Consider the following 143,582-nt stretch of genomic DNA (forward strand, 5'->3'; position numbering starts at 1 on the left):
TTATCTTTGAATTTTAACTTAAAAAATAGCTTAATTATTATGAGAAAACTTAAAAAATAGTTTAATTATTGTGGGTGCTCGATTTTCTTGTAACGAGACATGAAATTTTATTTTATTTTTATACGCGGGTCCCGCATTGCACGTGTTTTGAAGAGAGAACGTCATCGTTCTATTTTTGTCTTTGTCGGTGGTATCGGCCCACTACCCGCATAGATGTGAACGTAATCTCTCCCATCACAGCGTTTGATCACATTACGTAAATTACCGAATCTCTATTTAAGATCACTTTACAGGATTTGATTTTTTTTTTTAAAAAAAAAACGAAATTAAAAAGTATCTTCATTTTTTGTTTTTTTCTTTTTTTAAGTAAAGTAAAGCATATTCATTGATAGAATTGACATTAAAAAAAATGATACTTTTCTCACATGATAGCTTCTGATACCGAGAAGCCGTAGGTTTTTCCTTTTTGGGCGGAGACAAATAAATAACAAATAAATAACTCATGCTATGTCCAATGATTTATTTGCTTCTATCTATTTTTAATGATATCACGAAGCACAAGATGGTCAAATAAAATGATATAAAATGAAAGCGCGTGACACACACGCTTTCATATTTATAATGATAATACGGCGAATCAGATATAGGATTGGTATATTTAATATTCGAAAAAGAATGTTGGTTAATTTCTTGTAGGCCGAAAAATTGACAAGGATCTGGCGGTTCATTATTGACAGGACGTACCAGACTCTGACTCTCTCCAGATGTCTAAAACACCATCAGATCCAATTTTTTGTTGTGATGCAGAGGACGATGGCAGTAAAGGAGGAGGAGAGATGATGCTGCAGAAAGCGGCGTTAACTGGGCAACTAACGAAAGTATTCCTTCGAGTTCTTTTGTTTTAAACGAGTCGCAAAGATTCAAAGAAAAAGGACGATACTCAGAAAGACTCGTGACGCCAAAAACTATTTTCTTTCTGATAAATGAAAACACTTTTGTTGAAAACAATACAGCACGTACATCGGGATCAAAGCCTACAACCAGCAGCTAACAAAAACTAAAAACCAGAAATGCTCTCCAGATCCCATTTGTTCAACAAACATCAGCAACGATCAAAATTTTTTGAGAGTTCACCAAAACAAAAAGGACTTACAAGCCATCGAAGGAGCAATAGAGAACAAGAGGGCAGTTTTGCGTTCCCTTCACATGACCAAACCGTAGACTAAGGATCTGTGCTTGAAGGAGCAATTGGGTGACCATCCGAAGCTTTTCTCGGTGACTCTAGTGAAGAAGCGACTCCATTACCGGTTTTCCTATCAGGTGGCCCGGGTATCCAGGTAACAGGGTTTCCTCTAGACGGAGGAACCGGTCCCTTTTGCATTGAGCTCAGCAGAGGATCGAGACTGTGGCCTGGATTAAGAAGAAAGAAAGAAAGCATGAGGGGAAGTAGTTTCTAAACATATCAATATTACAAAAGCCTTGTACTAAACATCAGATTGCAATAATTAACAGGGCTATCAAGTAGTTTCTAAATTAAGGATGTGGGGTAGCAGGAAGGAGCAACATTTGGCTCACCATTGGGAGCTGTAGGAGGCAGGGTGGAAGCCTTTTTCGGTGATCTTAGCGGAGGAGCGACTCTGTCAAGCACGACGGTATTTGTAGCATGATGCCCGGGGATAACAGGGTTGCCTAGAGACGGTGCAATTGGGTGACCATCGGAAGCTTTTCTCGGTGACTCTAGTGAAGAAGCGACTCCGTTACCGGTTTTCCTATCAGGTGGCCCGGGTATCCAGGTAACAGGGTTTCCTCTAGACGGAGGAACCGGTCCCTTTTGCATTGAGCTCAGCAGAGGATCGAGACTGTGGCCTGGATTAAGAAGAAAGAAAGAAAGCACGAGGGGAAATAGTTTCTAAACATATCAATATTACAAAAGCCTTGTACTAAACATCAGATTGCAATAATTAACAGGGCAATCAAGTAGTTTGTAGATTAAGGATGTGGGGTAGCAGGAAGGAGAAACATTTGGCTCACCATTGAGAGCTGTAGGAGGCAGAGTGGAAGCCTTTTTCGGTGATCTTAGCGGAGGAGCGACTCTGTCAAGCACGACGGTATTTGTAGCATGATGCCCGGGGATAACAGGGTTTCCTATAGACGGAGGCAAAGGCCTGGGGCCTGGATAGCGCGGCGAGGCAGCACCTTGAGCGACGCTCACTGTCATAGCAAGAAGATACAAGGCTAATGCTGAGCAAACCATAGCTTGAACTCTCAACATACACGAATGGCAAGACTGAAACGAACCCATCGTATGGGTATTTATAGTCGACCGCCATCCTTTTTTTCTTTTTTTGAATATAGACAATATTACACTTAATTAAGTTGTATTTATCACAAATAAATGGTTTATAACTCTTGATTTAATTATGCATAATTCTGTGGTGGGCGGTCATCGAGGGCCCGCCCTAACATATATGATATTACAAAAAATTAGAGGGAGAGAGGACATATCTCTCTCTCTCTCTCTGCACAGCTCTCGTCAAACTTGCATTCATAGCCCATGTGCTTTGGCACACAACCAATTTAATTTCTCATTTTAATAACAAATTCATTACATTTTTCTCTTTTTCTCAGTCACACACTTTTAACCCTATTCTTTAAATTTCTTCTAACAAAATTTTTGTGCAATACAAGTTATGTCCATAATATAATTACCTAAAAAAAAAAAATTGAGACCAATGGGGCTAAGGAACTAAAATGTGGCAATGTGCACTGCATTTCATTACCTTAGTGGTTACTTCCACATTTAGTTTGTTATATATATATATATATAATACATTTTCTCTTACCACCACTATTTACATATTTACTATGTTCGCTTTTGTCAGGCTATCTTTGGACGGCATGCAATGAGGTTGCTTGTTGTATGTTACGATATATGGGATTCAAATTCCATTTATTCTTTTCCATTTCCCTCGTTCGAATAAATAAATAAATAAAAATTTCGTTTTAACTTATTATATTTATATATATTTGTGTGAACCAATACCATGTGGTAAGTGTAGCACTTTTTACTTGTTATGGGGGGTTTCTCCTATTCACATGCGCATTATATTTGTGTTGCACTTTATAACCTTCAACTCGCTCATTTGGTGATATTTTGATCTGGTGAGGACACATCTCAAAAACCCATATGCTTTAAGTCATTTGAGAATCTTGCCGAACATACCTTATATTCTTCATTCGTTGAACTTTTCAAAGTTTTCATTGAAGGCCTTGTTTACTTCGACATAAAATAGTTTTCGTTAAAAACACTTTATGGTGTTTACCTTTCACACAGAAACCAATTTTTTAATATCTTTTTATATATATATATACTTTCCAATAAGGTCCCCGACGGGACCTGCAAGGGACTTGTTCGAGACCTTGCAGGGACTTGTCCGGGACAGACCCGAGAACCGCCCGAGACTTGCTATGGACCCCACCTAAGACCTAGGACTTCACTGGGACCCGCTCGGGACTTGCTCGGGACCCCGCCAAGACCCGCTTAAGACTTGAACAGGACCTACCCGGGACTTGACTAGCACCCCGCCTAGGACTTGCCCGGGACCCCACCTGGGACCTGCAAGGACTTGATCGGGACCCGCCATGGACTTGCTTGGAACCTCACCGGGATCTATCCTGTACTTGACCGAGACCCCACCATGCAAGTCTCGGGTAGGTTTTGGGCAAGTCTTGGCGAGGTCATAGGCAAGTCCTGGGCGGGTCTTGATGAAGACCTGGGCGGGTCCCATTCAGGTCCATGGTGGGTCCCAGGCAAGTTTCGGTTAGGTCCCGAGAGGGTCCTGAGCGAGTCCCAGTTGAGTCCAAGTCGAGTGCCAGGCAGGTTCTGGGCGAGTCCCAGACAGGTTCCGGGTAGGTCCCGAGAGGGTCTCGGACAAGTCCCGGTTAGGGGACCCTCTCGGGACCTACCCGATCGGACGAATCTTGGTCAAGTCCCAGCAAGGTTTTCGGTGGGTCTTGACAAGGATCATCGATTTAAGAATGAGATACTCATAGTTGAAAAATAATTTACGGTTTTCAAAACCGTAAACCATTTTCCAAAACCTAAAGAAGAATTTTAGGTCAAAATGAAAATATTTTTCGTTGACCACTATTTTACGTCGAAGAAAACACCGTAAAATACGAAAATCATTTTTTCGAAACCATTTTACGTCGAAGTAAACGGAACCTAAATTAGTAATGTCGCTGACCACTATTTTACGTCGAAGAAAACACCGTAAAAATCCGAATGACCAATTCTTCATTTAATCCGAATGAGCTGGGTCTTCGACATTCTGAGAGCATCCTTAATAAAGCAAGCAAACTCCTAGTTAAATTTAGCAAATATAACCTAGTTTTCAACTCCAACAAATTATCTTCGGAAAATTGCAAAAGACAATATTTCCCTCTTCTCAATCCCTCCAACTGTCTGTCTCCCCCATGGTTTCTCAAGGCGCATCTTTCTACACCATCACCTCCTCCTCGTTACCAACTTCTAACTTCACATGAACCTACTCGTGCGGTTCTTGCCCACCTTCACTACCTCGTCTAAACAGGAGGAGCCCCTTGCGCATATAGAGATGTCGCCAAGACCTCCTCTAGAATCTGCATCCGCACATCCACTTGCTAAAGTGATTTTGCATGATTGGCCAAAAAAGTCATTTCAAGCACACAAAATGTAGGAAAAAAAATCCAAAATCAATCCACGCACAAAGATTTACATTAATAGTCACTCTCTTCCGTTACAAAAACAATTACCTCATAATTTCTTTTAAGGGTTATATAGTTTTTTGCCTTAAGAGCTTCAACACTTTATTTTTTTCTGGGCTTACTTTTATCAGTACACGTGACTTTCAGATACCTCCGTTAAAATTTCTTCCAAAATTTCACAGAAAGCAATGTCAACACCAATCAGATGTCGCCACATGTCATGCATTTAATTTGAAAAAAAAAATTACTTTTTAAAACAATTAAAAAGATTAATTTTTTTTTTTTTTCAGGTGCAGTCAACTCCCAGGCAGGTCCTAGCGCGGTCCCGAGTGGGTCTTGGACTAGTCTCGATGAGTTTCAAAGCAGGTCTTTGCGAGGTCCATCGATTTAAAAATGGGATGCTTAAGGTCAAAAATGGTTTATGGCTTTTAATATCGAAAACCATTTCTTAAAAATTAAAGAAGAAATTTCAATTAAATCTCAGCTTCCTTCGACCTAAAATTGTTTCCAGAAAATTATTTCTGCATTAAATGGTGTTTACTTCGACGTAAAATAATGGTAAACGAAAAATATTTTTCGTTTCACCAAAAATTCTTCTTTAATTTTCGAAAAATAGTTTTGAAAACTATAAACTATGTCCTGACTGTGAGCATCTCACTCTTAAATCGATGGACCTAGCCGAGACCCACCAAAACCTTGCTGAGACTTGACTGGGACTCACCTAGGACATGCTCGAGACCGCGCCAAGACCTGCCAGGAACCTGGCCAAATTTGAACGAGACCCGCCCGGACTTGCCCAGGACCCGCCCGAGACTTGACCAGGACCTGCCGAACACCCATATGGGACTTGACCGAGACGTCGCCGAGACCTGCATGAAATTCGACCATGACTTGACCGAAACCCCGCCGTAACCCGCTAGGGACTTGATCGAGACTTGCGCGAGACACTACCAGGACCTGCTCGGGACCCCGCCGTCACTTGACCATGACTCACCCTGGACTTGCCCAAGACCCGCTTGAGACCCCGCCGGGTCCTAGCCGACACTCCGCCAGGACTTGATCGGGACCCACCCGAGACCTAACCAGGACTTGCCAATTAGTACCCACCCGGGACTCTACCAGACCTGCCCTAGACAAGACAAGGACTTGATTGAAACCTAATCAGGACTTGCTCGGGACTCCGTCAAGGCTCACCTGGACCTGTCCAAGGCACGCCCAGTCGGGTCCTGGTCAAGTCTCGTGAAGGTCCAAGGGCGAGTCACAGTCAAGTCCCGGGCAGGTCCCGATTAAGTCCCGACGGGATGATTCAAATCCCGGGCATGTCCCGGCGAGGTCCCAGTGAGGACTTGCTCGGGACTCTGCCGGGGCTCACCTAGGCCTGTCCAAGACACGCCCAGTCTGGTCCTGGTCAAGTCCCGTGAAGGTCCAGGGGCGAGTAACAATCAAATCCCGGGCAAGTCCCGATTAAGTCCCAGCGGGAACACTCAAGTCTCTGGCATGTCTCGACGGGGTCCCGGTCATGTCTCAGTGGGGTCTCGGGCGGGTCGCCATCAAGTCCCGAGCAGGGCCATGCAAGGTCCCAAACAAATCCTAGTCACGTCCCGATAGGGTCCCAGGTATGACTGTGAGGTCCCAAACAAGTCCCGTGCTGGTCCCTACGAAGACGTTAAAAACTCAAATACATCTCACATTTTTTTTTTTTTTGAAGTAATCTCACATATTATTTAAAAAAAATAGACATATTATTTTTATAGACTGGATTAAAGGAATTTCTTCTAACCCAGTTCAGAAGAAAACTATATCCATTCTCCGGCCACTATTAAAAAATTTCTCACATTTTCTTACATTTTTTGACTTTTTTTTCTTTGAACTTCTATAAATTTCCAGCTACGTATAAACAATTTATATTTTACCACCCTAACGAAAAACTATTACACGAGGGGAGGAGCATATCTTGGGTGAGCGATTTTTGAGCCACCGCCGAAACCTTGTCAGAGCTCGATCACCAACCCGAGACTCATCCTGGTGGTCAAGCTACCACACTAAAATCTATAACTTTAAAATTTATTATTAGTTGAGTTCAAAAATATCAACTAAATTCAAAAAAAAAAAAAGAGTTGAGTTAACCGTATGTATGTAGTGTCAAATCAACCTAAAGAAATAGATAAAAAAATTGAAGGGAAAGATTTCCTTCCAACACAAGCCCTTACCGTGCGAAATATTCAAATATAGGGGAAAAGAGTTGAAGTCGCCAAAAAACACGCAACGCAAATGGGGAGAGTGCTTGAACCTTTATAGCCATTTGGTGGAAACCATGTGAGTCGATGGCACATCACTATTCATGAGTGGTGGGGAATCAAAATTCAATTAATGGGAATCAGAACACGACAAAGTGACACACTACTCCAAACATTATGAGAATAGAATCTTCTCCCCTCTAAAATAGACCGAAAAATATCTAATTTATAGTTAAAATTTTGCTTCTATTTTTATTTATATGTTAATAATTAATTTATTAAATTTATAAAAATATATATATACACACCCACAAAGCATTTTTCTAAAACAAATATAACACTTTCTGTTATGTTAATATCAATTATTTTGGCAATAATTTCTCCATACCATTTCAAACAGAATGATAGAGTTAAGTAGACTCCATATAAGTTAATAAGCATTGATTGGCAGCACGCGGCGTGCGTGGCACGCCCACGCACGCCAGTGAAAATTTTTTTTCTTTATTTTTTTGGGCACGCGGCTTGCTGTTTTGATTTACCGTAAGTTAATAATATACCATACAAATTATCTGATTATTTACTTTGTGACCGAATTTGTTGTTTTTTTTTTTTTTTAAAAAAAAAAAAAGGGCAGAACATAAACATGTATCATTTCACTATTTTAACATAAAAAGTATCCCTCGTTCCTTAAAAATCAACTTATTTAATGCACTAATAATTTTATAATTCCGTATTTGTTGAAAATTAATAAAAACAATATTGAACACAAAAAAATAAGAGTTTGAATGTGAATGCAGGTGAAGCCATTATAAAATTTATTTACATAGAAAAAACTAATAATAATTATTTGATTCTAACCATTTAAGAAGGTCTAGGAGAGGAAGGTCACACCCAAGATATTCTTCAATACTATTCCTAAAAGGCATACCAGTACTTTTTTTCTGCACGAAATTAGTAGTTCGCCACATTTCTTCCTGCAATAGAATTTAACACCATATTCAATTACTATTTGACCCAAAAATTTAAGTTTTTAAAATATATATATTTAATTATTTAATCATTACTCTTAATACTAATCCTCACCTGTGAACTCTTCCTTACCAGCATACCAATATTTTTTTCTGCACAAAATTAGTAGTGCGCCACATTTCTTCCTGCAATAGAATTTAACACCATATTCAATTACTATTTAACCCAAAAACTTAAGTTTATAAAATATATATATTTAATTATTTAATCATTACTCTTAATACAAGTCCTCACTTGTGAACTCAAACTTGTTTTTAATAGATAAACCTAAGTCTCCAAGGGGTAGCTCAATTAGCTGTGAACTACGCTTAATAAAACAAAGGTCACTAGTTCGAATCCCCCTCCCCTTCCCTTGTGTGAACATGTCAAAAAAAAAATAAAAAGATAAACCTAATTTCCAAACTATGAAGTGCAGATTCAAAATCAACCTACAACTTTAACACCGTGTTAAACTATCATTTATTCTAAAAATTTAAGCATATAACAATAAATAAATTTAATTACATAATCTTTACTTTTTACACAAACTTGTTTTTTCTTATTACCAATCAATTTTATTCTTTTTTTCTCACAAATAATAAAATCATTTTACCATTTTATCGTATCAGTTAATTTTTATTACAACTTCCAGAAAAGAAAAAATTAGAACAGCTGGCCAAATACGCATTTAGTCTCATTTAAATGTAAGATAATACACTTTCTATTTTCTAAGTGATCAGAACATAAAATAAGGAAACCATCCCACATCCCACCCTGGGGTATTGGCCCTAATTCATAAGATTTTTTTTCTTTTTTTTTTTGGGGGGGGGGGGGGGGGGGGGGGGTTTAGGTGAGCCCAATTATCAGTTGCATTTGAGCCGATTGTATTCCTTTGGGTAGGTTTTTATATCATGATTCATTGAATGGTGTGTTACGAATGGTTCTTAGAGTGCCACGTTAAAGATAATGTCAGTTGGTGAGTAGATGACAGCATGCGCTGCATTATTAATATTCATTGCAATCTTTAGGCGAGCTGTCACATATTTTTTTAAAGTTTTTATATCTTGATTCATTGAATGGAGTGTGTGTTACGAATGCTTCTTAAGAGTGCCAAGATAATGTTTGATGGGAGTAGACAGTCTAGTGGCTCATACATCATTACGGTAGTGGAGAAGGTGGGAAAAGTCAAAAACTGCGTTTGGTGGTGTGCTACGAATGGTTCTCAAGAGTGCCACGTTAAAGATAATGTCACAGTTGATGAGTAGATGACAGCATGCGCTGCATTATTAATTTTCATTGAAATCTTTAGGCGAGCTGTCACATAATTTTTTAGGTTTCTATACCTTGATTCATTGAATGGAGTGTGTGTTACGAATGCTTCTTAGAGTGCCACGTTAAAGATAATGTTTGGCGGAGTAGACAGTTGAGTGGTTCATGCATCAATATGTGGTGGAGCGGGTGGTAAAAGTCACAAACTGCGTGAGTGGTGGGTGAGCGGATCAAAATTGCCGGAGTGGTGGTACATCAATTTGAATGGAAAAATTTTGAAAACCACGTCGATTTTAGCTCAAGGGCAGCATACGAAATGTTGAAAAAAACTTGTGTTGGTGTGAAAAGTTGAAAAAAATGCGTGCAAAAACTTGAAAAACACGAGAGGAAGGGGGACCTCCTTAAAAAATAATAATAAAAATTAAAAAAAAAAGCCGATGACAGCCTGCACAGCATTATTAATTTTCAGTCGAATCTTTCCATGCGCTGTCAGAAGTTTTTTTACGATTTTTGTCGTGATTCATTGAATGGGGTGTGTCATGAATGGTTCATAGAGTTCCACGCCGAAGATAAGGTTTGGTTAGTGGCGTAGATAAATTGAGTGGTTCATGTATTCATTAGGTGGTGAGAGTGGGTGGGGAAAAGTCAAAATCTGCGTAATTTGCCTGCAGTGGTGGGACACCAATTCAATGGAAAAAGTTGAAAGATACGTGGGAAAACTTGAAAACCACGGGCGGAAGGCAGAAATTATTCAAAATAAATTAAAAAAGAAAGCGGTGAGAAGTCTAAAAACCACGTACAAAAAATAATAATTATAATAATAATAATAAAAGAGCCGATGACAGCCTGCACAGCATTATTAATTTCCAGTCGAATCTTTCCATGCGCTGTCAGAAGTTTTTTTACGATTTTTGTCGTGATTCATTGAATGGGGTGTGTCATGAATGGTTCATAGAGTTCCACGCCGAAGATAAGGTTGGTTAGTGGCGTAGATAAATTGAGTGGTTCATGTATTCATTAGGTGGTGGGACTGGGTGGGGAAAAGTCATAATCTGCGTAATTTGCCTGCAGTGGTGGGACACCAATTCAATGGAAAAAGTTGAAAGATGCGTGGGAAAACTTGAAAACCACGGGCGGAAGGCAGAAATTATTCAAAATAAATTAAAAAAGAAAGCGGTGAGAAGTCTAAAAACCACGTACAAAAAATAATAATTATAATAATAATAATAAAAGAGCCGATGACAGCCTGCACAGCATTATTAATTTTCAGTCGAATCTTTCCATGAGCTGTCACGTCTTTTTAGGATTTTTATCGTGATTCATTGAATGGGGTGTGTCACGACGAATGGTTCATAAGAGTTCCACGCCAAAGACAAGGTGGGTTAGTGGTGTAGATAAATTGAGTGGTTCGTGTATTCATTAGGTGGCGGGAGTGGGTGGGGAAAAGTCATAATCTGCGTAATTGTCGCAGTGGTGGGACACCAATTCAATGGAAAAGTTGAAAAATGGGTGGGAAAACTTGAAAACCACGGGCGGAAGGCGGAAATTATTCAAAATAAATAATTTTGAAAAAGAGTGCAGGATAAGTCTAAAAACTACGTACAAAAATTAAAAAAATAAAAATAAAATAATAATAATAATAATAATAATAAAAGAGCCGATGACAGCCAGAACAGCATTATTAGTTTTCAGTCGAATCTTTCCATGAGCCGTCACATGTTTTTCTATGATTTTTGTCGTGATTCATTGATTGGGGTGTATCACGAATGGTTCATAGAGTTCCACGCCAAAGATAAGGTTGGTTAGTGGAGTAGATAATTGAGTGGTTCATGCATTCATTAGGTGGTGGAAGTGGGTGGAGAAAAGTCATAATCTGCGTAATTCCGCAGTGGTGGGACACCAATTCGATGGAAAAGTTGAAAAATGCGTGGGAAAACTTGAAAACCACGGGCGGAAGGCGGAAATTATTCAAAATAAAGTAAAAATGAGTGAATGAGAAGTCTAAAAACCGCGTACAAATTACCAGCAGATAAAAGAGAACACAGTTCAGACCCACGCGAGTGGTGGGGAAAGTTGAACACCGCGTCAGTGGGGGCAATTAATAGATTAATGAGAAAGGAACATTGACACGTGACCAGCTCGCAAAAGGTCGGTCACATGGCGCAACCGCACCGGATGCGACAAGACAAACCTCGTGACTCGAGGGAAAATTCTAAACGAGACACGTCTTAACGGCAGGACTGGGTGGGGTAGAGGTAGCGTAATCAGCTGAAATGGAAAAACTCCGTCATGGGCCCATTCTCGCTATAATCGTGTTGAGGAGATGAGTAAACGTCATATGCTTTGCAAGTGGGGTCACACAGTTCAGGCCCCCATGTGGGATCATCACATTATATAATCTATTAAACTAGTTCGATCCTACCTAATGTACTCAAATAAAAATGGTATGACGTAAGCTAGTTATTAATCAATATATGCAGATACCTGAACGGGCGAATACACCAAGCTTCCATGCATAACATTGGGACGTCGTCTGGCATACTGCAACAATCGAAATAATAAGAATTAAGGCAACATTCGAAATAATACGACTACTTAGAAGGAGACTCCCAACCCGATTGCTAACTAAAAACTTGCTCGCAACCCTCCTTTCCAAGCATCTAACGAGGCTGGATCCACTAATAATTATCTCCACGTAGGAACGAATTTTACACCCACGGCCGTGATGAAATACCTTCAATTCTCATGAGTCCTCTCGCTTGGCTGGCCTTCACAAGCTACTTACATTTTATGATTACCCACACCGTTTAATTTTTTAAATAACATGTCAGTCATCAAACGAAGTAAAACTTTTTACGTGCAATGGTGAAACTAAAACAAACTAGGTCTTCATTGATTACGTGACACTGTAGCATAGCCCTTTTTACTGTTATCCACGGTATCCGGGAAGTATCTCACATAAACAAGCACGCATATGCTATTTACCAGCAACTCTCTGATCTGCTCTTTCACAGCGAGCTAGCGAGTTTATGAGCTACTCATTACCAGTAAGCGACAAGATGATCCGCTCAACAGCGATACGATGGGGTACAACCAAATATTTCGCCTCTTCATCAGTGATTCAACGGAGTATAAACATAACCTTTCATCGCATAACAACTTTTTTTCACTTGCTCAGAAGATAATATTACGTTCTCAATTGCAATAAGATATCATAGTTACGGCATTGCAAATATAATCGGGTAGTGATTGCAGAAAGAAGTTCGTAATTGCTGACGCAATTCATGCTGAGAGTGCAACAATCTGCGCCCTGGGCAAAATAAGGATTATATGAACAAATTCTTTTTCAAATCAATAATACAGCAGCGGAAAAACACCGAGAGTACAAGGAACCAACATAACAAGTTAGATTAAATAAAAGACCAACGGGAAAATCAATACTTACGAGCTGCACGCAGGATCCTATTGCAAACACCTAAAAACTTACAAGCTCCTATATTTATAGAAGTAAAGAAAGATACCTAAATCGTAGCCAACACCTACACGCGGGGACCACCTAGATGGTCGAAAAGCAATTTGACAAAAGAAAATACCAACTTGCGGGACCACCTAGATGGTCGAAAAGCAATTTGACAAAAGAAAATACCAACTTGCGGGACCACCTAGATCGTCGAAAAGCAATTTGAATGAAGCAAACAAAAAACCGGGCCTCTTCTTAAATCCCCCCCCCCCCCTCCCCCCCAAAAAAAAAAAAAAAATCTTCACCTCAAAATTAATTTTAACCCTTTTATTTTTTATCTCACATCAATTATTTTTATTATTATTTTTTAAATAAAAAAATTACTACAAAATAAATTTTTTACATTTTTTTTATATGAAATATATTTTTTTTCATTTTTTCCGTAAAACATTTTCATTAAAATTAATCAAACACATATTCATAGAAAAACACTACAGTGTTAGCCCTGGGTTCATCCAACCTCTTGGCAAACACTGCCACTTAGATCATCCACAAGCAACTTGATAAAAGCAAACACATTGTTAAAAAAAAAAGAAAAAAGCAAACATATATCCCTAAAAAAGCACTACAGTGCCAACCTAACAAGCACTACGGTGTCGGCCCTAGGTTCATTTAGGTTCCGTTTGATAAACGGCTTTGCTTGATTTGGACTCTACATTATTTATCTCACTTTTTTATTTTTTTAATATTTTTTTACTTTTTATATCACATCAATCATTTTTTTTATTATTTAAATAAAAAAATTACTACAAAACAAAATTTTTTTATTTTTTCATACGAAATTTTTTTACTTTTTCACTTTTTTTTTTTTAAAAAAAATATTTTTACTTTTTTTTACATTAATTACTTTTTGCTACAATATCAAACTAAAATCAAAATAAAATCATTTATCAAACAGACCCTTAACCTCTTGGCAAACACTGCCACCTGAAACGTGGAAAAGCAATTTGATAAAAGCAAACACATTGTTACCAAAAAAAGTAAAAAACAAAACCAAAAAAAAAGGCACCTATTGGCGGGGACCACCTAGATTGTCCAAAAGCAATTTGATATGACATATGCTAAATCTAATAGTCACACAAGGATAGTGGAAAAGCAATTTGATAAAAGCAAACACACATTGTTACCAAAAAAAAAAAAAAAAAAAAAAAAAAGCACCTATTGGCGGGGACCGCCTATATTGTCCAAAAGCAATTTGATATGACATTTGCTAAATCTAATAGTCCCACATTTTGTGCATCAAAATTATAAGAGGTAAAGTGCTATTTTCCATCAACTTGGATTAGCTACTTTTTTACATCAATTTGAACCATGTGCTATTTACTACCTAGGATTTTGATTGACAAAATACTAGTGTTTTATTAAATTTTATCATTTCACATTTGATATAATCTTATAAAAGCAAAAAAAATGATAAAGATACAACTTTTGAGCACAATTTTGGCCTAACATTTTCCTCATGTGATCATTTAAAAAATAAATAAATAAATAACAAAGAAAAAAAGAAAAAATTACAGTTTACCCCCCAAAATTGACAGCGTATTTAAATTCGAATACTAAAGTTTCAATTTTTGCAACCTACCCCCCCAAAGTTTCAATTTTTTACAATTTGACCAGTTGTATCCAAAACTTCTTATATTGCCACTAATTTTTTTATTTTTTATTTTTAAAAAAAAATTTAAAAAAAAAAAAATCGAGTTAGCCGTAGCTACCCCTTTGGCCATCTGCACATTTTTGCATCCTAATTTTATTTTTTTTTATATATATAAAATAAAAATTATGGGCAATATGAAAATTTTGAGTAGTCATAGTGGCCACAACGCAATCGGGAAGTGTGGCAATCCGGCAGGGAAAGTCACAAGCGACATTAGCCAACTAAGTTGGTCCAATGGTCCAGCCTAATCCAAAACCGATGAACCACGCTAGTGAGGTTGACCTGATAAATCCAGTTATTAGCATCAACCCTGTTAATCTCATAGATCAACAAGGGCCGGTCCAGCATGGAGCATCGGGAAACCAGGTTCTGATAGGAGAAATTCGTAGAATATTTGGAGGATTTTTCGGAGGAGGAGAGTCTAACCGCGCAAGAAAGGCTAATGCGTGGCAAGCAAAGAATGAAGAGATATGAGCGGTTGAAAAGCCGATAAAGGTTCAAAAGAAAGAGTCCTTCGTGATTGGATTCTCGAATAAAGACTATGAAGGGATATCCCCCATATAGATACTTTGGTAGTCACCTTAACGATGGCCAACCACAAAATGCACAGAATTCTAGTAGACAACGGGAGTTCAGCCGACATCCTATACCTACCAGCTTTCAAACAGCTCAACATAAGCCAAGAAAAAGTCAGAGTAGCAAAGTTCTTGCTGATGGGATTCACAGGTGAACAGGTTCAACCAGTTGGCACCATTGATCTCTCGATGACCGTCAGTACTATCCCTAATCAAGCGATAATAACGGTGAGATTTCTGCTAATTGACAAACCTTCAGCATACAACACCATCATTGGTAGAGCAGTACTCAACGAACTCCGGGCAATAACATCAAGCCCACACTTGAAGATGAAGTTTCCAACTGATCACAAGGTCGTGGAAGTTAAAGGAGACTAGTGTGCGGCCCACCAATGTTACAATGTAACCATGAAAGGTGTCCCCAAAAAAGCTACTTCCAGGACCGGGTGTAACAATGGCAAGAAATAGCAATGAACGCGGAGCGTCTAAAGAAGTGCTATTGAACAAGGAGAAAACCTTGGACAAAAACAAGATGCTACCCCAAGGCGAAAGGGGAGCAAAGATTAGTCTATTAAAATATTCATATATCATAGTTGAAGATTATTCTGGAGGTTAAAGTTTAGTTTGTTAAGCAGGATTAAAAGAATCGAGTATATCAACTCCGGATATTTTCAAAGATGAACCGGGTATATCACCCCCAAATATTTCAAAAAAGAACCGGGTATATCACCCCCCCGGATATTTGAAAGAAAAATCGGATATGTCACCCCCGGATATTTCAAAGAAGAACCGGGTATGTCACCCCTGAATATTTCAAAGAAGAATAAGGTATATCACCCCCGGATATTTCAAAAAAGAACCAGGTATGTCACCCCCAGATATGTCAAAGAAAAACTGGGTATGTCACCCTCGAATATGTCACCATAGGAGACAAAAAGAAATTATTGGATAAAAACAAAGAATAGGGAGACAACCCTCTAAAACAAGGACAAAGAGAAAACCTTGGGTAAAAATAATTAACAGGAGACAACCCGGTAAAAAATAAGAAAGTTCTCGAAGACAAGGAGAAAACTTTGAACAAAAACAAGAATAGGGAGACAACCTTCTAAAACAAAGACAAGGAGACAACTTTGGGCAAAAACAAGTAACAAGAGACAACACGGTAAAAAACAAGAAGACTCATCCCCGGTAACAAAGAGACAACCTTGGGTAAGAACAAGTAACGAGAGACAACCCGGTAAAAAACAATAAGACAAGGAGATAACATTGGGCAAAAACAATTAACAGGAGACAACCTGGTAAAAAACAAGAAGCATCCCTAGAGATAGGGAGAAAACCCTAGGCAAAAACAATGAGCTACCCCAAGACGAATGGGAAGCAAAAAGTTTGTCTGTTGAAAGATTTATAAATCATTATTAGCGTATTATTGTACAGGTTTATTCCTGGAGACAATGAGAAAACTTTGAACAAAAACAATGAATTACCACAAGGCGAACGGGAAACAAAGGTTAGACTGTTAAAAGACTTGTGAATTATTGTTTGAATATTATTACGTATGTTTGGAGCCTAGTTTGTCAAAACAAGCATTGGAGAGATGATTGGGCATGATCCCCGAATATCTCAAGGATATGACAGGTTTAACCCCCGGGCAAAGGATAGAGCTGGGGGGTGCTCCTGGGAACTCAGGTGATGTCAAAAACAGAGCTGAAGAGCTCCAACTAACAATCTCAAAGCACACTCACTAGGGAGACATGAGTCTTAGATAAGGTCAAACAACAAGTCGCCAGAAGACTTTGACTAAATTCTCATTACCCAAGTACCTTGGCTAAGGGAATTGGGGGTAACTGTTGGAAATAAATTCATACTACAAGCCCACCAAATTTTCGGTCTAATGGCCAAGGATAGGTCCATGAACATATTAATTAAATAGCAATGGCTGTTTAATTAATTAATAGTCTTATATTCCATTTAGGATAATATTGGAATAGACGTCCTACTTATCTCTGCAAGATGACTACTCAAAATTATCTCTACATGATAACTGTTGAGTTCTATCTCAATTATGGACTCCTACTACAACTCAAATAAGAAGAGTTAATTCAAGCCTACTTCTATAACTCAAGCCTATAAGTTGGCCCTACACAAGGTATGAAAGGAGGATAAAATATTATCTTAGATTAGGAATAATCTTCTCTCATCTTCTTATATTCCTTCTTAGAGCTCAATTAGTCCATTTGAGCATATTGAATTATTGTACGTGAAAGCACAATATTTCTCTTAGAAATTGTTTGACTTTGGCATCTTAGAGCTAAATTTGTCCCTTTGAGCATATTGAATTATTGTGCACCAAACGCACAATATTTTTCTTAAAAATTGTTTGACTTTGGCATCGGAGTGTCTCCGGAGAGACACCTTTAACAATTGCTCTTTGATAGTGATTTGGAGTGCACGATGACATATTGCAATCTTGAAGACCCCGAAATCACATCCACCATGTTGAAAACTATTCTAACAATATATATATATATATATGCGCAGATATGGTGAAAATCGAATATATTCTAACAACAAACACAACAATTTTTACTTGGTGAAGTATATTCCTGAATTGAGCGTGGGCAATCCTAAGGATAGTAATGGGGACAAGAGTGATGAACTTCGTGTTTAATTCGTGTTTCCTCCACTGGAGCCAGCTGCTTCCTGGCCTAACTCTCCCAGGTGAGGTGCCTCATGATCATAGTAAGTTGGAATATGATTTTCCTCCCAAGTGGAAACCCTTCCATTCAAACAATTTCATCCTGTCTTGCTCAAGGTAATCGGACCTATCGAATGATTTAAGGCATGCATTTCGGTGAAAGTGATCATGCATGTGATTTGAAGCACCGCCATCTTCATAGCCAGCAAGGGACTGATTCCATAGGAAATTAGAAAGGCACCCTAGATAGACAATTTTTGACTTTTTCTCTTAGCTAACGATTCCTGAAAAGGACAAACGAACCAAACATAAACTTCACTAAGTAAAAATTGTTGTATTTGTAAAAGATTAACCACAGAGAGAGATGGGTTTCAATTGAGGGAAAGTTTCTTTGGAAAATTCCAGACATGATTGGCCGTTGGAGCGATATTTCGTTGCTTTGGTGGAAAAGGTAATACGATGTCGTTTGCTTCTAATGCGTTCTATTGAATCAGCACCACCTATTTTTTTTAACCGCTGTGCAGTACTTTGGTCGACCGACGCCATGAAAAAGTATATCTCACTCAAAATACTATTGAATTGATAATATTCTCTTAAATTTTTAATTGAAATAATATTTTCTTAAACTATCAAAAATTTGATAATGGCTCATAATAAAATTTGAAAAATAATAAAAAAGAAAACTAAAACTAAAACTGAATTTGTTTAAAAATATAAAAAACAAACCCAGGTGTGGAAATTTAAAACAATTTCCTTTTCTTTTTTTAGAATTTTTTTGTCTTTTTGTTGGTACTTGGGAATATTGTCATTTTTTTTCGTAGTTTAGGAAGAATATTATTTCAATTCAAAGTTGACATTATCAATTAAGTGATAGTTTGAAAGAGATATATGAACTTTTCATTATTTTTTTTCATGACTAAGGATTTGTTTGGATTTACAATTTCAAAATATAAAATTTTTTTAAAAAAATCAATTTAAAAAAAATGCAATTTTAAAAGATGATTTTTTTTTTTTTTTTTTTTAAGGCAGTTAAGTTTTTTTTTTTTTTTTGGCAAAATTACCATTTGACCATTTAAAATTGTGCATTTTTTTTAAAAAAAAACACTGCATTGCTTATAATTTGAAAATGCAGATTTTTCAACTTTTCAAATCACAATTTTAAAACACACAATCCTACATGATCTATTTTAAGCAATTTGGTATTGAACTATACTTTTTGTCTACGAAATCACAATCTCAAATACACTAAGTGAATTAAAATACGAGTTCCTCATAAATTTTAGAGCACTAATAACATATTCCTTTTGATTTTTCAATAATTCAAGGTACAAAACTAATTTTTGCCTTGGGATTCTCAGTGCCCAGGAAGATAGCAAGATCCACTAGCCCATGAGGTTGATCATGTTAGGGGACATGTCACGTGACTCTCCACGTGAGTGCCGAACCTTTTTCTTGGCCAAGCATATATAAGGGTTATAAATTGACTGCAATTCGGACGGCCCTCAAAAGAAAGGGCAAATTCAGGATCTACGTGCTCGGGACATGTGAGTCCCACGTTTGCTAGATCTGTGGGGCAGTCTAAATGGACTGCAACAGGCAATCCAGTTGGAGTGTGTCAAATTTGGATGTTCAATTTGCAATTTAGCCAGGCCGACGGTTTTGTAGTGAACTTTCCTAACAATCCATCGCAACTCCTGATCCCAGGCCGAATTCAATAGGAGTTTAACAAGCCCGTTTTCCATTAACAAGAATTGCGGTAGAGAAATCATTTGAAGTTTTCTTTCCTAATTTTGTTCAATGCTCCTCAGATGGCCCATCTTGTACTCATAAGAGGAGTTATCTTTCCTAATTTTTTGAAAAAGAATATTTAAATAGTATAGTAAAAGTAAGTTGTTAAAATAATGAAAGTTACCCTTTAAAAAAAAAAAAGAAAAGTTAATAATTAAAATAGATGAACAATTAAGAGTTCCAAGCTGACTTTTTAAGACCGATTTCCAAAGTCATGATTTTACTTTTCCTTGTAAAACCTGATATGGTCTTCCGCCTTCATATGAAATTAATTCTACAAATACATCCCGACATTCACGCGAATAGGACCTGTTCAATGTGTGAAACGTGTGGGATTGCATTAACATTGTTTACTAGCAACAGAAAACATCCAATTAACTTGATCATAAAAACTAGCTAGTTCAAAATTTTTGGAATAATTAATGAGTTTCTTGATATGATTACTAACTTATAAAAATTTCATCTAAAATGCAATTGAAAAAATAAAATGCAAAGGTCAAACCTAGTAATAATGGAATAATTACAAAGCACAATCCCACCCACGCATCCCCATTATCCAAACTAAAAATGCATTAACCTATTCACTCACTCATTCTCATCCCTCTCCACGATCCTCACCGGCAATCCACCTTTCATTTTGGAAGCCAATTGCGTAACAAACTCCGGCTCCACACCTTCCTCTATCACCGGAACCACCTTGAAGCGCCGAAGAATCCCTGCGACCACCCTCTTCATCTGCAAGAATGCCATCTCTTTTCCCAAGCAAATCCTTGGCCCCGCCTGGAACACTGGGTACGTGTATGCGTCCCTCCCCACGAACCTCCACTGCCTATTCTCCGTCTCCTCACTCTCCAGCCACCGCTCCGGCTTGAACTCAGCCCAATCTTTTCCCCATAGTGCCTCTGACCTCCCCATTGCATACGGTATGTACGTCACTTTCATTCCCTTCTTCACCACTGTCCCATCCGGCAAAACGTCGTCGTTCACGGCCTCATTCGAGTCCGCCGCCACAGGCGGGTACAACCGCATGCTTTCACACAGAGAAGCGTGAGTGTACACCATGTCTTTCACTTCTTCAAAGGCGGTCGCCTCGGATTTCTCATTGATTTCCTTGAGAACCTCGGATTCCACATGCGGGTTCATCGAAAGCAGCCAAAGATACCATGTGAGAGCCGCGGAGGTTGTGTCGCGCCCAGCAAGTATAAAGCTTATCACTATGTCGGTCACGAAATTCTCATCCGAGTGGCCAGAGCTCAAGAACCTTGACAATAGGTCGACGGAATCGAGCGACGCCACTTCTCTGAGCTGGTGCTTCTTTTCTCTTATTACGCTCTTTGCAATTCTTGAACTTCTGAGACTGCGATTCTCAGGCGCTTCTCGGACCCAATATTCAAAAGCTTCTTGATTTTCCAAACGAGCGGGATTAATGATCTGAACCTGTCGCTGCTGATCTTGACACTATCTTAAAAGGCTTGAGCGAATTTGGTTTGTGGAAGAGAGGGCAAGAGGTATGCGGGGTCGAATCCGAAAGCGATTTCACAAATATTATCGAAGGCAAACCTTTGAAGAGTGTCCTGGAAGTCTAGGACTGTTCCGGTGGCGGCAGCTGAGGAGAGGACAGGGATGAGGCGGTCGGAGATCTCGGTGTCCACGACGGTCTCGACGAACTTGCGCAGGGACTTGGTGTTGAATTCGTGGCTGGCAACTTGTCTTTGGAATTTCCAGGATTCGCCGTCGACGTTGAAGATGCCGTTGCCGAGCAAGTCGTTGAGGGTTCGGGCGAAAATATTTCCCTTGCCGTAGTTGTGGAAGTGGGTCTTGAGGATGTGCTGAACGACGGCTGGGTTGGCGGTTAAGACCACGGGAGTGGCGAAGTTGCGGTGGAGGACGTAGGTGGCGGAGGGTGAGACTTGGACGATGTCTGAAATCCATTGGAGACTGCGGTTGTAGTTAGCAAGCGCAGCCAAGAATGAACCGATTATAGGGTAGGATCTTGGGAGGCTGGTGGTGGTGGAGGGTGGTGGAGATGCTGACGCTCTGGTAAGGAAGAGGATGGAAAGTAAGGGAAGAAGGAGAAGGAAAAAGAGAGAGGCTATGAGTTGGAGGAACAGCATAATTACTGTTTGGACAACTCCTTTCGACTTGAGATCTTTCTGACTCTTGTTCTGTGGGATGGGAAATGTTGTAGTGGGCTTTTATAATGTCCAAGTGGGTTCTGTGGGCTCTGTTTTTTTGTTGTTAATTACTTAATTGCATAATGCTAAACATGTTTTTTTTTAAAAAAAAAAATTAAAATAATGTATAGAGAATCACTTTTGATTCCCTATGTATTGAAAAATATTGTACAAATTCTTAATGATTAATTAAATGTAGAGAATTTGATGTAATTAGGTTTTTGTAATTTTTTTAAAAAAATTTTAAACATAAAGAAGGAAATGACATATAAGACATCTGTCGTTAGTCGCTCTATCTATATATAATGAGGGTTTTTTTTTTTTTCTTAAAGAAAAAAAAAAAAGGAAGCGGGGTGCCCATCCTATGTTGTTGTTTGATACTTTGATTTCCAATATATATACATTGAGTTTTGAAAGCAAGCGATCTGAACAGAACAACGTCAATATAAACAGCACGACAATTTGTTGATGACCATATATATATATACATGTCTGGTTCGATATCGATAATCTACACATCGACATCTTTGCACAATTGCACATTTATTTTATCTTGTGTTCAAATAGAAAATGATGTGTTTCTGGGAAAGTTTTGACATTTGTGCATGATTTTGTAACATTCGCATAAGAAGGGTCCTTGACGGAGTGGGATCCCCAGCAATATTGAAATATAGGCCTTTAGATGTATCTAAGGCATGCATCTAAGCACCTGTTCCCCCTGGCTTACAAACTAAAAAAGCGTCTTTTTGTTGTTCTCTCTCTCTGAGTCTCTCTGGCTTTTTTTATTTATTTATTTTTAAAATTTTTTTATTTTTTTTATGAGTAAATATTTTCTTTCTTAAAAACTAGAAACAAGCTGAAACATAAAACCAGTCTTAAAAGGAGAAACCACTACCACCCAAGACAACAAAAGCCAACCGAAAACATCTCAAAAAACAAGACGCAGCTCAGCAACAAAAAATACTACAATTTACAAATATTTCAAAAAATAAAAAAATTCTGCTTAAACCTAAACTACCCTAGAAGTAGAGAGTTAAACCAACAGCTTTTTTGCAATATTCTAACTACAACACAAATGAATATTTTCTTCATTCCTTTGAAATCTTTCTTTACTCAAAATTCTGAATTTGACTTCCTATTAGGGGGAGAGGGATAATGGGTTATTAGTATTAGAATTATGCTCAAACACAAAGGTATTTTGGAATTGTTTTCAGAGAATTCAAGTGCTGATCTTGCATTTCACCTACCTAGATTTTTCCTTTTATTAAAAAAAAAAAAGGCAAAACAAAGTGACTGATTCATAAAAAAAGAAAAAAAAAAAAAAACTGAGTTCTTTGCTTGAGCAGAGTAATAACAACAGCCATAACAATTTTTTTTTTTTTTTGTTCAAATTTGTTCGTAGAAATTTAGAAGAATTTTCGGGTCCACGGCAGTTTTTTTAGAAGAACCAATCAGTTTTGTTTGGAAAAAATAGAAAGAGAAGAAGATAAGAGAAATGAAAGAAGGGAAAGAGAGGAGAGAAATGAGAAAAGAAAGAAAGAAAGAAGAAGAAGACTGACAAGACATGGAGAGTGACAGAACAACAAAAAGACGTTTTTTTTTTTTTATTTGTAAACCTTGGGAACAAGTGCTTAGATGCATTTCAAAATTGTTACCAGGCAATTTTTAAATATTGCTGGGGATCCCAATTCATGCCTTTCACGATTGCCAAACTAGATCTTCAACTTTTAATTTAACAAACATTAAACGTAAATAAATCAATTGCTTAATAGCTAAAAAAAAATATTATTTACTTAAATTAAGAAAATGGGAAACACGAACATTTTGATTGTTTTTTAATTTTAAAAACAAGGGAAACAAGAATATACATTTAGAGCAAAAGCATTAACGAAACATGTCCCACCCAGTATAGAAATTATAATTTTTTTTTTTTTTTTTTTTTTTTTAGTTATGAGAAAATGAACACCAGAAAACTAAGATTAATTTTAGTCAGTCAAATAAGGTTATAGTTATTTTATAATTTAATAATGTACTTAGCCAAAAACCAGTCAATTTAAGGTTAAGGTTTTTTAAAATCTATTTAGGTAGTGTTCTTTTGTACCCTATTAATATTAGATTATGATTAATGATAGATATATGTTTTGTTGGAAGCATGTTTTATGTTATTTTATGGGTGAGAGTCTACCAAAACCCCATTATTGATTAGTGAACTCTGATCAACTTACTTTTATTTATCTTTTTATATTATTCTGCTTCCGTCTCGCATCACCCCAACTCTTGGAATTTTAAATAACATAACAACATATACATCAATAAATCTATAAAAATTAATCTTAACTATGAAATAATCCAGTGATTTATCTAGAGAAATCCCTATCACTCATGAGACAGTGTTATTGGGATAGAGTACTGATGTAGACTATAATGCCTGAGAGTATATGAGGAAGACTCGAATGGATAAGTATGTGAAGACACCCCAGAAGATGATGACACGATCCCAAACTCACGCAGCAAAAAAAGTAGCCACTGGAACTGCGATTGATCGCACCTTGATTGTGATCAAGCGCAGTTCCCCTATTTTTGAGAATGGAGTTCTTAAAACTGCGACCGATGGCTCCTGTTTTGGCGATCGATCGCATGATTAAGCGCAGAAGTTCTTGGAACTACGATCGCGCCTATGATCAAGCGCACAAGTCCTTGGTAGTGCAATTGAGCGCACTTGGGGCCCTCTATGTTATTTTTCCGCTGTTATTTGTTTTAAACCGACTTAGTTTTCTTGTTTTACTTGGATTAGGGTTGTGGGAGCCCTAATTATGTTCTTTATTAGTACTAGGGGTTTTGGGACTATAAATACATAATTATAGCCTATTGAAAAGACAGTTTATGTTATTTGATTAGTTTTCCTTCAATAAAAATTACTCAGAGGAGTTTTCTTCATATTTTCTTTAAAACCCTAGATAGACTTTATTATTTTGAGAATAATTCTCAAATCCTTAATAGACTCGAGATCTAAGAATTATTTATTCTTCTTGTTGTATTGTTTTATTCGCTTCCACATAGTAAGCTACATCAAGTACTGAGGTCGTCATAGTTCTTAAATTTAAATATTGTGAAATTAAATAAGTAATTTACTAGGAGCTTGGATGATGACTCTCCTTGACCAATAATATTGCTGGTATTGTCCTTTTCAGAATAAAAACAAAAAAGCCTATGTGACCATTATCACTATTTTATTTTATATATATTATAATTAATTGGAGTACTTGAATTTTCACCACGTAATGAACACTTTTTAAGAGCCATGATAGTATATTAATATATTTCTTATGGGTTGGAAGGTTGGAAACAAAACATAAACTAATTGGCCTTAATTACAATTTACCCGGACATTAATTCAGATATTGCCATGCATTCCTCTCTGGATGTCCTTCTATTTCTATGTAATGTGTGATGTTTGACTGTTTGAGCTGGCGGGCTCTTGTTGATAGATTCAAGTGGTTTGCTCTTTGCCTCTTCATCAAGTTTTCTAAAATAATCTTTATATAAAAAATTAATTAATTATTATATCCCAACCGCTATGATGCATCAATTTGTCTTATCTCAGCAGCTCGATCAGCAGGCTTATCCTGTTATCTGGCCATTTGCTTAGGTAATAAAAATATCGGAAATGCTTAGGACGTGAAATTTTCTCCCAATATAAAAGTATTGACTACTTTCAAAGCTTCGCTTTCTTTGATGGGCCTAAACCCCGGTCAACCCAAAATCCATTTTCAGCAACCAAACTCCAAATGGCACCCCCTAAACCGAAACGGGGCAACCCTAAAATTCATCCCATATACATGGCAGCCCAAAACAGTAGCCACCCTTTACAAAGGGCCTAAACATCATCTTCTCTTCATGGAAACAGCCCTAAATCCATTTTATTTACTGTCTTTTTAATTTCCTTTGTAATTTTTTTTTTAAAAATTTTTTTTTGACTAGTTTGTTGGGCTGGACCTTTTTTTTTTTTTTTTTTTTTTTTTAACAGAGTTTTCCTACTAATGGTCTTGTTTGGTTTCTTTTGCTGATTTTTGATGGTCGTGCAACAAACTCTTACAGAATAAAACCTTTTAGTAAGGTCTCTATTGGCCGTTTCGATTCATTTGGTAGGTCAAGTTATTTATTTGATTGATTTTCAACCGTTCTTAAAAAAACTCTACCATCTTTATTTTTTATTTTCTTGTAATTACCCTTTCCCTTACCTAAGATTTAAAAAAGACAAAAAAAATCACATTAACACTCTTTACCCAAATCCTATCATGACTCAACAAACACCCTTCAATTAAGCAACCCATTTCACTTGTCGAGGTTCAATTTGCATGAATGTACTGCTCGTTTTCCAAAGCACCAAATACATGAAACCATCAATTTGATTATCAAATTAATCGAAAAGCAATTAATCATTAATTACGATCCCAAATAACAAAATATTCTACATTTAAACTCGTGAGAATTTCTGGTGTTAACCAATTTGGACCCTATTGCTACGGAAATCCATGGTCACCATCATTCCTTCCTAACTATGACCATGACAGCAACCTTTGGATTTTCTCTCACAATCGTTGCTGCTGCGGCTTCTCCATTGACTCCCACCAGCTCCGGCCACGAGCTCTTGCCAGTTCCTAAGGTTAGAATATCTGCCCGCATCAACAAAATTGTTGTTAAACAAATGTTTTATGCGTAGGCTGTATTCGACATCAAATGGAACACAAATGTTTTTTTGTCTTACCAATGCATGCTGATGCTGCCATCTCTCTCAGATCGTGTAAGGGAAAATGGAAGAGATAAGGAAAAGGATACAGAGAAGATGAAAATTTGATTTTTCGATTTATTTTTGGAGCTAAAAATAGTAAATAAATAAAGGTTGAATTGAAGGCCGGCCTAATATTTTGAAGAGTCAATTCTTCCATCTCTCAGTCATGGATATTGGACTTTGTTTCATTAAAGGACAAATGTACGCATGAACATAATTAATTTAATAAAACAAGTTTAATAAAATATCAGAAAATTAGTATATTCGGGTATTTGTCCATCTGGCCCTTAATTCCCCAAAATTGAGGAAGCTCATTTTAGCTCAACTGACTTGGGGAGGTGGAAGGCCCAATTGTGTTTAATTGGGTTTCTTGCGTAATTGGAGCTTTTGGAAATCCATAAAGGACATCTTCGCCTGGGTTGTTCGGGCCCATGCTCAAATTATTCCTCGTCGAGATTTCGGACTCTCGGTGCCCAGGAAGAGAGCAAGATCCACTAGCCCATGAGGCAGATCATGTTAGGGGACATGTCACGTGACTCCCACGTGAGTTCCAAACTTTCTTTTGGGGATAAGCATGAGTGATATAAATTGCCTGCAAGCCCACAGAAAGGACAAGTTTCAGGGTCTATCTGCCCAAGCAGCTCAAAGTTAAAGGTCCAATTGCTCGGAGCATATGAGTCACACATTTGCTCACTATATGTTGGGTTGCCCAAATTAACTGCCACAGGCAATTCCGATCCACTAGGAGTGCTAAATTTGGATGCTCAATTTGCAATTTTGCCGGGCTTTGCCCTACAACGATTTTGGAGTGAGCTTTCCAAACAATTCCAATCCTAATTTAACAGACAAATTATGCTAAGAGGAGTTACCCGGCTTGGGTTGCCAAACTCTCTCCTCCTATTCCTATTTGGCCAAAAGACTGGCTCGACTACCTTTAAATTTTCTTTTTGGTCTATAACACAAGGATAAACACCTTTGCAGCGCTGGAGAGGGTTTTCCTGATCCAAAAGAACTGTTAGAATCATAAATGAGAGTTTCTCTCTCGTCTTTATATATAAGGGAGTTTGTCTCAATTTGCTTAAACACACAAGGAGCTCTTCTCCTTTGGTTTCTATATAGTTCAATAAATTCACTAAAAAAAAGATGTAGCCTACAAAGCTTTTAATTTGTGAATGTAGGTCTTCAATCAAACCACCTTAAATCTTGTGTCTCTTGTTTATTATTTCGCTTTATATTTTCGCATTATAATTTCTAATTTGTGGCGTTAGCCAATTACTAGATTCTGGTTTAATTCTTTTGTTTTTATCTGTTGTAATTTCTGCTTCCTTTGTTTCCATTTCCTTGCAAGTTTATTTTCTGTCCATGTTTTTAAAATCACAAAACTTTTGGGATGTTTATTTTCTTTCCTTCCCTGTAATTTCTCTATTTTGGGTTGTTTTTACAATCACAAAACCTTGCAATTTTATTTTCTGTAATTTTCTGTTTTATGTAGTTTTGGATTTTGCTGCTTTTAAAGATTCATCCGGAGGATGAACTTCAGTTCATCATTTTCTTCTGTTTCCTAACACCTTTCTTTCTCATCCTTGTCGTTGCTTCATTTGGCTGCAGCACTGATTCTCTTTCAGGCATTTTCACAAACACCAACTCCACAACATTCTTTAACACATCTGATTCCCAACAAAACACCCTCTCCTTTTTTGACCCACAACGTCTCTCTGAGTCATTTTGCCGAGCACCTTCAATACTCACTGCTCATACTTGTGAGCAAGTCACAGAGAGTGCCTTAACTTATGCTTACTCACGAAAGGCTTGTGCTTCTTCCTCTCTCTTTCTTTATTTCTCTCATGGTTTTGTCTATGATCATTCAATTATATCATACGTTAAAGCTATATCATATGAGACGATAAGAATTCGTTTTCCTTTAATTCTGTTGTAGATTGTTGGTCAAAAAAAAAAAAAAAATCAGAATCTGTTCAATACCTGTTATAGAATCTGTCTCTGCCCAAGGAGTTGGTGTGTATCACTCGCTTCTCCAGCTCCTGCTCATAATATTCTCTCCTATGTTCTTTACTCTTTTTTTTTTTTTTTTTTTTTTTTTTGCGTCCTTTTTATCATCCTTCAATTGTTTAACCCATCCTTCCTAGATGAATCTTTGCCATTATCTGCTGGGACCTCCACATCTAAATTCTGCTTCTGCTTCTTGGTCTTTTTCTTCCATGTGGCATCTGGAACTTGCTCTTGCAATTCTCTGATGCATTGTTGTGCTGAGATGAAAGGATCTTCCCATTTATTTTCTTTTCCATGTGATCGTTTTGTTTACTGTGGTCATCATTAGCTGATAAACTTTCTATTCTCCAAAATTTTTGATCCATTACTCCATTGGCATCAGACTCAACCATCAGCTGTTCCTTGTCCTCCATTACTCCGTAGACACTGTCCAGCCTTCCTTCTCACCTCGGCCTTTCTTCAAACATCACAACCATGGCTTCCCAATCATCATCAGCTTCTATTCTGCCTGCTGCCCACACACTTTCGGGCATTTCTTCAAACACTTCTGCTCACTCTTTTTCATCTAACACAAAGAGATTTTCCCAATGTTCTCCAAAATCACCGTGGTTTCTTCTCAAATCTGCATTTCATCCTCCGCATATCCCATCACTTTAAAATATTCAGACAGTTGGTCTCCACTGTCTTCTCGGGTCTCTCCAGTAGCTATGAGCGGCTACCAATATATATATATCCCCTTCCACCGAAATTGCAGCTCCTTTGGACAGCTCATCATCACCGGCATCTTTGCCCTCTATGCTGCTTTCGCCCCCTCCCAAAATGCATGTGCACGCATGCTGGCCAAGAGCACTCACCGCCCACTTGCTCTTATTTTTATTTCTTTTGGCAGCTCTTCCACGTGAATTCTCTAGGAATTCTTTCTCCATTTCGGTGCATTTGCTTTGTCGGACAGCATTCTCTTTTCCTAACGTAGCACATGTTTCTTCAAATTAATTTTGTTAATTTCTTTCATTTGGTTCATGTTATGGTTGATTTGACATCATTTGAAGACGTTACCTTGGAGCTTATTTTGTATTAGCATATATAACCATATTATTTTGTATTATCTCAACGTTCTTATAAATAAGAACTTTTTGTATGTAAAATCATCAAGTGAATAAGAACAAATGTAATAACCTTAGAGTTTTATCGGTGGACGTAAAATCACTTGCATCTAGTTTATTATTTTCGCATATAATTTTCATAGCTTTGTTACTTTCTTCATTAGCTACTCAATTGAAGAAGATTTTGCCTACCAACATCTCGAAGAATCAAAGTTGGTTGATTCTAGTAGCATATAATGGTTCATCACTAGCTTTATTCTCTCAAAGTGCTTTTATTCCTAATCGGTTGATCGCTAACAATATTTTAGTAGAGCATATAATGCAGTTTGGGATAACGGGGAACGATGAATACTTGGTGCTTAAACTTGATATTAGTAAAGCTTACAAGAAAGTCGAACAGAATTGAATCCGGTTTGTATGATGTAGATCAAGATTTAATATCTCAAAATATAAAAAATTATCTTATGGTTAGAAATCCACGCCCCCCCTCTTCATTTTCTCTCTCTCATGATCTCGTCTTTCAAATCAATAATCTTTATTTCTCAAACCCACAATAAAAGAAAAGGCTGAAATAAAATAGGTGTGAGAGATAGCAACAGGCCAAAAGATAACCTACAGCTGAAATAAATTATTCCAAGGAGTTTTGTCCCTTTTTTTATTATTATTATTTTTTTATTGTTTATGTGAGAGAGAGAGGGACGGTTTAGTGAGGAGGAGGTGCACCACCGGACATAACCCATATCTTAATTACTTTTTGTATGTTTTTTCCTATTGAACCTTTCCAACCCATTCAAGTTCCTGGATTTCCTATATAGAAGAGAATAATGAAAGCTTTGTTTGGACTCGAATAGCCTAAAACCCAATCCCATATTTTGGTTTTTTGTTTTTCTTTGTATGGACTTGAATAGCGTTTGGCTGGATCATCATTGTAATTACTTCAAAATTGAAATCATAACTTTTCCTCCAATTTATTTTTCCATTAGAAGAATTGATTCCATGGTACACACAAGATCGAAGACATTATATTATTGCTTTTGAAAATTCAATTGTTTGCCCACTGTTTGCATCAATCACCACCCGGACAAAAGCCATTCCTGAACATTGAGATATTGCCATGCATTCCTCTCTAGATCGATTATCTCCTTCCACTGCTCTGTAATGTGTGATGTTTGAGCTGGTTCTTCTTGATAGGTCAGCGTATATATAGATTCCATTTCGCTCTCTTAATGTTAAAAAAATATTAAAATTTTGACCATTCTCTTTTCTTCCCTTCTTTTTTTCGTTTCCATTTTAATTTTCTCTAAAAAAAAAAATCTTTGGTTGAAGTGAATGAAAATTAGAGAGGAAATTGTCTTATTTACATTGAATGCATATGAATGATAGAAAAGAAAAAATTCAAGGCTACGACTGTTAAGAAAAACAAATTTTCAAAAATATGAATGTTGAAAAAAGAATAAAGAATTTTTTTAAAAAAATATTTAAATGGAATAATGAAATGGAATTCCTAGTTTTCTAACTAAGCAGGATGCAGATAATTTTTTTTCCTATTCTAGTTATCTATTTTTTAAAATATATTTTAACAGTTTTTTAATTTTTTTAAAAAGGACACTTTTGTTATTAGGGAAATATTAACAATTTTTACAAGTTTAAGAAATATTGACTCAATCAATAGTTTGAGAAGAACATTGACCATCAACTAATCATTTTAAGAGGATATATGAAACTCTTTCCAAATATATGGTACGAATACTTTTAAAGCTTTACTTTCTTTGATAGGCCTAAACCCCAGTCAAGCCCAAATTCATTTTCTCTCACAATCGTCGCTGCTGCCGCTTTTCCGTTGACTCCCACCAGCTCCGGCCACGAGCTCTTGCCTGTTCCTAAGGTTAGAATATTTACCCACATCGACAGAATTGTTGTTAAACAAGTGTTTATGCGTAGGTTGTACTCGACATCAAATGGAACTCAAATGTTTTTTTTTCTTACCAGTGCATCTTGGTGCTGCCATCTCTCTATGGATCGTGCAAGCGCAAATGGAGGAGATAAGGAAAAAGATACAAGAGGAGATGAAAATTTAAAGGAATTAAAGAAGTGAGTGCATTGCTTTGAGCCTTTGAGGGTTCTTGAATTGATTTGTTAGATAAAATATATTAAGTTGTACGTAGCAATCTCAAATAGAATTATTCAACATAAAGCCTCGAGTAGGGAAGAGTTTATTTGATTTGTCGATTTACTTTTGGAGCTAAAAATAATAAATAAATAAAGGTTGAAGGCCAGGCAAAATATTTTGAAGAGTCAATTCTTTGATCTCTCAATGATGCATAGTAGACCTTTTTCATAAAGGACATACGTATGCATCAAAATAAAACAATCACATATTTAATTAAGATGAATGATAGAGATATAACTTTGGCTAAATTTTTTTTTTTTTTTTTCTTATGTGGGAATTTTTTTTAAAAAAACAAAGTAAAAATTTTTTTTTTTTTTTTGTTAAAAAAAAAAATAAAACAAAAATTTTGAAGTAATAACATCTTATGTGGTCATTTTATAAAAAAAAATGGTCATTATTCTGAAGAAAAATACATTTTTTTTTTTAAAAAAAAAATATCAAATAAAAAAAAGACCACATAAGATGTTATTACTTTAGAATTTTTTTTATTTTGTTTTTTGTTTTTTAAAAAAATGACGATATAAGAGAAAATTTGGGCCAAAATCGTGTCTCTAAGTAGTGTTTCTATCATTTCTCTTTAATTAATCATTGGGTAAAGATGGACAGCACGCGGCGTGCCATGCACGCCGCGTGCAAAAAAATTTTAAAAAAAAAAAAAAAAAAAAAAAAAAATTTTTTTGCACTGTCGTGCGTGGGCGTGCCACGCACGACGCGTGCTGCTAATCATGACTCTTAATCATTATATGACAAAATGAATACCAAGCTCAAGCCGGCCATGACACTTGTCAAGCCCATGCTGTTTTTAAACTTTGAATTAAGAACAATAAGTTGGAACTAACAGAACTAAATAAAAAATTGGTTGAAGTAATTAATTTTACCAAATTAGAAATACAAGAGTCAAAGGAAATTTTCATACTGTTAGGTAAAAACTAGGATATAGGTTAGACTCTGGCAATAAATAATCTTATCATTATGTTAGATTTACCACCTTTTGTTGCATCTGACAATGTCAAAAACTATATAATATGCAAAGTACCAAAATCTAGCATCTCATCTTGTTTTTTCATTGTAGTTTTAGTAAGACGTATTTGGCGAGAGGTTATGAACTCTGATTTGATTAGAGATAGGAAGAAGTGGTGGTGTGGGGTGCTCAGAAGTTAATTGAAGGGGTGTAGTTTGAAAACTAGTCTCTGTAGATTGAGTTCAGCGGCGGTGGTCTATAACCTTTGGAAGCAAGCACCGTAATGATATATTAAGCATGGAGAGAGAATTATTCAAAAAATCAAATATTGGAAAATCCGCTCAAGGATTTTGTCTAAGGGCATATTCAAGTTAACAAAATAGAACGTGGCTTTTTGGCTTCTGATAGTTGGTATTTTGTGATTTGTTGTATGCTCTGCTTTGCTAGGTTGCAGATTATTATTATTATTATTATTATTATTATTAACACATGATAATATGATAATATATTTCTTATAGGTTGAAATCAAAACAGAAATTAGGTTAGAGTGCGCATAGTTTCCCTTAAAAAAAAATAAAAAAAATAAAGATTAAAGACCCAACTATTTTTTTAAAATTTTTTTACTCAAATAAACTACACAAATGCTCTCCTTATCTTTTTATTATTCTATTTAAATATTCATTCTTTCAAATAAATTTAGAGAGAGAAAATAAAAAACTATTTAAATATTTTTTCAAATAAATACAAGAGGAAGAGAAAAGAAAAATAGCACTCACAATGGTTTAGCTATTTCTTACTTTTATCTAAAATAAATAAGCAAAACACTAAAAAAAATCCTCTACATTGGATTATGTATCTCAAATGCAAAATACTTTTTTTTTTTTGCATTTGTAAACAGTGCACCACTACATGCAACCGGCACGGTTCACACATTCATCTCATTAATATACTATTTCTCTCTCAACATCTCTCTTTTTCCAAAAAATTTTCATATTATTCCTCTCTTCACATCTTTTGTTTTTCCCCAAAAGTTGAAAAATAAGATCTTTAGGAAAAATATAAAAAAATTAAATTAAATTAAATGATATAGATAATAAAAAAAAAAAAAATAGATGTACGATGTCTTTTAAAACTCATTATTTAAACTAAATAAAATGAGTTTTAATTAATCATTTTGCATAAAAATATAAATAAACCAATGTGAATACTATGAGGTAAACCAGATGCCATTCCTCTTTCTCCTTCTCTTCAGTGTAATGTCAGGAGATGAGCTGGAAATGGTTTGAAATTTTGGTTCCATGGAAAATGATGGAACACCTACTCTGCTCCGGAAAAAGCATAATCAAAGCACAAATAGCAAACCCATTAAAAACAAAAAGACTATAATCGCAATAGTAGCCAAAATCAGATTACTGGGTCGTCCCTAAGTTCCTAACATGAATGTGCCGGCTATTCTAAATCAGTTCTAGATAAAGCGACTGAAGACAATAACACATACAATTTTAACTAAAAGCAGCAACAATTTGAGAGCGGGGAAACATGTATGTTTGTTAAGGTTGTCAATGTGTTTGTTAACTAGAAACAATTTGAGAGCAGTAACAAGGTTGTCGTGAATGTGCCTCTGGTTAAGTGATGGTAGAGACCATCTTTTTATTTTCCTTTTATGTTTCTAAAATTAATGTGGCTTTTAAAATCACCATTAAATTTGAGACAAACTATACTTAAATTTTGATCTAAAGGTGATTTTAAAAGTCACATCAACTTTAAAAGAATAAAAAAATAATTTTTATCATTAATTACTCGCCTCCTGTTTCCTCCTCCGATAACCATTTCCTAATTCAATTAGGTAAAAAAAAATATGCCTCCAGTTGTTAAAGTTGTCACTATATATTTTTTTTCGTTTTTGATGTAGCAGCCTCCTCTAAAAAAACACATCCATAAAATATTTAATAATATTTGCCTAGAAGGTTAAAAAAAAAAAAAAAAAACAGAGGTATAGCCGTTTAGATGATGCCACCAAAAAAAAAAAGGTATCTAACATTTTTCTATTTGATTTTTTTTTTCTTTACTTCACAAAGGACCCTGTCATTTTTATAAAATTATGAATTTGCCTTCAATTTCAAATTAAGAATTTTTTTTAAAAATGACTCACACTAGATCACCGTGTTATCAAAAGTAAATTACCTCAAATTAAAAATTTCTAAATTTAAAAAGATATTCTCAAAACACGTAATAATTTGACCGTTATTTATGAAGTTTTCTAACAAATTACAAGTTACATCTATAAATTTTAAATATCATTACAAAGTCGAGTACTATTTCCGCGGCACCAAGTGGAAGAAGCCATAACAAAAATATTACCAATTGTCAGAGTCTAGATTTAAAAATAAAATAAAATTTCCCAAACCAAAAGCCGTGTCTAAGTATCACTCTTTCTCATCCCACCCAAACATCCTCACCGAAAGTGGCCGAGAACACTCTAGATTGGGGAACCACTAAGGCAATAACCAAGCATCTCTCCTCTATAAATTCCTTCCTCCAATCACATTACAATCTATTTCTTTTGTTCTACAACGATGAATTTTTTAAAAAACAAATTGTTCAGGTTTTGCAAATCCGTAATCTTGATTTTGTTGATCCTCAAAGCCAAACCTGAATTAGCTTATAGGCCTTTACCAGGAGAGACGCCTATAGTCACTAAGGATGCAACAGAACATTTGCCTCAAAGAACTCCAGTGCAGCTATCTGCACCTAATCCTTGCATACCTGTGAACGGAGACGGTGGGCATTGCGGGAACTACCCTTGAAGTTAGTAGTATGTAGTCTATGGACCATAAATTAAAAATAAATTTATGGTGGTACCGTGTTTTAGCGTTTTAGCCTAAGATCTCACATGTTACCATCCTGTTTGTAAATGTAGTCCATGGACCATATATCAAAATTAAATTTGTCGTGGTACCGTGTTTTTGCGTTTTAGCCGAAGAGTAAAGATCTCATATGTTACCATCCTGTTTGTCATGTGTTCTTTATTTGGCTTTGCATCTCTACTTCTTGGTGGTGTCCGTGGTGTTGCATTTCTAGCTGAAGATTGGGCTTATGATACCCATATTTGTTACTTTAATGTGTTATTTGTTTATCACCTTCATAATATTATTAAGGGCAGAAGGAAACAATTTCATCAATAAAGAGATTAAAGTATCACAGCCACCTGGCAACCACGAATTCCGGTGAGCCCTCCCGTTGGACCCCGGCAAGCTAAACTCCTTTTTAGATTTCGAGCAATTTCACAAGGAATATCAGGTTAAATTCTACAGCCTCTCCTTTTCTTTTTTTTCTTTTTTTTTTTTTTAAATGGGGGTCTCTATTTCCATTTCAAGGGGATTGTGGTGTTTGATGGTCCACTTGGGATGGAATTGGCCGGCTCTGTGCCTAAATGCTTCGGGCCATTCGTAGTTGTGTTAGATCTTTCCATTTTGATGTTCTTGATTAACGGAATGCTCAGTCTTCTTTTGATTGGATGGCCAATACTCTTAGGCTACGGAATAAGTTACCCAATTTACTTTTTTTCAAACCTAAAATTTATATTTAAAAAAAAAATCAAAATCAAAACATTCGGAACACCGGTCTTGGTCTCACGGAGGAGCTCCAGTAGGGGTGGAACCACCAAGGAGAAGCTTCCGAAAATAGTGCGACCACCCAGTACCATTGGGAGTGGCCTCCGCCACTCCTGTGCCATCCGTTCCCGTTCAAACACGGTTTCGCTGGAGACGGTGCAACCGTGCAACCATGGAAATTGGATTCCACGCCCACGCCCGCTCCCACTACGCAAAAGTAGTCCCACTCCTACCACGCAAAACTGGCCAGAATCGTGGCAATTGGGTTCCAATCCCAGCGGCCGGAATCGTCACAATTGGGTTCCAGTCCCAACACGTAAAAGTGGCCGGAATCGTGGAAATTGGTTCCAATCCCACCAAGCAAAAGTAGCCGGAATTGTGGAAATTGAAGTCCACAATTTCCACTCCCACTACGCAAAAAGTAAAAGGAATCTTTGAAATTTGGGTTCCTTTAGGTGGGCATAATTTTCGCAGTAGAATGCGAGTAGTCGTGGCACCATCATCATCCACAGAATTCGAATAGTTTGAAAGCATAATTGAGTGGGGTGTTGCAATCGAGGAATTTGGGACTCCACTCCAAAAAAGAATGAGCTGGAATCGTACAAATTCGATTCATGAAAATGATGCCACACCCACTCCACTCCTAAATGTTTGAAAATTGGACTACATAATGATGAACACCCACTCCAAGCCAAAAAGAAATTAGCTGTAATCGTTGAAAGTTGGGTTCCATGATAATGATGCCACACCCACTCCACTCTGAAACATTTAAATTAGGCTTCAGAATGAAGTAATGTCAAATCATTTAACAATAATGCTGTATACCAAACTATTATCCTATTAATATCACAGGCCATTCATAATACGACTCTATAAATCAATCTTGATTAAAATAAACTGACAATTTCATATAAGTACTAAATAAATAAAGAACCTGGCGAGTAAGTACGGATTCAATTATTTATTAAACAAACAAACTTAAATAGAGCTTAAACAAAGACTTAAGCTCATCTATTACTTCGAAATTTTTTAATAAAAATAGTAAGTATTTATAAAGATTAAAAAAAATTCTCTGTAATGTGTTAAATATATCTTAAATTATTATAATCGGAAGACGGAATATAAATGTGTATTTATGTGTCTGTGAGTGAGTTTATATGTGCGTGCCTATATATATATATATATATATATATATATAAACTTGAAATTAAATTATTTAAAATCTGAATCAATTTCTTTAATTACTCAAATAATAAATATGAACCATAATTTAATAATTAGTATAAATTACAAAAATAAAAAATAAACACTCGCAACAAAAAATAAATAAATGAAGAGAACTTGACCAAGTTATCTAATTCAATAAATAAGTTTAAATGAAGAGAAGTAGAACAAGTTATCGAATTCAATAAATAAGTTCAAACTCAACTTATGTTAAAAAACAAAATTAAACAAATCGAATTTAAATATTAGTACTCGACTCAGCAAAATTACATTCCTATTAACATATTTAAGGTAAGTGACAAGGCAATAGCCTAGCAAATAGCATTACTAGTGTAACAAGAAAGAGGACGCTCTACACTTTGATTACAGAAAGAGTGGCCAAACACGAATCAAAATCATGCCTTTTCCCAAGAAAAAAGAGACCCACTTTTTTAGGGCTGAGTTTGGTTAACCAATAGAGGGGTATGAGACAACTTCTTTCTCAAGCAAGCACGGATACGGGATTTAAAAGGAACCCATTCTCTATATGAGAATTGATCCAAAAGAATAAGACTAGCTTATTTGAGTTGAATACAAGTTCCGTTAGGTCTAATCCTGCGGAGATGCAACAATAATAAATCCATGGCCCTCAGGCAAATTTTTGACATTTGACAAACAGAGCCCATACTAAGCCCATGAGATAAATAATCTTAATTCATCTAACAATGCCTGATCTACTAAAGTTTAATATTTCCGAGCACACAATTTAGAGTAATTCTTAAATTCTCAGTTATATCCTTCCTTTGTGTCGATAGATGAATAAGGTGAGAAACAATACACAGGGAGAATCACAGGGGAGTATCATAACCACGACGAAGCAGAGGTTTTTTATTTTATTTTATTTATTTTATTTTTTATTTTTAATATAACATGGAAGAGATGGTTTTCACAAAGAGAAAAGAATGAAAGAGTAATTGAGAATGGTTCTAAATAGACAGTTTGAAGCGACCACGCGGAGTTGAAACGTTCTTTTATTATAACTCTGCAAGTCTTTAGTAGTTATAAGCAAAGGTGTGGGGTTCGGATTAAGATACACGACAATACTTAGGTAGAGCCACCTATAACCCACCTTATAATTTACTAAAATTAACATTGATATGTGGGGTTCACGTGAGTCCCACAAAAGAATGAGAAGTGTATTACATACATAATTTGGACTGTAGACTTCCTCAGGCCATTTTAATTTTATTTAGACATTGAATACTAAACTTCTCCCCCAATCCGTGGGATTCACTCCATATTTCTTAAAATTTGGGTTAGAAAACTTTCTTAACTTAGTCTATATAGGTGATCTTTATATGTAAAAAATGTGTCATTTACATAAGAGAATACTTTTTAAGTGCAAGAACAAAATTGAAAGAAATTTTCATCTGCTACTTACCACATAGGAGCTGGTCGATACTTGCAAAGCGAAGGCGAGTTCCGAAGGCATCACCTCTCTTTCGTAGAAATTTTCATCTGCTACTTAGCACATAGGAGCTGGTCGATACTTGCATAGCGAAGGCGAGTTCCGACGCTTCTCCTCTCTTTCGTAGAAGATTCTATGGAGTATAACGATAACCTTTCATAACGTATCATCCTTTTTCACTTGCTCAGAAAATAGAGTGAATGATAATTATACCTTTCCAACTGCTTATAACTGTACGTAGTATGTGCACGCTACGATCTCCGACGCATCCCTTCCCGAGTGTCGAAGGGAGTTCGTAAGTGCAGCCGCAAGTCCTGTTGTATAATCACCCTGGGAAAGATAAGGATTACATGAACAAAAATTTAAAAACAAAAAACAAACAAATACAACAACGGCAGAAAACTCCCCAACAGCTGCAAAACCCAGCAAGAACAATTTATGAGAAAACAAGAGAAATGGAAGTTTGGCAAAGTCCCGTCCAATAAATAAAATGGAACCGGTTCTTCAAGAGGGACTACATGCAGCATATCTCCTCTAAAACAATCGATGGCAGAGCGACGTTCTGAATCTGACGTCATGTAATCCTTGACGCCCAAATTTTAAGTCGTAAGCCTACAAGAAGATTGAAGATGCCATTATATAGCGAGAATTGCCACAGTTACCAACACTATTTACAAACTGACGTGCTAAAGGGAAAAAACAGACGTGACAAAGGCTAAAGAAAAAATAATTTTGGGACCTACCTTGGCCTCTGCTTCTTGGACCCTCTCCTCTGATGGATGGAGGAGATTGAGAAGCATCATGAGGCCAAGTTGGGGGATTCCATCACAGGCAGCTGGTCCTAAAAATTGTTGTCTTTTTTCTTTGCCACGTGAGTTTGTAAGGTTTGTTTGTAAATAGTGTTTGAAAATGTAGCAATTCTCATGGTTGCAATATTAATTTTATCTGTTTTTAAGAAGTAGCTCAATCGGCTGAGATTATAAAGTGAATTTTAAATCTTCTTCCCCTTTTTATATGAACATGTCAAAAATATATACATATATATATATATATATATTAACTCCATCTTTTGGCCATGAATGTCCACGTGGTAAGCATTTTAAAATTAAAAAAAATATATCTCTTCTATCTCCCCTGTCGGCATTTTCAAATGAAATGAAAGTAGGCTGGTTAACCCAACCTGGTTAACCAGCCTGTCTATTTTAAAACAAAAAAAAAAACAATGAAAGACAACGAAAATCCCAAATCTCCCACCCCTCTCTCTCTCTCTCTCCGTCAATTTCTCCCACTCCCTCCCACCCACATCCGGCCGCCACCACCATCTACCGCCGCCGGCCACACCATCCAGTGGCTACGCCGCCGGCCACCACGAAGCAGAAGCAGTGCCGACCCGAACCAGTTTCTCTCTCTCCCAAACTGCCGACCACCATTTGAGGTAGGCTGAATGCGTATAGGTTTTGTTGGGGCTGAAATCTTGATGGGGTTTCTTGTTGGTGGTTTTTTGTTTGATTTCGAAAATGGGTAAGAATTTTTGGGTATATTTTGTTTTTCATTGGAAGATCATGGTAAGAATTTCGTCACTTTCTTTGACATGATATTGTTGTCAGATCAATGTTATGAGTTTTGGCCATTTGGGTTTTGTGGGGGTTAGACTGTAGGTGGGTGGGGCCGTGGGGGGTGACCTCCAAAATTTTTGAAGGGAAAATAAAGTAATGCCTAGGCCTATCACCTGCTTGTAGAAAAAACTTTGTGGATGAGAGGGTTAAGTGAATGAAATCAAACGCGATAGTCGGAGCAAACACAAAATGAGTAATTCTCAGAAATTGAACACTGGGAAGATCTTCACATGGCAGGTCAGCCTGATGACCTGAATGCAGTGCAGTCTATCTTAGATTGTTAATGCCTTCTTAGATTTTCTAAAGTTTTCTGATTATGTTCATTATTGCAGATACAATGATGAAGTTTACATTTTTTCTGACCATTCTAGAGCTTATCTATAAGCATGCTAAAACGTGTAGTGTTTGGGGGGAAAACATTGCTATGGTCTATGGAGTTTGTATCTTCAGAAAGCTATTCGATTGTGATGGAATCCCCCAACTTGGCCTCTGCTTCTTGGACCCTCTCCTCTGATGGATGAAGGAGATTGAGAAGCATGAGGAGGCCAAGTTGGGTGGTTCCATCACGGGCAGCTGGTCCTAAAATTGTTTTGTTTTTTTTCCTTTGCCACGTCAGTATGTAAGGTTTGTTTGTAAATAGTGTTTGTAACTGTAGCAATTCTTTTTTTTTTAATTAATTAATTTATTTATTTATTTTTTGGTCTTTTTTTTCTTTTTCTTGTCATGGCAGTTTGGAAGGCTTTGTTTGTAAAAGTCTTTGGAAGTGTAGCAATTCTCATTTGAAATTGCCCATCACTTTGAATCTGACATCATGTAATTTAGTATTGGGTTAAATACTTCATACGCTCATTGGATTTTATTGCTTTATTTTTTTCATGGTTTAATTTTTATTAGAACAAGTTCTTGTGGTTTTGATAATAGATCAAATTAGTTATTTTGTTAGTTGACTGTTAATTGACTTAATGAGAAGTCAACGCGGATCAATAAAATGTTAATACATGGTACCAACTTAAATTTATTTATTTATTTGTTTATTTATTTTTTTAAAAAAATGAAGGCCAACTTTGGAGCCCAAGGGGTGGCCCACTGGGGGTGGTTGAAAATGGCCAAAGGGGTGGCTCCAATTTTTTTTTCTTTTTTCTTTTTTTAAATACATTTTTATTAATTTTTTAAAAAAAATTAAGTGTGTATCATATGTCAACAGTTAATTGGTTCATGTGAATTTTCGTTAAGTCAACTAACGATCAATTGACAGAATGACTAATTTGGTCTATTATCAAAATCACAAGAATTTCTTGTAATAAAAATCGAACCCTAAAAAATAAAAAAATAAAGGAACAAAAACCCATAGTATTTAATATTTAACTGTTTAGTATTAGAAATTGACCATCACCTTCTGAATCTGACGTCATGTAACTATGTAAGAGCATTCCAGATGACTTTAGATTTGTTTTTTCTTTAAAAGTTAAAAAATTAAAAAAGAAAAGAAAAAAACTTACAAAAAAAGTAATTTAAGATCTCTTTCCTATTTCAAATTTAATTTTTATTAAAAAAGTTTTTCAAATACTTTTTTAATTTTATATATTCATTTTCTTTTTCTTTCATCTATCAATAATTAAAAAATAAAAAAAATAATAATATTTTACTAAATTAAAGAAAAATATATAGAGTTGGATATTTAACTCATTTTAGTAGCGACTAAATTTTTTTTTTTTTTTTTTTCTTTCCTATCTAAATAAACTCTACAGCAAATTCATTTAATAATATTCAAATAATATTTTCTTTACTTTTACCTTTTTTTTAAAAAAAAATTCTACTTATCTTTTCTCTCTCTCCACCGTTTCGTTCTTTTTCTCTAATCTCTTTTCTTTTTCTTTCTGTTCGTCCTCAACTCTGCAGAAACTCTTTTCTGGTTCTTTAATGGAGTTCTCAATGAATAGATCCAGATTCATAACCGGATATTTTTCTTCTTTGATTTCGTCATTTTCTTCTCCGATTCGTCCGTCTGCGATTTCTTTTTCGTTTGTGATTTTTTCTGTCTGCGATTTCGTTCGTCTACGACTATCCATCTCTCATTTTCGTCTGCGATTTCGTTGTTTCAGAAAAGGAAAGTGAAGAAGTCATACGGAGAGCGTGAGAAAAAATTAATTTTATGAATATAAGAATGATTCGGATTCCTACGGTGAAACCCGATATATTGGGTTCTGTAGCATCCTCATGTTCAACTCAGTTGCTGTGGGTGATTTTTTTTAACATTTTTGACATTTAGAGAACTCTATATAGATAGTCTCCTGGAATGCTCTAAATTACTATTATATTGTTTAGATGTTCAGGGCTACGAATTTACGGAACCAGATACAGATAGTGACTCTTCAGGGCTACCAAAATAATTAAAAAAAGGTTAAATACAAATCTAGTACTTTGATTTGCACCAAAATTAAACAAACACCTGAGTTTTCAAAAATATTATAAATGGTGTTTGTGGGTTGTTTGTTAAATCACACTGCATGGTTCATGGATAAAAAGAATAAAAAAAAAATAATGATTGGTATGGGAAAATGAAATAGTGGTATTAAAAAGAAAAAAATTTTGTTTTGTAATGATTTTTTTATTTGAGTAGTAATAAAAAATAAATGATGTGATATAAAAGTAAGAACGTTTTTTTTTTTAAAATGAAGTGAATAGTGTGGTGGACGTTGTGGAATGTGAGGGGGTTTAACAAACATTCCCTGTGATTTTTAAATAAATCTATTTAGTACTTCTGTTAAATTTTTTAATAAAACGCCACGTCACTCTTACACATGTGAGCACCACCTAACGTGGCACCTAAGTTTTGGGTGCCACAACATTTAAAAAAAAAAAAACCCAAAAAAAAATTACAGCTCGCCACGTCATTTTTTAAAAATTTGAGGGTTTGGCTCACCCTCATGGCAACTGCAAAGCGTTTTTTAAAGATTGATGTTTTTGGTAAAACTATGATATTTGAAAAAAAGAAAAAAAAAAAAGAGAGAGATTTTGAGACACCCATTTGCCTTCAGCAAATATAAAATAGAAGAGAAAACAGAGGAAGAAGAACGAAGGAAAAAGCAAGAGAGAGATGCAATTGAGAGAAAGAAAGAAGATGAGGAAAGAGGAGTCGTTTTGAGTAATTGATGAATTTCGGTGAGCTGGTTTTTGAGCTTTTCCTTGAAGATTTTGAGACACCCAATTGGATTAGAACTGAAATTTTTACTTTGGTAGTTGGAATCCGGTTCTATGCTTTGATTTTTATCTTAATTGATTGATCTATAAATTTGGTTAGGTTCTTTTGTTTTAGATTTTAAGAGATAACTCTGACGGGTTTCTTTGGGCTATAACCAATTATGGGTGCAGGATTTGGTGGGTAAATTTTCCATGATGGTTCTTTGATTTTCGGGTGAGTTAGAGAAATTTATTTGGGTTATTCTTTTTGGATGCTCAGCATGGGCTAGATTGGAGAGGTTGCGGGATGACTTTGGTCCAAATTACTGTTTGCAAGCGATATTTCTTCACGGTTGAGCTATGAGCAAAATTTTTGTACGCAAAAGCTGTTGGAAAAATTGATAATTATTTGGCAACCAATTTTTCACCAGCCCTTTATGCGAAAGACAAGTTTAGAAAGAAAACACACTAGAACACACACCAATCACACACGTACACAAAGAGTTTACGTGGTTCGGCAATATGCATACGTCCACGTGGCGAGATCTAGTATGAACCGCCCAAGTTTAATATCTCAAACCCAAGCCCTTAACCCTTTATATATCCCACTAAACTGTCTCTCTCAAATACCCAGTAAAGAAAACTCTTTACACTTTGTAAATGCCACAAAGTGCTCTCACCAATTTGGATTTTCCGGATCCCCACTTAACCAAGGACTGCATGTCCTTTTATAGAGGCTTAATCACGAAAAAAAAGAGGATAAACAATTATAATCCAATTGCTGCTGAGAAAACGAAACCATTATGAATACAAAGTATTTTCCATGATGAAGATAAGCATTCATACACGTTTTCTCCAAAAATCCAATTCCAAGTTGTTCTTTGACTCCTTTTAAAACTAACCTTATCCTCTTATAGATAAATATGATTTGAGCCCACAAACTTGAATATTAATATTTTCTAGCAATTATCTTCACACTTGTTGACAATTTGAGTCATTATCAACAAAAGCATGGTCAGGGGTCTCCGGTTGGGGCTCTGAAGACCCTCCGACGTTCAAGTTAACGTCTCATATATGGGTAAAAGTGTACAACTATGATATGCCCCAAATACTCAATTTTTTGTGTGTGAAGTGAGATATATATAAAAGGAAATGAAAGAGGCTATGGAGAAATAAGAGTTTCCTCTAGAAGAGGGAGACGTGAGAGAGAGTTTGGAGACTCTAGAGGAGGAGACCGAGAGGGTCCAAGTTAAGGAGAATGGGGGACCTTTCTTATTTTATAAGCGCATAGTGACATGTATCACTATATGAATGGACAATGACAAAATGGAAAATAAATATAAATAGGTGGGCATATTTTCTCCTCAACACCTTTTGTGTTTTTGTTGTGTAATCTCAATTAGGGGTGGGCAAAAACCCGCCCAACCCGCAGACCCGCCCCGCCCCGCCCCGTGCGGGTTTAATGTTTATTTTCGCGGGTTCGGGTTGAGAATATTCAACCCGTGCGGGGCGGGGCGGGTTTCGGGTTTACTAAAATTTCCTATGCGGGTACCCGCCCCGCCCCGCTCCTACCCGCAGGTCCTAAAACACAAAAAAAAAAAACCTTAGACTTACCCATAACCCATTCGATTTCAGCACCCAGCAATCAAAAATAAGAAATGATGATTTGGAGGCTATGGTGGAATTCATAGCACTGGTCCACTGGATGAAGAAGAAGAAAAACAAGAAGAAGAAGGCTTTGAAGAGTTATCCTGTAAAAGTCGTACCAAAGCTTTTTTTTCTAGAAGATAGTACAAAGCTCCTTTTATTTCTAGCCTTTGGATCATTTGCTTTAAATCCTAACCGTAGAAATCTTATCACCAACTTGAGCTGCAAAGCTCTTTTTTCTAGGAGATTGGTACAAATCTCTTTTTATTTCTAGCTTTTGGATCATTTTTTTAAAATCCTAACCGTAGAATTCTCATCATCAACTTGAGCTATCATCCAGTACCCCACGTAACGCTGTCATCCAGCACCCATCATCTCATCTTCTTCTCCATCATCTCATTTTGAAGAAGCAGCTTTCTAGTTTGTGATCTGCCAACCCACGAAGCAGCGACGAAGAAAATGAAGGCTCTTGATCTCTCATCTCACTCGGTCACTCTTGCCTCTCGATCCTCTCGGCTCTTGATCTCTCATTTCACTTAGTCACTCTTGCATCTCGATCTTTCACTCCCGCCTCTTAATCTCTCAAACCCGGCCCGACCCGCAAAACCCGCACCTATTTTAACCCGCACCGCAAATACTCGACCCGTGCGGATCTTGGTCATTGGGCTCGGGTGGCGGGTTGGAAAATCCCAAACCCGCAAGGTGCGGGGCGGGTGGAAAAAAACCCAATACCCGCCCCGCCCCGACCCGTGCCCAGCCCTAATCTCAATGATTGACGAGAAGAATGCTTTTCTGAAATTGTCGATAGTTGGATAGCTGAGTATGGCCCTACGGGGTGGCCGGCCTAGGGTGGCCAAACCACCCCCAAGCCAAATGGGGTGGCCGAACTACCCTATAGGCTATAATTTTTTTAAAAAAATTTTTTTAAAAAAAATGACGTGGCACCCAAAAATTTAGGTACAATTTCATGTGGCACCCACGTGTAAGGGTGATGTGGCGTTTCGTTAAAAAATCTAACGGAATGTTAATAGAGGTTCCAAGTGAGTTTATTTGCAAACTACAGGTACCATTTGTGACATTTTTGAAAACCCAGCTGTCTCTTTGATTTTGGTGCAAGCCACACTAGATTTATATTTAACCCTTAAAAAAATACACATATTTTCTTTAAATTACTATTTTATTGTTAATGTTTTTCTTAAATTATCAATTATGTGACTTGTGTCTATGCTCTCTAAAAAACAAATATTAGATGTTCTCTTTTTTTTTTCTATTAATTTTAAGTGGATATTATTTAAAAATAAATAAAAAATCAGTCGAGATAAATGAAGGTAATTTTTTTTTTTAAAAAAAAAATATATATATATATATATATACTTAGGACCAATAAAACACTAGAACACTAGGAGAACAAAACCAGAACACTTATCATTCTCCCCTAAACTATTACTAAAATGCCAATGTTCCTGTAAAAGACAAAAATATTCTTCATAAAAGTTAAGAAGAAAATAAATAAAAAAACTCTTTAAATTATTTATATATATATAAAATCAAACTAAAAACTAAAAATGTTACAAAATAAAAAATAAAAACCAATTTATAAGGGTAGGTTTTTTTTTTTTTTTTAAAAAAAAAATCCTAAATTTTAAATTTTTAAAATTTTAAAGTATATTTTTTTTAAAAAAATTATAAGAATTTAAAACAAAACAAATTAAAGTTTTTCAGGGTTTTTTATCTATTTATTTTTTTACTAATTTATAAGGATATTTTTGTTTACTGAATTTTTCTTTTAGAGTCATTTTTTTCTTTTTCTTTTTAGGGTAAAGTCCACATACCCCCCTCCAAACTACCACTCAATTGACAATGTCTCCCCCCCCACCAAAAACTTTCAATTGTGACAATGTTCCCCTCCAAACTGCCAAAACATTGTCAATGCCCCCCCAAGACTAGCAATAAGACAAAAATGTCCCTATAAATTTCTCAATAAGACAAAAATACCCCTATAAATTTTAAAAAAAAATTGAGTTTTTTAAAAACCGTAAAATTTTAATTTAAAAATAATATTTTAAAAAAACAATTTTTTTTAAACAAAAATTTTTATTTTAAAAAAAAACGGAAATTTTTATTTTTATTTTTTTAAAAAATAACTATTTTTTTATTTAGTTTTAAAAAACAAAAAATTTCATTTTATTAAACGAAAATTTTATTTTTTTTAAACGTAAATTTTTAGTTAAATAAAATAAAAAAACAAAAATTTTCAATTTTTATATAAAAAAAAAAAATTGAAATTTTTAAAATTTTTTTCTTATAAAATTGATTTTTTTAAAAAAAAAATTGGCCAACACTTTTGATTTTTTTTGTTTTTTTTTAGTTTTAGGTTTTTTCTAGAAATATTAGTTTTTTTTTAAAAAAAATTTTTTTACTAAGGGTAATTTCGTCACTAGGGGGAACATTGACAATTTTTGGTAGTTTGAGGGGGACATTATCACAATTGAGAGTCCTGAGGGGGACATTGTCAATTAAGTAGTAGTTTGAGGGGGTTATGTAGTCTTTTCCCTAAATATTAGCATTAGTAGTTTAAGAAACATAGACAATAAAATAGTAATTTGACTTGGGTTTAAGCACTTGTTTTTTCAAATAACAATTAAAAGGTACAAAATTCTATTTTATTCAGGATCAGGAGGGCACGGAGAGGAATTCCTCTTTATTTAAATATTATTTTTCAATTTTTTATTATTATTTTCTTTTCTCTCTTTCTCTCTGACATAGGAAATGGGAAATGTTTGGATCTGCCTTTGGCGCTGAAGAGACTGCAGCATTAGAAGAAGAAGAAGAAGAAGAAAAAGAAGTGCCTTTCTTATTGGTAAACAACCACCCATTGTGTTTAGTGTAACCCAGCCTAGGCAACGAGAAAAAGCGAGCGTGTACGTGTGTTTGTCGAAGAATGCAAGAAAGAAACAATGGAGAATATAAATTTAGTTTTTGTCAGAATTCTACGGGCAAAACAATGTCGCTCTAGCATTTTTATATTAATTTCATCCCTCTCGAGCTCTCATCTTTCCCTCCTTCACGCCTCAGAAATCGTCTTCACCATCAGCACCAAAGCCTTCACCATTGATTAACGGTGGGCTTTCGCCATCAAACGCCTCTCTCTCTCTTTCAATGCACAGCGCGCGAAACACGAAGACTTCACCAAAGCTCGCTGAGATTGTTTTTGTCTCCCTCAGATTCTAGTTCTAACAACCATACCAATATAAATATGTCAGATTTAATACATTTCGTTGTGTATGTGATGAGTTCTTTGAGATGTGTTTGTTTTGTGCGATTTCTATTTCATTTCTAGCTCGATTTCTGTTTGTTTTCACTAATAAATTTTTATTAGTGAAAGTTTACTTTAACAGCTTTTACTAATATAATATGAATTTCTTTCCATCTTGTTTCTTTCCCCTAGTCCTTTATCTCATTTCTCTCTCCCTCCTCTCATTTAAAGATTAAAAAATAATATTTAAAAAAATAAAGAATAAAATAGAGAATTTTTAATACGTCATGAGTGAGCGTGTATAGAAAAATGAGTAATTAAAGTAGAAATTTATAATTTTTCTATAATTATTTTGGCTATTCTTGCCGAAGATGCTAATAGGAATAGGTTTTTGACAGAAAATGATGCGAAAAATATTTTTTTGACATTTATGTTGTTTTGTGTAATCTCGTATAATTAATCATTTTATTCAAAATAAAATATAATAAAGATAGAAAAACAATTAACTTAATAACCGAATAAATTGATTTTTTTAATAAAAATTGAAAAAAATTAGTGAATTGCTAATATGCGCATATATATAATAAGGTCATAACGATGGGTTCAATGAGCTGCTGGTATTGCCTCAAGAAGGCCCACTTGCAGTTTTCTATCATAAATTGGATTCTACCCTATCTCCATCTCCAATCGAGAATTTGCAACTTCAACTGGGCTCAATGATGCCGGTTTACGACTATGTGGAGTATGTTGCCTTAATTTCACCGAATTGAGCAAGCCCATTTGTGCTCAAGTGAGGTGGGTGCTCTCGATAGACTTGTCACTTGTGGAAGAGGAAGGCCCAATTATGTTGTAATTCGAGCTTTCCTAACAATCCATTGCAACTCCTTATCCCAAGCCGAATTTAATAGGAGTTCATTGCCTATGGTGCTTTAAAAAAATTGGTAATTAATATATATATATATATAACTACTTTTATAAGTAAATTTCGATAAGACCACTAATAATGCTCAACAAACATGAGAACAATTAAGAGTTTTCCACGCCTACGAACAATTAAGAGAACAATCATGCATGCTTACTTTTCAAGACCGAGATTCAAGGCATGTGTAGTCTGTTGGCTTTTCAGCACCGAGCTCCGAAGTCATGATTTTACTTTTCCTTGTAAAACCTGATATGGTCTTTCCGTCTTCATATGAAATTAATTAATTCTACAAATACACCCCGACATTCACGCGAATAGGACCTGTTCAATGTGTGAAACGTGTGGGATTGCATTAACATTGTTTACTAGTCACTTACCGAATCAACAGCAACAGAAAACGTCCCAATTAGCTTGATCATAAAAACTAGTTCAAAATTTTTGGAATAATTAGGGAGTTTATTGATATGATTACTAACTTATAAAAATTTCATCTAAAATGCAATAGAAAAAAATCAAATGCAAAGAAGGTCAAACCTAGTAATAATGGAATAATTACAAAGCACAATCCCACCCACGCATCCCCATTATCCAAACTAAAAAAGCATTAACCTATTTACTCACTCTTTCTCATCCCTCTCCACGATCCTCACCGGCAATCCACCTTTCATTCTGGCAGCCAATTGCGTAACAAACTCTGGCTCCACACCTTCCTCTATAACCGGAACCACCTTGAACCGCCTAAGAATACCTGCGACCACCCTCTTCATCTGCAAGAATGCCATCTCTTTTCCCAAGCAAATCCTCGGCCCCGCCTGGAACACTGGATACGTGTATGCGTCCCTCCCCACGAACCTCCACTGCCTATTCTCCGTCTCCTCCCTCTCCAGCCACCGCTCCGGCTTGAACTCCGCCCAATCTTTTCCCCATAGTGCCTCTGACCTCCCCATTGCATACGGTATGTACGTCACTCTCATTCCCTTCTTCACCACTGTCCCATCCGGCAAAACGTCGTCGTTCACGGCCTCCTTCGAGTCTACCGCCACAGGCGGGTACAACCGCATGCTTTCACACAGAGAAGCGTGAGTGTACACCATGTCTTTCACTTCATCAAAGGCGGTCGCCTCGGATTTCTCATTGATTTCCTTGAGAACCTCGGATTCCACATGCGGGTTCTTCGAAAGCAGCCAAAGATACCATGTGAGAGCCGCGGAGGTTGTGTCGCGCCCAGCAAGTATAAAGCTTATCACTATGTCGGTCACGAAATTCTCATCCGAGTGGCCGGAGCTCAAGAACCTTGACAATAGGTCGACGGAATCGAGTGACGCCTTCTCTCTGAGCTGGTGCTTCTTTTCTCTTATTACGTTCTTTGCAAATTCTTGAACTTCTGAGACTGCGATTCTCAGGCGCTTCTCGGACCCAATATTCAAAAGCTTCTTGATTTTCCAAACGAGCGGGATTAATGATCTGAACCTGTCGCCGCTGATCTGGACACTATCTTCAAAGGCTTGAGCGAATTTGGTTTGTGGAAGAGAGGGCAAGAGATATGCGGGGTCGAATCCGAAAGCGATTTCACAAATATTATCGAAGGCAAACCTTTGAAGAATGTCCTCGAAGTCTAGGACTGTTCCGGTAGCGGCAGCTGAGGAGAGGATCGGGATGAGGCGGTCGGAGATCTCGGTGTCAACGACGGTCTCGACGAACTTGCGCAGGGACTTGGTGTTGAATTCGTGGCTGGCAATTTGTCTTTGGAATTTCCAGGATTCGCCGTCGACGTTGAAGATGCCGTTGCCGAGCAAGTCTTTGAGGGTTTGGGGGAAAATATTTCCCTTGCCGTAGTTGTGGAAGTGGGTCTTGAGGATGTGCTGAACGACGGCTGGGTTGGCGGTTAAGACCACGCGAGTGGCGAAGTTGCGGTGGAGGACGTAGGTGGCGGAGGGTGAGAGTTGGACGATGTCTGAAATCCATTGGAGACTGCGGTTGCGGTTAGCAAGCGCAGCCAAGAATGAACCGATTATAGGGTAGGATCTTGGGAGGCTGGTGGTGGTGGAGGGTGGTGGAGATGCTGAAGCTCTGGTAAGGAAGAGGATGGAAAGTAAGGGAAGAAGGAGAAGGAAAAAGAAAGAGGCTATGAGTTGGAGGAACAGCATAATTACTGTTTGGATAGCTCTTTTCGATCTGAGATCTTTTTGACTCGTGTTCTGTAACCGTATGGGTAATGTTGTAGTGGGTGGGCTTTTATAGTGTCCAAGTGGGTGCCATGGGCTCTGTTTTTTTGTTGTTAATTACTAAATTGCATAATGCTAAACCTGATTTTTCAGATTTTTAGAAATTTACTTTTAGAATATTGGTCCAAGAATATAAAATTCCACCTACTAGATTTTATTACGTAAGCCAATATGTCAGGTAACGTGGAGAAGGAGGAATACTACAATTCATTCTCGCAACCATCTAATCACCATCACTCCACTTGCATTTTGTTTTGTTTTTTTTTTTGTTTTTCTCTCTTTTTTTTTCTTATGAAAAAAAAAAAGACGAGGAAATAGAGAAGAGATGGTGGATGATGAAATATGATTTTTTTTCGGTTTAAAATAAATTGGAGAATATTTTATTTATAATTAAAATTTTTTTAAAAAAATTTTAAAATCATAAATAAGATACATGTCTACTAACTAAAAATAATAACAAAATATTATTTAAAATTTAAATAAAAATAAAAAATAAAATTTTAAAATTTTAAAAGACGGTTGGCCATCTCATTAGAGCATTCCCAACAGACTCTCTATAAGGGAGTCTGTTTCCTAAATTTAGGGGTGGCTAGACCACCCAAACCGGCAGTCTAAGAAATAATGTGTTTCTAGGAAAGTTTTGACATTTGTGCATGCTTTTGTAACATTCACATAAGAAGGGTCGTTGACCAACACTTCCAAATTCAAACTTGGCTCCTTAATTCATATGGGATTAATGTCCAATTAGGAAAGGAAAAATCTTCTCTCTTTCTACAAGAAAGAGGAATAGAGGGCTACTATGCTTTCCTGAAACTTAGTTTTGACATGACAATGCTCCCCTTTCTTTAAGACTTGGTCAGGTTCAAGGGCAAGGTCTCCAAGCGCGAATCTTCCTTTCTTTGATCTTTCTCCTCGACAGTGAAAAGATCCACGTGTAATGTGAAATGGTTTGTATTTTGTTATGTACTCTTCTCTCATCTATTAAAAAAATTAATGCTAATGGATGCAGTAAATAAGTATAAAGTTTAGTATTATTATTGGGCTGGTCAGTATTTATTAGCTCTTAATTTCTTTTTAATAAAAAAACTATTGAGTAATGAGCACTATCACATGTTGAGTATTTATTTTCTTTATTTCGCTATTTTCGTTCTTTTTTTCATTTAATTATGAATTTCTTCCTTTCTTGATTCTATCTCGATCCACACAACACAACTTTGGTTTTCAGTGAGGTGAGATGGGTGAAGCAAAAGGGAGAGAATGCCCTACTTTTTGATTGTTTCCGAAATTCTACTATTGTTTGTCGCAGCAACATAATACTACATAGCGAATATGTTGTTATCGCATCATTTAACAACTTTAAATGATGTGGCATGCATATATATACCTCTAGATACAAAATAAAATAAAATTTTAACCATTAAATAAAAGTAAAATGGAGAGACTAGTTGTATATATCTTCTAATCTTATAATGCAAATATGCTTGGACAGAATTTATGATTCAAGTTCTGATAAGAACAGAGATGGTATATATAGATATTATGCGACAAATATTGGGTGATGATTTATGTTTTTATTTGTTCTGATGTAAGCTTGTTCTACTCTATTTCACAAGTTCTTTGATCTCAATGTTGTAATTAATGGGCTTTCTTAGAGTTTGAACCTTAATTTGTGGTTGTGGGAAAGCAAATGCTAGGCCCTTTACTTTTCATTTGTGTTTCCCTTTGCTTTTTGTGTGAATCCCGTGGTTAAGCAGTCATGCATTATGATCGAAACTCCCAACTCTCTCACAACGTTTCTTACATGACATAACCACATTGCTCTACTTTGCTTGCATTATTAAGTTAGACCACCTAAAACTTGAGAAACAGCAACAGAAAAGGAATCACGTTCCAAGTTTAGCAAAGCTCATAATTTTTTTTATTTTTTATTTTTTTAAAAAAAGCTCCAATAAAACGAGCTTGTACCCCGTCAAAGTGACACGTCAACAATTATTGACGTGTCAAAGTGACACGTCAATAATTGCTGACGTGTCAAAGTGACACGTCAATATTTCTTGACGTGTCAATATTTGACACGTCAGTAAATAATCAATCAATTATTTATTAATTTTAAAATGATGTCAGATTAAATTTGGTTCAAATTTACTGACGTGTCAATTATAACACGTCAGGAAATACTGACGTGTTGTTTTCAACACGTCAGTAAATGTTGACGTGTAACTTTTAACACGTCAGTAAATAATTTGTTGACGTGCTACTTTTGACACGTCAGCATTTACTGACGTGCCAAAAAAATATTACTATTTGCCACGTGAAGAAATGGCCTTTTTTTTGTAGTGCTCCTTATAAGGGGTTCAGGTCCTAAGTTTAGAAAAAATGTCCAAAAAAAAAAAAAAAGCAAAAAACCACCTACAACAACAGACTCCTTATATGTTTATATGTTCCTTAAACCATCTGCTGTTACAGTATAACCCAACATATCCATGTGATTATTAAAATAGAGAAAAATATTCTCACTCCTCTCTCCTCCCACGTCTCTCTCTCACCTCTCTTTCTCTCTTTCGGACCACCAAACGAGCAGCAAACCAAAGATTTCAAACCGAATCGCACCACCAGACGAATCAAACCAGAGATTTTAGATCGAATTAGAAATTTGTTTCAACTTTCAACTGATCAAACCAAAGAAACCCATAAATCTCAGAAAGTTGTGCTTAAAAAATAGTGAAAATTGGATCGACCAAACCCAGAAACCCAGACCGGTCAAACCCAGGGTCAAGGCATGCAGGAAAGCACAGAGAGACAGAGAGAGAGAGAGAGATAGAGAAGGCTTCAAAGAAAGAGATAGACGGACCAGAAGGGATTTCGTCTGTCTATCTTCGTGAGCGAGAGAGAGAAGGGAGACAAATAGGGAGATCAAGAGAGTGAGATCGAGAAAGGGAGAGAGATGCGGCTGGAGGGGAAAGAAAGAAGACGGATATGAGATGAGAGAGGAGATGATATTGATGGTGGAGTGCTATGAATGCTCTGGAAGGTTTCAACTTTCAGAAAGAAAAATTACATCAGGAGAATTTTTTCTAACCTTTGCCCGTAAACTACGAATTGCAGAGGCAGGGGATAAGCCTCTGCAATTCCATGTAAGGAAAATCATATCTTGGGAGGGGGCCTAGACAGACCCGCTCCCTTAGAATTAACATAATCAGAGTAATGATGCTCTACAACATCTCTAGCAAAATCCCCATCAGCCTGAGTAGCTTGTCCAGAATTCCTAGTTCCATGTAAAGCCCGATAATATCTGCGGGAGTTATCTGGATTGATAGCTTGTGAAGCAATAGCAGTCCTAGCTCCAAAGACATGGCAGGGGAATTTCCGAAAGAGCTTTCACTTGTAGAAATCTGCATGCCTTGGGTAGGAAAGTGGTCACACAAAGCTGAAGAGAGAGGGCTGTGCAGAAAAGCTGTAAAAGGACCCATTGTTGCAGCCGAGCTCTTAAGTGAAGCCAACGATAGTGCAACCATTTCCATGCTGGTAAAAGAGTCATACTGGGGAACAGGAAGCTTCTTGGATTTTTTCAAATGAGCCTGACGAGTCTTCACCAATGTCCACTAAAGCCACCCTCTTTTTCTTATTTTTGGCCACCAATTTCAAGTCAGGGGCTAAAGGAGGGACATAAGTATCTGGGAGATGAAAAGGGGATTTGTGAGGGGAAGGTGTAGGGGATCGAAATGGACAGGTAGTGGGAGGAGGTGTTTTCTGTGGATAGGGGTGGAAACAGGTGAAGTGGGAAGATTGTGGAGTGGATTTTCTGGTGGGAGTTTGTTTTAGGGGAAAAGTGAAAGGCTGAGGGAATCTGATAGGCCCAACAGAGGGGATATGTAATTGTGTTGAAACTAACCTTGTTGCATTAGGAGATTGAGGTTCAGGAGGTCCAACCGTGGAGATGGGTGAAATATTTAAGATTGGCCATGCAATATTGGAGGAATGAGACTCAGGTGGCCCAACAGCAGAGAGATTCGGCGTAGAATAAACTGGACTTGATGAATTAGGTGGCTGTATTGCAGGATGCCCAACAGTAGGTATGATTGGCTTAGTAAAAATGGGCCTTGGCACATTTAAGAAATAAAAATCAGGAAGCCCAATAGTGGTAGTGGGCTGCAAAGGAATATACATGGGTTCCAAAATTTCTTGAATGTTAGTAATAGTTGAGTCCATGAGATAAGGAGAAGCATAACCATAATAATGTTGAAGAGGAAAATCTGCAGCATTGATGATAGGATATTGAAGTGTTGAATTTAGAGGATGGGCATTAATAAGAGGAGCTTTACCCTTGTCGATAAATGTTGTACGAGTGGCATCAGATGAAGGAGAAAAGTTGGCCTCAGAAGACGTGGATGAAGGAGAACCACAACACCCAGTAGAGTTTGGAAAGTGGCCCACGTGTTGCTTGCCTATAGCCTTTGTTGACAATGGGGCAAATTCATGAGAGAAGTTTGAATCTTGGACAGCAAGCTGATGCATGGGATTTCTTGGAATTATCTGCAACAGAGTGGACTCACCACCATGAGACGCAGTACCAGAAGCTTCATAATGAATACCTTGTCCCTCCGAAGACAACCCAGAACCAGAATTACTCCTTGAAGAAGCAGAAACAACCCTTGGGCTTGAAAAGGATGTTGCTTTGAAAGATAGACCATATTTAGTGTGAGGATTTGAGGATGGTGGAGCAGGACAAAAGCGCTTCTTATGGCCAATTAATCCACAGAAAGTGCAGTAATTCGCCAGCCTCTCATACTTAAAGTTAACCCACAATGGGTCTTTACCAGTACGAGGAATGTGAAATCCAGGAACTAAGGGTTTTGAAGTGTTAATATCAACCTTGATCCTAAGATGCTGCCTACAAATAAGACCCATTGTAGAACAATTTTCCACTTCCAGCAAAGAACCAAGAGCTTTACCAATCATGATTGCATTACGAGTAGTCATATTTTGCATAGGAAGACCATGAATTTGTACCCAAAATGGATAGAAATTAAGCACAACTTCATTAATGGCTAAAACAGGAGACCAAGGATGAAGAAGAAGAAGAGAACCTCTAATATTCCAAGGTCCTTGCTGAAGAATACGCTCCATATGACACTTTTTTGGAACAGCAAAGAGAAACAGATTGGGAGCCATGACTTCCATAGCCAAAGGGGTAGTAAAATTCTAGGCTGAAGCTAGAGTAGACCTGACCAATTGTGAATTAACAGGTTTCAAAGTGAGTAAAATCATCATCGCATCCTATATGGACTTCCGCTTGGATTCCCACTATGAAAGACTTCAAACCAGTTCCGAGGTTTCCATGTAATAGAAATCAACCTTCTTTGCGTATTTCTGATCTACTTCAGCAATCCCCATTGCAAATTCCTGTCTACGATATCTGCTATTTTCGACCCAGCCACTGTTGCAGAAATTTTGAAGATTAAAATCTCCTTGAATCCAATTCCACAATATCTCTGGACTCCTTCTTGCTCAGGGAAATTTTCTTCACATTCGGCTTATCTGTCCATCATCAATGCCCGTTCTCTCCCTGTTTCTATTCAGGTTCCCTCCACTTTTCGAAAATGTATTTGGAGATTAAATCTGAATGATCGATTGAGACTTTTTCTCTGAAAAAATTGCTTGAAATATTCTCCCAACAAGAGCTAGATTGAATGAGTTATTTTCCCAAAATACCTCCTTGAACCATTGCCCTTTATGCAAATCCAACCTGGATTCGCTGCAACATCTATTTTTCAATTGCATCTTTGCTCGAGTTGTATGGCGGAATTCTTTTTGGCCTCTGGACTCTTCTGCTCTAAACTTCTCAAACATGGTTGATTGGATAAATGTGATTATTTCTCCTGGTATATCTCTAGCCATTCCACCAGCTGATCATCATAAATTCCAGATATTTGCTTTTGTAGCATGTGATCTTTTATGGTTCTATCGCAATAAAGCCTATCATGAGGGGAAAATTGTTGATGCTCGTTCCATCTCTTCTCATATCAACAAAATTACTTTGGAACATTTTCATGCATGGAATATTAGGTCTTCTCTCACTAAAGAAATTTGGACTCCTCCGCCCGTGACTTGGTTTAAGATTAACTTTGATACTGTCATTAGAGATTCTTTTTCTGTTCAAGCAGTGGTTTGTCGAGATTCAAATGGCACTATTATTCAAATTATCTCTCACATTAGTCCGGCTTGTCTTCCTAATTATGGGGAAGCTCTTGCAGCTCAATTAGTAGTTTCTCTAGCTTCTTCTCTTCATCTTGGAAAATTTATTATAGAAGGTGATTCTCAAATTGTCATTCTGGCTCTCCAACAGCCTGCTCTCTCTTTTGATCGGAGGATTTCTTGCATTATTTTGGATACTATTGACTCTATCCCAGCATCTTCCTTTTGGGAAGCTAGGAAAGTCAACAAAAATGCAAACTTCTGCACCCATTATGCGGCACGTTGGGCCGCGGCTAGGAATTTTTCTGGCTGCATTCCCTATCACTTTTCTTCTCTTAACTCGATTCCTATTAATAGTGGGAAGGATCCTCCAGACGTTTTATCGCTTTCCTAGTTTGTAGTTTTCCCTGTTTTGTTGTTTTTTATTGTACTCACAAAAAAAAAAAAAAGAAGAGATAAGAAAGAAAAAATAGTTTACATCCTTAATCATAGAAAAAATGTTTAAGTAGCTACTGAAAATGCTTGTACATGACATAACCACGTTGCTCTATTCTGCTTGCATTATTAAGTTAGGCCACCTAAAACTTGACAAACAGCAACAGAAAATGAATCACTAAGTTTAGCAAAGCTCATAAAAAAAATTAAAAACAAAAAAAAAGCTCCCTTTTTTTTTGCTCTGGCCAAGAATGAAAAGCGAAATGAAATTATATAAATAAAAGACAAAAAAAAAAAAAAAAAAAAATCCCATTTTTTAACTTCAAGTAATATTACACATCACATTACATCAAATTATCTTGATCATAAATATTTCTAGTTCAAAATAGTTGTAAATTTTTTGGAATAATTAATGTTTTATTGATAGGATTACCAACTCATTAAAAGTTTGAAAATCCAATACACAATTTAAATGAAAAAGGTAAAACCTAGTACTATAATTACAAAGATTACAATAAAACCCCATCCATTATCCAAACTTAAAGCCTTGCCCACCAATCATTCTTTCTCTTCCCTCTCCACAATCCTAACCTACAACCCACCTTTCATTTTGGAAGTCAATTGCGGAACAAACTCCGGCTCCGCACCTTCCTCAAGCGCCGGTACCACATTGAACCGCCTGAGAACCCCCGCGACCACCGTCTTCATCTGCAAGAAAGCCAAACTAAAAGCATTTACCTAGCTATCTAAAAAAATCTTTCTCATCCCTCTCCACAATCATCACCGGCAATCCACCTTTCATTTTGGAAGTCAATTGCGGAACAAACTCCGGCTCCACACCTTCCTCTATCACCGGAACCACCTTAAACTGCCTAAGAATCCCTGCGACCACCCTCTTCATCTGCAAGAATGCCATCTCTTTCCCCAAGCAAATCCTCGGCCCCGCCTGGAACACTGTGTAGGTGTATGCGTCCCTCCCCACGAACCTCCACTGCCTATTCTCCGTCTCCTCCCTCTCCAGCCACCGCTCCGGCTTGAACTCCGCCCAATCTTTTCCCCATAGTGCCTCTGACCTCCCCATTGCATACGGTATGTACGTCACTCTCATTCCCTTCTTCACCACTGTCCCATCCGGCAAAACGTCGTCGTTCACGGCCTCCTTCGAGTCCGCCGCCACAGGCGGGTACAACCGCATGCTTTCACACAGAGAAGCGTGAGTGTACACCATGTCTTTCACTTCGTCAAAGGCGGTCGCCTCGGATTTCTCATTGACTTCCTTGAGAACCTCGGATTCCACATGCGGGTTCTTCGAAAGCAGCCAAAGATACCATGTTAGAGCCGCGGAGGTTGTGTCGCGCCCAGCAAGTATAAAGCTTATCGCTATGTCGGTCACGAAATTCTCATCCGAGTGGCCGGAGCTCAAGAATCGTGACAAGAGGTCGACGGAATCGAGCGACGACTTCTCTCTGAGCTCGTGCTTCTTTTCTCTTATTACGCTCTTTGCAAATTCTTGAACTTCTGAGACTGCGATTCTCAGGCGCTTCTCGGACCCAATATTCAAAAGCTTCTTGATTTTCCAAACGAGCGGGATTAATGATCTGAACCTCTCGCTGCTGATCTTGACACTATCTTCAAAGGCTTGAGCGAATTTTGTTTGTGGAAGAGAGGGCAAAAGGTAGGCGGGGTCGAATCCAAAAGCAATTTTGCAAATATTATCGAAGGCAAACCTTTGAAGAATGTCCTGGAAGTCTATGACTGTTCTGGTGGCGGCGGCTGAGGAGAGGATGGGGATGAGGCGGTCGGAGATCTCGGTGTCCACGACGGTCTCGACGAACTTGCGCAGGGACTTGGTGTTGAATTCGTGGCTGGCAACTTGTCTTTGGAATTTCCAAGATTCGCCGTCAACGTTGAAGATGCCATGGCCGAGCAAGTCTTTGAGGGTTTTGCTAAAATAGCCTCCCTTGCCGTAGTTGTGGAAGTGGGTCTTGAGGATGTGCTGAACGACGGCTGGGTTGGCGGTTAAGACCACGCGAGTGGCGAAGTTGCGGTGGAGGAGGTAGGTAGCGGAGGGTGAGACTTGGAGGATGTCTGAAATCCATTGGATACTGCGGTGGCGGTTAGCAATCACGGCCAACAACGAACCGATTATAGGGTAAGATCTTGGGAGGGTGGTGGTGGTGGAGGGTTGTGGAGAGGATTGCTTTTTGGGTGCTGCTGAAGCTTTGGTAAGGAAGAGGATGGAAAGTAAGGGAAGAAGGAGAAGGAAAAAGGAGGCTAGTAGTTGGAGGAACAGCATAATTACTGTTTGGGACAGCTCTGATGTCTTCTTGACTCGTGTTCTGTTGGAGTGGGCTTTTTATAATGTCCAAAGTGGGTGCCGTTGGCTGACCTCTGTTTTTGTTGTTAATTGCATAATGCTAACCCTGATTTGTCAGATTTTATAAATTTAGTTTCAGAAACGCGCTAAATATTTGTCCAAGAACGTAAAATGGATTCCCACCTGGTAGATTTTATTACTTTGTAAGCCAATATGTCAAGTAACGTGGAGATATTCTTTAGTCACATAAATCCATATTCTTTAAAGGCCAAATTTGTATTCAAAGTAACTTATTAAAACCTAGTTTATTTAGTTTAGCTAATAAATTTGTAAAGGCCCCATACATCCAATTAGCATCTATATCATTTAAATATTTTTTTATTAAAAATTGTGAAAGAATATTCTCATAATAATCTCTTAAAAAATAGAAAAAAGTTTTGGGAAAAAGATAAAACAAGTGAGAGAAACAATAAAAAATAAAATCACTTTCTTGAAAAGTACTGTTACATGTAACTTTTTTTTTTTTTTTTTGGGCTAATCCAATCAAATATCAATTTTGCATTTTGCATTTTTTTTTTTTTGGTAATCCAATGTGTGAGGGTTTTTACAAATCTGATTAGCCAATTTAGATAAAAGTATCATTTAGCTCCTCCATTCGGATTGCCCATGTTAAACTCTTTAAATTTGATTTTTCTTTAAAAATTTGAAAAAACTCACAAAAAGAGTCATTTAACAAACTTTCTACTCTATTTTAAATTTAATTTTGATCAATAAGGTTCTCCAAATGCCAAGTGCCAAAAAGTGAAAGTTATTTAGTTTTTTAATCTTATATATTCATTTTCCTCTCTCTCGTCTACCAATAACAAAATAATAATAATAATAATAATAATAATATTTAACTAAAGTAGAGAAAAATATAAAAAGTTTGATATTTGGTTTATTTTAAAAGTAATTTTTTAAATTTAAAAAAAAATAATTTTTTCTCTTCAAATTTAACTTTTATTTAAAGATTTCAATATAAATGCTCTAAGCTTTCAATGTCACTCTATCCCTCTACATTCGAGTTTTGAAAGCAAGCAATCTGAACAGAACCAACGTCAAAATAAACAACACGACAATATGTTGATGATCAAGTCTCATATTCAATGGCGGAGCCAAAATTTTCTTATTGTATGGACGGGATGTAAGATTTATATTTAATTAATATAAAATAATATTATATTATACTATAATTTACCAAAAACCAATATAAATTGTTCCGTTATTTCAAAGTTTCAAACACTTTGAAAAAGTATTACTTGTCCAATTAATTACTTTTAATATTTAATTATCTATTAATGGTATGTAATTATTTTTGATTTCTTTTATTTAACATTTAGAAACATATTCACGTTAATTGATATAAGTCCATTGTATTTTTCTTATTTATCCTCTTAAGAGTGGCCGCATAGCATTGGGCATAGGAGATTTTTTTTATTTTTTTATTTTTTTTTTAGAGTGGGCAGAGTTTGAACCCTTAAAGTGGCTGAAATTAAACCACAAAAGAAAAGAAAAGAAAAGAAAAGAAAAGAAAAGAAAAAAAGTTGAAATGCCAAAAATTTATTGTCCTCGTGGTAGGCTGAAAAAAAAGAAAAGGAAAGTGGATCTCTCATGTTCCAGAGAGTCAGAGAGAAAGAAGAAAATATGAGACTTTTGAGAGAGAAAGAAAGTTCCGAGAAATAAACTGTTTGAGAAAAATGAAGAAAAAGAGGGGAAGCATGAGGACTGGATGAGAGAGATGAAGAGAGAAGCTGAGCAAGAGAAGAAGAATAAGAAGAAAAAAGGAGGAGGAAGAGGTAGGGGCAAGAAAAAAGGAGGGAGCTGAGATCAGTAGGGGCAAGAGAAGAAGAAGAAAATGAAAGGAAGAGGAAGGATAGGCATAAGAAAACTTAAAACACAACTGCTCAGAAATTTTTTTCAAGATTTTTGCAGGGGCGGGCCTATATCCGCCACTGCTCATATTGTTAATGCACAGACATCTTTTTGTTTTTTTTGGTACAGACATCTCATATTGTTAATGTACAGACATCTTTGCACAATTATTTTGTCTTGTGTCCAAATAGAAAATGATTAGATTCTGGGAAAGTGTTGTGCATGCTTTTGTGACATTCGCATATATAAGAAGGGTCGTTGACGTACACTACCAATTTCAAACCTGGCTCCTTCATATGGGATTAATGTCCAATTAGGAAAGGAAAAATCTTCTCTGTTTCTAGAAGAAAGAGGAATAGAGGGCCACTCTGAAATGAATGCTTCTTGAAACTTAGTTTTGATTGACAGTGCTCTTCTTTTTTTAAGATTTGGTCAGATTCAAGGTCTCCAAGCGCGAGTATTTCTTTCTTTAATCTTCCCACTCGACAGTGAAAAGATCCACGTGTAATGTTAAATGGTTTGTATTTCGGTATATACTCTTTTCTCGTCTATTAAAAAATTAATGCTAATGGATGCAGTAAAAAAGTATAAAGTTCAGTATTATTATTGAGCTGGTCAGTAGTTATTGGCTATTAATTTCTTTTTAATAAAAAAACTATTGAACAATGAGCACTATCATATGTTGAGTGTTAATTATTTTCTTTATTTAATTCACTATTGTCATTAATTCTTTTTTCATTTAATTATGAATTTCTTCCTTTCTTGATTCCATCTCCACACAACACAACTTTGGTTTTCAAGTTTGAAATCCGTGGTTCCTTTCTTTTCTTTTTCTTAGTGAGATGAGATTGGTGAAGCAAAAGGGAGAGAATGCCCTACTTTTTGATTGTTTCCGAAATTCTTCTATTGCTTCTCGCAGCGACATAATACTACATGGCGAATAAATGTGCTTTGATGTTCTGCTTGTTTGTTCTACTCTATTTCACAAGTTCTTTGATCTCAATGTTGTAATTAATGGGCTTTCTTAGAGTTTGATCCTTAATTTGTGGTTGTGAGGAAGCAAATGTTAGGCCCTTTAATTTTCATTTGTGTTCTCCTTTGGTTTTTGTGTGAATCCTGTGGTTAAGCAGTCATGCATTATGATCGGAACTCCCAACTCTCTCACAACTTTTCTTACATGACAGAACCACATTGCTCTACTCTGCTTTGCATTATTAAGTTAGGCCACCTAAAACTTTGAGTTTTGTGCCCACAACAATCATGTCTTTTTTTTCTTTTTCTTTTTCTTTTTTCCTCAAGGCACAAGTTGACAAACAGCAACAGAAAAGGAATCACCAAGTTTAGCAAAGCTCATAAAAATAAAAATAAAAAAAGCTACGTTTTTTTTTTTCTCTGGCCAAGAATGAAAAGCGAAATAAAATTATATAAATAAAAGACCAAAAAAAAAAATCCCATTTTTTAACTTCAAGTAATATTACACATCACATTACATCTAATTATATATCTTGATCATAAATATTACTAGTTCAAAATAGTTGTAAATTTTTTGGAATAATTAATGTTTTATTGATATGATTACCAACTCATTAAAAGTTCATTGAAAATGCAATACAAAATTTAAATGAAAAGGTAAAACCTAGTACTATAATTACAAAGATAATAATAAAACCCCATCCATTATCCAAACTGAAAGCCTTGCCCACCAATCATTCATTTTTTTTTTAGAAAAAATTTTTATTAATAATTATTTCATTAAAACCTAAGCTCAAAACAGAGCAACACTAAAACACAAATACAACCCCTTACAAAGCAAAAATAAGGGAAAACAAAACCTACAAACAAGCAACTATTCAACACCAGAACAACCCCTTACAACCCTTACAGATTAAAACAAAAAAAAAAAAAAAAACAAAATTACAAACCAACATTACAGAGGATGGCAGAAGGCAAGTTTCACAAAGCACACAACAAAAGGTTCTCCCAGTTCTAGGAAAACCTCTTTTTACAGCAATTCTAGCCCTGACTTCCTAGAAAATCTACTTAAGTAGCTGCTCTTCAGTTTTTGAAACACCATCATGTCTAAGTTCATTTCTAGTACACCAGAGGTTATAAACTACAGAACCAAGAACCAACTGACATATCAAGCACTTAAGAGAGTTCTTTCCCCACTTATTACAGCCAAGCTACACAAGTTCATCCCAAATCACATGAGGCATATCAATTCTGCAACGAATCATGCAATATTTCCAAATTCTCAAACTAAAGCTGCATTCAAAGAAAATATGATCACGAGTTTCCAGTTGAGAATGGCAGAAACAACACTGAACCTCACCCTTATAACCCCATTTGAGTAATCTCTCACCTGTAAGTAGCCTATCTTTCATAGCAAGTCACAAAATAAAAGCCTGTTTAGGAATAACAAGAAGAAACCAAACTATCTTCCACCAAATAACCTCTGCATTCTTCTTTCTAAGGGCTTCCCAAGTCTCTATACTAACATAGACACTTTTTTTAGAAATAGTCCAAACTGGCTTATCACATTGGCCTAAACAAACTTCTGAAAGCCTAGCTTGAATATCAACTAGAGCTTCTGATCCTGCTGATCTCCAAAACCAATCTCCATTACAAATGACAGAAGACAGCTTAGCTTCAATATTACTTTGAGTATCATAAACAACCCTAAAGCCATATTGCTTAATCAAAACTCCTGTAGGATGCCACAAATCCGCCACATATGAATGTTATCCCATTCCCAACTTCGAACTTCAAGAACCTTTTAGCAATATATCTCAGCTTCAAAATTTTCCTCCAACTCCAAGAACAATTATGAGAAATACCTACACTCAAAAAACTCCATTCTTTTTAATAGATTTTCTCTAACCCAGGCAACCCAAATAAAACCAGACCTAGCAAAAATACTCCAAATATGCCCAAGCATAGAAGTTTGATTCCAAATTTCAAGCTTCTTTAATCCCAAACCTCATTCCTTCTTAGGAAAACAAAGATCAGGCTAGGAAGCCTTTGCTTTAGCTACACATTCTTCTTTCCCATTCCATAAAAACCTATTAAACTTTTGTTCAATAACTCTAATGATCTTTTTAGGAAGAATGAAAATGATTGTAAAGAGCAGAAGATAACAACTCTACCTGCATAAGAAAAACTTTTAAAAAGCCAAAAATCTATACAGCTAGAAATTCTGCTGAGTAAAGCTCCACAGTTAAGCTGCAGAAAGTCTTAGGAATCCATTCAATCATTCTTTCTCTTCCCTCTCCACAATCCTAACCGGCAACCCACCTTTCATTTTGGAAGTCAATTGCTGAACAAACTCCGGCTCCACACCTTCCTCAAGCGCCGGTACCACCTTGAACCGCTTGAGAACCCCCGCGACCACCCTCTTCATCTGCAAGAAAGCCATCTCCTTCCCCAAGCAAATCCTCGGCCCCGCCTGGAACACCGGGTACGTGTACGCGTCCCTCCCAACGAACTTCCAGTGCTTATTCTCCGCCTCATCCTTCTCCAGCCACCGCTCCGGCTTAAAATCCGCCCAGTCAGACCCCCACAGCGTCTCCATTCTCCCCATTGCGTACGGTATGTACGTCACTAACATCCCCTTTCTCACCACCGTCCCGTCCGGCAAAATGTCGTCGTTCACAGCCTCCTTCGTGTCCGTCGCGACAGGCGGGTACAACCGCATGCTTTCACACAGAGAAGCGTGAGTGTACACCATGTCTTTCACTTCGTCAAAGGCGGTCGCCTCAGATTTCTCACTGATTTCCTTGAGAACCTCGGATTCGACACGCGGGTTCTTAGAAAGTAGCCAAAGATACCATGTGAGTGCCGCGGAGGTTGTGTCGCGCCCAGCAAGTATGAAGCTTATCACTATGTCGGTCACGAAGTTCTCATCCGAGTGGCCGGAGCTCAAGAACCTTGACAAGAGGTCGACGGAATCGAGCGAGGACTTCTCTCTGAGCTCGTTCTTCTTTTCCCTTATTATGTTCTTTGCAAATTCTTGAACTTCTGAAATTGCGATTCTCAGGCGCTTCTCGGACCCAATATTCAAAAGCTTCTTGATTTTCCAAAAGAAATGGATGAATGATCTGAGCCTGTCGCTGCTGATCGTGACACTATCTTCAAAGGCTTGAGCGAACTTGGTTTGTGGAAGAGAGGGCAAGAGGTATGCCGGGTCGAATCCGAAAGCGATTTTGCATACATTATCGAAGGCAAATCTTTGAAGAATGTCCTGGAAGTCTAGGACTGTTCCGGTGGTGGCGGCTGAGGTGAGGATAGGGATTAGGCGGTCGGAGAGCTCGGTGTCCACGACGGTCTCGACGAATTTGCGCATGGATTTGGTGTTGAATTCGTGGCTGGCAACTTGTCTTTGAAATTTCCAGGATTCGCCGTTGACGTTGAAGATACCGTGGCCGAGGAAGTCTTTGAGGGTTCCGTTGAAATCTCCCTTGCCGTAGTTGTGGAAGTTGGTCTTGAGGATGTGCTGGACGACGGCCGGGTTGGCGATTAAGACCTGGCGTATGCCGATGCTGCGGTGGAGGACGTAGGTGGCGGAGGGGGTGACTTGGAGGATGTCTGTAAGCCATTGGAGACGGCGGTGGCGATTAGCAACCACGGCCAGAAACGAACCAATTATTGGGTAGGATCTTGGGGGGCTGATGGCGGTGGAGGGTGGTGGAGATGACTGCTTTTTGCGTGCTGAAGCTCTTTTAAGGAAGATGATGGAAAGGAAGGGAAGAAGGAGAAGGAAAAAGAAAGAGGCTAGGAGCTGGAGAAACAGCATACTTACTTTTCTTACTCGTCTTTTGTCTGATGGGTAATGTTTGGACGATTATGGTGGGCGACTGTGTGTAGGTTTTTATAAATGTCCAACTAGATGGGCTCTTTTTTTTTTTTTGTTAATTGCATAATTGCATGATTAATTTAATTATTCGGCATATTTGTATGCTACGTTACACCACACGTACTTTTCCCATATTATACGTGAAGGGGAAGAAAACGTAGTGAATATTATTCATATTAAAGTACAAACCAATTAATAATTTACCCAAACAAAACGAAAACTAATTAAAGGAAATCAATCTTCTCTCTTTCCAGAAGAAGAGGAATAGAGGACGATGGTCAGCGGTGGCGAGCTATAATTATAGTTTAGAGGGGTCTTCAGAGTTTTTTTTAATAAATAATTTTAAAATATTAAAAAATATATATATATATAATTAACAAATTAAATAAACAATTCAACAAATTTTATTTATTATTTAAAACATTTAATCAATGTATAAGTTTAATTACGTAATTGAAATGTTTTAAGAAATAATATGAAATAATTTTTTCTTAAATCGCAAGTTTCGGCTTGTTTGGGAAGCCCATCCTTAACCCTAAATAATAATAATAAAAATAAAATAAAGACTTATATTGCTTTGGTTAGTGACACGATTTCTCAAATTACATAGTGGCAGAATTTTTTGTTTTACGCTAACTGGTAGAGTTTTAACTATTGGCAAAAATGTCAAAAATAAATAAATAAAAATGCCGCCTTATATTTCACGCTTTTGCCTCTCTAGGCGTTAAACAGTATTTCTCAAAACATTAGTAAGACGTTGCTTTTTTTATTTCTTAAACGGTGCATTTTAGATGTCATCTTCAACCTCTCATATTTTTCAACTTTCGACTCATCGTCTATAAAAACTTAATTTTGAACTGGTGAACAGAAAAAAAAAATATATATATATATATATATTTCACGTCCGCGAGTTGTGAAGCTCGGTCCTTTAGGAAAAATATATGCCCCTTAATGAATGAGTGAGGGTGTGCAATTAGGGAATTCAAAAAATCCTATAAGATAATAATAGAAATTTTTTGGAATTGAGGGGGGCATTTGACCCCACTCAAGTCTCAACCGCCCCGATGGTAAACATTCAAGTAGGGGTATAAATGAGTCGAGTTTGAGCGAGCTTCTTTTGTTTGGGCTCAGCTTGTTTAAATTTTACTCGAGCTGAGCTTAAGGACAAGCCAAAAAATCGAGCTCGAGTTCATAATAAATCGAGCCGAGCCAGCTCACGAGCTTGCTCTTATATTTAATTTAACTTTTTATTATAAATTTAAACTTGAAGTACTCTGAAACGGCTCAAGAAACCAACTTGCATATAAGCATTTGCTTAGTCTGGATAGCGAAGTATGGAACTCGAGTCAATACAACAAGACACTTGGTTTCGAAGAGAAATGATATGCATCATTTTATAATAAAATGATGCTATTAGAAAAAAAAAATAATAATCATCAATTTTTAATATTAATATGAGGAATTATGTGAATAACTACTAATTCGAGCCTTATACGAGCTACTCATGAGCTTAGCCGAGTCAAGCCGAGCTAGCTTTGTTTAATATTCGGGCCAAGATTCGTGTTCACGAGACGCTTCATTTAATATTCGAGTCGAGTACAAGCCGAGCCCGAGCTCGCTCACAAGCAGCTTGCTCTCTTAACGGCCCTACATCCAAGGCTTATAGAAGCACAAATATTATTCATAATACATGATGGGCCGCTACGTAATTAATTTCTTAATCATTCATCAAATAAATAAATATTTAGCTAAAATCAATTTTCTTTGGCTCTTTTAGTCATTAACATGTATTAATATTTTTATAACTATTAACGGTTGCTATTATTTTTCTAAGCATTATAACTACTGTTATTAAAACATGAGATTTAAAGGAAAAATTCAGTTAGGAAAAATTACACTTTACCCTCTCAAAGTTTGGGGCCATTTTTAATTCGACCTCCAATGTTTCAATTTCTAGTTTAGCTAATGGATTTTGAAATGTCTCATACATCCGATTAGCATTCATATCATTTAAATATCTTTTTATTAACAATTGTGAAAGAATATTCTCATAATGATCTCTTGAAAAATAAAAAAAGTTTTGGAAAAAAAAAAAAAAAAAACAAGTGAGAGAAACAATAAAAAATAAAATGGCTCAATTGAAAAGTACTGCTACATGTAGCTGTTTTTTTTTTTTTTTTTTGCTGATCCAATCAAATATCCATTTTGCATTTTGGCTAATCCAATGTGTGAAGATTTTTACAAATTTGATTAACCAATTTAGATAAAAGTATCATTTGGTTCCTCTATCGGGAATGCCCACATTAAACTCTTTAAATTTGGTTTTTTTTAAAAAAAAAAAAAAAAAATTTTGAAAAAACTCACAAAAAAAGTCATTTAACAAGCTTTCTACTATATTTCAAATTTAATTTTGATCAATAAGGCTCTCCAAATGCTAAGTGCCAAAAAGTAAAAGTTATTTAGTTTTTTTTAATTTTATATATTCATTTTCCTCTCTCTCGTCTACCAAAAACAAAAAATAAAAAAAATAATAATAATATTTAACTAAAGTCGAGAAAAATATAGATAGTTTGATATTTAGTTTATTTTAAAAGTAACTATTAAAATTTTTTTTAAAAAAAAAGTAAATTTTTCTGACAAACTTAATTTTTATTTGAAGAGTTCAATATAAATACTCTAGGTTTTCAATGTCACTCTATCCCGCAACATTCGAGTTTTGAAAGCAAGCAATCTGAACAGAACCAACGTCAAAACAAACAACACGACAATATGTTGATGACCAAGTCTCATATAGTCATATTGTTAATGTACAGACATCTTTGCTCAATTATTTTGTCGTGTGTCCAAATAGAAAATGATTAGTTTCTGGGAAAGTGTTGTGCATGCTTTTGTAACATTCGCATAAGAAGGGTCGTTGACGTAAACTACCAAATTCAAACCTGGCTCCTTAATTCATATGGGATTAATGTCGAATTATGACCTCGGGCAGAATTATGATTATTCTTGCAATGTATAATAGCAACAGAAATTAAGAATGAAGATAGAAAATGAAACTCAGAAAGAGATAAAATAGTAAATAGGAAAGAGAAAATTCTTAAGTGTTCAAAATAAGTAAACAGATAAATAATTCTGAAGACTTAAATTTAATTGATAGTATAAACTAAATTTAAAAAATAAAAAAGACTAAATACCTTTATATAAGCTAGACACTTCCTAAATTAATAAGAAAAAAAAAATGCAAACATATTTGGAAAAAGAAAATAAATCCCAATAAAAAAGGAAAAATTCAATACTCATTAAAAAAAAAATTAAAATACACATAAATAATTAAAATAATAATTTTTTAAAATTCTTCGTGCATCAAATTAGAAAGGAAAAAGAGGAATAGATGGCCACTATTTCCCTGAAACTTAGTTTTGACGTGACAGTGGCCAGTGCTCCCCTTTCTTTAAGATTTGGTCAGATTCAAGGTCTCCAAGCGCGAATCTTCCTTTCTTTGATCTTCCTCATAGACAGTGAAAAGATCCACGTGTAATGTGAAATGGTTTGTATTTCGGTATGTACTCTTCTCTCATCTATTAAAAAAATTATTGCTAATGGATGCAGTAAATAAGTATAAAGTTTAGTATTATTATTGGGCTGGTCAGTATTTATTAGCTCTTAATTTCTTTTTAATAATAATAAAAAAGAAAAAACTATTGAACAATGAGCACTGTCACATGTTGAGTGTTTATTTTCTTCTAGGGTTAAATACCAAATACCCTTTTGGGTTTAGTAACTTTATTTTTATTTCCTTGGGTTTCATTTTTATCACAAGACTCCCTGGAGTTTTGATAAAGGACCAAGTTAATCCATCCGTTAGTTGACCGTTAATTGACCATTATGACTGACACGTGGACCAATCAGATGTTGATACGTGGCACATATTTAATTTTTTTAATTTTTTATTTTTAATTAAAAAAAAAGTATATATATATATATATATATATATATATATATATATATATAAAGAAAAAAAATTGGGGGTCCCAATTTTTTTTTTTAAATACTTTTTTTTTAATTTTTAAAAAAATAAATTAAATATATGCCACGTGTCAACATCTGATTGGTCCACATGTCAGTCCTAACGGTTAACTAACAGATGGACTAACTTGGTCCTTTATCAAAACCCGAAAGGGGTCCTGTAATAAAAATGAAACCCCAATGGAGTAAAAATAAAGTTACCAAACTCCAGGGGATATTTGGTATTTAACCCTTTCTTCTATTTCACTATTGTCATTAATTCTTTTTTCATTTAATTATGAATTTCTTCCTTTCTTGATTCCATCTCCTCACAACACAACTTTGGTTTTCATGTTCGAAATTTGTGATTCCTTTCTTTTTTATGTTATTTCTTCTTAGTGAGGTGAGATGGGTGAAGCAAAAGGGAGAGAATGCCCTACTTTTTGATTGCTTCCGAAATTCTACTATTGTTTGTCGCAGCGAATAAATGTGCTTTGATGTTCTGCTTGTTTGTTCTTCTCTATTTCACAAGTTCTTTGATCTCAATGTTGTAATTAATGGGCTTTTCTTAGAGTTTGATCCTTAATTTGTGGTTGTGGGGAAGCAAATGCTAGGCCCCTTAATTTTCATTTGTGTTTCCCTTTGCTTTTTGTGTGAATACAGTGGTTAAGCAGTCATGCATTATGATCGAAACTTCCAACTCACCCAACTTTTTTTAGAGCATTCTCAAGCTCTCAGCAGACTCTCTATAAGGAATTCTGTTTCCTAAATTTAGAGAAAATATAAAAAAAATTACAAAAAATCACCTACAACAGACTCCCTATATGGTTCCTTAAACCATCTACTGTAGCAATTCATATAATTATTAAAATAGAAAAAAAAATATTCTCTCTCATCTCTCCTCCCACGTCTCTCTCTTACCTCTTTTTTCACTCTCTCGCACCACCGAACGAGCAGCAAACCAGAGATTTTAGACCGAATCATAGATTTGTTTCAACTTTCAACTGATCAAATCAAAGAAATCCAGAAATCTCAGAAAGTTGTACATAAAAAATAGCGAAAATTGGATCGATCAAACCCCAAAACCCAAACGGATCAAACCCAGGGTCAAGGCATGAAGGAAAGCATAGAGAGAGAGAGATAGAGAGAGAGAGAGAGAGAGAGAGAGATAGATGGACCAGAAGGGATTTCGCGTGTCTGTCTTCGTGAGCGAGAGAGAGAAAGGAGACAGACAGGGAGATCAAGAGAGTGAGGCAGAGAGTGAGATCGAGAAAGGGAGAGAGGTGCGGCTAGAAGGAAAAGAAAGAGAATAGAGATTTACGACTGTCATGAGGCAGCCAAGCGTCAGACATTTTATCTTTTTTTTTTTTTTTAATTGAAGAAGATAAATATTAAAGGGGAATCCAAATTTGAGGTATTAGCATCAAATTTGAGGCATTAGCACCAAATTTAAGATAATCAAATTCCTTTTGGGTGATACCATCCATAAAGGGCTAACCTTCTACTCCTAAGTTTTAGTTTTGAATCTAAAAACAAATTTTGAGGCATTAGAAAATAAATATTAATTTATAGAAATTTAACTAAAAAAAAATAACAATTTTTTCATTATTATTATTTTTTAATATATGTCCTATGCTAGGCTAGGCTGCCAAATTAGCAGGACTCAAAGAAAGAAGACGAATATGAGATGAGAGAGGAGATGATATTAATGGTGGAGTGCTACGAATGCTCTGGAAGGCTTCAAAGAGAAGGTGAGACGATGATAGAGAGACGAAGAAGAGAAAATAAAGGAAGGAAAAAAAAAAAAAAAGTAAAAATGAAAATAATATTTTAATGATAAAAAATAATATTTTAATAATATAAAAAATGATAAAGAGAAGCTCTTGAAAAGTATAAATAGATAAAAAAGCAAAAAATAATTTAGATCTTTAAACATAGAAAAAATAGTTGGATAGGTACTGGTTTTACATGACATAACCACATTGCTCTATTCTGCTTGCATTATTAAGTTAGGCCACCTAAAACTTGACAAACAGCAACACAAAAGGAATCACCAAGTTTAGCAAAGCTCATAAAAAAAAAAAAAAATAATAATAAAGCTCCGTTTTTGTTCTCTGGCCAAGAATGAAAAGCGAAATAAAATTATATAAATAAAACACAAAAAAAAAAATCCCATTTTTTAACTTCGAGTAATATTACACATCACATCACATCTAATTATCTTGATCATAAATATTACTAGTTCAAAATAGTTGTAACTTTTTTGGAATAGTTCATGTTTTATTGATATGATTACCAACTCATTAAAAGTTCATTGAAAATGCAATACAAAATTTAAATGAAAAGGTAAAACCTAGTACTATAATTACAAAGATAATAATAAAACCCCATCCATTATCCAAACTGAAAGCCTTGCCCACCAATCATTCTTTCTCTTCCCTCTCCACAATCCTAACCGGCAACCCACCTTTCATTTTGGAAGTCAATTGCGGAACAAACTCCGGCTCCACACCTTCCTCAAGCACCGGTACCACCTTGAACCGCTTGAGAACCCCCGCGACCACCCTCTTCATCTGCAAGAAAGCCATCTCCTTCCCCAAGCAAATCCTCGGCCCCGCCTGAAACACCGGGTACGTGTACGCGTCCCTGCCCACGACCTTCCAGTGCCTATTCTCCGCCTCATCCTTCTCCAGCCACCGCTCCGGCTTAAAATCCGCCCAGTCAGACCCCCACAGCGTCTCCATTCTCCCCATTGCGTATGGTATGTACGTCACTAACATCCCCTTTCTTACCACCGTCCCTTCCGGCAAAACGTCGTCGTTCACAGCCTCCTTCGTGTCCGCCGCAACAGGCGGGTACAACCGCATGCTTTCACACAGAGAAGCGTGAGTGTACACCATGTCTTTCACTTCGTCAAAGGCGGTCGCCTCGGATTTCTGATTGATTTCCTTGAGAACCTCGGATTCGACACGCGGGTTCTTAGAAAGTAGCCAAAGATACCATGTGAGTGCCGAGGAGGTTGTGTCGCGCCCAGCAAGTATGAAGCTTATCACTATGTCGGTCACGAAGTTCTCATCCGAGTGGCCGGAGCTCAAGAACCTTGACAAGAGGTCGACGGAATCGAGCGAGGACTTCTCTCTGAGCTCGTGCTTCTTTTCCCTTATTATGTTCTTTGCAAATTCTTGAACTTCTGAAATTGCGATTCTCAGGCGCTTCTCGGACCCAATATTCAAAAACTTCTTGATTTTCCAAAAGAAAGGGATTAATGATCTGAACCTGTCGCTGCTGATCGTGACACTATCTTCAAAGGCTTGAGCGAACTTGGTTTGTGGAAGAGAGGGCAAGAGGTATGCGGGGTCGAATCCGAAAGCGATTTTGCATATATTATCGAAGGCAAACCTTTGAAGAATGTCCTGGAAGTCTAGGACTGTTCCGGTGGCGGCGGCTGAGGAGAGGATAGGAATGAGGCGGTCGGAGAGCTCGGTGTCCACGACGGTCTCGACGAATTTGCGCAGGGATTTGGTGTTGAATTCGTGGCTGGCAACTTGTCTTTGGAATTTCCAGGATTCGCCGTCGACGTTGAAGATGCCGTGGCCGAGGAAGTCTTCGAGGGTTCCGTTGAAATGTCCCTTGCCGTAGTTGTGGAAGTTGGTCTTGAGGATGTGCTGGACGACGGCCGGGTTGGCGATTAAGACCTGGCGTACGCCGATGCTGCGGTGGATGACGTAGGTGGCGGAGGGGGTGACTTGGAGGATGTCAGTAAGCCATTGGAGACGGCGGTGGCGATTAGCAACCACGGCCAGAAACGAACCGATTATTGGGTAGGATCTTGGGGGGCTGATGGCGGTGGAGGGTGGTGGAGATGACTGCTTTTTGGGTGCCGAAGCTCTTTTAAGGAAGATGATGGAAAGTAAGGGAAGAAGAAGGAGAAGGAAAAAGAAAGAGGGTAGGAGTTGGAGAAACAGCATAATTACTTTTCTGACTCGTCTTTTATCGGATGACTCGGAAGTAATGTTTGGACGATTATGGTGGGCGACTGTGTCTGTGTGTGGGTTTTTATAAATGTCCAAATGGATGGGCTTTTTTTTTTATGTTGTTAATTGCATGATTGATTTAATTATTCGGCATATTTGAATGCGTGCCTATTTGTATGCTACGTCACACCACACGTACTTTTCCCATGTTATCCGTGAAGGGGAAGAAAACGTAGTGAATATTATTCATATTAAAGTACAAACCAATTAATAATTTACCCAAACAAAACGCAAACTAATTAAAGGAAATCAATCTTCTCTCTTTCCAGAAGAAGAGGAATAGAGGACGATGGTCAGCGGTGGCGACCTAGAATTATAGTTTAGAGGGTCTTAAGAGTTTTTTTTTAATAAATAATTTAAAAATATATAATTAACAAATTAAATAAACAATTCAACAAATTTTATTTATGATTTAAAACATATGATGATAATAAAATAAAAAAAATTCTTAAGCAATGATCTAATTAACAGATTTGCTAAATCTACTTGAGACAAGCTAAATTAATTGGATCTCAATAGAATTATTGTTGTTCTTTGTATTCTGTATTATTACTTTGAGAATAACTTATATTGGAAGGTTGCACAAAAGTCATCTTTTGTGCCACCAATAAAAAGCTGACACATCAGTCAATTTTGTTAGACTTATACTTAAAACAAAAACCCAACCACATCAGATTACATTCTAATAAATAAATAAAAATTAATTAAAAAAAAAAAACAGAATTGAAGGGTTGGCCACCCCTCCCCCACTTTGGGTGGCCGGCCGCCACCCCCAGGCCATGGGGGTGGCCGCCCGGCCACTCCCATGGCCTGGGGTGGCTTGTCGGCAACCCCATAGGCCATGGGGTGGCGGCCAACCACCCTAGATTCGGATCTGGGGTGGCTGGCCGCCACCCCCAGCCCATGGGGGTGGCTCACCAGCCACTCCCATGGCCTATGGGGTGGCCGGCGAGCCACCCCAAGCCATGGGAGTGGCTGCGCGGCCACCCCCATGGTCTGGGCGTTGCGGCCAGCCACCCCAAATCCAGATCTAGGGTGGCTGGCCGCCACCCCATGGCGTGTGGGGTGGTCGGCGAGCCCCCCCAGGCCATGGGAGTGGTTGCGCGGCCACCCCCATGGCTTGGGGGTGGCGGCCGGCCACCCAAAGTGGGGGAGGGGTGGCCACCCCTTCAATTCTATGTTTTTTTTTTTTTTTTTTTTTTTTTTCTTTTATAATTAATTTTTTTTATTTATTAAAGTGTAATCTGGTGTAATTGAGTTTTTGTTTTAAGTATAAGCCTAACAAAATTGGTTGATGTGTCAGCTTCTTATTGGTGGCACAAAAGATCACTTTTGTGCAACCTTCCTATATAAGTTATTCTCTATTACTTAACTATAATTATATATTTCATACGTCCAATTAAAATATGTAACAATAAATATATATTCACAAATAATTAATTTTAAAAATTTTCAAATTTAATCAATGTATAAGTTTAATTACGTAATTGAAATGTTTTAAGAAATAATATGAAATAATTTTTTCTTAAATCGCAAGTTTGGCTTGTTTGGGAAGCCCATCATTCCCAACTCTACCAGTTTATGAAATATAAGTCTTAATGCTACAAGACTTATATTGCTTTGGTTAGTGACACGATTTCTCAAATTACAAAGTGGCAAAGTTTTTGGTTTTACACAAACTGGTAGAGTTTTAACCATTGGCAAAAATGTCAAAAATAAATAAATAAAAATGCCGCCTTATATTTCATACTTTAGTAAAACATTGCATTTTTTATTTCTTAAACGGTGCATTTTAGATGTCATCTTCTCTAATTTTTTTAAACTCTCGAGTCATTGTCTGTAAAAACTTAATTTTGAACCAGCGAACAAATATATATATATATTTCATGTCCGCGAGTTGTGGATCTTGGTCCTCTTGAAAAAATATATGCCCCTTAATGAATGAGTGAGGGTATACAATTAGGGAATTCGAAAAACCCTATAAGATAATAAGATAAATTTTTGGGAATTGAGGGGGGCATTTGACCTCACTCAAGTCTCAACCGCCCTCGATGGTCAACATCCTAGGCTTTTAAAAGCACAAATATCATATTCATAATACATGATCGGGCGCTACGTAATTAATTTCTTAATCATTCATCAAATAAATAAATATTTAGCTAAAATCAATTTTCTTTGGCTCTTTTAGAATGAGGTTATTAGTTTATAGTTAATAAGGTAATAGTGTTTAATTACTAATTTTGAGTTTTAATAATGTATTAATATTAAAAAAAAAAATTGTGTTATGTAAGTAAGAGTTTTCATGATTTTTAAGAAAATAAAAATAGATTAGAAGAAAAAGTGGGACTCGGTGGAATATGCGTGAACATCCCAAAGAAAATGCAAGCCAATCCGTATGCACAAAAGACAAACAAATTTAAGGATTATCAAACGTGGGACCAGCTGAAGCCAAGAGAAGAAAAAGCAAAGAAAAAGAAGTGGACTTTCAATACACCTACGTCAGCGGACAGGAAACAAAAGAATGAAAGCGAAGTGGAGTTTCACCTACTACGTCAGCTAACAGGAAACGAAAGAAGGAAAGCCTTGTTTGGCAAAGCCCTTAACAAATCCCAATTTTTCTCTAAAGCCCAAACTGGGAATTTTTCTCTGGAGGCCGGCTAGTTTTATTTCTTGTTAGTTTTAATTTATTTTCTGTTATTTGTTAAGTTTTATGTTCAGTACTTTAATTATGAAATTCATTTTTTGCACTTTAATTATGAAACTCAAAAAATAATTTACAATTTTAAAAAATGAATGAAAATCATTTTTCAAAAATTAAAGATGAATTTTCTTTTAAACGAAAAATATTTTCTGTTGACTATTATTTTACTTTGCAATAATTTACAAAAAGTAGAAAAACCATTTTTCAGAAATCATTTTACGTTAAAACAAATATTTAACAAACAGAGCCAAAGTTTTCGTTTTGGCTCCTCATTGCGATTAAAAAGTTTTATCAAAACATTGATTTAGCAGTTAGTGACCACAGTATTTGGTAAGGGTACTTATAAGATTTAATTCTGTTTTTAATTGTGTATATCTCCATTAATTAATTGAGGAAGTCTTTTGTGATTAACATGTGTGGTTATAGGTGATGATTAGATGGATTAACGGAGTGATCTAATTATTCGAATTTGGGAAATCCATACAATGTTGTTGAACATTCAAGAGTTCAAACTCTTCCACCATTATCGCTCCGGTGAAAAGAAAGAAAAAAAAAATGGTTAATTACACTTTGTCCCTTTAAACTAGCAGCCTATTTGCACTTACATTCATAAATTATGATTCATTGTAATTGGCCTTTTTTTTTTTTTTTTTAAACAGATTTCATTGATTAAAATAACAAGCATAAAACTTTTACTTAGCAGAGCAAAATGAAGTTACAAAGTCATAAATATAAACAAAAATTCTTACAATCAGGTGTTATCTATGATTTCAATCTTTCGTTAATTCATGTATAAATACAATAAAAGAGCAGATATGCTATGAGCAGACTACATCTAAGATATACTCACAAAAAGTGGAAAAACTGAAAATAAACATAAGCATTCGGACTTACGGTAGACGAGGCTTCAGACGAGAACTCTCGGGTTGGGCTCCATCCAGACGAAATTGCAGACGAAGCATTATGATCTACATCAAAGTGGAAGAGCAAGTAGAATATAATGTAGAGGCACCGTAAAAAGCTAATGATCACCTGGCCGGAAAGGAGAAAGAGATATAAAATTTGGAACCAGAGAGGTAAAATTTTATTTATTATATATATCTTTACTTAGTAGATATATAAAAAGATCGAATGTCTCTTGAACAGTGATTTTTATTTGACATATAATTTTACAATTGTGTCCATTTTATTTGTTCATCATGTTTAAATTGTGCAAGGTTATTTTTGTTTTTCAAAATTTAACATTAATCGTTTGCCCCTATTCTCCATTAGACTTTCTAAGGAATTTTATGGGCATTGTTGTCTTTTACTCATAATTACTTTTTTGCCCATTGCATTTGTAAATGGTTCAATTTCTTTGACTGTGCTTTTGGGTATTTCACCCTCTACTCCCATGATCTTGTGCAAATAAAACAAAAAATAAAGAATAACCGAAGAAAACTTCTCCCAAATCCATTCGGCTTAAAATTCCCAAAAAAATTCAACACATTGACCAAGGAAATTAGGACTCAACAAAAATCAACCTTCCATCCGAAAGTCAATCATCCAAATTCCATAAAAATTAAAGAAATCACAAAATTAGAACCAAACCCATATCAATTACCCAATGAAAAACAAAATATACCCAAAAATTCTTACCCATTTTTGAAATTAGACAAAAAACTACAAAATCTTACTACAATCGGTCATAACAAGAAAACCCATCAAGATTTCAACCCAACAAAACCTATATCCATTCAACCTACCTCAAATGTCAGGTTAGGGTAGTGTTCGGCCTGCCAGTTTCTGGATGGTCGACGCTGATTCTTCTTCGTGGTGGCCGGGGCGGTGGATTGTGGTGGCCGGCGGTTTGGGAGAGAGAGAGAAACTGGTTCAGGTCGGTGCTGCTTCTGCTTCGTGGTGGCCGGCGGCGTAGCCACTGGATGGTGTGGCTAGCGGTGGTGAATGGTGGTGGCGGCCGGATGTGGGTGGGAGGGGGTGGGACCAACTTGAAATGATTTTTATTGTTCAATTTTCTTTCCTCAATTTTGTATGAGTTTTTCACAATTGTTTCGGTCGGTTTTGTTGCACACCAACGGTGAAAGAAAGAGAGAGGAGAAATGGCAGTCTAGGTAAGGATTCATCAAAAAAAAAAATTGATTTATTTTTTTATATTGTTTATTTATGTGCTTGATGATTTTCTTTGTGGGTTTTGTATGGATTTTTGACAATTTTTCTGGTGGGTTTTGTTTGAAACAGGTGTATCAAAGAGGTAATCATTCATAAATTTTTATTTATTTTTTATTTTTATTTTTTGTAGTGTTTATTTATGTGCTTCATGTTTTTTTTTTTTTTCCCGTGGGTTTTGTATGGATTTTTGACAATTTTTTGGGTGAATTTTGTTTGAAACAGGTGTATGAAAGAGGCAAGGATTCATAAAAAAAATTGATTTCTTTTTTGGTAGAGTTTATTTATGTGCTTCATGATTTTTTTTCGTGGGTTTTGTATGGATTTTTTTTTTTTGTTAGTTTGCTTGTGTTCTTCAGTTTTGGAAGATGTGCTTAACAGAGATTTGGTGTGATTCATACACAGTAACGGTGAAAGAAAGAGAAGGTGAGGGTTTAATTTATGTTGTGCTCTCTGGGTTTCTTGAGTTTGGTAGGTTTTTGACAATTCTTTCGGTGGGTTTTGTTTGAAACAGAGGTGTATCAAAGAGATCAGAGTATGACTTTTATAGTTAAATTTTCGGCTTTTCCTGTGTGGAATTTGATAAATTTGATGGGTTTTGTTTAATTTTTTTTCTTGGCTGTTTCTTCGATTGTCTAGAGCAGAGAAGTAAGATCGAGAGAGACGAGCGGAGAGTGAGATCTTGAAAGATAGAGAGTAGCTGAGAAACAAATTAAAGAGTTGTTACTGCATATTGCTTCCTCATGTTTAGTGATTGGGTACTGCTGGGTTTTGCTTCCTAATGTTGGTGATTTTGTATTGTTGGATATTTTTCTAAAAGTAATTTATTTTTTAAAATTGTAAATTTTGAGAATGCTGCTACAATTTTTTTGTTGGCTCAATGAATAGTAAATTAGAAAAACAAGTGCCAAATATTTTTTTTGAATTTATTTTGTATTCATGGCAGCTTCATATATTATATTTTTTAGTTGGTTTCTAGTAAATTTTATTCAGATTTTGCAAGGAAAACATAGGTGTAGTAATTTGTATCAGCTTCATATGTTATATCTGCCTACATTTTATTTATCAAAAAAAAAAAAAAAGAAAAAGTAATTTGTTGTCAACTATTGTATCAGTTCCTCAAATATCTGCAAGATACAGTTCACTATAAACAAGTTTTTTAATTTTAGAAAAGAAAAAGAAAGGAAGATGAGTGATTGGCATGAGAGAATACAAATAAGGAAAAAAAAAAGAGTGGGTGGGGGAGTGGTTGATTACTGCTGGTAGAGAGATAAAAGAGGAAAATATAAATTAAAATAAAATAAGTGGTGGGGTGTGTGGGAAGAGAAGGAAAAAAACATGAGTGGACTCTTCTTTCAATTAGGGGGGGGGGGGGGGGGGGGGGGGGGCGGGGGGGGCAGGGTCCATTTCCCCTGGTTTTAGGGGAAAGATGTGAATTCTGTAGAAAATGACGAAAATATTTATTTTCTTCATTCTTATCTTTGTTCTCTCTCAAATCCCCATGTATGTAAAGAAAGAAAAGAATAAAAATTAAAAATTAAAAAAAAAAATGTGGGGAGCAAGCAGCATGAGATTAGCAAAATGAGAAAAGGAAAAAAAAAAAAAAAAAACAAGTGCTTCAGTGGTTTGCTTTAGTTTTGTAAGATTTTCATGTTTCCTTATAGTATATGAATTTTCATGGTGATGAATGCTATTAAGATTTTGCAAGAAAACTATAGGAGGTGTCGAGCAGTTTTTTTCGTCCTTTTACTTGCACCCTTTATGCCAACTGGCTCCCTCTTTCGTCTCTATTTTTTTTTTTACTCCAATCACTTTCGTTATCTTTATAAAGTAAGTCTTTTGTAGAAAAATAAGAAAAAGGAAAGAAAGTGGTGAAATACTGATTAGGGAGAAGGGGGTGAATGATTGAGGAAGTGTTGGCAACCATATAAAAATAAAATAAAATAATGAAAAGAGGGAAACATGTTACGTAAAATGAGGAAGAATAGTGAGAAAAAGAAAAGTTAGTTTAATTGTTTTAAACCCATGCGTCAATTGTCCCCACGGGGTACAACATGTTTTTTAAAGAAGTAGCATACATATCATGTCTTGAAATATTTTTTAAACTCTTATATTTACAGGACAATAAGACTATTTATCTTGCAAGAACTAAGAGAGAAAACTTGTAACATGAGTATCTTCGAACTTTTCTATAATAAGATATATGATGATTACATATACATATGCAGCAACATAGTGGTCTATGCATGTAATTTAGATAGATACTGAGCAATTATTAATAATTGTATATATAGAATTAGTGTGCAGATCCTCATCTCCGACATATCCACTTTCACATGACTTATCAGTTTTTTTTTTTTTACAAAATTCACATCATATTCAACGTACAACACAGCCATATTATATACTAAACTTATTCATATCCTTATTTCTTCTTCTTTCCCCATTTTTCAAACTTACTCACCTAAACAAAAGACTCAGTCACTTGCTTTTGTTTCTTTTCTCCTTTGCTTTTATTTATTTTCTCCTTTTCTTAATGTCACGATGTTTGCTCCCCACTTTTTTTTTTTTTTTTACATATATCGGGATTTGTGAGAGAACAAAATAAGAATGAAGAAAAGAAGGAATAAAAATTTAAAAGAAAATATGGAAACAAAACATGGGTCATTTATTCATAAAGGAGGATAATGAGTGGATTCTCCAATAATGCTTAAATTTTCGGCGAAATGAATTGGAATGCTGAAATTTAAAAGTAGCATCCGTAAATAAAAGAAAAGTCTAAGCTATTGGTCCATGATGAGTTGTATAAAAATCTTACAGATCCTTTCTTACAAACTCATATATAATCAACTTTTTATATTTACCTTATTGCAAAAAACAATTGCATCAAAATTATAAACTGCAACAAACAATGAATGCAACACTCCATCTTTTGGGTCAAAGCAAAAATCATTGTCAACAACTTGTAACAACATTTTTGGTATATGGCCTGCAACAAATGTAGCAAAACTACAGGTGTAGAAGTTAATGAAACATTTGCTTGTCTAAATTGCATGAAAACAAATGTTGCACAACCACGGTATGGACAATCTACTTCTACATGACTTTTCTTTAACTTGAAAATATAAAATGAACAAATTTTATACTTTTAACATCATATTTCTAATTTTTTTTTCTTCTATGTTCTATGATATGATTTTAGAAGTTGTGTACATGTGGAATTACATGATGCATCTTTGTTTGGCGAAGATGCAAAAAAGTTCTTGCAATGCTCAACAAATAAATTAATGTAATACAGCACTGAGGTATTAAAAAAAATCAAAATTAAAATTGTCATAGCTCAAAAAATGTTTTTGTTACTCAATATTATGAATATAGGTTATCAATATCTTCCACTTTTTTTATAGTACCAACAAATACCTTTCACTTCTTGTCGAACCTTTGCAACATGAATTTTTCCTCATTGTTTTTATGATTCATCAAACTTATATTACTTTTATTCTCCTGTAAATAGGAGGGCATTACTAATATAGAAAGCCTTGCAAGACTTTCTTTAAAGTAACAATTCATTATTCGGCTAAAAGCTGCATTGATTGATGGATGTGAAGGACCATGCCAAAGATTCAACATTATTACTGTTGAAGAGCTACCAAACGAAGTGGATCGATTTCCACAACCGAATAATTTTGTGTGCTATGTAAATTAACTCTTTCTCATAGTTTAACACCGAGAACCAAGCATGTGCATTGCACGTGCTATCCCCACTAGTATTTTTTTAAAAGGTGAAAATTTAAAATTACTTTGGACGATCACCCATGGCTTGCGGCTTGCCGTGAGTCTGGTGACGAATTTTCACCTTTTTTTTTTTTCTTTTTTTTTTTGTAAAAAAATTTCATTTCGAAACTGAAATATGAAATACTAATACTAAAAAATTTTAAACTCCAAAGTTATGATGGTAACTATTATTATTATTATTATTATTATATTGGTAGAAGTTATATAGTGAAATAGGGAGAGTGTAGATTTGGGCGCATTTTGTGACGAATTGGCTTACATAATAAAAACTACGAGGTGGGCATGCCGTTTATATTGTTTTTTTTACATATTCACACAAGATGAGGATATGTGATTGTGATTGAGATTCTTGGTATAAAAATGTGTACCTGTATGTATAATGAATGTATGAGAAATTATAAAGGGCCGCACAATTTTTACCGAATATTCGAGCTTCTAGAAGCGTCGATGCTAACCAAGTTTGTAAAGAGGTGAGCACTGACATGTCAAAATTAAATTTTAGGGAAGCATTAATTTGACGGTGGCCAACCAGGGGCAGAACCAGAAGTTTGAGTGAGGGGGGACGAAAAAAAATTAAGAAGAAAACTAATTTTTAAGGGTCTTACCTCATAAAAAATATAATTTTAGATGGATGTTTATATTTTAAAGGTCTACCCCAATTCTTGTGCTAAGTTTGCCCATAAAATATAATTTGGTTCATAACAAAAAGAGGAATATATATATATATATATACTTTAAAACTTGTAAATGTATAAAAAATAAGTTTTTCCTTCTTAACTAGCTATTTTACTATTACTGTAGCAAAATAAAATAAACAAGAAAGTCTGAAATTACTTCTCTTTTCACACTGCAAAAGAAGTGGAGCCTTGTGCAGTGTGAAAAGCTGCACATCTTATGAAAAAAGATTGCAGCTTCTTTTCTTATTTGGCTTTTGAACATTGTTTTACTTCTTTGTACACCGTAAAAGCCACATTTTTAACTTTGAAGGGGCGAAATAATAATATATGGGTAGTAGACTTAATAATAGTAATTTTTGAAGGAATTATAAAGAATTTTGGCTGAGCATTCACGAACCGGTTCATAATTTTTTTAAAACTATTTATTTTTTAAAAGTATTTATAGCATTTACATTAAGCTTTTTATTTTTTTTATTTTTTCTAAAATGATAATAAAACTTACAAAATATGACATTTGACAAACTCTTCCCTCAACGTTAAATTCAAGTTCATGCTTTCATTGTCTTCAAATACAAAGAGCCAAAATTAAGAGTTATTTATTTAGATATTATTTTTCAAATATTTCTTTATTCTTTATTGAGATGAAAGATAATATTAGAAATTATTTAATTTTTTTTTATTTTTATATTCTCCAAATTGTTGAGCCAATGCAATTACTTTTACTCACATTTTAACGTCCCAATTGGTCAAAATATCATTTGACTAGCCTGATAAAAATTCTCTTACTAAGATAATACTCTACATCTTTTAACAATTTGTGCAAATAATTACAGTAAGTCTCAATTCGTCAATGTGAGCTGTATTTATAGAGTGAAAGGATCCATATCCTTAGAGCTACATTCTCTAGATCAAATCACATTTAAAATGAGCTGAATGTTAAAAAAAGGCATAGGTATTTTACTTAGGTGTCACTATAATAACACTTATTTTCTGGGAGCCGTGTAATATCCCGATATTTTTCTTATTTTATCATGTAAATAAATCGAGTATTACGAGAAAATAATCTTACACAACGAAAAAAATTGAAATTTATCAATACAAAACAACACAGTTAAAAATACTTTTCTTTATACGAAATACCCACAACTATAACGAATAAGATATTTATACAAATCTACCCGACTGTTTAAATTCTAGACAAAACTTCACCAACTTAGAATCTTTGTACATTTCAAATATGAAACTCTAATCACAATTGCATAATTACCTTGACTTTCCATTCCTGCAAACACTGTAAAAACTGTAAAGTAATGAGTCAATTAATTCAGGATAATATAAATCATTATTGAAGCAATTATATCAAAATGTCAGATATTTAAGAAAACTACAAAAATCTGTATTATTGAATATCAATATCACTCTCACTAAGTAAGAATACTTACTGTGATTATAGGAATTGATCATAAAAAATAATTACTTGTTGAAACCCATTTTGCTTCAATTGATCCTTGTCTAGAAATTTCCCATTCACTAACTCTTTTTCTCTCTCTCGCCCAAACTCTCATTCTCTAAAGTCTGCCTTTCTCGTTTGCTTTGGTTCAACTAAAGGGATGAGAATAAATAAGTAAAGAAACAAAGAAAGGAGAAGCATTGTCGGTATAGTGGGAAAGCAAGAGAAATAATAAAATTGAAAGAATACTTGGTGGTGTTAGGGAAAGTTGGCGTGAAAGTGGCTTAGGCCAACCACTCAAATTCATTAAAATAAACCAATAAGATCTCCAATACCTAATTTCCATTAATAATCCCACGATTTCCTCAACTCATAAAATTTCATTAAATTAATCACCAATTATTACAATCATACTCCAAATTATATTAATCAATCATCAATTATCAAATCTCCTAAATCTCCCAATAAAATAATCAAGATATAATCTCTCATATAAAATCAACATCATGATATAATAACCTCAAATCAATATTCATTCCTATAATATTCATATGATCTAATCAATTCCTTAAGAATAAAATATCATTACCTAATATGAATAATATATCATCAAATAAATATTTTTAAAATAAGACTTTAAAAATCTGGGACACTACAAGCCGCATATGAGGAATCTAAACGGTGAAAATCGTAGGTATTTTTTGAAGTTTGATTGAGTTATAGGTAGACTCAGTCCCATGAAAATATTAGTAAAACTCGACGTTTGAAAACATTTTATCATTTGGTATTATCTTCATTAGTTTTTATGAGAAATAAAAAATATGCTTTAACTATTTTGGTTTATAACCGTTCAATTTGGTCATTAACCTTGTTTACAAATCATTAAATCTTGTTTTGATCATTTGGTCATTAACATGTATTGATATTTTTATAACTATTAACGGTTGCTATTATTTTTCTAAGCATTATAACTACTGTTATTACAACATGAGATTTAAGGGAAAAATTCAGTTATGATTGTTTGGTAACAAATTGTTTTTCTAAAGTTTACGACGTCGGTCATTTAATGGTTTTAATGACATTAACTTCTTTTTTATTATTATTATTATGACTATTAGAACTCATTCACGTGTATATATATTTGGTGTATCAAATACTTTTTTAATCGTATATATATATATATATATATGGTAATAGAGTGTTGCACAACACTTGTTTTCAAGGCATAAAGCCATGCAATATTAGATCACTACATAAAATATTTGAAGTCTTCATTCACTTTGTCAAAAGGATTGTTCCATATACTAGCCTTTGATCTTGAAAGTTTTTTGAAAGTGAGTCATTAATAAAGCTAGACGCTTTATTCTAGTCTTGAGAAATTACGTATTACGAGATTTGATCGCAGCGTGTTACGTATTACGAGATTTGTTCCATATACTAGCCTGTGCATTGTCATCGTCGTATTAAGGGCATTGTCAGGACATCTGCACACCTGTTTCTTTCGCATTTCCAACATCAACAATATTAAACAAAACAAAAATTGTTGACGAATTGGCTTACGTAAAAACCCACTCCCGCCAATTCTTTAAGAATAGCCGGGGATCCTGATCCCATTATAAAAACCCACTCCCAGTCTCCCACCATTTATTAACCAAATGAACATTTCCCATCCGACAGAAGACGAATCAAAAGATCTCAGAAAAAAGCTGTCCCAAACAGTAATTAATTATGCAGTTTCTCCAACTTCTAGCCTCATTTTTCCTTCTCCTTCTTCCCTTATTACTTTCCATCCTCTTCTTTACCAGAGCTTCAGCACACAAAAAGCAATCATCCACCGCCGTCAGCCCTCCAAGATCCTACCCAATTATCGGTTCGTTTCTGGCCGTGGTTGCTAACCGCCACCGCCGTATCCAATGGTTTACAGACATCCTCCAAGTCACCCCCTCCGCCACCTACGTCCTCCACCGCAGCATCGGCGTACGCCAGGTCTTAACCGCCAACCCGGCCGTCGTCCAGCACATCCTCAAGACCAACTTCCACAGCTACGCCAAGGGAGATTATTTCCACAGAACCCTCAAAGACTTGCTCGGCCACGGTATCTTCAACGTCGACGGCGAATCTTGGAAATTCCAAAGACAAGTTGCCAGCCACGAATTCAACACCAAGTCTCTGCGCAACTTTATTGAGACCGTCGTGGACACCGAGCTCTCCGACCGCCTAATCCCCATCCTCTCCTCAGCTGCCGCCACCGGAACAGTCCTAGATTTCCAGGACATTCTTCGAAGGTTTACCTTCGATAATATTTGCAAAATCGCTTTCGGATTCGACCCCGCATACCTCTTGCCCACTCTTCCACAAGCCAAGTTCGCTCAAGCTTTTGAAGATGGTGTCAAGATCAGCAGCGACAGGTTGAATGAGTTAATCCCTGGCGTTTGGAAAATCAAGAAGCTGTTGAATATTGGGTCCGAGAAGCGCCTGAAAATCGCAGTCTCAGAAGTTCAAGAATTTGCCAAGAACATAATAAAAGAAAAGAAGCACGAGCTTAGAGAGAAGGCGTCGCTCGATTCCGTCGACCTTTTGTCAAGGTTCTTGAGCTCCGGCCACTCGGATGAGAACTTCGTGACCGACATAGTGATAAGCTTCATACTTGCTGGGCGCGACACAACCTCTGCGGCACTCACATGGTATCTTTGGCTACTTTCTAAGAACCCGCGTGTCGAATCCGAGGTTCTGAAGGAAATCAAAGAGAAATCCGAGGCGCCGGTCTTTGAAGAAGTGAAAGACATGGTGTACACTCACGCTTCTCTGTGTGAATGCCTGCGGTTGTACCCGCCAGTGGCGACGGACACGAAGGAGGCCCTGAACGACGACATTTTGCCTGACGGGACAGTGGTGAGGAAAGGGATGAGAGTGACGTACATACCGTACGCAATGGGGAGATTGGAGAGGCTGTGGGGGTCTGACTGGGCGGATTTCAAGCCGGAGCGGTGGCTGGAGAAGGACGAGGCGGAGAACAGGCACTGGAAGTTCGTGGGCAGGGACGCGTACACGTACCCGGTGTTCCAGGCGGGGCCGAGGATTTGCTTGGGGAAGGAGATGGCTTTCTTGCAGATGAAGAGGGTGGTCGCAGGAGTTGTAAGGCGGTTCAAGGTGGTGCCAGCGGTGGAGGAAGGTGCGGAGCCGGAGTTTGTTCCGCTATTGACTTCCAAAATGAAAGGAGGAATGCCGGTGAGGATTGTTGAGAGGGATGAGAAATAATGATTGGTGGGCAAGGCTTTCAGTAATGCGCCATGGAACAGCACTTGTAAGAAATAATAATAAAAGTATATATGCCTCGTTGGTTTTATTATGTAAGCCAATTGGTCACAAAATGCGCCCAAATCTACGCTGTCTAGCTGTCTGTTTCACTATATAACTTCTACCAATATAATAATAATAATTATTGTTATTTTATTTGGTGACAAGGTAACAAAATCTTCATGGGTTTTAAACCTGACTAGTTTGTTTGCCTTTTGACAAATTATAATTGCAAGGTATTATTATGATAAAAATAAATAATAAATAATTGGTTAGACTTAGTTTTCAGAGAGATGCATTCTTGAATGTGTGTCCTAATCGCTTGTTATGCCCCATATGATCTTTAGTTTTCGACATTATTACAAATCATATGATTTCCACATCCATTTTTTAAGATAATGATACTCATTTTTTTGGATAAGAAAATTTATATTACATTTACCATGCAAATAAGTGCTGGCATAAAGTAACTCCTACCAATAAGTGACCAATTTAGAGCTAGCTATATTTATAATTTTATGTATGGTGGTTTACGCACTAATATGATAATATAACATGACACTATCATATCAGCTAACAAAAAAATTTGCACATCATGAGGATGGTCACAACCACCATTCTTATGAGTTACGTGATATATATATGAGGATGTCGCCGATTAATAGAGTGGGAGAAGGTATGTGCAATTTTTTTGTTGGCATGACAAGGCAGTGTCACGTACTGCCATGTCAACGTGTAAGGCCAGCTGTGACGCTATGTAATTTCTGATTTAGAGATCGAATTCAAATCATCCAAGGAACTAAACATTGATTTAGAAACATGCTAATTGGATTTGGTCCAACCATAAAAATGCATTCTCAACTCGTGGTTAAAAACGTGGAGAATTTTCGTAGTACGAAACATAATCGATCTTCGTCATCGATTGGTGACTGTAAATTTCAAAGAATGCCATATGAAGCGTACGTGGGGAAACCAACGGCTTCCACGTGCTTGTGGAAAGCATCAACTGTAAGCCGTACTATTGGCCAATACCTTTGTAGCTTCGCAGGGAGAAGTGGTTTAATAGGATGGAATGGGTCCATAGTGCTTATCCATTAATGTGTCGTACTCAATCCTATTAGACTCGGATTATTTCATTCGCAAATCTTCAAATTTACCTCTTAATGTTTGAAGGCAAACTTTTTTCGCTTTATCAACTCCTTGCTTGCTTGGAGGTGGTTGCATTCGCCACCTTCTCGAATATAGCTTCATCCAAACATTGATGAATAAGAGTAAGAGCTTGTTGATCATTCTTTCGAAGTCTTTGAAAAAGCCTCTCTTTGATTATGACTCAAAGAAGCTTCGTCACTAGGCTCATCGTAGCCTTTTTTTACAATCTCCCAAGCATCTTGTGATTCAAGCAATGCCTACATGCGAACACACTAATTATCAAAATTGTCTTTCGAAAGGTGAGGGAATTGAAATGGGAATGTTGAATTGGCCATTTCTCTAGGATCAATAAACTATGGTTTTGATACCACTTTGTTGAAAATTGGAAAGAACACTCACAAAGAGAGAACACAAAATAGGAAAAGGAATATTCAACTTTATTCAACTTAATAAAATAACTTGCTTACATGGGTATTTATAGGATACAAATAACAATTCTAACTTCTTTCCAATAACTTCATTCATTTACATCTCATAAAACTCTCATGTAATTCCTATATAAAATAACTCTTGAAAAACTAAAAGACACAACCTCTTCAACTCACTTAGTAACATATGAGAATATGAGATGAAAAGACTAAACTAAATATTATTAAAATTAAGTTTATTATTCAACAAACTAAAAGCCATATCTACGTAAATTCCTATATATTTTTATGCATCCCTCTTCACAATCTTCACTGGGAACCCACCTTTCACTTTAGAAGTAAGTTGCGGAACAAACTCAGGGTCCGCACCTTGCTTCAGCGCTGGCACCACCTTGAACTGTCTAAGAATGCTTGCAAGCACCCTCTTCATCTGCAAGAATGCCATCTCCTTTCCCAAGCAAATCCTCGGCCCTGCCTGGAATACTGGGTATGTGTATGCGTCCCTCCCAATGAACCTCCACTCGCTATTCTCCGCCTCGTCCTTCTCAAGCCACCGCTCAGGTTTGAACTCCGCCCAGTCACACCCCCACAAACTCTCCAACCTCCCCATCGCGTACGGCATGTAGGTCACTCTCATTCCTTTCTTCACCATCGTGCCATCTGGCAAAACGTCATCGTTTAGTACCTCCTTCGTATCCGATGGGACAGGCGGGTACAACCGCATGCTTTCACACAAAGAAGCATGAGTGTACACCATGTCTTTGACTTCATCGTAGACAGGCGCTTCAGATTTCTCTTCGATTTCCTTTAGAACCTCAGACTCAACATGCGGGTTCTTGGAAAGTAGCCAGAGATACCATGTCAAAGCTGAGGAGGTAGTATCACGCCCAGCAAGTATGAAGCTTATCACCATGTCCATCACGAAGGTCTCATCTGAGTGGTTGGAGCTCAAGAACCTTGACAAGAGGTCGACGGAATCGAGCGAAGCCTTCTCTTTGTGCTCTTGCTTCTTTTCTCTTATTATGTTCTTGGCAAATTCTTGAACTTCTGAGAGTACGATTCTCAGACGCTTCTCGGACCCAATGTTCAACACCTTCTTGATTTTCCAAACGACTGGGATTAATGCATCCAACCTCTCACTGCTGATCTTGACGCTTTCTTCAAAAGCTTGAGCGAACTTGGTTTGTGGAAGAGAGGGTAACAAGTAGGTGGGGTCGAACCCGAAAGCGATTTGACATATGTTGTCGAAGGCGAACCTTTGAAGAATGTCTTGGAAGTCTAGGATAGTTCCGGTTGCAGCAGCTGAGGAGAGGATAGGGTTGAGGCGGTTAGAGAGCTCGGTTTCCACAACCGTCTCGATGAACTTGCGTAGAGACTTGGTGTTGAACTCATGGCTAGCGAGTTGTCTTTGGAACTTCCAAGACTCGCCATCCACATTGAAGATGCCTTGGCCGAGGAAGTCTTTGAGGGTTCGATGGAAATCGACTCCCTTGCCATAGTTGTGGAAGTGGGTCTTGAGGATGTGCTGGACGGCAATAGGGTTGGCGATAAAGACCTGGCGCTTGGCGAAGTAGTGGTGGTGGACGTAAGTGGCGGAAGGTGAGATTTGGAGGATATCTGAGAGCCATTGGAGACGGCGGTTGCGGTTGGCGAGCTCGGCCAAGAATGAACCGATTATAGGGTAGGACCTTGGGAGGCTGATGGTGGGTGATGGCAATCATTGTTTTTTGCGTGCTGAAGCTTTGGTGATGAAGAGGATGGAAACTAAGGGCAGAAGGATGAGAAGAGAAAATAAGGCTAGGAGTTGGAGGAACAACATGGCTAATAGTTGGACAGGTGCTTATTGATATCTTTTCGATGTGTTTTTGTGGATAGGCATATTGGACATGGACAATGGTGTCGGTATTTATAAGGTCGAGTGTGGCTGTTTTTGTTGTTAATTTCGCAACTCAGTCTCGATCTTTCATGATCATGAGAATCACAATCTTGTATGACCATGGAATTAATCAACCAAAGATATACGAATAAGTTTCTATAACCAAAATGATGATGGTTTAACCCAAAAAATCCATACAAACGGTCTAATTTTATTTTTGTCAAATAAATGCAAGTCTAATGAAAGAATAATTCTTAAAAATTCTCATGCGTATTACCATTTTTTTTTCTTTATGTTAAAAATCTTTACTGCAACTACAATAACAAAATTCAATCGATTACTTTTAAATTTGTTTACCCAATCCATCAAGCAAACAAATCCTATATTTATCACATTATATGTAATTTCCAAATTATTAAAACAATGTTTTCTTGTGGATAATAACTTCAATGAGGTTATGGTATAAACGGAATGTTTTGCACTCTCGAATAGGAAGCAAACACCTAAGCTTAAAATACCAAAAACTATTATATATAACTCTTCACACCAAATAATTTTTCTTCTATTGACAAATTATCTCATTGACAAAACCACTGGAATAATTATCTTTGTTGGTTTTGGAGACTCCGATGTGGGGGGCTCGGAGGTGGGTGGTAGGCGTTGGGTTAAAACAAATGAAAAAGTCTATGTGATTAATTTGAATTAAAGATACGGTGTTTTCGTCTCTATTGTATTTGATGTTTTTATATTATGTATATATTTTTTTATTGAATATTGTAAAATGGGGTTTTACACCTGATAGAAGGGACTCTTTGTTGTCTTCTTTCTTTTGGGACTGATATTGATATGGAGTATTATCATATGATCATAATCAAACTTTCTTGCCTTTGTTTTAAATTTTTAGAAAGCCACTTTATTTTGGCCATTTTTCTTTTAAAAAATGCTAGCTATATGTACAATTTTACGTATGGTAGCTTACGCACTAACATGATAATATAACGTGACACTATCATATCAGCTAACAAAAAACTTTGCACATCATGAGGATGGTCATGACCACCATTCTTATGAATTCCGTGATAGATGAGGATGTCGCCGATTAATAGAGTGGGAGAGGGTATGTGCAAATTTTTTTTGGTATGACGAAGCAGTGTCATGTACCGCTACGTTATTTCTGGTTTAGAGATCGAATTCAAATCATCCAAGGAATTAAACATTGATTTAGAAACGTGCTAATTGGATTTGGTCCAAGTCCAACCATAAAAATGCATTCTCAACTCGTGCTTAAAAACGTGGAGAATTTTCCTAGTACGGAACATAATCCATCTTCGTCATCATATCGGTGATTGTAAATTTCAAAGAATGCCATATGAAGCGTACGTGGGGGAAACCAGTGGCTTCCACAAACATCTGTACAGATCGAAGACATCTGTGCACATGTTACGTGATCCTGAAAAGTCTCATCTTCTCCCCAAATAGAAAATGATGGATTGTTCTTGTTCCTGTACCAAATTTTAGACCTTTCCTTCTCACCCATACAAAAATTTGAAATGGGTCCCTTTATCTTGTACATTTTGGACATTTTGCAGAACAAAGAGTTGTCAAGGAAGATAACCGAAAAGAGTATATAAAGTAGGAAAGACAAGGCAGAGTACTCTACATACCTATTTGCATGGCAATTTTAGGGAAAATATCAGGAATTGCCTCTGGTGTATAATCTCTATAACCACTAAAATCATCATCTGTATGAATTTACAATGGAACTGGTTTGCCTATGGGAATAATAAGCAAACTTGAGAACAAGAAATTGAGCCAAAAAGAAAATCACCAGTTTTACCATCTCCTTGTCATTTGATATAACAAAATGAGTTACCCCAAACATCTCTTTAATCAAACAAAACTCAGAGGGAAAACAAAGGAAGACGGAAGACATTACTTCCAAAGTTGACAATGCTATCTCCTAATATATACCATTTTGTTCTCGTGGTACCTGTACGCGAAACCCCATCTTGATTATTCATATTTGCAGGCAAACTGAAAACCGAGCCATGACTTCTTCGATCATTGCACCCCACAACTGGCTGAAAATCTTCCTCTAGTCTTGACTTTTGTTTTCTGGTTTCCTCGTAGTGATTTGGTATACATCTGAAAAATATAATTTGGGAAGAAGAAGAAAAAGGTTAGGCTATTATTGGAAGATAAGCGTGATGAATTTCAACCTGTAGATATCAAATTTAAGGCAGCAAAGCACAGAAAGCCAACAGCTTTTAGGATTAAGAAAGGCAATTCTGGGGATATAATATGGAAGTTAATTTGCAAGCATGACAAACTCATCAAATGTGCCAGAAATTCTCAAATCTGATTAGCAACTTGAGGTACACCTAATGAGGAAAACATGAAAGAAAGAACCACTTGTCAGCTCATATTTTATTCATCTTGAAGTCAAATGAGTTCTCTTGTCAGCAGTTTTCAGAGAGATGCATTCTTGAATGTGAATCCTAATCGCTTGTAATGCCCCATATGATCTTTAGTTTTCGACATTATTACAAATCATATGATTTCCACATCCATTTTTAAGTATTTAAATGCAATAGTAGTTGCAGCAGTGAGTTTCCAAGTATTCTAAAAAAAAAATTGGTCATGTATGATGGTCTCCTTAATATCAATAATAAATAATCAAAACAATTGTTAAGAAGCTGAGGTAGTTCTGTGTCAAACTGCTCTTTACTGACACCAGTTTATTAACATTCCATGAAGTACTATAAGGACCTAAAATTTTGAAAACATTTCAGGAAGTCAGGATCATGATTTTGACGATACTGCTAACGATAAACCACTTGTCAACAGTCAATGGAGATGCTATTTCCTCAATTAGATTCTTTCAACCAAAACAGTCATTTTATTGACTGGTTACTACTGTCAATTGAATGTCATGACTTTCAAAGAGCGGTTAATATATTTCCCCTATGCCAGTCAACCTGTGTTTCTCAATGCGAAAAGTTCACCAGAGCAATTCATGTACCTTTCATATACACGAATGTCTAATAATAATTCGTTTAAGGTAAATTGTTCTAAATAATTCAGCTACATATCTGGAAGTCAATGCAGTAATAACATAAGTAATATTAGCAGAATCAAGGAACAGTGGGTTTTGGTGGTTCATCAAGGCATGACATACTCTGAGAAATTACAGATGGAAAAAAAACAAAACAACCTCAAGGAATTGACCTACTTAAGGGTTCAGCCCTCAGACACTAAAGATACAGAAGAAATTTCTGCTGGTTGAGAAGATTCTGCACTAAGATACAGGAATATGTGGCTTGGGACCGACATTGATACTTATATATGGCATGCAGAAATAAGAAATTCCCTCATGGAAAAAAAAAAAAAAACACTATCGTAAAAATTTGACTTTACAGACCAAAATTCCATGTGAAGATTAGCACAACTAGATATTTTTTGGTATGCTTACCACGTCATGATTCATGTCACTCAAGGAACAGATTGACATCTTAATCTTATTCCAATTTTCCGCAATTCTTGCAGTTGTTGGGCAATCTCCTGAACAAACTGTAGTCCCTCATTTCCATGTTGAAGGGAGTTAAGACTATGCTCAAGAAAATCATGATCTGCCTCAAGTGATTCCAATCTATCATTAAGGTCTGAGATTTCATTTTCAAGAGCAACCAAACCGATTTTGGTTTCATCCATGGAATGCTTTCGCCCATTGGAATAGAATAAATTTTTCTCCTTACAAACAAAATGATCATCACCATCTGAAGCAGTTGACCCCTCATGAGAAGTAGAGTTTCCATTAGATAAATGTAAGTCTTTTTTCACATACAAACAATTCTCTTCCATATGACCATTTGATTGATTCACCTTGCTATTAAGAGATTTTTCCTGGTCATTTCTACCATCTATAAATTTTTCGGAATGTCCACCATAAGGCATGTTGGACAAAGCCTTATCACCGGAAATTTGATAAAGCTTCCTCTCCAATTTCTTCAAACACTCTGACATATACAACTTTTCATCTTCAAATGCTAAGCAAGAAGTTTCAGCAACAAAAGAACTTCCTTTTGATACCTCAGTCATCATTGACTTACAATGAAAATTGACATTATTTGTAAAGGAAGGTACACTAGTACTCTCCAAAATGACATTTTCTCCTTTCAAATCATTACTTCCCTCGGGTAAGTTTGATCTACAAAATTCTAACTCTGCTTCCAAATCTTGTATCTCTTTCTCCTTTTCAACCAGGAGATCATTAGCTTTCTCCAGTGCCTCTAGATCATATTCTGCTTGCTCTTCCATCATTCTCAAGTACTGAAGGGCCTCCATATGGAGTGCTGCCTTCTCCTCCTGTAACCTCGTTATCATGGCCATTGCCTGATTTGCTGCAACTGCAGAAGCATTTCTTTCTTCCTCTAATTCCTTATACAAAGCTCTAATGCATTTCTTGTCATACTCAACCTGTCGCTTTAACCTATCAAGAAGACTTTCACCTTCAATTTCACTTAAACTTCCATCTAAAGATTCAAGACTTGATTCCACTGAGGCCGACTTATGCAGCATCCGAGTTCCATTATAGTTGGAAGTATCAGCTCTCTGTTGTTCATCACAACAACCAGGTAGTATGGGACTTGTTCTATTTGATGATAAGCAAATCTGTTGAGCAGAATAATCATTTGCTGGCAACAGCACCAATTCTTCGTTGACTCTATCAGGTTCGCTCACAGTAAGTTGTTCTGCAACAATATCAGAGGCTTCTCTTTCCTCAATACTGACAGCCTGTTTAGGCACATCATCTGGATCAACAATAACTGGCTTTTTAACAGCAGGGTCATTAACGGTCTGATCACCTTTAACAGATGCTCCGGCTGTTGTACTTATCAACTTTAGTACTTCCTCATACTCATTGATAGAGACATGTCCACTGTCACTTCTTCCAGTAACATCTGCCGCTGCAAAGCATTTCAGATAGGAGGAATAAGTTACATGTAAGAATCTCTACACACACACACACACACACACACACAGATAGAGAGAGAGAGAGAGAGAGAGAGAGGAGAGCATACACTTCTCTGGTGATGTTCCATCAGATGGGGGGCTGTCATCTAGAGTAATAAGCTCAGCTAATGCAGTAGAAATGGAACTCTGACAGAGAGGAGGCATGGGAGTGCTTTCTGTTGATTCTTCATGAGGAATGTCATCTAGTGAAATAAGCTCAGGTGGTGCAGAAGGACCAGACTTCTGGTTGACTTGCTGCCAATTGAGTTCACTCAAACCATGCTCAATTGCAACTCTAGAAGCAGAGAATTTCACATCCTGACGCTTGCTAACATCAGGCTGCACACATGGATCTAAAAGTGAAGGCCAGATATTATAAAGATGGCTCGGTGGTTTCAGATCCAAACCACTGGAAAGTGCCCTGCTTGGAAATTCTGAAGCACATTGAACAGCAAAATCTTCCTTAGCCTCAGTTTTTTCACGAATTATACTACTACCACCGTCATTATCAGAAAATGGGAACTCAGACTCGGAATCGGAAGTGATCTTCAGCTCAGAGTATCCTACATGAGACAAGGGATCAAAACCACCGTTTCCTAGACGGCGAGATGTCACTGACTCAGAAAATTTACCCCTTATCTTCTTCAAGCTATTTCGACGTTTTATGCGGCTACGGCTAGGCAAACGAGGCAAAGGAATGTAAGGTTTAGCAAAACCACTCTGAGATGATTGTAGTTGGAGTGATCTTTGGGTATTTTGTCTTGACCTCCAAGGCTTATTGCAACAAGAACAGAGCTTTGTGCCCATGGAACCAGAGATAAAATCCTTGTTCAGCACTGGGCTTTGGAAACCATAACCAACAAGATCCATCCCCAATATACCCACCAACAACCTGTGAGTTTCGGGGTTTGATTTGTTCTTCATGGTGAATGACAAGAGGCAACCCTCACACATCCCACTGCCATCAGCAAGCTTACCATGAATGTGACAAGAAATCAAAGATGATATCTCTGATCTATGGTTCCTGCAAAGTAAGTGACGATAAAACTTGGGTTTCTCATTGCCTAAGAGATGATCAAGCCTGGAGCACAAGATACAGGGCGCTTGCAAATTGCAATAACTAGCAAATTTTGTCAGCAAATATGATAACCCAGCATCAACAAGCAGCAGAAAAATCAAAAACCATTCACAAGCTGCAGATGTCAGAACAGCTGTAAACCCCGGTGCACTCCTTTCTACTTTGACAGATGAAACCCCAGTTAGCGCCATTTCCACCCAAATCACTCTAAAAAGGCATGAGCTCCCTGATTGGGTATATCAAGGAAGGGTTCTATTGGTGAAAATGATAGATATGAAACTCCTGCCAATTCTCAAAGTTGAGATTCCCATCCTGAACTCAATCGTTGCTGTAAAGCTTCAACAACCCAATGATGGAAAAAACAATGAAACAACTCCAGAACAGCCAAAATGCGACTGGAAGATTTAAAAACCACAGAGACAAGAGACAATAAGACAACTTGGGAACAGCCAAAGTAAAATATTAAATCTTAACTGGAAGGAATATGAACAAAATCGTCAAACATGTGAGCAGTTGAGTAAAATCCCGAAATCCCCTCATGAAAAAAAATAAATAAATAAAAAATGAAAAGAGAAACTAATGAGGAAAACCCAGTTCCCAGAATTTGTAAAAGACGAGGCATACCCAATTGCGCAACACCATCATTAAATCAACTAAAAAGAACAACCCTGAAGAAAACCAGAAAATAAACTCAAACCAACCCAACTGTACGACATAATGCCAGAATCAACTAACAAGGATAGAAAGTTAAGCAAAGCACAATAAAAGCCTAACCTCTTAAATGTGCGAAACCAAACCCAAATTCAATTCAATAATGCACATTGAGCTTGTTGGAATATATGGAAAATATATATATATATATATATATATATATATATATATATATATATATATATATATATATATATATATTTTCCATATATTCCAACGGAGCTTATCCATAAACAAAGCTAAAAAAACCTTCATTTTTTTTCTTCTTTTTTTGAGATTCTAACTGGCAACAAATTGTAATATTGATACCCCATTAAAGTCCCACCAAAAATAAACCAAATTAATAAGGAATAAAAAGATCTACATACGTAAATGAAGATCAAAAGGGTGTAAATAAACACAATGCACATTTCAATCACAAATAAAAATTCAAGAAAAAAGGGGGAAGAAAAAAAAAATGTAGGTACCCGGTCTGGAGCTTGATGAAAGAACCAAAGAGGAAGAGCGACAGGTGCAAATTCTGATAAAAAATGGCAAAAGCAAAATTGAGAAAAAAACAAATAAATAAATGGATTAGAAGAAAAGAAGAAAAAAAAGAGAGGGTAAATTACAAGGAGGTCCCTACCTGGGAAAGACACTTGACCGTTGAAACCAACTGTTATATGCTAGTTTGGTTGCTAAATAAAGGAAACTTGAAAATTCAAAGCCGTTAATATTTTTATTTTATTTTTTTTCTTCTTTACTTTGTGTTTGGGTCTGAAAAATATTAGGGTGTATTTTAAGCTGACCTGCCAACAACACCACCCTATTAATACAAAACGTTGATTCAAATCTCCCAACAACACCGATTAATACATACATGTGCTATCCTTTAAGTCTTGATCAATGCCAAAATACAATAAATAAATAAATAAATAAGCAATTTTTATTTTTTATTTTTTTACTTCCAATCTCTTTTTGTGATTGCCTACCTAAACTAGTTAATAAAGAGCTTTCTACCAGTTTTTACTCGAATTTTCTTTCCATAAGCATAAGAAGAAAATCAATTATATTTCTTTATTATTCCAAATCTTTTTTTTTTTTGTGGGTTTGGTATGGTGGTGTCCTCTTGCCATACCTTTAAAGCCATCATGCCACTTTCCTATTCTTTATACAGCTGCAGGACACCCCATTGAGAGTAGGGGAAAAGAAAAGAAATCCATCAACCTGATTTTCAGACTTCCATGCTTAACAAGTATTAAGCAGCACTACTCTTTTGTTCTGTTTAATTCTCATTATATATTGCTGTATGTTATGCTTTTAAGTGTCTTGTATCATTTAAGTGTAATCTCAATTTAATGTGTATAAGTTTTAGGGCATTTTTTCTTTGTAAGCCAGTTTTTAAATAATAGTTTTATCTTAAATTTGTATCATTTGGTATGAGTACTTTCGCCACGCATTAAGGAGCTGACTTGACGTCAAGGTTAAACCTTTTTTTTTTTTTTTTTTTTTAGGGAAAGCTATATACTTACCTTGTAATATCCTAAACATAAGCTTTTCAACGCCCTTTTTTAATAAATTAGTTTTTAATAGTCAATTATTCCTAAAGCAAAGTGTAGTGGTATGTTACGATACTTAAAGTACAATCTTAACTATGTGTATATAAGCTCTTGAATACATTTTTCTTGCAAATTAATTTTTAATAGTAAGTTATACACAAGGCTTGTATCATGCCCTTCTATTTGTTATCACGTTGCCAAACTTTAAAAAGTAACAATAGACCCTCTCAAACTACTAAACACTTTTATTTTGCTTTTATGTTAGCATTTTTTGTTGACCTCGATAGAAAATGCATCACTTAACCCAAAAAACCCTAAGCATGGAGAGCTACAATCAAACCATGGGTCTCCCTCTAATTGTTAAAGTACTGATTAAGTGATTAAATTTATCTCTTCCTATCAGCTTAAGTTTTTGGGATAACTTGTAATTTAACATGGTATCAGAGCCAAAGGTATCAGCTTAAGTTTTTGGGATAACTTGTAATTTAACATGGTATCAGAGCCAAAGGTTATGAAATCGAACTGTAACTTCGTCAATTCGCTCCTATTTAAATTAAAAAATATTCTACGTATTGGGCCTTACTATTAAAAGGGAGTTTAGTAATTTAACACTAATGTAGGTGTGTAATGAAAAAGTTGAGTTAAATGTGAATTATGTGATGCATTTTTCTTATAAGCAGAAAATGCTACCGAAGGGGGCAAATTGATTTTTTTTTTGGTGATTTAAGAGACTGATTGTCACATTTTAAAATGTAGTGAGATAATTATAAATCGAGTATTGGCTAAGTATAATTTTCCTTTTCAAATATATTTATTGTTCATTTAGATAAATGATTCAAATTGGTTTAATTTCATATATATTGATATCATGCAAGTGACCTGACATCAACCATGATAATATGGAATCCCACCAAACAAATATTGTAAAAAGATATAATGAAAACTACCAAAAATATGCACTTCTTAGTTAAACGACAACCAATCCCCAGTAATAGACACCGCGCGTCACTTAAACGACGGTCAAGTAATAACTGATATTTCAATTCTCACGCTGAAATGATAGAAATTCTTTCAAAAATGTGTTTTCTTTTAAGAAGCTGCTAGTATCTTTCAAAAACGCTTCGATGTGGGACTTTGGAAAGTCACAACTCAATAAGAAGCTGCAAGTATTTTTCTCAGCTCTTCTGGAGGCTATCATTTGGCTTTGAAGGAATTAATGGAGGGGTTCTTCAGGTCCTTCACTGTAAGTTGCTTTACAATTTTCAAATTTTTGTTGTTGTTGTTGTTGTTGTTGTTGAAAGGATTTGAATGGGCATGTGTAGAGGCTTGGAGGTGTTAGGGGTTACTCTAGCATCAAGAAGGATCTTCAGATTGAAGGGGTTAAGCATGCCATAGCCGTTGCTTCTGGTAAAGGCGGCGTGGGCAAGTCCACCACTGCAGGTACTTTTTTTGTGTTTATTGTTTGTTTTTTTTTTCGTTGAGATTTTTGGGTTTTAAGATATGGGTTATTTGTCAAGATGTTAATATTTAAAGGAGTGAAGATTTTTTTTTAAAAAAATATTTACTGGCATTTGGCCTATTGGGCCGTCCTAAATCTGTATAAATTGGGGTCCTTTGATGTGCTTAGAACAGTCAGACGAAAATTAGATGTTGGAGTTTTGCGGGAGTTGATGACTTTTTGGGTTTTTAATCTTCGGCATTTTGGAAAGTCTAAATTTTGGGGCTCTTGCTGAAGTTACATGTGTTCTGAAAGGAATCAAGTTCAGGGTCTCGGGGGATGGTGATGGCTGCTTAGATTCATGACTCATTGATGACAGTGTTGTATTAGTTTCTTTCTCGGTTTAAGGGTCTGGAAATTGTGCACCAGGGGTGGCTTAACGCTTATATACGAGAGAAGCACAAGCATTGGTACTTGCGTACATTCAATTTCCCATTTGGAATAAGTAATATCTCACAGTAAACTGCCGAATCTATTTGATGTTGAGTCTATGATGCTTACTATCAATATGAGGTCTGTCTACATCTTTTGCGAGGTGACTGAAAAAGGAGTGGTGGTAGAAAGAACATGGTCAAACTAGCACAGCATATATGTTTTGCATCTTTGTAAATCTGAGTATGAAGTAATGAATTTAAACTTCACAGCCTTTTCTTTTTCTTTGTTTGAATTATTATGTAAACAGGACAGCACACCTACAATTATTTTTCTTCTGGCTCTACTTGTGTTTTGAGCTTATGCATACTGATGGGCTTGCAGTTAACTTGGCCGTTGCACTTGCTAACAAGTTCCACCTGAAGATTGGTTTGCTTGATGCTGATGTGTATGGACCAAATGTTCCTATCATGATGAAGATCAATAGTAAGCCAGAGGTGACTGAAGGTACTTCTTTCTCTTAATATCACCTAAGGTGCTATAGATTTCGTTTTTTTTTTTTTGTCGATTTTGGAATGTCATATGAGCAGATAGTGCATATCCACTATGTCAATGCTGTTGAAACAAGTTAGGGATACTGATGGTTGAGTTAGTTTTAGTCATTATAACTGTACGCAATCTTTGTATGTTTCACCAATACAACCTTAACAGTACCTATTTTTTGCTAAAGTGGTCATCACCAAGTAGTTCCAAATTTCATTTTTCTGGAAACGCCTTGGACCATTTGGTTTTTGTAGAAATCAGCTTACATTGGTGTGAAATTACTTTTGTGCTAATATAATTTGTGATAATAAAAGATGGGAGGAACGCATAGTGAAACAGTGGGCTTTGCATTGATGGACAAACAAAATGTGACAGAAGGAATAGATTTTGGAACAAACCACCTTCCACTCAACTATATGACATTTGAACTCATCCCCCGCCGCATGTTTTCCCATTGCTTTTTTGTTTAATTTGATCATCTAAGCATATTATCCTTATTCTGACTGCATGTTGCCTACCACTATGCCTTTATCTCACTTAGTTCTGGCCTCAATATAAGTAGACACCTTTTCACAGCCTGCTTCTTAATTACTAATCTAGAGATCATTCATTATGTTTGTCTTTCTCTAGCAGATAAGAAAATGGTTCCTCTTGAGAACTATGGAATCAAGTGTATGTCAATGGGATTGCTTGTGGATACAGATGCTGCATTTGTGTGGAGAGGTCCCATGGTATGTCTGCCTAGTTATTATTGCCCTTCTTTTTTGTCCCATCTTGCTTGAAGATGCATTTGTTTCAAATCCCCTTTTTTTTTTTGGTCTTCCAAATGTAGATGCTAATGGTTTGTGCTTTTGCATACTCATTTTGAAGAATTGTCATTGATACTATAATGGATAATATGGCCATAGTGGTTTAATTTGGTATCTTGTTTTGGATACCTCAATTAAACTCTTTCTTTATGCTTATAATGTGTTGGTGTGGGCTGTAAAATAATTTTTGTATGTAGTTGTCATGAATGGTGCACTCTTGTATCCTTCTAAAGGAATTTACTAATCAAAAGAAAAATAACAAGAGGATTAGTAGTGTAGATTTATGAGCAAATTACATGGAACATTTTGTTCTTTTTATCTCCTAAGCATATGTAACTGATTACTAATGAAAACAGTTTTCCATACTCTAGGCAGATGTCAAAAATGTCATCATTATTTGCATTTACATTTTGTCGTTTTAGTGTCACCGGATAGGAAGGGATGTAAGGGAGACTAACCCTCCCTCTCCTTTCCCAAAATAAGAGAATGGCCTCTTGGTTTGGTAGCTATGGAGCTCACCTCAGGAGACGAGGTTGCTGTGGATTATTTCTTTGGATGCACGACTTGGATTGGTGTGATGCTGAGCTTGGTGAGGGTTGTGCATGGCTGTTTGATTTTAAAGCTGTACAATGGTGACAGATTGGTGGCACTAGTGTGTTGTGGCACTCAAGGGTTCCCCTTAGCAGCAAGCCTAATCTATCTCCATCCTCCCTCTCATATCTCCATGAAATTCTCATTGAAGAAATGAAGAAGTAACATGTGAAACGTGGCAAAATCTCCAGTTCTATTTTCCCTTCATTTGGACATCAAATAATTTGACATAGATAGTTGAAAAAAGGATCCTTAAAGTTGACCTTTATCTAGTGAGAGAGGATGAGCACTAAACGCATGTGAAACATGGAAGGAAGTAGAAAGGCCAAGGTAAAGATAGTGATAGTGTTAATGTCACTTTATGATGAAGTTGAACTTCCTATTTTCTTCCCCTTGTCTTTTCCCTTCAAGTTGGAAATTATTGTTGGTTAGGTGTTAGCGAGTGGTACAGTAATGGAGTTGGGGCAAAGATAATGATTCAGTCACATCAGAAATAACTTGTCTTCTTAATATTTTTTTTTTATAGGTAATAATCCAATCTTATTAAAAGCGTAAGGCGCCCTTAAGTACACCGGAAAAATACAAAAGGAAAAATGATCCTTTTTTCTATTCTTTTTTTTTTTTTGATTGCGTCAAAATGATCTTCATTTGATATCAGTCATATGGTAATTGGTTAAACAGCTTTTTTATATTATCATGCTGTTTTTTAGTTTTATATGTGAGTTTGAAGTTTTCAAATTTTAACTTTTCACATTTGACTCTAATGACTTTAGTTGTTCATTGGATCTTTATATATAGATTCGTAAGTATGCAAATGATTAGTTATTATGAGAATCCATTTGGCTTGGTTTGGCTTCACATATATATATATATATATATATTTTTCTTTTTTCTTTTTTTTTTCCCTTTCTTTTTGTCCAGGCAAATGGATTCCCAAAAAGGGGCTGCAACCTAGGAGCTTGAACTTCCAAAGAATCCGCTTCATACAGTTCTTTCATTGCATACTATTCGAAATTGGGTTAACAGATTTCTTGCAGGTAGGGAATGCGATTGGAAAAATGGTCAGAGATGTAAACTGGGGAAATCTTGATATTCTTGTGATAGATATGCCCCCTGGCACTGGTGATGCTCAGATAGCTATTTCTCAATTGCTGCGTTTATCAGGTAGTTGACTAACTTAACAACCTAGCTCTAGAGGCTTTTGGGTCTATTGCATTGGTGGTTGCCTCTAAGTGCAGCTAAAATCAGATGTCATAGTTGTCTGTTGCATTCCTTATACATGCATTGTTGACATATTTCGGTGGGAGTATTTCTTTGATTGTCTTTAACCATTGTTGCTTTGCTGGCAGGTGCACTGATTGTTTCAACTCCTCAGGATGTGGCGTTAATGGATGCTCGTAGAGGAGTTAAAATGTTCTCTAAAGTCCAAGTTCCTGTATGATCATCTCTTGTTCTCTACGTCCTCTTCTTTTACTCTCTCTCTCTCTCTCTCTCTACACCAGGCCCCTGAACTGTTGACATGTTGGACTGTTGTCTAAATTGCTGATTCTTCTGTTTGATGCATTATAATCTGTTTCGATCAAGTTTGAGTGTCCAAGTGGGTGCCCAGTGTGCTATGGGTTACGAGATCTCAAGTTCATGTGATTCAAATATGCTAAGATTCTTCTTCATTTGCTGGAACATTCAGTTACTGGTCTAAGTTACAGAGTAACGCACTTGTTGCAATTTAACGGTTTCTAACATAACATTGTGGTTAGGAAGGTCAATGGTTCAAGTTATGGTTTTATCATTTTAGAGACTTCTTTGTTGTGCATATGTTACTAAGGAATGACATGAGGCATGATTGCATTATCTCTGATGGAAAGGATGCAGAAACAGCATATATGAACAGTGCATGCATGTAATTTCATGCAACATGGTGCTGCTCTGTATCTGTAAGAGATTGCTAGGAACTGACAACAAACTCTTTTTTACTTATTTCATCATGCATTCCTGCTCATTTGATAGTTTGATTTTTTTTTTTCTTTTCCTTGGCAGAGTTTGAAATTAACTTGAGATGAAGTAAAGCCTGTTAACCATCATTTTATATCAAAATTCTGATTGCTGTGTCAGATTTTGGGATTCGTGGAGAACATGAGCTACTTTAAGTGTCCACACTGTGGTGAACCTTCATTCATTTTTGGGAAAGAAGGAACTCGGAAGACAGCTGCAGAATTGGGCTTGGACTTTGTTGGTGAGGTATGTTCTATTTTTTCATAGATGTGCCATAGTAATGTTGACTTTCCGTATGATCCTTTGAACTTGATTCTTCTTGTTTTTTCATTTTTTACTTTTTGAACTTGATTCTTCTTGTTTTGGTGAACCTCAATAAATGCTGTTGCATTGAAACCTTGACCAGGTCAGAACATGCCGCCATTTGGCACCAAATATATCCCCATTGTTAAAAGAAAACCCACCTCCACCTTTTCTCATGCAGTCAACATTCTACCAGCGTTTGAAATTCAGGTCAGAACATGCCACCATTTGGCACCAAATATATCCCCATTGTTAAAAGAAAACCCACCTCCACCTTTTCTCATGTAGTCAACTTTCTACCAGCGTTTGAAATTGAATATTAGTGCATCACTTCCAAAGGCAGACAACAAAAAAAGATAGGATAATCGTATTTCTCACAGAATTTAAATTCTTGCTACTAAAGGTAAATGGAAGAAGTTGGATGATCCTGTGACCATTTGGGTTGGAATGAGTGGTAGGAGATTCCAATGTTTTCTTCCTTTCTTGAACTTTATGACAGCTGTATGCATCTTGAGGATGTATTATTACCATGGTTGCTCCATATATATATATATATATATATATATATATATATATATATATATATATATATTGTGGGTATGGTTGCTCCATATTATGTATATATTTGATGGAATGCAATTTAATGGATGTAGTTGATTCTACCTGTGCCTCGCTATAATCATCCGCTAATCTGTTCTAATCAGTTTGCATCTGACTGTTTCAGATACCATTAGAAATAGAAATTAGAAAGGGTGGCGATGAAGGTGTCCCGATAGTAATATCAGCGCCTGATTCTGTCGTCTCCAGAGCATTTGGTGATTTGGCCCAAAATGTTATCAACAGACTTGAAGAATTGTCTAAGGAACAACCCCGTCCGGACATTTTGCTGTGAAATTGTGTGGTTGACATAAGAAACTAAAAAGCACCTCCTTTACCATGATCTGTTGGCAGTGAAAACTTTTAGATGATCAAGCTTTTGTAATTTGCCATGGTCCGATGATGGTTTTTATCAATGCCTCTTGAATGCTATAAAGTGTACAGGAGCAAAAATGCCAGGAAGCCAGTTTTGGTGCACTGCACAGCAAGTTAAAACAGAGCGCACCTGACTTATGTGGAACTGGGAAGTCATCTTGAAAGCTTGGAACCCAGAAGTTTTAAGAATTATGGGAGAGAAGCAATGCATGGATAAGTTGGGGGATAAGCATGGGAATAAGTACTCTTTTTCATATTTTTAGTTCTTTTTATATGGCACTTGATATCGAGTATTGCTTGCATCTTGTGTCGTGTGCTTACAGGCACACGACAAAAATTAAAGCCCTTAATCCATTAAGGCATGTGTTTGGTGTCTTTGCTTTTTTTCATTAGTAGAGTTAATTAAGTACTTAAGATTTTGTTATCTCATTAATGTATAGAACTCATGTTGACTCACTACTCAGGCTATGGTTTTGAATATACATTTTGGTAAAATCTTCTTTTTGGAAGTTTTGGTAGAGAGAGACTCAAAAACAGAATATAAATCTACAAAAGAATGGGTAGGGACCGTAGGGTGTATGGAGATCATGAGAAACGAGAAATGCTTTATACTTCCCCCATTCAAGTTGCTACCCATCTTTCACCATGCAACTTGGATGCCTTTTGTTATCATATCATAGCCATAGACCTATGATGAAGAATATATTCTTAAATGGACGGACAGGGATGCAAGTTGATTCAGAATATGCATCTTATGCATGGACCAGTGTTTCTAATAATACTATTTTCAAAAAAAAATCAGATTAGAACCCAAGCCAAAAGTGGATGGCTATCACAATCATGGTATAGGAAAATTTCCATTTGAAAAAAGCCTTTCCTAATAACAAAAGATTCCCTGTCATGCCCACACCTCAACTTGATTGGAGAAAGATTTTTCCAACTGAATCCAATTTTCCATTTTAACTTTATATGTTATTACACTTTAAAAGGGAAAATATGAGGTAGGGAGTTGAAATCCTACTTGTACAATAATTTAATTGAAATTACTTCAGACTGGACCTAATAATTATTTGGTTGGATTGAGCTCCTCTCCAATTCTTGTAATTACAACGACTTACAATTTTAACGACAATTGAGTCACATAAGTCTCGAAAAAAGAGTAAAATAAGCAAAATAATTAAAGGAATGATCATTTAAGGATAAGGTTGGACTAGACCGACCTTAATTATTCCAAAAATGTGATTTACCTTTAACAATTCAAAATAATAATACAATCAATTCTAAACTCTTTAAAAATTTTGAGAGAAGGTGGTCAATCCCTTCCCGACCCCAAATGAATGGTCGGCCACCATATGAAAATAATATTAGTAAGCCTGTATTATAAAGAGTCCTGCAATTCCCTCAATCTTTGGTTGGTTGGAATTTGTGACATGGCTGTGACTAGTCAAAACAGAAGGCCAAAGGCACTCGTCATAAAAAAAAAAAAAATTCCCACAGCATTCTAAGTATTTAATATAATATTTATTTAATTCCCGTCTTCACTGGCTTACTCTCTCGTATGGTCTCTGCCTTCCCATTTCTTCTTTACGCTTTCAAGTTTCAAGTCTCATCCTGCCTTCCTTCCTCTGAATGCCTCTCGAATCCCCAGTTCTTTCTTACCATGGACCCTTTCCACACCCAATCCTCACCCGAAACCCTAGGCTGGCTTACCCAGTTTTCCCGCCATCACCGCGCTCCGTCGTATTCAGCTGCAGAGGGGTAGGAATTCAAGACTCGCCGCCCAAACCCGGCTCTGGAAACGGCGTTGTACAGCAGGATTGGAAACTGAGGAGCGCCGGAGTCAAAGATAAGGATACGGACGTTGCGACCTTGGGAAATCTGTGTGTGGATATTGTGCTCGGTGTTCCCAAATTGCCCCCCAAAAATCCTCACGATCGCAAGGCTTTTATGGACCGCTTGTCGGCCTCGCCGCCCGATAAGGTTCGGGTTCGAGTTCTGGTTCTCTTTTGTGAATTGAAATGCTTCAACTTTTTTTTTTTGGGGTGTTTAAAGAGCAAGCTTTGCATAAAATGTGTGAATGCAGTGTGTCTGTGTGTGTTCATATTGACCCCTTTGAATTTTTGCGTCTCAGAGCCGAATTTGGCTTTTTTTGTTTTTGTTGGGAACAATGCAATTAGAGTACTTTATGGTATTAACTCTTGTTTTCTTTTGGGTTTGAAGAAATTTTCTAATACAAACATTAGCGAGAACTCACTTTGAAAATCAGCTTGCACGGGAGGGTACCAATACCTTATTTACCCATAGTTAAGATTGCACTTAGTTATGTTGGACACTTAAGATCATAATATACCACAATGCTCCGCACCCTAAACATAATACCAAGACATTTTAATTCAGGTCACCCCTATATGAACCGACCACACACCCCAACCTTGGATCCCATACCAAATGATCAAATTTCAGGTAGGAATTCACCCTTGAAAATGAACTCTATGGTACCTAAGAGCTTATATACTCATGGTTAAAATTACAGTTAAGCCGTTAGGATCATAACATGTTATGAACACAAATTTTCTGATTTAATTTTCTGGGTAATTACTAATTAGGAAAATGATGTATGGTGATTGGTTGGATTGAATTGATTGATGAAGGAAATTGTAGTGATTAGAATTGATTGAAACTAGAAAATTGGGGAAAATTTAATGAGAATTGTTGCGAGGGCATCCTAGCCTCCAAGAAAAGAACACTGATCAAGGTTCTGGACAATTCCTACACACATGGGCGGCCCTTTTTTACTAATATGCTATATTCAGTCTAACTCTAACATGGGTCACAGCCCATTTACAACACATAAAATCAATTACAAAATGCACACTTACATTTTCAGGTTTGATATATGAGTGCCTTCTTTTTTTTTTCTTCTTTTGTTTGGCTGAAGTGTGTTTCAACTTTTTAAGCTATTAAATCACGAATAAATGCAAAAGTTTACTGATTTTTGGTAATTTGTATTGAATATTATGAATGATTCCCAGTACTGTTGTTCAGATGCTGTTTGGATATTTTGTATGAAAGGTTGATGACTTTGGACTTTGATTATTTGTTTTTGCATATATAGCAATTCTGGGAAGCTGGTGGTAATTGCAATATGGCTATAGCGGCAGCAAGGCTGGGACTTCGTTGTGTTGCAATTGGTCATGTGGGTAATGAGATTTATGGACAGTTCCTCTTAGATGTTCTTCATGATGAGGGAATTGGTATGGTTGGGATGAGTGAAGATACTGATGTTCTTGATGGTCCCAGTGCCTTTTATGAAACACTTCTTTGCTGGGTTCTAGTTGACCCTTTGCAAAGACATGGTTTTTGCAGGTAAAAATCTTTAATTTTTTGAAAAAGAAAATAAAACTTTCCGGGCTTTTTAGAAGCTCCCTGAAAATGGCCCTTTTCAGTGAATGTATTTGATGATTCTGTTTTTCAGTCGGGCTGATTTTAGTAAGGAGCCTGCGTTCAGTTGGTTGAGAGGACTATCCAAGGAAGTAAAGATGGCTATTAAAAATTCAAAGATCCTGTTCTGTAATGGTTATGGCTTTGATGAGCTTTCCCCCAACTTGATTAATTCAGCTCTGGATTATGCTGTTGAAGTTGGGACATCAGTCTTTTTTGATCCTGGTCCACGTGGAAAGAGTCTTTGCAATGGAACACCTGAAGAACAGAGAGCACTTAGCCAGTTATTGAGGATGAGCGATGTTCTCCTTCTGACTTCCGATGAGGTTTGACTGATAACTTTCCTTAAATGTTACGGAATTACATTTTATTTTTGTTGTTATTGTTTGTTGGTTTATTTGTGTGCTCTTTCCGGTTTGTGTTTATGGTGCCAGGGGCCTCTTGACTTCCAATATTAGGTTATACCAATTGTACTTATTTCAACAATATGCAGTTAGTGCACCATTCTTCTCTCAAGGGCCATTTCTGTTTCTGGTTAGGTTTGCTAAGCTGCTCCTTTGTCATCAATACCTTGATCCGCATTCTTTTGGCTGTTCTCACATCCTTGGAGCAGCTCCAATTTGAAACATATTGAACATTCATTGTGGTGTTGCCACTGGTTTTCTTTATGCACATCTAAACTGCCTCAACTGATTCTCTGTCAGTTTATCACATATAATCCTAAACATTTTTGTTAAGTGCATTTCATGGGCGTGTTAATGGAAGATGGCTGGACCTATATATTGTAACTTCCTATTTGTTTGATTGGTATATATCAATCAGTCAACACCCAAATGCCTAGACACACCTATCCCTATTAAATTGATATCAGCTATGCATTCTCATCAACTATTCAGGATGTTCTACATATACTCTTTCCGCCATTCTATCCCATCCAAAATCATACTTTTTGTAGCCTCCCTATTGAACTATCCTTCTTCGCTACTTCTACCAATGTTATTGAGTGTGATTTGATTGTCAAGCAAATTATTAATGCGGAAGTTGTCAAAATTATCCAAACTAGTCAGAACAATCATTTGGTTATTATTGCCTATGGATTTGTGCAATTGGAGCTAAATTTTGCTGAAAGTGGAATTGATAGTGTTGGGACCAGCATCCGTTTGAAAGGACTCATGCTTATTTCTTCTTCATGGGTCAGAAAGCGTAAGACACTACACATTTTATGGCCATCTTTTGTGTGTTTACACTTCATTGACATACATTTCCGTTTGAGTAGAGTCTGAGATGCTGTGGAAACCTGAAATATCATGCAAATTATGGGATGTGGTATGGCTAACAACAGTTGGAATGATGCATGCTGTCCACAATAGAATGGGTGGTGGGGATTGGGTCATTTGGATCAGTTGTTCAGAACACAATGAGCTAGTTCAAGAATACACCCTATAATTCAATTGAACTAAGTATTTCCCTTAGGAGCCTATTCTTTCTAAGTACTTGGGAACAGGACTGGCTATACCCACAGGACATCTTATTATTAGTGAGGTAGCTCATGACTGATTGATTTCTAGTTCCATAGATGGACTGATTGTATATTAATGATTTGTCTATGCAATGAGTACCAAAAGTTCACATTGCAAAGTTGATATTAAGAATATAAAGGTACGCTAACCTTGAACGAATTATTGATTCACTTTGATGAGCAATTAGGTATGATGTAGCACAAAGATGCTCTCCTTATTTCTTTGGATTTCCTCATTGGTTTTGGTATAGACACGAAACTCTGTTTGTGTATTGCTTGCTAGATTTTTTTCTTACCCTAATCCACTTATGTTAATGATTTGCCAGGCCGAAGCATTGACTGGCATAAAACATCCAATATTAGCAGGGCAGGAGTTGCTCAAGAAAGGATTGCGCACAAAATGGGTGATTGTTAAGATGGGATCGAGGGGTTCAATTCTAATAACTATGTCAAGTATATCTTGTGCTGCTGCATTCAAGGTATTAATCTATAATCCCAGCTTGGTTTCTTATAATGTTTCCATGAGTTCCTTTTGCACTTTTGATACCATGATGTTGATAATTGTTGTTGAAAGTTTTTGCTCACAATAACAGCATCTAGTTTGGGATTAATAATGGCACTCAAGTTTGTTCTTCATGTTCAATTTAAACCAAATATTGTACCTGTTTCTTGCTGTTGCACAATAGTGGCAGCCTTTTGTGCCAAATCATGTTAAAATTGTTATAACAAATAACATAAAACCCAATAGTTTGACTTGCAGTGAATACGAGTCTCTGCTATATTTTGTATTAAACCTATTATGTAAACTGATAGGCTACAACTGATTTTCTTCCAATAATGTGAAAAAGTCTATGTCCCTCAACTCGGTTGGAGTCCATTATTCTAACCTGTCTGAACTCCTTGTCTATCTTCCTTTCTTGCCTAATGTGAAATGAAAGATGTAAGTCATATTCTACAATGTGATCAGGTGAATGTCATTGACACTGTTGGGTGCGGAGATAGTTTTGTGGCAGCTATTGCATTTGGTTTTATTCACAATATGCCCATGGTTAGTTCATTAGCAGTCGCAAATGCAGTGGGTGCTGCAACCGCAATGGGTTGTGGTGCAGGTAGGAGTGTAGCAACCTTGGAGAAGGTAATAGAAATCTTAAAGGTGGCAAACCTCAATGAGGATGATAAATTTTGGAATGAACTGCTTGCTGAAAATTTGAGTGCTCAAGAAATTACATTTCTCTCAAAATTTGTAATAAATGGAAACAAGAAGCAGCTGAAACATATTGCGCTACAGAAGGTGGTCTCTGAACTGCTGCCTAAGCTTGAATCTTCACGTACAGAGGGAAAAGTTCGGTCTTGACAGATTAAGAAAAAAGTGTAGCTTTTCAGCGAAGGACTTGATTTTTTAGGAACAAAGTCATTCTCTCGGTTCTACTGGGTTTGGTTGCCTCCAAAAACTATACTGCCATGCAATGAGGCCTCTGGCTGGGACAATAAACACAGATTGGATTCGTCTTGGCTCAAGGAGTTAGCATGGTTGCACTGCCTATGTGTTTTGTTTTTTCAGTGCAGATGTTGGGTGATTGTATTGCTTTATAGTTTTAGCAGCAGTGCTTTGGCATGCCTGAGAGCTTTACATCTGAGTTGGGTTTCTGCAAGCGGCTTCTTCATGCATTTGTGAAGATGTTCCTTTTTTTGACCATTGAAACAAGGATACTTGCGGAGCAGGTACCAAAATCTCCTTGAGTAATATCGGTATTGTAATGTGATTTTTCCTGATCAATAGCATAGAGGAAACAATTCTTACCTTTACGGTAGTAAACTTCTGAAATTGAATGCCAATAAGAGTCACCATGTAAATGATTTCCTGAGGGGTCCTGAATTCATCATAACTTGTTCAGCAAACATCCTTTTTATTCAGTATCTTTATCCATCAGTACCAATTAGTTGCGATTGAATGGTCAGATTTTTCTGAAAACTAATCCATAACTTTCAGTCTTCCAGTACTTTTGCCTGTTTTATAAAGAACAAAATTTCTCCAATCAGGATTGTTTAATTAATATGTGTTCAAAAACAATTCCTTGGTGACCATACCATGAGCTCACTAATATGGGTTGATACGCCTGATTGATCGTACAATTTGAATGTGATTATTTCAATCCCCTTTTATCATATAAATTTCTTTTACAATTTAAAATTTTAAACTAAGCAGTAAAAGATAAGTGGTGTAAGCTCAGTTCTATAATTTTTTTTTTTGATACATATAAATTTTTATTTTTTTATTTTTTAAAGCAATATTACAAATTGCACTTTTATTTTACTACTATTCCACCCTATCTATGTGACAACGTAAATCAAGACATCTCTTGCTATTGAACATCAATGGTAAAAATTGAAATTCACTACTTTTAATACAAACCCACTTAGAAGACGTTTAGTGCAGGGAATGATCAATTTTTTAGAAATATCAATCTTTATCATTGAATAACATAATCCAAAGCCAAACTCTCAACAATAGTATCATTACGTTCTTAATGAATAATTCAATCAGCTAGAAATTACGCTTTACGAAATGAAGGTATTTTACAACCCCTTTTTCTTTCCTTTGTGTGAAGATGTATTAAAAAACAAAAAAAATAAACAATAAACAATAGTGTCATATCACGGCCGAAACATCAGCACTAAACTTTTCACGTAGGGTCCCGGACTCCCGGTCCAGTAAACCTATTGGAATTGAAGGGCCATGGGCCATGGGCCATGGACCATGGACCATGATCAAATGAGTGTAAAATTTAAAAACATATCGCCTACCCTTTTGCGATAGTGTAAAATAGGCACGGTATAAAAATAGATTCGATGACCTAAATACCCTCTGAATTGGGTAACCCTAAGCGTTCTGAGCCCCAAATACTCGAAAGCACATCGCCTACCCTTTTGCCCCTGCAAATTTTTCTGAGTCTTCCCCTTCTCTGCCCTTCATCTTTGAGGTTTTCCCTTCTGCACCCTAAACCCCACCCCGCCAAACTCTAAACACTTCTCTCTCTCTCTCTCTCTCTCTCTCTCACACTGTCACGCACTTTTTCTTTTTCACACAAATGCATTAACATTTAACCCTAGCTAGCTTTTCTTTATTAGCATCTAATTAATCTGTTTTTGTTTGTTTAATTTTTTTTTTTGCAGGTTCTATTAGAGGTTGTTTGTGAGGAGGCGGTTATAACTTATACGTGAGTTCTCATTACTTTTCAATTTGTTTTTTTCTGTTTTGTTTTATTTTTATTTTTATTTTTTTTTATTTTCCGGTTTCTGAGTGGAAAAGTTCTATGTTTGGTTCCCGAGAAATTTTAAGGGAAAGGGAAGAAAAACGTATTGCGTTTGGTTTCCCAGAAATGAAAAAAGAAAACAGAAGTCGTATAAGTTGACTCAGCCCAATTACATGTACCCACTAAAAAGAAAATGGAAAAGGAAAAGGAAAAGCAATATAAATCGAACGTTTTAGTAATTGAGTTAAGCTCGGTTGGGCAGTGTAATGGAAAATTTGACTCTATATGTTATTTTGGTTTAAAACCCAACTAATGCTTTGTCCCAAATAATGAGAAACATCTGGATTCGAGGATGTTACTTTGTTTTCCTATAATCATTAATAGTTCTTTTTTACATCATTGATTTCACTATATAAATTTGTGTTTGCTGATTCGTTTTCTAATTTCTCAGTTCGTTCGGCTTTGTTTTGAAAGAACTTATGTGTTGGAGGAAAACTCGGCTGGATAGAAAAGAAAGCAAGTCGAGGGTATAGTTTAGGTAATGCTTTTGTGCTGTAATTGTAATAACCTTTTTATGGCTTTTTCTTGTATATGTCAGTGCTCAGTGTGGGAGGAGAAGAAAGGATTTTGATTCACAGGTATTTGTTTTGTGGACAGGTCTAATTGAAAAACACATAGGAAAACACTGATTTATTGTGGCAACTGTTCGACTTGATATGGCAAACAACGACTTGATTCTTGGGCAAAAGCGGGATCAATCATTGATGCCAGATCAACATTTTGCGCTAGGGCAACATCACAATGTGATTCTGGGTCGTGGCCATAATTTTGGATCAGGGCAGACTCATGATCATGGTTTGGATATAGGACATACCCATGATCATGGACTAGCTCTTGGCCTGACACATGAACATGGAATGTCTCTTCAACATACACATGTTGAGAATTTTGGTGAATATGATTTAGAGTTAGATGGAGATAAGGATTCCGAAGCTGATCAAGAGCATGCTGATGTTGACAACCATAATAATGAATTGTCTCTTACTGCTCAGGATCATGACTTAGGCTTATCCGATAATCATGAATTGGCTGTTGTAGAGAACCACGACCTTCATGAGAGCTTAGATCTAGCTGTGGACCAGAATCAGGAAATGAGTATTGTATGTAGCTCAGATATGACTGTTCAGCAGCCCCTGATGGTTAGTCCTTTCCCTCAGTCCCGAGCCTTGGAGCTAGATTCTAATGACAAACTGTCTGTTGGGCAAGAGTTTCCTGATGTCCATAGCTGCCGAAGGGCACTGAGGGATGCAGCCATTGCCCTTCGCTTTGAGATGCAGACAATCAAGTCTGACAAGACTCGTTTCACTGCCAAATGTGCAAGTGAGGGATGCCCTTGGCGAATTCATGCTGCGAAGCTTCCAGGTGTTCCTACTTTCACAATTAGGACTATCCATAAGCCACATACGTGTGGTGGAATCACCCATCTTGGTCATCAACAAGCCTCAGTCCAGTGGGTTGCAGAGTCTGTGGAACAACGCCTGAGGGAAAATCCTAACTACAAACCAAAGGAGATATTAGAAGAGATCCACAGGATCCATGGGATTGCATTAACGTATAAGCAAGCGTGGAGGGGAAGGGAGCGAATCATGGCTGCAGTTCGTGGGTCATTTGAGGAAGATTATCGTCGGCTTCCGCAGTATTGTGAGCAGATCAGAATGACAAATCCAGATAGTATCGCATTTGTCTACGGAAATCCTGTTGACAACTGTTTCCAACGTCTCTTTGTTTCATTTCAAGCATCCATTTTTGGGTTTCTAAATGCATGCCGACCTCTTATAGGTCTTGATAGGACTCCTCTGAAAAGCAAGTACCTTGGGACGTTGCTTTTGGCTACTGGTTTTGATGGAGATGGTGCTTTGTTTCCTTTGGCATTTGGTGTGGTTGACGAGGAAAATGATGGTAACTGGTTGTGGTTCCTTCACGAGCTGCATAGCCTGCTTGAAACTAATGCAGAGAACACGCCAAGGCTTACAATTTTGTCTGATAGGCAGAAGGGAGTCGTGGATGGAGTAGAAACAACCTTCCCAATCGCATTTCATGGGTTTTGCATGCATCATCTTAGTGACAGTTTCCGGAAGGAATTTAACAGTGCTGTTCTTGTCAACCTTCTTTGGGAGGCTGCGCATACTCTCACTATCCTCGAATTCGAAGCAAAAATCCTTGAGATTGAAGAGATATCACAGGATGCTGCTTATTGGATTCGACGGATTCCACCTCGCCTGTGGGCCACAGCATATTTTGAGGGAACGAGGTTTGGGCATCTCACAGCTAATGTAGCTGAATATTTGACAACTTGGATGGCTGAAGCTTCTGCACTTCCAATAATTCAAATGATGGAGTATATACGTCGGCAGCTGATGACTTGGTTCAATGAGCGTCGTGAAGCAAGCATGCAGTGGACAAGTATTCTCGTTCCTTCTGCCGAAAGGCGTGTGTCGGAGGCTATTGAGTGTGCACATAACTACCAAGTGCTCCGAGCAAATGAAGCTGAATTTGAAGTCATTTCCCATGAAGGATCACATATAGTGGACATCCGCACCCGGTGCTGTTCGTGTCGTGGATGGCAGCTCTGTGGGCTGCCCTGTGCTCATTCCGTGGCAGCTCTTCTCTCTTGCAGGCAGAATGTTCATCGGTTTACTGAAAGTTGTTTCACTGTGGCAAATTATCGCAAGGCATATTCACTAACGATACACCCAATTCCAGATAAAGCCCTTTGGAAGGAGATGTCATCAGATGTATTTGACAACGACGGGAATAAAGACTCTGACGTTATCATAAATCCTCCTAAGTCACTTCGGCCACCCGGTCGTCCAAGAAAAAGGCGAGTCCGCGCAGAAGATGGTGGTCGTGCTAAACGGGTTGTGCATTGTAGCCGCTGCAATCAGACTGGCCATTTCCGAACAACATGTACAGCACCTATATAGATTCCAGTATTCGAGTTGGGCTATGATCCCTTATACCGTGCAAAGAAAATCAGTTCTTTTGGATATATCTCTAGCTTTGATTGTTAGCTGGTTCAGTTTTCAGAAATATTCTTGTACTTCTATACATAGGCTTCTTCGGATAAAAGTTCAGTTTAGACAGGCAATAGTTTCGGATGTTTGTTTCATTGTTTCAGATTTTAGACATAGGCCAAGTTATTTCCTCTTCGTTATCATTGAATATTGCTTTGTTCACTTCAATAATTAAAGTTCAAGCATTGTTATAACAAGACTTAGAAAAAAATTTAGGTCATGGATGATTGGCAAATCCACGTGTTTCTCGAATGTATTCAAGTGGCTCTTCATTGCGTCACTATAGCACGCACAATTAGCACATGAGGTATTAACTAATTGATTTATTGATTTGATGTTGCATGCTAGCAAATTAAAGACCTAATCAGAAGAAAATTTAAAGACATAATTGTCAAAATTTAAAATTAAATTAAATTCACATTACCCTTGAAGTAAATTACACTTACCCATCCTAACTACAAGTTCATTTGTAATGTCTCCTTAAAACTATAAACTTTAATTTTTACATGCTTATCAAGTAGTCATAGAAAGTCTATTATCTTGACTTACTCTTCGCTCATAAGCCTATCATCTTTAGGATGGCCTATATTACCCTACTATGGCAATAGAAACAAAAATGAAAAATGCTACCTCACTCCCAAGTGCACTATTTGGCGTGCATTGGATTCAAAATCTAATAACTATCAATAATCCATTTAAAAACTAAAAGAAATTTTCACTGCCATGTCAGAAAATGCACTCATAGCATTTCTCAAACAAGAATTAAAGAAAAGTCATGTCTACACCATCGCCATGATCAATGGGTCATTTACAACACATCTTAGGTACTGCTAAATTTCCTGATGGCTACACGAGCATACAAGTAGCTCTGTGAAGAATTACAGCACACAAGTCCTCAACCAAAACAAATAAAAATGGAAAAAGCAAGCATTACTTTGGTTAAGAATCCAAAGGATGGGGCCAATGTAGCAGTAAGAATTAGATGGAAAATGAACAAACCTAAAAAGGCCCGACTCAATTGTTCGTAAACTGTGTTAAGAGAAAGAAAAACTAAATGTCACCAAATTCAGGACATCAACATATCAAATTTCTGGTATTTTCCAGGTGAATCAGTGAAGAACATATCGTTATGCCAAATGCTGAGCCAACCCACTAAAACTAATGTCAGCTTCTCAATAACCGTAGTTATTGCCATAGACCAAACCATAGTCGGGGGCAGGATGGTGGCCTGCGTGTCCCGCTGTGGACTGTGGAGATGTATATGCAGGACCATGCGCTGGATAATCATTATAGCCCTGGCTGATTGATCCTCCTGTTGAGTTCTGTGCTGAGCTTGCAGCTTCAGCAATGAAATTCTGCATCATGCAAAGAGGAAGCAGTTACTCAGATAAAAGAAAAAATACTTCAGGGTGAAGGTAAAAAGACAACTGAATAATTCTGTATTAGTATTGCATGGTGATAACTTATAAAGTATACAAATAATAACACTGCAAGTTTTGGTAATTGTCATTATAGATTTCATAGACAGTTATGTTTCAATATTTTCATATACACAACTGAATTCAGTGTCATCAAAATAAATATTACAACAATGTAACACGAAAACACCAGAAAGCTTTCACCATGATAAACAAAACTTCAATAAATGACTACTACACAATTTCTAGAAAACAATATACATTCATACCCTACCCCCAAAACTCCAAATTACCTATTATCTAAGATTTCAGCAAAACAAATAAAACATAGATTGAAATATAGAACACCAATACCCTTCAGCTTTCATGCCATTATCCATCCAATGCCAGGTATAATTTGACACACAAAAAATGCAGATAAGAACATCGGCAATAAAATAAAAATAAGATTAGAAAACACAAATATGTGGTAGCTTTCAAGCCATTACCCAATCCAAGACATGAAATTTAAGAAACCACAACAATCAAAATGGGTAGTCCGTATTGGTATCAGATCTATTCCCATGTTCCGATCTTCCAAAAGACAAGTTCAAAAATACAGACAAATCCATATAAGAACATAAGCATAATAAAAGAGGAACAAGACTGCAAAACAAGCAAACAAAATTATACCAATTAGACTGAAAGTAACAAGAGAATAAAGGTTTTCATAAATATTGCATTCGGTAAAACACAGGAATTCTAGTATACCTGAATTAACTGCTGAGCTGTTTGTATTTGAGAAGAAGATCCATTTATTTCAACAGTCATCTCCCCGGGCACACCCCTTGTTTCCTGTATTGCGATACTCGCCCCACTTGCCCGACGTATGTAACTTATATTTGCACCAGATGTCCCAATAACAGCATCTGCATATAATAGAGGAATTTGCATGTGGTTTGTAACCTACACAGCAAAAAGTAAACAGCATAAACATCAGAAATATTCGAGAGACAGAATAAGCATAACCTTCAGCAAGGTCTCACATTCTCTTTAACCTTCAGCGAAATAGAAAGAAAAATCACAACTTGTACAATTTACTGTCATCAAAGTTATCGCAATTCCCTAAATTTTAATGTTTTCCTGAACTACTTTTTTAAAAATTAAACTAAACTCCCAGTCATAAAGCACATTGTGAAATAATTTATATCATTACACGGTTCATTTTCACAGCAGAGAGACCAATAAAGCAGGTTTCCTCAGTGAAAACAAACTAAAAAAGAAATGTGGGTTACAGAGGGAGAACTCTGGCTTTGCAGTGGAAAAGCATGCAAAAAATAAAACTCCTCAAGCAACATTACAGACATAAATACTACCAAAGCTTATATTTTTCAACCAAAACTGAGATTCAAAGTAAGAGATATCCAGAAATCTGCCATTACTTATCATTGGCTCTATTACCAAACATTTTACAATTTTAATTAAGAGTAATACTCTCGAAGTAATAAAGTTAAATCCAGGACTCAATTGATTGAAGTCCTAAAGAAAGAATAGGCTTAGTCTCCACAACTTTTGTGCAACACCAATTGGTGATTTTCCCATGTCATATTCTTACTTAAAGTAGTCATGATGAAAGCAAGGATAAAGCACCTTCGTGACCACCGGCTGTTGTGGCTGCGCACTAGACGAACGAAGCCCCACATAAGCGTCTCTTCCATACATAGGAGGACCCTGCATATGCTGATTGTTCAAAGGTGGCATCTCAGCAGGCTGGTAATAAGTGTCATATTGACGTGAAGGCTGCATGTATTGAGGATTAGGCGCAAAACCAGGTCCAGCACCAGCATTAATTGGAAAGCCTTGAGGAGGAGGAGGAGGGCCCCAGGATTGGTGTGAGGGCATGTTCTGATTTGGTCGAACATTTGGCATTTGCATCTGACCAATAAAAACAGTTATACGTATCAATTCACACCAATTACATTTATCTGATATGAAAACAAGACAAGTAATGAAGCTTCTCATCGAAACAAATGTGAAATCCTAGACTCAGTATGAATCCAAACCAATTCAAAAACAGTTTAAACAGGACAGTGAACTAAGGTTCAAATTTCCATACTTTATTTGTTTATTAAAGTTAAGAAATCAGAGCTGAGGTGTTGAGCATAGAATTTTCCAGTCAAGCTGACCCCAAGGAACTACATTCTTTTAGTACTTGCACCATCTATTCCCATCATATCAAAACCAACACCAATAAGTAATTTTGACACATGAAATCTTTTGAATCCCAGGCAGGGCATGCGGTGGTTTCTGCCTTTTAGCAGATTGTACAGCACCTTTTATGGATTTAAGTAAAAAACGCATCGATGCCTCATAAAAGTTTACTTGAATATATTTAGAGAAGCTTATCCTTACCCTAACATTTGACATTTTTATCATCCTAATCAAATCCTAATCACTTATTCATTGCTCATTTTGTCCCAATTTATTTTAAATATCACATACTATTCAACCAAACTCTGCCCACATTTATATCCAATGAAAGACGAATTGCCCTTATATTGAGTCACCAAAGTTAACTGCAGAGCCAACTTGCAAAACAAATTGCCCTTATATTGAGTTACCGAAGTTAACTGCAAAGCCAACTTGCAAATGTATGCGGGCATCTAATTTAGCAGTGCACGTCAATGATGGTTAAGCTGGTTGTGTTGTGACCAACCATCAAAACAGTTGGATGACTAAAACAGATCAGATGAGTATGCCCAAAACCAACCAAACCTACAAACCCTAAGCATGCCATACCCTTGCAACTGGAAAATGTAGGTTGGCCTAAAAAAAGGGAGTCAATTTTATAAGTAGAGTCAAAATCTACATTTCAACTTTTTAATGGACATTTACATCAATTCTTACTTGGGCCCACATGATTACCAATTTCAAATCATAAAAACAAGCAAACTTACTTGTGTTTCAAATACTCCAACAATACTGCGGTCGACCAAGAATTTCCGGAGATGATTTAAGATGAGTTCAACTGCTTTTTGCACACCAGCAGATTCCCCTTGTATCTCAACAACACTATCATCTTGCAAAGCAAAAGTCGGCAGGTGTTCTGCAGTATACTACAATATTCAGAACATTAAAGCAGCCTTTCTGTGATCCATTTCACAGTCAAAAGCAATCAACACTTTGATGGATTAAACTGAGGGTCTAATATTTTTGGCTACGAACAAAAACCAAGAAAAAAAGTGCTCAGCTCAAGAAACGTAATCATATCGTCTAACATGTGATAGGCATGTCAGTAGTGAAGAAAAAAATGGAAAAAGGGCAAGCTTAAAAAGGAAATCAAAGCAATCATTAAGGGTTGCAATCCTTGAAAAAAAGTAACAAGAAGTTGTATACAAGTGAAAGTAAAACATAAGGGGAAAGAATCCAAAATCTTCAAAGAATAAAATATATATAACACTCTCATATGGAAAAGTAATGTTTTGCAAGAATACCTGAACCAAGGACCCGAATGGTACAATTAGAAGCATCTTGAATAGACTTTATAGTGGAGCCCTGCTTCCCAATTAGGCTTCCTGCCTGGGTATCTGCCACTAGAATCCTTGTGATCACTGTGCCAACTGAACCAGATGTAGCATGACCAGAGTCAGTGTCTACATCAACAAGACGTTTATGAACTTTTAGTAAAGCCTCCATGGCAGGAGAAATATGAAGATCTGGCTCTTCTTTAGCAGAAACCATCACCTTACAAAAGTCAAGAGATACAAACGGTGAGCTTAGAAAGACTACAAATCCATGATTCTTATCATAAAACAGATCAGTAGTGCCTCATAAGTTCGTGCAAGACGGGAAAAAAAAAGAAAAAAGACTTTATTCAACCTTTTAACCCATTCCAACACAATTAGCTTTGTAGAATAATCAATATATAACATATTATAGCACTTGGAAAGAAGTGCTAAATCCCATTCCTGATCCATCTAATCCTCGATAAAAGCTTGTACCAATCTAAAATGTCTCAATATTTATATGAACAAATCGCCATAGTGCCAAAAATTCAAAACTGTAACTCAGAAAACACGTCCAATGTCTTGAAGATTAGATGTATTAAAAAAATGTAAGGTAGTCCAATGGGAAAACAGGAAAAATAGAGAGAGAAAAAATGAGATTTCATAAGTCTACAATCACAAAAAATCACACAAACACACATGTTCCAACCAAATGGCTTCATTTCCTAGCAAGTAATCAGCTCCGTCATCAATTTCAAGGTTTTTTATGTGATGGCGGTTAGAAACCAAGCCTCAAAAACCTTAAATGTATATTATGACACAATAAGAATATAATTTTGAGTATAAGCATTTTAAGATTTCAAAAGTCTCTGTATGCATTTTATACCTGTTATATTTCAAATGAACGTCTTAATAACACTCAGAAGTTAATCATTTACGACGCCACTCCTGTAGTAAAATTGATCAAGAGATATTTCACATTCTAGATTTTATTCAAGGTTTTAAATATCTATATTACAATGCTTCTGTGTATTTTGTGCTTATTAGATAATATTTGGAACAAATTTGAGAAGTTTTTAGTAATACTGCATCATACTGATGAGAATTTAAGAGTTCCTAGTACAAAGTTTAACAATGTCTGGCAGGACACCAGTCGACCAAGTTCTGTAGTTACCAGATACAGTGAAAGCTTCTTGATACCAAACTCCGCACAACGAAATCCTGATTGTTGTTAAGTCAAAAAGAACTTTTCAGCACTTGTAATGCTCAGAACAGATTGCTGCAACGTGCATCTTTGGTTCTTCTAGTTTGAAGCCACTTTGGTCATTGATATGTTGCCTTAGATTCGTGAGGAACCTGCACACATTCATTGTGGTTATTGGGACAAAGACACTGTTTTCTTTGGTTTCATATTTAGCCTTCTTTATTATTTTCACCTTCTAACTTACTTCGTCTTATTATCTTTGACCGTTTAAAAACTATTTTAATAACCCAATCTGCTACTTTCTTAGCAGCCATTTTAAATATTTGAGTTAACATGTTTTAAATAAAGGACACTTAATCTGTTGTTAATTATTGAATTAGACTAGCAACACAGTTAGTCTGTTTCTTAACCTTAAGCAATTCCTAAAGCACTAATAGATTCCTGCCAGTAGAGGATTTACAGATCTATCTTCTAAGGAACAACAGAGAAGTGTAATTCCAAAATATACACTATTTTGGAACTACTGATATTTTGGAATACACACACACACACACACACACATGGAAACTAGATTTTCAAGGAATGGTGAGTTAATATTTAAGATCAGTGTATATTCCAAAATATCTGTAGCAATTTCATGAGCAAGAAGAAGTTTCATGCATCTACCTCATGCAATTCCAACAAAAGGGGAAAAACAAAAGAAATTACAACAAATGAATATGGATTGCAAGAGAACAAGCAATATCAAACCGACAACAAATTTATAGCACATTACTGCACACATTTGGAAAATTCTGTAGGGCTATGATAAGACTAGCTATGCTCTGTGGCACAAAACACTGAGGTTGTTAAGAAGTAACATGCTACTAGAATGACCTTAGGTGAAATTAAAATGTTAAGGTGGATAAGTGGGAATGTTATGAAATATATAAGATCTGTTCAAAGATAGGGGTGGCTCCTATTGAGGGAAAGAGATGGAAAATTGTTTAAAGATGGTTTTGTTATGTGCAATGGAGACCCAATCAATGCACCAGTCAGAAACAGTGATTTAATTCAAGTTTATAAAGTGGCAAAAGGTAGTGGCGAATGATATATTCACTAGGGAGGCAACAGAGTGCATGATTCAAAATTGGACAAAACAACTGAAAAGAGCACATGTAGCGAACTCCGAAATCCATAGGACCATAGCCGACCCAATTTAGTTGGAATTAAGGCTTATTTGAGTCAAGCTCAGTAGTTTACACATCTATTCTACTAGAAACGCGAGAATAAGAATACTTAAGATAACATCAATAGCTCATTTCACATAACCAAGTTAAATATTTAGTAGAATCATCGGATGGTCAAATACCTTGTACTAACATCAGTTGATTGATAATTTAGACAACCAACTATGGCAGAGAATGAAACATATACAATATGCATACATAGGAATAAACCCCAATAAAAATAAATATATAGAAAAAAACTCACTGCTCTTTCTGAGGTCCCAGGAGGACCGTCAAGAATTTTAATCCGAGCCTTCGTCTCCTCGGTGATTTTCTTAATGAATTCTCCCTTTCGACCAATAATACCACCAACCTTTAGTATAGGAACCAACATCCTGAATACATTCTCTCCAGGCCATCCAGGCCACTTCTTTCCTTCACCTCCTTTAGAATCATCCTCAGATCCTTCTTTCTGCAGAGGATCATAGTTCTCAGGCATATCACCTGCCTCATGTTCATTTAAATCTTCGCTAGCCATTTGAGTATTTTCTGGGCAAAACCAACCAATGGAACAAATTAATATGTATATTGATCACTAAACACATTAAAGCACAACCCCAAAGAAAAGGTCAGGCTATATACATTCCTACCTATGTTTTCATCTAGAAGGGACCATGAGTAACAAAGTTAATAACTCTTGAAGTAAATGAATCATGTAAATGAAAAATTAATGCAGCAAATCCAAGTTTTCGTAGTAAATCTTTTTCTAGTCAATAGGGGTTACCCTATATACCTCTTGTATACATGGGTTGTGCCCATCTGCGCGTTTTAATAATACACTTATTACTTATAAAAAAAAATTAAAAAAAAATAAAAATCCAAGTTTTCGTAACTGTAAATAATTTTCCCCCATTTACTTATCAATTGCCCAGCATTAAACAATTTTACATGACCTAAAATGTGAGATCCATATTTAAGCTAAAAATATGGAAGTTCATCTTCTTAAGGCTAAAAATATACAATATCACGGTCTTAATATTAAAGTTCATCTTCCTTTCCCATATTTAATCAACGTTAGTAGAAGAAATGATTAGTTAAACTACAATGAGTCAGTTTCTTACTCATTTTTTCATTTTCCTGAAACCAAGGAACCAAAACAACGAAACATCCAAAAATCTCAAATACCCATTTCATTATTTTAATTTCCTCCATTTTCTAGGCAACCAAACAAATTTTAACAATTAAATGTCAATCATATTTAAACCTTAAGAAGTCGCTTAGCTACAAAATTTAAACTACCAAAAAAAAACCTAGAGAAACCAAAACCCATAACACGTAAATTTCACGAATTTCAGTAAAAGCTGAAGAGAGAGTTTCAGAAACGGAAGCAAGTACATACACACACACAGATTCGCGCACATGTATATATGAAACCCTAGAGAAACTGATAAAAACCTTGAGTAAAGAGAAACTTGTAAAGAGAAAAAATGAACAGAATCAAAAGCGTACAGTAAATGAGTGGCATACATATACAGCGAGTTTGAATTTGCAGTTACTTACAGAGAGATTTGTCTGAGAAATCTTTGGCGCAGAGAGAGAGACAAAGAGTAATGGAGGCTGTGCAAGGTGATAGCGAACGCCGAATGTACATAAAGAGAGGTAGGAGAAGGCTTTATATTTTACTTTTAAGTCCTTTTACTTTTTACTAATTTAGAATCGGACAAAGTTATGATCTAAACTAGGTTAGAGAAATTTTTTTTAACTTAATCTATAAAAAAATGACATGTGTCATTTTTTTTTTTAGAATAAAGTTGTAACTTATATTAATCAATGGACAGAGCAAATTGCTCGACCAAAATTACATCACGAATATAGTCAGGAATGACATCTTTTCATGTATGATTTATGACTTGGTGAATAGCCACCTTCGCCAAATTGTAAACTGCATTATTAGCATCTTGAGAGACATGACAACATCTCCATTGCGGAATAGATTGTAGAAGCATCTTCATATCATTAATAAGATGCCCATTACGGCTCCAATTCCGCTCCTTCGAATTAACCGCAGTCACTACTTTAAGCACATCTCCCTCAAAAATGATGACTTGCCCTTCCATCTCAGAACACAAACTAACTGCAACACATGCTGCCATTATCTCCCTCGCTAGTGGCTCAACAAAACCATATTTAGTGAGACTTTGTGCCACAACTATAGCACCCCATGAATCCTGACTGCCACGCCAACACCAATATTCCCATAATGTTTGTCAACGGCTACGTCCCAATTAGCTTTTACACAACCAACTGGAGGTGCACATCATCTATTACATACCCCCGACCCTGCATCGTGACTGTTTGGAGATCTAATCAATTTCGCCTTCTTGTACTTCTCATCCTCCATTATATGTCCCTTAAATATGTGAGATGCACATATTTTTTTAATAGTATGGACAAAGTTGAAATAATTTTTATTAAAAACTCATGTGCATCTCACATATTATTAAAAAAAAAAAAATACATTCCACTTTTATAGACTAAGTTGAAAAAAATTATTCCACTCTAGTTTGAAGGAAAACTTTAGCCTTTAAAATTTATTGGAACTCTTTTTGCTATCAAATCGTTTTTGCTCGTGTTTTCTTTTGTTAAGTTAGAAGGTAGTAACAAATAATTAAAAATTATAAAATATTTTCAAAACATATTTAACAAGAGTAATGCTTTAAACTATATTTTTATTCTACTCATATGTCCTAATCAATTTTTGAGTTTTTTTTTTTATTTAAATAATAATTGATCTAATAGTTAGAGGTGAAAAGGTGGTTACAGTTAGTGGTTGGTAGCTAAAATCGGTAACCATAACTGCCTAGGCGATTAGTAAACCACAACCATTAACCGCGCATTAGCGATTATTAAATAAATAACCACCTCCACTAACCGCTTTTTATCCGTTGGGCCTTTTGGGCCAATTTTGAGAGTTGAGCTTTTTTTTTTCTTTTTCAGTTCACTTTAATCGTATTTTATTTTAATTTTAAGCAAAGAAACATAATGGAGTTTATTCTTTTCGATCAAAATCAAACAAGCAACAAAGAGAAGACGGAAAAAAGATAAAAAGAAGCAGAAGAAAGAGGCTGAAATTCTATGGAGATTTGGTTATTTGTGTTTGCGTGTTGGGTTTGGACTATGTTAAAGTATAAGTATAATACTATATAAATCAATTCAAGCTCAAACAATTTAATTAAATGTGTTATATTCATCAACCTTAACTTGTTAATTTTGTGTTTGGTTTTGCAAGTTGTGTTAAAAATTAACAACCTATATGTCGTGTGTCAGGTCATATCAATGCATTAGTATAAGACTATATAAGTTAACTATAGCTAAATTTATTAAATTAAACAACTCAATTAATTTAATCCTAAGTCAGTAACTTTGTATTAAGTCTTTATCAAATTTGCGAGTTGTATAAAAAATTGTAGGCCTTCCACCCGATCCACACAGTAGACTGATTCCAGCTCACACATGATGGGTCATACCCGGTCCACACAGTAGACTTCTACGGGCTCACACATGATGGGTCATACCCGGTCCACACAGTAGACTTATACGGGCTCACACATGATGGGTCATACATACCACACGACGCCGCTTCATTGCTTCTCTTCTTCTCATCAGCAACTAAAACCTAAACCCCTACTACTGCCTCTTATTTCCCTCTGTCTCTCTCCCCCCTCCCTCTCTGTTCCGTGGTTGGCTCGCTCCGGCGGCTTTTCTACGTTCATTACTCGTGTGAAAGGTAAGCAGTTATCAACACCACCTTTGTTTTGCTGTCACTTTTAGAGTTCACTAGCAATTCTCCGATGTTTTTAATGTTTTTGTTTTCAGTTTGTGTGATTCTGTTGCCCATGTTTCCCATATATTTTTGTTTATTTTATGTTAACCGTTCATTTTCGAGTTATGGAGTGTTTAATTTTGCTTTCTTGAAACAAAAACGTGGGTTTTTATGGAGCGAAGTCATGTGGCAAAGTATATTACCCTTCTCTTTGGGTTTGTAGCCGTGGACTTGGATACCCAGAAGAACCGTAGAAGATAATATAATTTTTTTTTTCTTTTTGGTTTTTGATAATTAGTTGAATCGGGTTCTGATTTAAGTTAAAAAGTACGTTACTTTGAATTGGTGTTTACTGAATGGATCGTTTTCAAATGCCCTGATAAGTTTTGATGGCATTTTTCCTGAGGTCCTATTGAATTTAACATGGTTGCTAGTCACCGATATCCTTATTTTCTTCTTCAATGCTGCCCTCTTCAGTTCATGCTTTGTTTACTTTTAGTGATGTTTAGGAGGGGCCGGGGATCTTGTTGAAGTGTGCTCCCCTGCTTCGTTTGTAAATTATGAAGTCAAAATGCATGATCAAACATCGTATAGTGGGAACTTTCTTCTGGTTGTTATCATTGTAAATTTGAAATTTGAAGTTTTCACATTGACCGGATTTATGTTTTAGATTTCATTTTTTTGAGTTGGAGGAAGGAGGTTTTGCATGAAAGAAACTTGACCTGTTGTAGGTTGTGCAATCCAATTATCAGAGATGCCTAACTAGGCTTGTACGCCTGCATGTGTGGGTGTATGAGAGAGTGAGAGAATCATTAAACCCGAACCCTTGTCTTGTGATGTTAGTGTGTTTTGCATTTGTTATTGGGAGGAAATGTAGCTTCTTAATAAATTTATGCAATATGCTTGAAAAGAGTCTATATAAGACAGTGCTTAAAGTGACTATTCTCTTATGTATGGGGATACAAACTTTAATGTAAAAATTTGCATATCAGTCTGGCGTCTCAGATTGAATGCTATTGTCTTGTACTTTATTCTTGTATTAATTGTGATATCAAATTTAATTATTTCTCTCTTTCATTATTAGCTATTTTATTTTTTAAAACAAGACTATCAGTAGCATGCTAGCTCAACAAATATTTTTCTGGTGGTTCTAATCTTCTGCAGATATTTTGCAGGTGTGGTTGTCGTGCCTCTTATCACTGTCATGCATAGTTTTTGCTTGTATTGAAGAGGTCAACCGCCAACTGCCCTTGTTCAATTATTGCAGTTTCTCAATATGATTGCGGCTGAAACCAAGACCATTCAGCCCCAAGACCATTCATCCATGGCAATGACCAACCCAAATCCACCTCCAATAACCTCTAGGGTCAGCCCCAAGACCATTCACAAAGCCGTGAATGCACTCCTGAAATGGAGAAACTCCAAGTCAGAGACCCAAAAGCCCCAGCTCCTGGAACACGAGGAATACCTCTACCTTATACTCACCCTCAAGAAAATCCCTTCCCAGTCTCGCATGAACCCACACAAGATCCCACTCCCACATGCCCTCCACTCCCCCCACCTCTCGCAAGAGCTTTGCCTCATTGTTGACGATCGCCCCCACTCCAATCTCAACAAAGCCTCAGCCAAATCCAAGATCGAATCTGAGCAAATACCCGTCTCCAAGGTCATCAAGTTGTCCAAGCTCAAATCGGACTATCGCCCGTTTGAGGCAAAGAGGAAGTTGTGTGATTCGTACGACATGTTCTTTACGGACAAGCGGATTGTGCCGCTCTTACCTGGGTTGTTGGGGAAGCACTTTTATAAGAAGAAGAAGATTCCGGTGCCAGTGGACTTGAAGCACAAGAATTGGAAGGAGCAGATTGAGAAGGCCTGCTCTTCAGCCCTGTTGTTCTTGAAGACGGGGACTTGTAGTGTGGTGAAGGTGGCAAGGGTGAGTATGGAGGAGGAGGAGATTGTGGAGAATGTGGTGGCTGCGATCAATGGGATTGCAGAGATTGTGCCCCGGAAGTGGGAGGGTGTGAGGTCGTTGCATCTGAAGCTGCTGGAGTCATTGGCGTTGCCACTGTACCAGGCGGTGCCGGATGTGAGGTTGAGGATTGAGGGGGTGAAGGAAGAGGAGAAGGGAGAGGGTGAAGTGGTTGGTGAGGATGAGGGGAAGAAAGGTGAGAAAGTGGGGAAGAAGGGTGAAAAAGTGGGGAAAAAGAGGGGGAGGATTCATGAAGTGAGGTACATGGACGGAGTGTTGGATGAGGATGAAATGGGCACCACCGATGAGATTGAAGGCGGGGATGTTGGTGAAGGTGAGGATAGTGAGAATGGTGAAATTGGTAGTAGTGGTGAATTGGGGAGTAAGAAGAGGAAAAAGGGAGATAAGGCTGAAGAAAGGATTTCTAGGGAGTCAAAACACGTGAAGAAGCTGGGTAAGTTGAAGAATAAAGATGGTCTTACACATAAGAGAGATGGGTCATTGGCTGCGAAGGGAAAGAAGGAAGATGGTATTAAGAAAAGGAAGGTCGAGTTGCCTGTTGAAGATGGGGAGTCTGGTGGAAAGAAGGAGAAGAAGAGTGGGCTGTTGAAGTTGAAGAATGGAGAAACAAAGGTGAAGGCTAAGAAAAGCAAGAAAGCAGTGGAATAATTCGATTTAAAAGACCAAAGAAGTTGGAGATGGTATTTTGCCCTCTGGAAGATTTTGTTTTGAGTATCCAATACGTAGTATTTGGTCTCATGTTCTTTTTCTTAGACTGAAAACTCTGCTACTTGACATTATTAACCACTTTCTTCTGTAATTTGATTACTTAGAAAAATTTTGAGTGGTTGATTTTATATTTAAGTTATTTGTATTTGCATTTTTCTCTTTCATGTGTTGTCCTTATTGTTTACATATGACTGACTGTATGTCATATGTTGTTCTTTCTCCATATCTAGCCCGTTCCTAAACGTATCCAACATATCTTTCCTCCTAATTGTCAAGTAAAAGCTTTGGGAAAGCTTGAGAATTGAGAACCTCAGTAAACATCAGCTAGCTACAAAATGGCTTCAGATTGCATTGTTTTGCAAGGACTGAACCATAGACTTTTAACGCCAACTTCATAGTCGCTCCTTCAACTGCACTATATATGTCCCTAGACCTGGATAAAGCAAAGCACCCTAAGCAATGTTTGCTTCAATATGTGGATATGTTTCACTACAGGAAGTTTCACGCTCTGGCAGTTGGGAAGCAAAAGAAGAGGTTCAGAAAACCATTATGCTTAAATTTTTTTAGCTGGTTACTCTCGTAGATAACTTGATTTGAAGGCAAACTCTACTTAATGGATAGACACGGCATGAATTCCTTTCTTATCATTTCATCATCGTCTCTGCTCTCTTTCATCGGTGACACCATTCATGACTCACTATTTAAGACACACAAGAAAATTAAAGGACTGATTGACAGTCTCACGTCAATAAAGTGAGATAAAAGGATGGTGTATAGCATTACTCTTATATTTTTACAATGAGTGATGCTAGAAACTACATTTTTATGGTTTTATCCTGTCATTATTATTTTGCTATGTTAATGTGATAGTGTAAATTAGCTTTTGAATATTTTATTTTTTATTTTAACAAGAGTTGATCTAATAATTGATTGACCCTATTACGTCAGCGTTAGGATCTAACCTTACCCTAAATATAATTTGCCATTAGATTTTTACAGTTTGATGAAGTGGTAGAAATTTTGCATTTAAAAATGTGTTTTAATCTAGCTATAGCAGTAGGATGGTGTGGATTAGAGACTAGTTAGCATGTACAATTATGAATTGAGATCCAGCTAAGGAAAATCTGTACCATCATATTCACGTGGACACAAGTCATCGTGGATTTCCACCATGAAATTCAATGTCAACAAGAAAAGTGAAACAACATGTTGGAAGAAGCTTGTAATACGGCCAAACCATGCTTGGCCCAGAAATCTATATGATCCCAAGGAAAACAGTCATATAAGAAGAAAATAAGGTAAAGTTTATTTAATCCCCTCAAACTACCACCTCAATGACAATATATCCCCCAAACTATCAATTACGACAATTTACCTCCCAAACTACCAAAACAATAATAATGTATCTCAAATTTTAACAAAATGACGAAATTACTCTTACTAAAATAAAAACAAAAATACTAAAATTTAATTTTTTTTTCAAAATTTTAAGGGTATTTTTGTCTTATTGAAAATTTTATAGGGGTAATTTCATCATTTTGCTAGTATTGGGGATACATTATCATTGTTTTGGTAGTTTGGAGGGTAAATTGTCGTAATTGATAGTTTGAAGGTAGATTGTTATTGGAGTGGTAGTTTGAGGAGGTTAAGTAGACTTTACCCTTTATTTTTCTATCACTTCCACTACGTTACTTAATCAAATAGAAAATGGCAAATTTAATTATTAAATTAATATTATAACATAATATCATCTAGGTTACTGGTTTGATGATAAAACACAATCAATTGAACCAACTAATTTCCCGTGATAAGTATGTTTTCCTTGGGATCATATATAAAAGAAGTTCGACGAGTCCAATTCTATAAAAAGAAATATTAACTTACATGGTAAATGCTAAACTAATATGAAACATAATAATCTAAAGAAGGAAATTGTAATTTGAACCAAATTGGGATGAAAAACGGCTAAAATCTTGAAATAGTACAAAAACCATTTTCTTTTATGCTTCCACCATCAAAGACAACTCGAACCGGTGTTCTTTGGGCTGCTCCACACAATGTGCTTTCTACTCGAGTTGGCTTCAACTAGAGCATCATTTTCTAGCTTTGCTAAAGCGTCCTTCAAAAAAGAGGAGGAGGGACTACGCCATTAAACTTTTTCATATAACTAAGTGATGGTTTAACATGATATCAGAGCAAAAGTGATAATTTTTTTTTTTTTTTGTCATAATTCACCTGCCATTTTAAAGAAGGAAGAGAATTACCTTATTAATGTTAAGCAGGGAAGAGTAGGATTTAATCCCATTTAGATCAAGAGAGTTGAGTAAAAGGAAACAGAGAATTAAATAAATAAATAAATTTTTTTTAAAAAAAAGGTTGGTATTGGAAAATTTCTATTTAACATGAGGGTTTTTTGTGTGGCCTGTGGTGTTTGGAAATGCTGGTAGAATAAAGATGTTATGGTATTACTTCCAAGGACAATAGATAAAATCTGTCACCAATCAAACTATACACAAAAAGCAATGGGAATCATGACCTCTATGCAAAATTAAAGATATTATGCTACACTGAATAGCCTTAAAAGTCAAAGCACCTTTTGGAATAGCATTCTGTTTCCACATTTCAAGCATGTTCGATTCAAAAAGTGTTGTCTTTTTATTTCTTGTTTGTTAGAGGTCTATAAATAATTGAAAACACTTCCATGAAGGAAAGGCACCTGTCAATTCCTCATGGGCATCTTCTTCTTTTTGTTTGTGGAACTTCCTATGGTTAGGGGGACCCTAATTACAAAACCCAATATAATTCTGTCATAATTTGCAGTATAAAATGAAAAAAAATATATATAGCCAAATGAAGTGCATCTTGATGGTAAGGTCCCTATGTGGCTATGCCTATGGAGCTTCGATCTGTCACCAACCATATAATTTCAACACCAAGGTAACAAGCATCAACTATCTCAAGACAATTATCAGAATTCCCGAGAAAATGTTTCTATGGGTTCGAATTCACGACCTCATCTTTCATATCATATTAAATCATTAATTGGCAGACAAATTTAAGTTTTTAGAATAAGTGGTGATTTAACATGTTATCAAAGCAAAGAGCGAAAGTTCAAACTCAAGACCTTTGCTTTGATACCATATTAAATTTATGTTGTCGGGATAATTAAATAATGATTTAACATTCACATAAAATAATCTCACCAGTGTTCCTTTTCTCTCCGCTCTTACCTTAAAGTACAAACCCATGTTAGAGAAGACGTACAACTACATATATTTGAGGATCTATTGATCTTCTTCTATTCAAAGGAGCCTTCTACTTGGCCAAAGATGTACAGGGATGAAACTAGGATTTTTATTGGGCAGCGTCAAAGCATAAATGATGAATCATACTTAATTTTTAGATAAAAAAGAATATATAGGTAGAAGACTCAGAAAAGTAAAAGGGCATATATTGATATGGTAAGTTTGAAAAGAGAGAAGAAGTCTCACAAATTCATGCATAGATGTATTTATAAGTGTAACTCAACCTCATTTAGAGCTGGAGTACTCAAGTCAAACCCACAATATAAATCAAAGAAAATTTTAATTAGCATATCGGTAAGCACATGTAGTAACTTTAATTCACTTTTCCTTTTGAAATGTGCTGGCCGGCACTGCTGTAGCTTTAAGAGGCCAATCTGTGTAAATTAAGCTTCGAGTTTAAGCTTGGCATCACAGCTCCATATGCCATATATCATTGATGAAGGTTCTCCTCCTCCCACTTCCCCTTTACCTTAGTGGCAAGCAAAAGACATATCCTTTACTTGAGAGCTGAGAACAACACAAGGTCAAGATTTCCTTGAAAAGAAAGTCAGACCCTAAAAACTAATCAGCTTCACTAATGAAGGTTCTCTTGGGTGTAGTTCTAGAGATATATATTTTTTACATAATATAAAAACAAACCTAGTATGAACATAGAAAAAAAAAAAAAAAAAAAAAAAAAGGTAAACGATATCTGCTTAATTAATTATGGTAATTGCATGCAAGTTTTAGCTGTTTAAGAAATTAAACTATAAGCTAGCTATATTTGTTTCTTGATATGTAATCATTTCTAAATTGATAAATAGTGTTGTTAGGGATACAAGCTTCCTTACAAATTGACGTGATAGTCTATTAAACAAAAATATGATTTGAAAGCACATGATTTTTTTTCATTTTGAAACTGCAATTTTATAAATATGCACTTTCAAACAATAGATTTTTCACGATTTTGTTTAAAATCTCACTTTAAGCATGCAAAACCACAAGGCCAAATGGGTTCTTAATTATTTCTTATGACATTTATATATATAGTTGAGTGTGAGTATACATAGATGTTGAAGGTATAAAGTAGCTTAATTGTCTCTATATATGTCGGTGCATGTGAAGATAGTAGGCATTTGGGTTGACCTTAGTATTACTAATATAATATCAAACGTATTAGTGTGTGTATATATATATAGAAAGCATATATTATTTTGACGAGTAAAGTCTTGATTAAGTGTTCAACCGACAAACAATTTGTATGCGGATATAGGTTGGAAACATTTATACTAAATTATTATATCCCTATGTGTGAAAAGCAAGATAGGGGTAGTGTAGAAAGTGGACTCCATGTCATGTGACCCACGAAAGAATCTCCTCTCCTCCTTACGTATATAAGGACCCCATGAAAACTAATGCATGGCCATATCAATTATCTCTCTCCCCTTCTCTCTCTCTCTCTCTCTCCCTCTCTCTCATATATGAAAAGTTGAGGGGAATGTCGTCTGGTTCGAGATCATTCATGCAAAGGCTCAAGCTCTGTCTTCTGAATGATTTCGGACCAGGCTTCATTCCCCTCAACACAAAGAATGAAAGAAAGAAACTTGTATATATATATATGTTATCTCCATTATTGTTCTAAACGGTAACCAGCAAGCCAGAAAGTTGAAATCAGAGCAGGCATGCACCAATCAGAAGCGAGCAACAGGTGGGTAATGACATTTAATTTAGTTAATGTTCAATCTATATCTTTCCATGTGTTTCGCCTAATTTGTTGACAAAAGAGAAAGAAAGAAAGAAAGAAAAGGCTGCATTAGTGTGAACAGATCTGACTGCAAGGTAGATTATGGTCTTGCTTTATCTTTTGGTTTTGTTTATTTTATTGGGGTTTGGATATATATAGTTGATTTTTGCTTGATGAGAGAACAAAAGAAGATAATTAACTTGGAAGATGGGTACTGCTATGGCTTTCCAAATTCATCATAACATAACCTTTATTCATGCCAAACTGTTTCCTCCAAGGTGGGTCAGATATTAACTCTTGTGGGTCAACTTCTACACGACCAAACTAAAACGACTATATATATATATATATATTCATGATAATAAATATTCATGATCATCAGATCTACATGTGAAGCTCATAATTTCAGGTGGGTCAGGTTTGCTGGAGGTTGTCATATGTTTAGAGGGGAACTGTAGCTACACCTACGTACACACATTAATATATGAAAAAAAAAAAAAAAAAAAATTAATAATAGAAGCTGAAGTACTTCATATATATATACATGAGCTGGAGAGAACATGCAATTGACAATGTGCTGCAGACACAGGAGTTAGGACAATATCGATATCTGTTGGTGAAATAATTGTATTATATGGTTGTGATTCTCATGTTGAAAATTTGGAACCAAAGTACTTGTTTCTGGGGTCTGATAAGACTTGGGAGGGGATGGAGATTGGAGATGAAAGATAATTAGAAAGAGGAAAACAGAAGGGGTAGCAACCACTAGGGTCTTGTCTCTGCATATTATATATATACCCATGTTGTGATTTCTAGTCCCTGCATGCATCAATGCTATATACATATATAGCTGCTGGCCTAGTGTCTAGACTCTAGCTAGGGTTACCATCTTCTTCTTTGAGCTCATCTTTCATTAATACACACTGTTATATATATATTGGGATTGAGATCCTTTAAAATTTTTTTAAAAATTTATAAATTTTAGTTGTTCATTTCATATAACCGTCTAAAATAAGTTATGTTTCAGTATTTAATGAGGAAATTTAATGAGACGGTTAGATGAGATGAATGACTGAAGTTTATAAATTTAAAAATCTCAAATTTAAAGTCTAGGAGATCTCAATCCTATATACTATGTATTAACAGAATTTAATGTGACTTTTTTTTTTTTTTTTTGAGTAGCATTTAATGTAACTTATATATACCATACCATTCCTGAATGATAATTTTATGTATAGAAACAGTGTTTTTTTCAATGCCTCGATCTCATTGGATCATGCTGTTGTTTTTCTCAAGATTTGAATCTGCTATATATATAGTTATACATTGTGCAGTTATGTATGATGACAAGCTAGCTAGCTAGCTACTTTAAGATTGTATAATTGATCCAAGCAATCAATAAGTTAAATTTCATTTCGATTTGTTGACATGTGTGTGATTTGACCCATCAAATTGGTGGGGGTCCAGCAGCAATTACTCCATGGAGAAGGGGAGAGTTTCTTTCATTGACAAACTTGTGTTTGGTCTTTGGTAGCCGACTTAGTGTTTTATGAAAATTGGAGTCACACTCTTGTTTTGTACTGTGAGAAAAAGCATAGCGCCACCACACATCAATCTTTTTGTTTCTTTTTCGCACTGCACGAAGAAAAAGAGAGAGCCTTTGTACGAGAGAGAAAAAGAAAGACATGTGCAACAATGAGAAAGAAAACGAGTGAAACAGACCCGCCCTTTGTTTTAGCAAAAGAGAAGTTGGTGTTTTTATTTTTTCATTTGGAGATAAATCTTTGTTGTGTGAATGTAAGATTTTGATGTAATATTGAGGTTTTGGGTTCTTAGTATTTTTTCTTCTTCATTATTTTGTATTTTTATCTTTGATAATGAATTTATTCGTGATTGTCTCCGCCATTAGACGTGCATCACATTAATGAAACTACGTAAATTTTGGTGTTTATGTGTGATTGTTTTGTTTTATTTATTGTAATTAGGATCTTTTGCATAACACAATTGAATTTGGGGAAAAAGGCAGATTCACCGGAGATGGGGTAGGGGAAGAATGGGTTTGGGGTTTCTTTTTTTTTTTTTTAATTTTTTTTTATCAAAGGTTTGTGCAATCTGTTTTCACGATAGAGCTTTAAGTAAAAAAAAAATTAATTGTATTTTAATCTATTACTTGTAAAAAAAAATTATTACGTGGCAATGGTGTAAATCCAATTATATTTGATGATTTGGCAATTAGGACACATGTCAAAATGTAATTGGTTCCCAAGTCAGTGACTTGGATTTCCGTTAAGTCTACTAACAACAGATGGATGGAGGACCATTTCAGTCTTTAGGCAAACCACAGAAACCTCCTGTGATCAAAAGTAAATCCTAGGGGTCAAAAAATAAAGTTGTAAAACCCCAAAGGTAAATAAGGTATTTAACCCTTTTTATTATGAAGCCTCAAATTTAAGGTATGTGAGAAAGTTGAGAAGGAAAACTTTGATGAAAAAAAAAAGAAAGAAAATGACGATGCGCTTCTAAATTGTTAAACAGAAAACAGTAACATTATGCTTAACTATTGCCATTTCAATTGGTTAGTTGCCCTCACTATATATGATAAGCTGCAATATCCATTTGAAAGATATTTAAGGTGACAATTCATCATTTTACTAATTATGAACTACTATGTCAATTTATAAGAAACTTTGTCGTACAAGAGGCAATGCCCCTAACACCTTACAAACTTTGGTGATATTTTATAATTGGTAAAATGATTTTTTAATTATTTCACCAATTAACCATTAGGTGAATGTCAATTTATAAGAAACTTTATAATAAAAGAAGCAATGCCCATTGCAGCACTCTCTTTGTTTTACCAACAAGACCTTTTAGAGTCCTTTACACTACAAGGCAGGTGCCACCTACTTGGTTGAAAGAAATCAATGAAGTCCAGTAGCCATTTCTGGAAGATCATATGCTTTTCTTGTAACATGCCCCAGGCAACTTAATTATTTTGTTCTTCATGTTTCCTTTCGGGTGATTGGATCCCCAAAATCAGCATCCAATATTTAATTTAGCTGCCACAGAAAACTCTCTCTCTCTCTCTCTCTCTCTCTCACATTTGCACAGAGTTAAAGTAGCTCAAATTATTATACATTCAAAGTTATTACCAGTCAAAAAAATAAAGACAAAAAAATAACGGATATGAATCTTTAGCAATTTGACTGTTAACAAATATGAGAGAACTCTTATGAGGTTCATCTAAAATAGAGTGTTCAAAGCTTATTTGAACAGGTAAGCCTTATAATAACTCTCTTATATTTACTGTCAAAAAGAATCTTTATCGGAAAATAACGTAAAGCAGTCAATCAATCTACAATAAAGAGCAATTCCCAAAGTGAAACAACTTCCATAAAGTCGCCGTCAGCTGCATATGAAAGTGATAAATGGGTTATCATATAATTTGTTACTTTTTGACTTACCCACCAATGATACTAAGAAAAGTATGCATCGACAAACATGAAGATCCATTCAAAGGCAGATTTTGTTGGGGGTCACAATCCTTGCCATAAAAGCTAGACCAGTGAGGTAGGGACCTGATCTTATCTTCCTAGAATTTAATTAATATGACTAAATAATGTGATGCATTGGTTATGAAACTGTTACTAATCCAATCATTTAGGTCTCTTTTAGCACCTCCTAGTAAAGTGTTTCTGTAGCAGAGAAGAAGAGAGAATGCTGTGTCAATCTCAGCATAGTGATGCAAATTTTGTCAAGAGGTTGGCAAATGGTAATTTTTTTTTTTTTTTTTTTTTTGTTGGGAACCCTATTGACTCCATGTGATAAGTCTTTAGGTACCAAATACAAACAGAGATTCAAGTATAGATGAGTCCTCCACCTGCTCGGGTAGCCTAAAGAGCCTACCTACGGACTTTCACACAAGTTGTCACGTATTGCATGTAATACGGACAATTACTTGCACTTAATCCCTATCCACCGCATACAATCAACTCAAATCCGACCCTCGACAGCTAATTGCACCTTATCCCCATTCATCAAATCCAATCAGACAGAAGACAAGCTGAGGTTGAGAATTCAAGGGTAGACTGTCGTCAGGGGCTGCCAAATGAGGGGCCCAAGATGCAGTCATTATTGGAACAACTTTAAATCCAGAAAGTCAGGAAAAAGTCAACAAGATGCTTTTGATCCAAATTCAGTGGAGAGGGAGTGTAAGACGGAGAGAGATGGATAAAGTGATATAGGTAGTTAGGTAAACAAGTATAGGGCTTAAATGGCTATGAAGTTTTTGTCTAATCTCTATTCCTTGGCAACGTCAATCCATGTTTGTGAGAATGATACCTTCCAGATCTATACATGTATGTACGTGGCTGTTTGCTTCTGCAATATCTAAGCATCCAAATTCCACTTTAGGCCGTAGAGAAAGCAGTAAGATCAGAAAGCATAAACTCCATATTCTTCTGTAGGTCTTGTAACATACTATTTAGAATATAAGATCCAAGTACAAGAAAATAGAGTTCCTCGAGGCTCAGCACCAATGACCCCCAATAAAGATATTTTTTTTCTATAAGCAAGATAACAAAAAAAGAAAGCTAAGGAGAGGAACCTTTCCACTCTCGAGCCAAATAGACAAGTATAAAAGCAAAGAGATGATCGGGAGACAGCTCATTTTGCCACATCGTTGGCATAGAAGTTGACAGTTTTGTGATCTTTTCTAGCCCTTCAAGACAAGGAGGAAGGAACAGAGTTGAAGATATATGAGATGACCGGGGCAATCTTCCCGTCCACAGCGAGGTCGAAATAATTGAGAGCTAGGATTACAGTAAGCGAATCACCCACCTCATTGTAGCAACAGGCCTTTACATTTTGCTTCCTATATAACCAAACAGCTCCTT

At 36.3% G+C, this 143,582-nt stretch overlaps 9 protein-coding genes, 2 long non-coding RNA genes and 6 pseudogenes across 18 annotated transcripts in view; 5 read left to right on the forward strand and 12 right to left on the reverse strand.

Annotated features, from left to right (window-relative positions):
• Nucleotides 1-953: 953 nt before the first annotated feature.
• On the reverse strand, nt 954-7,034 carry LOC132166030 (uncharacterized). The gene is made up of 4 exons (XM_059576772.2): nt 6,957-7,034; nt 2,032-2,211; nt 1,576-1,866; nt 954-1,410 (listed from the first exon to the last, which is right to left on the reverse strand). Exons 3-4 carry the CDS (start codon nt 1,835-1,837, stop codon nt 1,223-1,225), a joined length of 450 nt encoding a protein of 149 aa, XP_059432755.2. The 5' UTR covers nt 1,838-1,866; nt 2,032-2,211; nt 6,957-7,034; the 3' UTR covers nt 954-1,222.
• Nucleotides 7,035-8,065: 1,031 nt separating this feature from the next.
• On the reverse strand, nt 8,066-12,787 carry LOC132166031 (uncharacterized). Its single transcript, XR_015909472.1, has 3 exons — nt 12,706-12,787; nt 11,745-12,570; nt 8,066-8,137 (listed from the first exon to the last, which is right to left on the reverse strand). It is a non-coding gene; the product is annotated as an uncharacterized LOC132166031 (long non-coding RNA).
• A 7,188-nt stretch (nt 12,788-19,975) lies between these two features.
• Nucleotides 19,976-21,606, reverse strand: LOC132166467 (cytochrome P450 94A2 pseudogene; annotated as a pseudogene).
• A 14,629-nt stretch (nt 21,607-36,235) lies between these two features.
• On the reverse strand, nt 36,236-39,819 carry LOC132166211 (uncharacterized). Its single transcript, XR_015909473.1, has 4 exons — nt 39,728-39,819; nt 39,198-39,596; nt 38,958-39,117; nt 36,236-37,072 (listed from the first exon to the last, which is right to left on the reverse strand). It is a non-coding gene; the product is annotated as an uncharacterized LOC132166211 (long non-coding RNA).
• Nucleotides 39,820-50,063: 10,244 nt separating this feature from the next.
• LOC132165960 (cytochrome P450 94A2 pseudogene) lies at nt 50,064-51,798 on the reverse strand (annotated as a pseudogene).
• Nucleotides 51,799-58,901: 7,103 nt separating this feature from the next.
• On the reverse strand, nt 58,902-60,881 carry LOC132166220 (cytochrome P450 94A2 pseudogene; annotated as a pseudogene).
• Nucleotides 60,882-64,394: 3,513 nt separating this feature from the next.
• LOC132166142 (cytochrome P450 94A1 pseudogene) lies at nt 64,395-67,498 on the reverse strand (annotated as a pseudogene).
• A 6,313-nt stretch (nt 67,499-73,811) lies between these two features.
• LOC132165734 (cytochrome P450 94A1) lies at nt 73,812-75,690 on the reverse strand. Its single transcript, XM_059576410.2, has one exon. It carries the CDS (start codon nt 75,508-75,510, stop codon nt 73,966-73,968), a length of 1,545 nt encoding a protein of 514 aa, XP_059432393.2. The 5' UTR covers nt 75,511-75,690; the 3' UTR covers nt 73,812-73,965.
• A 12,403-nt stretch (nt 75,691-88,093) lies between these two features.
• On the forward strand, nt 88,094-89,656 carry LOC132166585 (cytochrome P450 94A2 pseudogene; annotated as a pseudogene).
• Nucleotides 89,657-91,525: 1,869 nt separating this feature from the next.
• LOC132166762 (cytochrome P450 94A2 pseudogene) lies at nt 91,526-92,011 on the reverse strand (annotated as a pseudogene).
• A 2,816-nt stretch (nt 92,012-94,827) lies between these two features.
• On the reverse strand, nt 94,828-100,440 carry LOC132166516 (putative myosin-binding protein 4). 3 transcript variants are annotated; one of them, XM_059577346.2, is made up of 4 exons: nt 100,385-100,440; nt 98,197-99,601; nt 96,588-98,076; nt 94,828-95,260 (listed from the first exon to the last, which is right to left on the reverse strand). In XM_059577346.2, exons 2-3 carry the CDS (start codon nt 99,395-99,397, stop codon nt 96,608-96,610), a joined length of 2,670 nt encoding a protein of 889 aa, XP_059433329.1. In that variant the 5' UTR covers nt 99,398-99,601; nt 100,385-100,440; the 3' UTR covers nt 94,828-95,260; nt 96,588-96,607. The 3 variants fall into 3 exon arrangements, with proteins under 3 accessions (XP_059433329.1, XP_059433327.1, XP_059433328.1); XM_059577344.2 differs by having other exon boundaries at nt 96,588-98,082; XM_059577345.2 differs by lacking the exon at nt 100,385-100,440 and adding an exon at nt 99,981-100,002 and having other exon boundaries at nt 96,588-98,082.
• A 2,108-nt stretch (nt 100,441-102,548) lies between these two features.
• INDH (INDH1(iron-sulfur protein required for NADH dehydrogenase)) lies at nt 102,549-108,835 on the forward strand. 2 transcript variants are annotated; one of them, XM_059577536.2, is made up of 8 exons: nt 102,549-102,698; nt 102,778-102,895; nt 103,710-103,832; nt 104,499-104,599; nt 106,306-106,432; nt 106,618-106,703; nt 107,381-107,506; nt 108,288-108,835. In XM_059577536.2, exons 1-8 carry the CDS (start codon nt 102,672-102,674, stop codon nt 108,453-108,455), a joined length of 876 nt encoding a protein of 291 aa, XP_059433519.2. In that variant the 5' UTR covers nt 102,549-102,671; the 3' UTR covers nt 108,456-108,835. The 2 variants fall into 2 exon arrangements, with proteins under 2 accessions (XP_059433519.2, XP_059433520.2); XM_059577537.2 differs by having other exon boundaries at nt 104,502-104,599.
• Nucleotides 108,836-110,072: 1,237 nt separating this feature from the next.
• On the forward strand, nt 110,073-115,360 carry LOC132166726 (pfkB-like carbohydrate kinase family protein). Its single transcript, XM_059577597.2, has 5 exons — nt 110,073-110,515; nt 111,651-111,901; nt 112,011-112,302; nt 113,822-113,974; nt 114,463-115,360. The coding sequence occupies exons 1-5, from the start codon at nt 110,165-110,167 to the stop codon at nt 114,847-114,849; spliced, it is 1,434 nt and encodes a 477-aa protein (XP_059433580.2). The 5' UTR covers nt 110,073-110,164; the 3' UTR covers nt 114,850-115,360.
• A 1,021-nt stretch (nt 115,361-116,381) lies between these two features.
• LOC132166447 (uncharacterized) lies at nt 116,382-120,058 on the forward strand. The gene is made up of 4 exons (XM_059577263.2): nt 116,382-116,476; nt 116,670-116,713; nt 117,201-117,287; nt 117,407-120,058. The coding sequence occupies exon 4, from the start codon at nt 117,466-117,468 to the stop codon at nt 119,731-119,733; it is 2,268 nt and encodes a 755-aa protein (XP_059433246.2). The 5' UTR covers nt 116,382-116,476; nt 116,670-116,713; nt 117,201-117,287; nt 117,407-117,465; the 3' UTR covers nt 119,734-120,058.
• Nucleotides 120,059-120,585: 527 nt separating this feature from the next.
• Nucleotides 120,586-128,776, reverse strand: LOC132166179 (flowering locus K homology domain). The gene is made up of 7 exons (XM_059576955.2): nt 128,699-128,776; nt 127,404-127,687; nt 124,715-124,964; nt 124,178-124,326; nt 122,871-123,155; nt 121,992-122,186; nt 120,586-121,178 (listed from the first exon to the last, which is right to left on the reverse strand). The coding sequence occupies exons 2-7, from the start codon at nt 127,674-127,676 to the stop codon at nt 120,996-120,998; spliced, it is 1,335 nt and encodes a 444-aa protein (XP_059432938.1). The 5' UTR covers nt 127,677-127,687; nt 128,699-128,776; the 3' UTR covers nt 120,586-120,995.
• A 2,006-nt stretch (nt 128,777-130,782) lies between these two features.
• Nucleotides 130,783-133,810, forward strand: LOC132166597 (uncharacterized). Of its 2 annotated transcripts, none has more exons than XM_059577444.2 (2): nt 130,783-130,925; nt 132,126-133,810. In XM_059577444.2, the coding sequence occupies exon 2, from the start codon at nt 132,238-132,240 to the stop codon at nt 133,597-133,599; it is 1,362 nt and encodes a 453-aa protein (XP_059433427.2). In that variant the 5' UTR covers nt 130,783-130,925; nt 132,126-132,237; the 3' UTR covers nt 133,600-133,810. The 2 variants fall into 2 exon arrangements, with proteins under 2 accessions (XP_059433427.2, XP_059433426.2); XM_059577443.2 differs by having other exon boundaries at nt 132,137-133,810.
• Nucleotides 133,811-143,131: 9,321 nt separating this feature from the next.
• Nucleotides 143,132-143,582, reverse strand: part of LOC132166054 (uncharacterized) — a 3,560-nt gene continuing 3,109 nt past the window's right edge. For 3 of the 4 annotated variants that reach the window (XM_088511848.1, XM_088511847.1, XM_059576805.2), the window contains one exon: nt 143,132-143,582. This exon is cut by the window's right edge and continues 17 nt beyond it. The gene's annotated coding sequence lies outside the window, so the exon portion shown is untranslated. The other variant, XM_088511849.1, reaches the window with a different exon arrangement.

Source organism: Corylus avellana, chromosome 11 (genome assembly GCF_965113065.1).
Source record: "Corylus avellana chromosome 11, dhCorAvel1.hap1.2, whole genome shotgun sequence".
NCBI classification, from domain to species: domain Eukaryota; kingdom Viridiplantae; phylum Streptophyta; class Magnoliopsida; order Fagales; family Betulaceae; genus Corylus; species Corylus avellana.

What these genes read in the sequence shown, in the direction of transcription:
- LOC132166030 (XM_059576772.2), bottom strand. Translation starts at nt 1,837, where the DNA reads ATGCAAAAGGGACCGGTTCCTCCGTCTAGAGGAAACCCTGTTACCTGG. An exon ending in GCCTCCTACAGCTCCCAATG is followed by an intron (nt 1,411 to 1,575) that starts GTGAGCCAAATG and finishes TTCTTAATCCAG; the next exon opens with GCCACAGTCTCGATCCTCTG.
- LOC132165734 (XM_059576410.2), bottom strand. Translation starts at nt 75,510, where the DNA reads ATGCTGTTTCTCCAACTCCTACCCTCTTTCTTTTTCCTTCTCCTTCTT.
- LOC132166516 (XM_059577344.2), bottom strand. Translation starts at nt 99,397, where the DNA reads ATGGCGCTAACTGGGGTTTCATCTGTCAAAGTAGAAAGGAGTGCACCG. An exon ending in TGGAACATCACCAGAGAAGT is followed by an intron (nt 98,083 to 98,196) that starts GTATGCTCTCCT and finishes AATGCTTTGCAG; the next exon opens with CGGCAGATGTTACTGGAAGA.
- INDH (XM_059577536.2), top strand. Translation starts at nt 102,672, where the DNA reads ATGGAGGGGTTCTTCAGGTCCTTCACT. An exon ending in TAAGCCAGAGGTGACTGAAG is followed by an intron (nt 103,833 to 104,498) that starts GTACTTCTTTCT and finishes GTCTTTCTCTAG; the next exon opens with CAGATAAGAAAATGGTTCCT. An exon ending in TCAATTGCTGCGTTTATCAG is followed by an intron (nt 106,433 to 106,617) that starts GTAGTTGACTAA and finishes CTTTGCTGGCAG; the next exon opens with GTGCACTGATTGTTTCAACT.
- LOC132166726 (XM_059577597.2), top strand. Translation starts at nt 110,165, where the DNA reads ATGCCTCTCGAATCCCCAGTTCTTTCTTACCATGGACCCTTTCCACAC. An exon ending in CAAAGACATGGTTTTTGCAG is followed by an intron (nt 111,902 to 112,010) that starts GTAAAAATCTTT and finishes TCTGTTTTTCAG; the next exon opens with TCGGGCTGATTTTAGTAAGG. An exon ending in CTTGTGCTGCTGCATTCAAG is followed by an intron (nt 113,975 to 114,462) that starts GTATTAATCTAT and finishes CAATGTGATCAG; the next exon opens with GTGAATGTCATTGACACTGT.
- LOC132166447 (XM_059577263.2), top strand. Translation starts at nt 117,466, where the DNA reads ATGGCAAACAACGACTTGATTCTTGGGCAAAAGCGGGATCAATCATTG.
- LOC132166179 (XM_059576955.2), bottom strand. Translation starts at nt 127,676, where the DNA reads ATGGCTAGCGAAGATTTAAATGAACATGAGGCAGGTGATATGCCTGAG. An exon ending in CTGGGACCTCAGAAAGAGCA is followed by an intron (nt 124,965 to 127,403) that starts GTGAGTTTTTTT and finishes GACTTTTGTAAG; the next exon opens with GTGATGGTTTCTGCTAAAGA. An exon ending in CAGCTCAGCAGTTAATTCAG is followed by an intron (nt 121,179 to 121,991) that starts GTATACTAGAAT and finishes TGCATGATGCAG; the next exon opens with AATTTCATTGCTGAAGCTGC.
- LOC132166597 (XM_059577444.2), top strand. Translation starts at nt 132,238, where the DNA reads ATGATTGCGGCTGAAACCAAGACCATTCAGCCCCAAGACCATTCATCC.